Consider the following 144179-nt stretch of genomic DNA (forward strand, 5'->3'; position numbering starts at 1 on the left):
GATATACAACAGGGTTACAGTACCACAGTACAAGTAGATCTTTAATTATTCCCAGTTTGCCCCAGGACTAAACTCAACTCCTGGAGAGGGCACAGAACTAAACAGAAATGGAAGAAAAACCCATCACAGAGCACCCATTATATAGTAGGTTCTGCGTTGAGTGTTTTCAATGCATGACATGGAAAAACATATCACTTGTGACTTACAATCCTCTTTTGCCTTCTAAAGAAGATAAACCCCAGCGACTGAAGGATCCCTTGTAGACTGAAAAGAATAGGAAGGAATGGCAAGAAGTTAAACTGAGCTGCCCAAAAAAGGGAGTGAGAGCAGCAAGATGGAGGCCTTAGATGTGGGAAGCGTGGACCTTAGCCTGGAAAGCCAGGACCTGGAGAACAAGGAGAGAAAGAGATCAGAGACCGAGAACAGGTCTGTGCCTGATCAGAGCGCAAACTCAGCTGCTCTACAAGAAGACTTCAAAATGTAGTGGCTTAAACGAGATAATTTATTTTGCCAGTACATAATAGTTCAAAAATGAAGAGTTGAGAACTTGTAGTTCCTAAAGTTGTTTCAGTTGTCAGTATTCTTCAGACCACAGCAAACTGGAATGAGTGCAAGACAAACAGAATATGACAGAGCAGAGCGATCGCATGCCTCGCTGTTCATGCTTCCTGGGCCCTTGGGTACTTGGTCACACCTGGATGCCAGGGAGGCTAAAATATGTCATCTCTAGCTAGTCAGCCTTGTTCTCAGCTAAAACTCTGAGGCTTCTGCTGCTAAAAGGAAGATGGGGTGTATGCGTATGGAGCTACAATGACCAGTCTCTGCCCATTCAACAAGAGATGACTAATTGCAAGTTTTGGTGTGCAATATTATATCCTGTGCCAAATGGATGCCCACTTCTAAAGTTTTTGCAATGTGTATATGAAAATACACAATATTCACTGACGTTTGGGAGTGGTTTCTTTTAAGTAAATGTAAGCAGTGAAGTTCTGCTTCAAAGTTGACACACTGGTGAAAATAGAAGCCCCACTGAGGGATAGAGAGAAATGAGTTGCACACGCGTCTTGTTTTACCTTCACATCAACCCCATTAAGGAGCTATCAGCACCTCTTTATTTAAAGAGAAAATGGAGGCTAAAAATGTAGACAACTAACAGCCACACATCTAGGAAGTAGGGAAGTTGGGACTCTAGTTGAAGAGTGCCCAATGCCAAAGGCCTTGCCCTAAAGCTTGGTGCCCACTCCTTCGGTTCCTTGCTTTACCTCCTTCCCTGAGAAAAGGTAAGATGTCTCACTGGCTCCAAGGATGTGGGTTATTTCATTTTGTCTATTTTTATATCTATTCTCCCATTTATTTTTCCATTTGACCAAACCTCCTACAAGGCAAATTCAAAACCATCTTACGCAAATATTTTTAGATGGGATAAAGACCTAGTGCTTAGTGTGGAAACTCAGCCTTTTGAAAGATTTTCCCCCAAAGATTTGACTGTTAACCTTTAAAGCATTTTAATTTAGCAAAGTTATAAGGAAAATTGGTAGAAAATTTGCCAGTATCTGTTCAGGGGCATTCAAAAGTGATGAATGATGACATGGTTATGTGTTAAGTTTGCTTCCATAGATAATTAAGGAAACATGTATGCTGTCATGGAGGTAAGAAAAATCTAAAGTCTCCATGACTATACTGTTTGCATTAGCTAAAGAACTACTTTTAAAATAATGAGCATGCTTCCTAGTATGAATAACTTTGCAAGCTAACATTCTATCCAAAGGGCATAACATTTCTCTTGACAAATCCAGGGTTCTCCCATTAAAAATGAGACTTCCATAAGAAATCTGACTTGTTTTTCCAGTAATGTGCAAGATTCTGCTATGCACTATTTCCTCTGGTGAGTGGAGAAATGTGAATATTTAATCAAAAGCTGGACACTAACAAGCATAGACCAAGGGTGTGTAAGGATTTAGAATTATACTCAGTGTCCTGATTCTCAATGCAGAAAAGATCTGCTCTAACAATGCTTCACTAAAATCAGGAAACACTCTCACCAGGGCAAGGAATTCAGGTCACAGAAGAAATTATGGTCACATAATTCACAGAAGAAATTCTCCCCCAGCTCTGTCTGAAAGTGTTTATGTTTCTCAGAAGATATATGATTTGTTTAGGTAGTGTCTCTGTCAGCATCACCGGATGTGACGTCTCTGAACACTGAAGAGGGTCCCTGAAAAGAATATTTCTGTGGTTAAAGTTGGAAATGTTGCATATTCTATCACACTGTTTGAAATACACAAACTACTTCAACATATTAAGGTTCTTTTTAAAAATCCCTTAATACCTACCTTCATTGTATTGTTTCCAAAACTTGTTTGACCATAGCGTCTTAAGAAAAAAACATTGTTAATATCCTACCCCTCCCTCCCAACCTACCATATATTTTTCCACTTTGCAATCAAAGAGATCTTTTTTATAGCATTAAGTCAAATTATATCACCACCACCATCTGCCTCCCGCCTTGCTCAGAAATCTCCAGTGGCGTCATATCAACAGTCCTGACCCAGAGCCACCCAGTCCCGAGTGATCTGGTAACTCACCTCCGCCAATACCTGCCTTGTGAAGGCATCCCCCTGCCGACTCTAGGATATGTCAAGCACCCTTTTGCCTTCGGGCTCTTCACACCGCTATTCTTTTGTCCCAACCATCCTTCCCCAGACAGCTCTCTGTCTTTCTCACTCATCCTATTCTAATCTCTGCTCAGTTATCACTTATTAAAAAATTTTTTACCATTCTATATAAAACATAATGTTTAAAACAATAAGTTCCTTCTCTAGTCTTTAGCCCCTAACCTTCTTTTTCTTCATAGTACTATTCACTTCAGGATATTATAGAATTACTTGTGTATGAGCTATTTCTCACCTCCCTCAATAGAATGTAAACTCTGAGAACAGAGATTTTTTTCTTTTTTGTTTGCCTCTTTATCCCCAATAACTACCCCTGACATATAACAGGTGCTCAATAAATAAGCATTAAATTAATTAATCATTGAATATCTCATAGGACCAGCAGCATCCTATGAAATATATTCAAGAACTGTTGGCTTGCATAATGTTAATAATATGTTAATAATTTAACATATCTAAGATTAGATTTGATTATTTCAAACAAGCATGAGGAAAAAATTTTGTAAAACCAGGTATTTGGTTGATAAAACCAATCCAGAAAAAAGATTTTTTGGTTAAACATTTTTACTACATCAAGTTCCAGAGCCATTACACAAAAAACAGCTTTAATCTATTTTTGTTGAAATATATGAGGTTCGAATTCCTTAGAGAAATAGTTTTCCTACTTTATTTACAGCTGGGAATTTTTCTGCTCAGAAAACTAGCCTAAAGTTTTGTAAATTATAGCCTGGCTTGATCTCCACTGGAAAATATTCAAAGATTCTGTGACCTTCAGTGAGGCAAAATGAAAACTTTTCTGGCACCCAAAATCTACTAAATAGGTAAAATGTTGAATTTTGTTGCTTTGCAAACCCAGAAGTCTTGCATCAAGGTATCAGTGGTCCAGTTTCACATTATTTGAATTATGATTCTAATGATTTTATTATGAACTCAGAGTTCAACTACTGTAACCCTTGAAAAATCAGGGAAAAGCAATTAGACGGAGATGTGTTTCCTTGAATGTGTCACAAATTGAGAATGGAGTATTATTCACAACCATCATTAACATCATAAGAAATTACTGCCTTAACTTCAAAGAGTCACTCACTAACACTGAAGAATTGTCTGCTTAAAAGACAAAATAAAGAAACCAGCATTAAAAGTTACCTCTAAATTCCTCCCACAGAAAGTTCTAATTTTTAGCTGCCACTAAAAAAGAAAAATGATTACCATACTCTCTTCCTTGCTTGGTAATAGCTTATAAGTTGCTTTTTCAAAGACAAGCTTAGAAAAATTTGATAAAGAGGCTCATTTTTCATAATTATATAAACTATACCTAGTGAGAAGGAAAGAGGAAGAAACTTTCATGTAGGAGAATGTGATCGCAGGCAGAAGCCTAGGTATGGATGAGCGCCTTAGATGGAGTTGAATCTCAATCAATCAGTCTAAGGACAGGAGAATCAAAGAGGTTAAGAGGAAATAGAATAAAGCAACAGGACGCTAATCAAGAAGTTCCAACTGAGGCACAGAGGAGATCTATAAAACGACAGCAGCTTACAATGAGCCAAGCCTGTTCTAAGAGCTTTTCATACTTAAATTTTCATGATAAAGACATGAGGCCAAGTAACTTGTCTAATATGTCACAACTATTGTCAGGGTCTCAGATTTCAATTTAAAACCAGGTTTAGAATGCAGGCCAACCACACTGCATAAAATACTGAGGTAGCTTGAGGAATTGACCATATACAGAAATAATTTAGGGAACAGCCAGCTGAAAGCTGGTCTTAAACACTAAAAACACAATTTTAGCCAAAAAGGGATGATGGAGGAGAGTATCAAGCAAATGCAGGTGAAGAATGAGGAAGTTTCCTTGGCAAAATATCTTTTGATCTCCAACTCCTCTTCCTTCAAGTAAGAGAACCGGGTTTCTCCAGACCCTTCAACCAGTCCAGTGATTGTGGGAGGGTTTGGGAGAGGGGTTCAGCAAGACGACTCAAAGAGCCTTTGTTATTAGGGACACAGTGTCTGAGATCTGCCCTTTGTCTCTGGAAATACAGAGGCTCAGGAGCTGCTTTGATGGTGGGTCTAATGCAAGTTTCTATAATTTTCTGAAAGTGACTACCTCCCCTGTTGAGGTGGGTCAAAGAGTATGTGATTTTTTTCTGTGAAACAGTATAGAGAGCAAATTGACCTGGAAAATACAGAAATATGTGTCTGTTTTATTCATGCTGTTTTCCTAGTACCTAAAGTAGTACTTGAACAGATGCTAGAACAGATGTTCAATGAATATTTATTCATTTTATAAAGCATTATTATTATTTCCTGTGAGAATAAAACAGCATTTCTGTATCACTTACCCTGAAAATTCCTTGTAGATGAACACATGTGTGGGTGTCATGTAATCTTTTCCACTAATTCCACTCCCACTCCTCCTGTCTTATCCTCAATGAGTTATTCCACTCTCACCCCCAATGTTTGCAGCTAAAAGATCTGAGAAAGGAGGCAAAGATGAGCTGATCTTTTCCCCAATATACATGATAGGCTGGGAGAGGAGTATGGGGAGAGATTTAATATCAAATCAATGTCAGGTTTTGCTTTCCTTTAGAACCTCTGACTCCAGTTTCTGCATCGAGACAGTCTTTGCACTTGAAGTTACTGCAGGACTGAAGCAGAAATCATGGGTCATGCTAGTGGTGTGCTGGAACCACAAAAGAACCAACTGGACACATCTCTTCCTGACCCCATCCTTGTTCACTGGTAGCTTGAAGTCAGTAATGAAGGGAGAATTTGCAGCATGGAAATTGTCAAGCACTACAAATTACCTACCCCAACTCTTGCCCCAACCAAAAGCCAGATGTTAAACATTTAGCAACATGCGCCCTTGCACCACTGTGCTCATATAGTTTCACAGGCAAGTACAATTAAATTTCTAAGGTACTGATCAACCCAATCTTCTTCAAACTCTCCTAGAGAGTAGAAAGATGAGATTATTTCTAAATTCATTCTGTGAAAACAGTGGCCAGGAGAGCAAACCAGACAAAGAAGCGAGAACAAGCCCACTTCTCTCATGATCATAAATGCAAAATGTCCTAAACAAATACTAATAATTTAAATGCAACAATCCATAAAAGTGAAAATACCCTATAAATAACTTGGATACATCCCAAGAATGCAAAGATGGCTTTGGTTTACAAAATTTATAAATGTAATTTACTACATTAACAGTTTAAAGCAGAAAAGCCATAGGATCTTTTTCATAGACCTCGAAAAAGTTGATGAAATTGGAAATAAATTCAGAATAAAATCCGAAGTAATTATAATAACAAAGGGTCTCTAAACATCACCCTAAATTGGGAAAAATAGAAATAGATGAAGATGCCCATTACTGCCACTTCATTTTATTAGAAGATTCAGCCAGAAAATTAAGATAAGCAATAGAAACTAACATTATGAGAACTGAAAATAAAAAATAAATACAATTTGAAGGCAATAAGAATGGGCAGAATTGCTTCTTGTTTGCAGCAATTAGCACCATGTGGAATGTGCAGATATGAAAGAGAAAATTTACATTGTAAGCCCAAAAGAATCTACAGACATTTTATTAGAAAGAACAAAAGAAGTTGCCAAGATGGATATTCATTCTAATACACCAGGAACAATGTAGAAAATTTGACTAAAAAGAAGCTTCTCTTTCAAATACCAACCATAAAAAAAATCAAAGATACAGAATTAAACCTAACAAAATATGTGAAAAACATATTGGGAACTGTATAGATATCTTTGAGAGACATTAAAGAACTAATGATAAAACATATATCTTCATGAAAGGAATAGCTATTTTAAAATTAATATGGAAAAATAAAGGGCCTAAACTATCTCAGGCACTACCAGATATCCAGGCTTATTTTTAAGCTCTCACAGTTACGTCTTGGTGGAAGGATAGAAAAACCAATCAATGGAGTATAGATTGAGAGATATGCCCACACAAGTATAACTTTGATATATGAAAAAAGGTGACATGCCAGATCATTTAGGAAGAAAGGCTCTTCAAAAATGGAGTTAGAATGAGATTACCCATAAGGAAACATATGAAACAGAGTCCCTCCCTATACCATGCCCCAAAAGCAACCGCAAATGCCTCAATACTTTAGAAATCACTGTAGTCTTATCTTATGAAACTGAATATATACATAGCCTATAACCCAGCAATTCTACTCCTAGGTACGTGGCTAAGAGAAACTCCTGCACTTATACACCAGGAAACAGCCCTGTTGCATAGTAGCAAAAACCTGGAAACAATGAAATTGAAAGGAGAAATGGATAAATACATTACATTCCTGTGGTATGCTCATACAATAAAATGCTCTACAACAGTCAAAACAAATGAACACAAAGATAGGGATGATTCTTAGCCATATGATTTTAATTGAAAAAATAGTTCAAAGAAGATTTCATATGCCTTGACACTTTCTTTGTGCAAATTTTTAAATGGTTGAAATTTTTGGTGAATAGACATGATAAAAAATATACTACAAGGAAAGTGGGAGAATGATAAGCACCACATCTGGGACAGTAGTTGCCATAGATTAGGGAGAGAAAGAGGTTTTAGATGGGAGAGAAGCACATATACAGTATTAGCTATTATCTGTGTTCCAGTTTTGTATTTCTAATGGTGGTTTCATAAGTGCGCACCTGGAAAAATTTTTAAGAAATGACCTTGAATGGAGCAATAATGAGAGTGGGTCATAAGTCAATAATCATATTTATCCAGTTCTATGATTCTGAGACCCAGTTAAAATAAGAACACTTAAAATGACAACCCCATTAAATCTGTTATAAGAGGGGGCCATTGAGGCACAGAGGCATCTAGTAACTTGATAAGTGATGGAGGCCAGAGTGGTCTAACCCTATACGCTCTAAGAAAGGGCAGAATTGCTTCCTGTTTGCAGCAATTAGCACCATGTGGAATGTGCAGATATGAAAGAGAAAAATTAAAGAAATAAAATAGAATATGATTAGTAGCAGCAATAGCTGGAGCACAAAGCCCTTGTTGCATAATTTCTAGACTCCAGGTAAACACAGAAGGCAGCAGAGAACTTACATGACATACAAGAAAGAGGGAGACTTAAGGTTTGAGCGGCACAGGATTTGGAATGAAAAGAATGACGTAGGAGAAGACACTGGGAACCAGGAACAGGACTGATACAGAGTCAGCCACCCGTAACAACAGAGATATTAACAAGGCTTAGAAAGAAGGAAATGGTGGTTAATACATAAGCCACAATTATGTAATATAAGTTATCCATTCTACATCATATATACAACACAAATGTCAGCTGTAGTTACCCTGCACTCTGATATTTAATTACATTTTTATAAAATTCTGGATCCCCCCTCCTACCCTACACACCAAATTCAAAGGGATTCTTGAGAGCTCACATTTCCTCTATTGCCCACATTACGAATTTCTGCATGCATGTGTTCTTAAACTCACTCACATCTTACTTCCCATGACTGTTCTCTTCTCTTTTGTCTGTAGTAATCCAAACACAGAACATCCCTCCTTTTATATTACTTCTCACAAAATACTGTTATAAAGCATTTTGCATGCTATTTAGCCCAACAAGCAGTTTAAAATTTAATATTAACATTCCTATTTAAAAGCCTTTCAGCTGCCATACCACCAGGCATCCCTCAATGACCAAGGTTCTCTGCAGATTCCAGCCAATGAATATGTGCATCCTCATTCTCTCTTTTTTTTTTTTCTTCATCTACTCTCTAATTTCTTCCTTGGCACAAATTCACCTTCATATAACTTCTCACACAGAATATTTTAGTCTTTTCTTCCTCCATTATTTAACATCACCACCCAAACTCCTTTAAAATATTCCATCAAGGTATTTTTCTAAACAGTCATTTCCTTAAGGTTTATCCTTTTACCATCTAATACTTCTGTACTGAGCAATGAAAGGCTGTTACCAAGAGCTCCTAGTCCCTACCACCTCTTTGGAAACTCCACTGGGATCTCAGACTGGTACCCCACAATCCAGCAAATGAACAGATAGCATACAGCACAACAGAGAACTTTGATCCAGACTTATCAACACTTAAAAAATATTTTTAATATCTCCAATGATTAAATGTGTATATAAAAAGACAATGACAAACATATATATTGATGATAGCTACCCAGCTAGATGGAATCATTCATTTTGCCATCCTAACATTCATTGCCCCTTCCTGTAGTGGAAAACCTCAGTTTTCTTTCAGAAATCAATCCCTCCTCCATTACTTCCAGTGTTCCTGTATGGTTTATTCAGAGGACTAGAAATAGATATGTGACCCAAATTAAGCAAATCATACTCTTATAGTAATTAGGATTATACAAATAAAACATGGCATGGGTCATACTTAAACTAAAAATCATTCATCTGAAATTCAAATTTTAACTGTGTGTCCAGTATTTTTATTTGCTAAATATGGCAACCCTACTAGTAACCCAAGTCATGCTGCTCGGCGCGAACAGCCGCCTGCTGTCATCCAGCCACTCCTCTTGCCATTGGTTTTTGCCTCCAAGATTCACTTTCACCACCCAGGCTCTGCCCTGCCTCAAACCTGGTTACTTAGCTATTCTTCCGATGCTTTGACTAACTCTACTTTCCAATACACTTCTCTCTTTTCGTTTGCTTTTGTTTGTTTTCAGCTCAAATATCTAGAGTTGTTTTTTATAGTTTGTAGCAAAAACACCCTATTTGAAATATCATAGCAGAGACACATCTGGCAGACCCAGGCTGCAAACAGCTAGGTTTTGTTTGGCTCAAAGAGAATCTTACTGAATTTATTGACACTAAGATCGAAGATAAGAGTATCTACATTAAAAAATGAGCCTTCTGGCTGCTCTAAAACCTCAGATCTGGCATATGGGGCTTCATCGTACATGGCAGCAACTGTCTGAATTGGAGTTGTTGTCCCCCTTGAACAGAGGATGCATTTATTTATTTATATTGTCTGTCAGGCCTTGTGGGTATTTGAGTATGTATGTGATCCATGGCATATATAATGCCTTCATGATCCCTGGTTTTTTAATTGCTTGCCTGATTCAGTTCAGTTTAACTCAATAAATCTTTTCTTAGCACTTAAAGTAGTTGGCACTGAAAAGAGGGAAATAAGGAATGGCCCATATCATCAAAGAACCTCTTAGTTTAATGAATGCAACAGACACTTCAAAGTTCATATGTAATACAGTGAAAGAAATAATGGAAGTAAGTGCAGGGTAGGATGAGAACCAATAAAGAGCATTTCATTCCACTTGGATTACCAGGAGATCCTTTGTTCCCTTTGTTAAAGGGAAGAAGGCATGAAACAGCCGGTGGAGTATGAATAAGTACAGGGTTGTGCATTGTTATTTGTTTTAAACAATCATGCAATTTCTGATGCCACATCTCCGTTTCAACCTCTGGCGATCTCTAACTCCCATTAGCTAGATTTGAGCACCAAGTACTGTCATTACTCCTTGCTCATAGGTGTGCCTTCAGTCTTAGTTCATTCCAGGATATACTTGTTTATGCCAGTGTTCGTTTTCCCTCTGTCTCTATAGCCATCCTCAGATGTTCTCCCCACTTAAAGAGAAACTTCATGGCGCCACCTCCAGGCTAGTGGTATTTCAGGGGATCCAATCTAATAGTCAAATTAATCTTTTCGATCTACCTGACTCTCTGTTTTCAAAATCAGATGAGGATTCTATGATTTCTCTCCTGATAGGTAACAAATCTTTTAAAAATACCATACATTTTCAGTATGACCTCATATATCCAAATCAATAAGATAATGTTACTATGAATTTATTGTTTGTCTCTCAACTCTTAGAACCCCCTACTACGATACAGCTATTGTTAAAGATATCATGAAGAAAGAGTTTTTTCTTGTTCACTGCTCTATCCACAGTACTCCAAACAGTATTTGACACAAAGGCAGTGCTCAACAATTACCTATTTAGTTTAATTAATGCTATAAAATTTGTCATGTATTAAAAAGAAATATTTTTATTGTTTCACTTGCATAGCTTTTTGCAATGCAACCAGTTCCAATAATTTTATCTAGAAAATAAAATTAGTGTGACTGAATAATTTAAATATTGACCATAAGCATTCCTTCTTTATGATATTTATAAGAAAATGTGGTATTTAAATCACAGGCTTACCTTAGAAAAGACTGTAGATCAGTTATAGCCAAAATTATTTCCATTGTTTTGTCTGATATAGAGATCTAAGCAACTAGCATAGCTAAGTCTTCCTCTTTAAGTTATAAGATTTATCAGGTGGTAAACTGAGAGTTATTTAGTTGTGTTACTTTAAATTATTTCAAGGAAAGAACCAAACAGACATAGTAGCACTTTACTAGAAATTACCTATCCACTTACTTCCTTACTACCTATTTATACCCAATCTTGTTCAAAGATTGAATGTGGCTTGCAAAGTTACATGAAACACTTAAAAGGCATAAATAAAAGCAGAGAAAAAGGGAGAAACAAAGGACATAAAATGCAACTAGAAATGATGCTAAAATGCACATCATAAAGACCCATATGGCTGATATAACTGAGTTAAGAATTTGGCCCTGAGCATTCTACCAAGTTCACTGGAAAATGGAAACCATTCAGTTCCTCAATGCACAGGGTTTATAACATAAGAACAGCAATTTATCAGGATGAGTACAATGATTATTGTCCTAGAATCAATAATGTTCTCTTATTTTACCTCAATATAGGTTGATGATCACAGTAGAGAACAATTTAATAAAAGCAATTCCACAAGGAGGAAATACTTCCTATGACTTTCCAAATTATCACTTCATTTTTCATGCAATGTATTTCTAAACACCAAGTGTGGAAATAAAAATAATCTTATATCTTTAACAATATCATTCAAGAAACAACCATCAATAATCTTGACTTAAAGTTTCTTTTGTTTGCTTCTGTATAAAGAAAATTATGATCTTTACCATTTGAAAGCTCAGAAGAATTCTATCTCCTTTTGATTTGCATAAAGTCTGTAGAGTTCAACACTGCATCAGCCACAGAATTTTAAATCTATTGTTATTTTAATTATTTACGACAAAGATGGATAAAGGTTATATTGTTTGACAAAGTCATGATGACAAGCAAATAACAGTGTTTTTAAATGGGACAATGTGACATTTTACTTTTTAACATATAATTGTTTCACTTTATAAGAATAAGGTTAAAAAGAAAATAGCTTAGTTTTTAAATTAACCATGGGGGTTGGGGTAGAAATTTTAGATTCCAACTGAGCAAACATTTGTTGTGCAATGGCTGTATGCTAAGCACTATACTGAAGGTTTTCACACATATATCCATAGTAAGCGTCCTGGCAACAGTCCTGTGAAGTGGGTACTCTCATTCCTGTTTATAGACATAGAAGCTGGGCTCTAATGCTAATGTCACTAAACTCTGTCTGTAAAGTGACAGAGAATAATTATTTCAGACATTGTGGACCATTATTTCTCACAACCACTCAATTCTGCTTCTACAATGTGAAAGCCGCCATAGACGATACTTAAACTAATGGGTGTGGCTGTGTTCCAATAAAACTGTGTCCACAAACCATACAGCAGGTCCTTGGGCCATGATTTGCATACCTCTGAAAAACATTACTGACTCAATAAACAAGAAAATCTGGATTAAAATTCAGATTTTCTGCTTTGAAGCCCAGTGTTCTTTCTCCTCTCCCATAACTTCTTCAGTACCTAGACATCATCTTAAAATAACTAGCTATTTGTGGACAACTTTTAATTTGTTGCCTTTAATCTAGCCAAAATAACACCTCAGCAACCTTGCTTAAATTTTTTTAAATATTCAATCAATAATTTGCTAGTAGTTTTATTTGCATATTGGCAAATAAACTTCAAACATGTTTTTGTTGAATTCAAAGGTACCTTATTTTTCTTTAACCAAACAAATAAACAAATTAAGTTACCTGTTTATTCAGCCAGTAGATATTTGTGAAGAATCTTCCAAATGCTGGGTATTGCACTCAGATTTGAAGAAACCAAAATGAAAAAGGCATTAACTAATAAGAAACACTGACCAAACCCTACTGTAGTCTACACAATCTCCCTGAGATACATGCTTTAAAATAAAGGCTGCTGTGGATCTTCCCTAAGAAATCCTTAAAGCAAACCCTGTAGGTATAAAACTAAAACCAAATAGATCTGTGCTGGAACAAAGTATAACACTATTTCAATAATCCAACAAACCCACATTCTAAAAATATAAAATTCTGAAATGTCTGGTACCAAACAGGAAATAAAATGACACATAACCAGAAAATAAATCTCTAGAAACAGACGCAGGAATAATAAGATAGAGTCAGCAGACAAATATACTAAAAGTTTTTTAAATACGTTCTGTCTGTTCACATAGGTACAGGAAAACATGAATATGATGAAGAAAGACATGGAAGATAACAAATGGACCCAGAAGGAGTTAAGATATATACATATAGAGTTAAGATATATACATTGGTGGGATTAGGAGCAGATTAAACAGTACAGAAGAAAAAACTCAGTGAACTTGAAAGCAATGATACAAACGATCTGAAATGATGCAGAGAAAAAAAAGGACTGCAAGGATAAAAAGAGATGCAGTGACCTATAAAGTGATATCAAGTAATCTAACATTGTAATTGAAGACCCAGAAAAAGAAGAGAGAGAAGGTGCAGCCAAAAAGGTTTTTTATGAGATAATCACCAAAAATTTTATAGATTTGATACAGATTATAGACCTATACTTCCAAGAAATTCAGCAAATAACAAGGAGTATAAGCATAAAGAAAACACTCCATGGTACATGGTAACTAAAAACCTAAAAAACAGCCAGTGGAAAAGAAATACGTATATATATATATATAAAATATGCTTTTATATATGTGTGTGTGTGTGTGTGTGTGTGTGTGTATTATAGAGAGAAGAGGAAGATAAGAATTACTACAGACGCAGATCTGAATTTTCATCAGAAACTATCCAAAATAGAAGAAAATTTTGTGACATCCTAAAGTACTGAAAAAATAAAAACCTTCAACCTAGAATTCTTTACCCAGCAGAAATTCGTTTCATAAATTAACTGGAAATACATTTTTTTGCAGACAATCCAAAGTGAAGGGAATTCATTGGTGGCAGACCTGCAGTAAATGAAATTTTAAAGGAAATCCCTCAGTCACTTAAAAAATAATGACACTATCTTTCTCAGAAGAATGAACACTGGAAATAAGTAGGCAGGTAAATATGAAAGACATATTTTCTACCTTCTTTAATCCCTTTAAAAGATAATTGATGGTCATAATGTAGGTGGGGGGACACGGGAAAGGCAGTATATACAGAGAAGATGAGTAATGATTCTATAGCATCTTCCTATGCTGATAGACAGTGACTGTAATGGGGTATGTGGGGTGACTTGATAATGGGGGAGTCTAGTAACCATAATGTTCAAGTAATTCTACATTAATGATATTAAAATAAAAAAATTTTAAAAAAGATAATTGATGGTTTAAAGCCAAAATAATAATAATTTATTGTAAACTTTACAGTATGTGGATAAGTGAAATGTGTGACTATGGCACAAAGAACAAGAGGGAAGTAAGACAAGTATACAATTTAAGATTCTTATATTACATATGAAGTGCCATCGTGTTATTTAAAGGTAGAGTATGACAAGTGAAGAGTATATAAGAAACTCTGGAAAACCATATAACATTTTAAAATCCATATAGTTAATAAACAATATTGAAGATAAAATCAAAGTAAAAAAAATACTTCAATTAATCCAAAAGAAGATGTGAACGGACTGGGGAAAAAAGGGAATAGGAGATGTAGGCATTTGGACAATTAGCAAGATTGTAGTATAAACCCAAACATACCAATAATTACACTAGCAGTCAATGGTCTAAACATCTCAAATAAAAGACATAGACTAATAGAATGGAATAAAAAGGAAGAACCAACTACATGCTACCCACGAAAACCTGATTTTTAAGATGCACATGGATTAAAAATAAAATGATAAAAAGTTATACCATGCAAATATGAAAAAGAAAAAATCTGAAATGGATATATTATTTTTAGACAAGGTAGATTTGAGAATAAGGACTATTATTCAGACTAAGGCACATTTCATGACAAAGAACCCACAACAAAGTTAAATATTTAATGACATTAATAGAGCTTCAGAATAGATGAAAAACTTAAAAACTAGAAAAAGAAATAGATACACCTGTCAGATTCAGTTGAAGATTCAACAGTCCTTTCTCAGTAATTATTAGAACAAGTAGAAAGAAAGCACAGTTATAGAAGACTTAACGCTATAGCCAACTTGACCTAATTGACATTTATGACATACCACAGAACAATTTCAGATTACAAAGTTTTATAGTGTATAGAAAACACTAACCAAAATAGAACATATTGTGGGTTAAAAAACAAGTCTCAGTAATTGTTAAAATAAAGCTGAATGCCTGCAAAGCATATTATCTGAACACAACAGAATTTAACCACAAATCAATAACAGAAAGATGTTTGGTGAATTCTGAACTATTTGGAAATGAAGTAACACATCTCCAAATAGGAAAGAAGTCAAAGAAGAAGTCACACGTGAAATAAGAATGTATTTTGAATTGAATGAAAACCAAAACACGTAACAAAATTTGTGGGGTGCCACTAAAACAATACTTAGAGGGAAATTTAGAAGATTAGATGTTTATTTTATCAGGTAGAAATGGTCTACAGTCAATGGACAAAGAGGGCAAGTTAAACCCATATCAAGCACATGGAGGAAAATTATAGAGTGTAAAGATCAGTGTAACAGAAAACAGAAAAATTAATACAGAATATTAATAAAACCAAAAGCTGATTGTTGTAGAGAATAATAAAATGGACAAACCTTTGGAATCAAACATGAGAGCTAGATATTTTTATTCTTGTACTACAAATGAATAATCTGAGACTTAGAGTAGAGAATTAATGTTCTTGTGGTCATCCACCCACTAAGTGCCAAGAACTTAACTTAAACCCAAGTCTGTGTGAGTCTAAATCCCATTCTACTTTCAATATGCCAGGAATAAATAAGTAAATTGTATACTGTAGGGTGGTATGGACATACAAGTTTTCTGTTTTATTTTAACTCACCCTTAAATATGTGACCAAGCACTAAAAATGAAAGTAAATACTTTTAATATCTGAAGCTAGACCCACTACCGTATTACCATTTATCAGGCAGTGACATTACTAATTTATCCCTGAGTCACAGCTATGGTTATACAACGCAGAACTCTATCAGCACTATTCACACTACGGTCAACGTGAGTGACTCCCCTGGAGTTGTGCTGCAAGCCACATTCACAGCCATACCTGGTTGCTGCTCTGGTTCATTCATAATTAAACAAGTATTTACCGAGGGTCTGCTATGTGCTAAGCTCTCAGATAGGGATTAATAGGGATCTTAGAATTTAGTGGGGGGAAATGGGCAAAGGGACCATTAATTACAATACTTTATAGTGAGAGCATAATGACATGGTAAGTCTTAGGAAAGACTTCTAACTCGGAGACCAAATGAGTATCTGGGATTTTCCTCTCTTCTCTCTCTCCAACACTGGATATTTACTCCTTTGCCAATAAACCCAGGGTTTCTGCTCCACAAAGGTGGTGGTGCACCAAAGGTCACGGCAGGAATGTTTTTGGCTCATTATAGATCTCTGGTAAATTAATCTATAAGGCAAACAAAACTGAGTCTGTGACTATTGATTCCTTTTCTTCTTAATGTCAAAGTTATTAGGCTAACAGACTCTCTCCAACAGGGGCAAAGCTGAGAAGAACAGGAAGGGAAAAACCTCTCGGCAGGGCTGTAGATCCCCGGGGTGACAGAGCCATGAGTATCTTGTTCAAGACTGTACTCCCTTCCCACGCACACCTGTACACACAGTGGTACTGGATTATACTCAAATTTCAAATGAATGAGTGGATGGTTGAATGAAAGATGCATGAAAGTATTAGCCAGGGAATGTGAGTGCTTCAGTGGATGGGAAAGAATATTCCAAGCAGAGTAAACAGCATATGCAAAAAAAAAAAAAAAAAAAAAGCCAAGTGAGAATATGAGAAGTTCCAGGACCTGAAAATAGACAAGTCTAGCAGGAGTTGAGAGTAAGGGGTTGAGAGTAAAGGATGAAAGCAAGAAATGTAATTCTGAGTAAAATAACCAACCAATTCAATCATTTGGCATCATGAACTTTTTGAATAAACTATTTCCCTTTCCATGGACTGGATTAGCATTCTCTAGCATGTCATAATATGCAGTTATTAACACATTAAACCACCTGTGTGTTATTATGGATTTATGGGGGTATGTCAATGAACAGATCTACCATTTTGAGTATAAGCAAACATAAAGATTTAAACACATATTTTAAGTTTTCCTCAATTTTAATAACTTTATCTGAGTTGTCATGGTTGGGAAGCTCGTAAAGTCATTCTATAGTTTAAAAATACTGTTAATCAGCTTGAAAATTAACATTTTCTTTCTTGTGCTAGCAGCAGTAGCTTCTGAGAGATTAATTTCAATGAGAAATGTCCAATTATATTAAATGCCTCTAATGAAGATGTAAAAGGACAGGAATAAAATTGAAAGAACTGAAATACTGAAGAGATAGGTTCCAAAGGGCAACCATTATTCAGTTTGTTGTAATTGCCCTCAGAATACACCATCTCCCTTAAAGGAAGGAAATCTAAATTATGTATAGTGTATTAGTAACAATTGTGCTTTGGGAATTTTTCCAGATGGTTCACATAAATGGAAATATATATATATATAAGATCATGCATATCTGTCTGAATATGTAAGGATAATCATATTATTAATTCTAAAGAGAAAAATGGGTCAAACTTTCCCTACTGCCCTAAAGTTCCTATTGCCTTTTCAAAAGGTATACTTTTGAAAAAGTTGCAAGATGAAAAGAGCTCAAGTGCCAACATTTATTTATTGTAGCCAATGAGCTCATATTTTAAATGGAAAAAGTTAAAATTTCCCAGCATTCATCTTAATTATTAAGATATTAACTCGGTTCATATGGACCATGTGTGGAAATATTTCCTGACCAGCTCTTAAAACAAAGGTGAAATTCAAGAGCTCTGGCTAGACTCACAATCACACAAGTAGCATTAGAATCAAAGTCTATTTGAATGAAACCTATAAGCACAATATTTTCTTTCAACAAAGTAGCCACTGTCCAAGGATGGGACAGCACATTCAAATTGATGGTGTATATAAGCAGACGGATATAAGTCCAGAGGCAGGGGGGAAAGTTTGACAAACTTGTCCTACTATTAATAATCAGTCTTTGCTCTACTTTTGCCCATAAGGAAGTCCAAGACTTTTAAAAGGAATCTCCACAGGAGGTCTGTGTAAGAAATGTATACCAACTATTTATCTACCGTTTGGTTTTTTAGTCCCATGATTTAGTTTAATGCTCACACTTCTATTAGTTAGACAGGTTGGTTTTATTATCTCCACTTTATTGGTAAGGAAAATGAGGATGACAAATTTGACCAATGACACAGCTAAGAGGAGCAACCAGGATCTGAATCCAAGCTTATCTAACCCAAACCCTTTGCTTTTTCTTCTATACCGACAAAGTATCAATCCTACATAAGTTTTTTACAACATGGAATTAACAGCTTTTCTCCTGGTACTCAGAATTCTGTACCGTCCTTTGGCATAAAGGGGATTGTAATGGGATAAAGTCTGAAAATAACCCATTCCTGTAGAAAAGCCTGTGTAAAGTACTCTGAAATCAAGAGACCCATGATGAATATATTCTGTTTACTATAAGCTCACATTTAAATATCATTCTATTGAAAAAAGTTGGTTATCTGTGATTCTTAATATAACCACAAGGCAGAGTACATTCTCTGACCTCCATCTTGAGTATCAAACATTATAAAGAAATTTTCTACAGGAATATTGTCATTGTTAAAATAAATTAACCATTAATTTAACCATTAGTCACCTCCCATATTCCAATTATGGAAAATCTCCCTCAAATAAGCACAGATTTCCTTAGGGAAACTGGGACAGTAGGCAGGGTGGAATTACCACATGGATTTGACATTTCCTTTTTTGCGAATCTCATTTAAGTAATTGAACAGGAATTCTAAGGAAGCTCAGAGACTGCCACTAAAGAGAGTTGGCTTGATGTCACAAAAAAGGGAAAATAACGTCTCTACAATTCCCATTATTTATGCATCAGTCAGTATTTCTTCCCAAGACCACCCCTAATCCTTCATGGCTTTTCCTCCTTAGGGCCTGTCTCAACTACTTCATTTCTTACCTTTTTGGAAATGATTTCAAAGTAAGACCTCTAAGCAACCAGAAGTATCCCTCTCCCTGCCATGCCCTTGATTAGATGCAGCACAGATGTCAAGAAAATGGACTTTGGTACCATTTGGCTAGTGGTGTATTCCAACGTTGCTGTAAACCTGGGCCTGTCATTTAGGCCTCACTTCGCCACATTTAACAATATCTCCTTCATGGAGTTGTAGTGAAACATTTCCAGTAGCACCTGGACAGAGAAGGTTTTCAGTCAATGACAGTTATTAGTAACATTTTGAAGAAGTTGTAATTTGAACCTATATAATTCATGAAAATTCCATTTATACTTTCAACTTATTGTGAAAAACAGCATTTTTGTTCCAAGATTTATTAGATTCCCATTAAAAAGTCAGGGTAAATGTCCCATCTGCCCCTGAACAACATTTCAGACCTCACTGGTCACTAACTTCCTTTCTGTGCTCCTATAGTTTATGGTTATGAATTTTTAATGTATTGAAAAAGGAGCACCCCACACTTTGCCATATTTATTATCTCCGGCTTTTAATGTGAATGATAAATATTCTTTTATTAATTAATTCATTTAGTCACACCCATATAATTGCAGGCTAGTCTTTTCATGTTTTTCTTCCCTTATATGTACACATGGCCATTAAAGCACACAACTAAAAAACTGTTGTTTTAGTTTCTGTTAAATCATATGAACAGTTAGATTTACAGAAGGTGACTCACTAGTCCCAGTTTTCTGGGGACTTTATAGACTTAAGCACTAAATTCCCATGTCCAGAGTACTACTTTGATCCTGGACAAATTGGAATAGTTGGCTTTTTACCTCATTAATATTGAACAAATATATTGCAATAGTCTTTAAAGTATCTTAAGCTATTACAAAATGAATCATAGTGAAAATGCAATTGAACCTTGAACTCAGAATAGCTGGTTTCAAATACGTCCTGGTTTTGCCTTCCACTATTTGTGATTTCAGCAAGTTAGTCAAACTTTAAAGATTCTCATTTATAAAATGAGTTTGGAATATTGGCCTTTGTTAAAATAGAGCTGCTGGGAAGGTCAAATGTAATGATGGCCATGCATACAGAATCTTCATGAAGAAAAAGTTTCACATATGTTATATCCTCTGATCTTAAAATTTAGTGCAAAAGTTGCTAAATGGTGCTGCTATCAGTTGATGGGGGTTCCTAAAATTCAGAAATTGATATTAAGTATTACACATGAAGTTTTTATTTTTTGCACAGATATTTCATGTCCACCCATACCCAAAAGTGAATTAATTATATGTTTAATCAATAATAAAAGTTCTCATCTCTTATGGTATTCTAATATTCTCAGCCATAAGAGAGTCCCAAAACCGTCCCTTTAACATCTGTAGCACAAATGTCCTCTCATTTCAAAAGGGATTAGTAAAAGGAGACCATCTTAAGTACTGCTCTCATCAGTGAACATATTCACACATAGTTATACAAGTATTATTTTTCTAGGATAACCATTTCTTCAAAATGTACAATATGCTTATATGCACCCAGCTTCTGAAAAGAGACTACTAGTCATGCCTGTATGAGCTGTGTGACCTTCTGTCAGTTGCGTAGCATCACTGTGCCTGTATCTGTGCATCTGTAGAGTGGAGTTAATAACAGCACCCACCATACAGGATTGTTATGAGGACTACCAGGGTGGACACAGGAGAAAAGTCTAGAATAATACCTGGCACAATCCATGTATTCTAAAAAGTATTTTATCATTTTATTACTTTGAGCCAATCACTGCCTCCCTGGGTGCTGAGAATAAGATATTGAATTAGGTTGGTTACTCTCCCCAAGGAACAGCATATGGGTATTATAAATCTTTTAGGGAAAGTGATCCAAGGTCATGGTGTCAAGCAAGGCTATCCTGAAGAGCACTTTGCTTAGTCTCTCCCTTTAACTCTGGAAAGGAGCCTGATCTTGCGATGCATCCATTCCCTACAAAGCTTCATAGAGTTAAAACCTTACTCCCAGATCATTTCCAGGTTTCAAATGTGTTTAGTCTTCAAGAAGACTTTCTCTTCCCAAATGAGATGTAGGACTAGGACTTTCAACATTTCAAGTACATACCAGGGTCAACAAAAATAGCTTCTGTTTGTATCTCAGTGTCTTCTATTCTGAATATTTGTGTTAATAATTTACTTCTGAAGGAGGTGGAGCCAACATGGCAGCATGAGTAGGACTGTGTGAATCTCCTCCCAAAAACATATATATTTTTGAAAATACAACAAATACAACTAATCCTAAAAGAGAGACCAGAAGACACAGGACAACAGACAGACTACATCCACACATGCAAGAGCCCAGCACCTGGTGAAAGGGGTAAGATACAAGCCCCAGCCTGGCAGGACCCAAGCGCCCCTCACCCCAGCTCCTGCCAGGAGGAGAGGAGTTGGAGCGGGGAGGGAGAGGGAGCCCAGGACTGCTAAACAACCAGCCCCAGCCATCCGCACCAGAGCGCAGACACAGTGCATGCGTGGGGTCCTGGATACTAGGGAAACAGGGCATCAGGACCTGTGAGCAGGTCCCGAAGCTGATGCCCCTGTGACAAAGAAAAGTGAGTGATTTTTGAAAGTCTAATAGGGACAGGGATGTAACAGCTGGACAGAAACAACACAGGTCACAGTCCAGGAGCTGGAAATTACAGGGAAAACCGGGTACACTAACCCCCTGGGCAACAGCTCTGAGACCCCTCGTGGAGGTAAACAGCCAAACAGCCCCCCATCCATTACCCCTCCCGGGTGCAGTGAAAGCAGAGAAGCAGCCTAAGGCAGGCCCCGCCCTCAGAAAGGGAGCTTCCTCCATACCGGCCCGGCAACACACAAAGACCCAGTCTACACGCAATTACACAACACAAGGCACTAGGGGTCGCAGTTGTCCCAGTAAAGAAAGGCCAGTAGCAAGTGGAAAGTTTGGCTCCCCCAGCTGACAGTCAATAGCACCTACCAACATGAAAAGGCAAAAAAATATGACCCACACAAGACTAACCCAGACAGCTTCGGCATCTGCTACATCTTCCCCTGAGAAGGAACCTGGGGAGATAGATTTAACCAGTCTTCCTGAAAAAGAATTCAAAACAAAAGTCATAACCATCCTGATGGACTTGCAGAGAAATATGAAAGAACTAAGGAAGGAGAATACAGAAATAAAGCAAGCTCTGGAAGGACTTCAAAACAGAATGGACGAGATGCAAGAGACCATTAATGGACTAGAAAACAGAACAGGAACGCAGAGAGGCTGATGCAGAGAGAGATAAAAGGATCTCCAGGAATGAAAGAAGTCTAAGAGAGCTGAGTGACCAATTGAAATGGAACAATATCCGCATTATAGGGGTACCAGAAGAAGAGAGAGAAAAAGGGATAGAAAGTGTCTTTGAAGAAATAATTGCTGAAAACTTCCCCAAACTAGGGGAGGAAATGGTCTCTCAGATCACAGAGGTACACAAAACTCCCATGACAAGGGATCCAAGGAGGGCAACACCAAGACACATAATAATTAAAATGGCAAAGATTAAAGACAAGGACAAAGTATTAAAGGCAGCCAGAGAGAAAAAAAAGGTCACCTACAAAGGAAAACCCATCAGGCTATCATCAGACATCTCAACAGAAACCCTACAGGCCAGAAGAGAATAGCATGATATACTTAATGCAATGAAATGGAAGGGCCTTGAACCAAGACTACTGTATCCAGCACGAATATCATTTAAATATGAAGGAGGGATTAAACAATTCCCAGACAAGCAAAAGTTGAGGGAATTTGCCTCCCACAAACCACCTCTACAGGGCATATTACAGGGACTGCTCTAGATGGGAGCACTCCTAAAAAGAGCACAGAACAAAACACCCAACATATGAAGAATGGAGGAGGAGGAATAAGAAGGGAGAGAAATAAAGAATCATCAGACCATGTTTATAATAGCTCAATAAGCGAGTTAAGTTAGACAGTAAGATAGTAAAGAAGCTAACCCTGGACCTTTGGTAACCACAAACTTAAAGCCTGCAATGGCAATAAGTACATACCTTTCAATAATCACCCTAAATGTAAATGGACTGAATGCACCAATCAAAAGACACAGAGTAATAGAATGGATAAAAAAGCAAGATCCATCCATATGCTGCTTACAAGAGACTCACCTCAAACCCAAAGACATGCACAGACTTAAAGTCAAGGGATGGAAAAAGATATTTCATGCAAACAACAGAGAGAAAAAAGCAGGTGTTGCAATTCTAGTATCAGACAAAACAGACTTCAAAATAAAGAAAGTAACAAAAGATAAAGAAGGATATTACATAATGATAAAGGGCTCAGTCCAACAAGAGGATATAACCATTATAAATATATATGCACCCAATACAGGAGCACCAGCATATCTGAAACAAATACTAACAGAACTAAAGGAGGAAATAGAATGCAATGCATTCATTCTGGGAGACTTCAATACACCACTTACTCAAAAGGACAGATCCACCAGACATAAAATAAGTAAGGACACAGAGGCACTGAACAACACACTAGAACAGATGGACCTAATAGACATCTACAGAACTCTACATCCAAAAGCAACAGGTTACACATCTTCTCAAGTGCACATGGAACATTCTCCAGAATATGCCACATACTAGGCCACAAAAAGAGCATCAGTAAATTCCAAAAGATTGAAATACTACCCACCAACTTTTCAGACCACAAAGGCATAAAACTAGAAATAAACTGTACAAAGAAATCAAAAAGGCTCACAAACACATGGAGGCTTAACAACACACTTCTAAATAATCAATGGATCAATGACCAAATCAAAATGGAGGTCCAGCAATATATGGAAACAAATGACAACTACAACCCAAAGGCCCAACTACTGTGGGATACAGCAAAAGCAGTCTTAAGAAGAAAGTATATAGCAATCCAGGCATAGTTAAAGAAGGAAGAACAATCCCAAATGAATGGTCTAATGTCACAATTACCGAAATTGGAAAAAGAAGAACAAATGAGGCCTAAGGTCTGCAGAAGGAGGGACATAATAAAGATCAGAGAAGAAATAAATAAAACTGAGAAGAATAAAACAATAGCAAAAATCAATGAAACCAAGAGCTGGTTCTTCAAGACAATAAACAAAATATATAAGCCTCTAGCCAGACTTATGAAGAGGAAAAGAGAGTCAACACAAATCAACAGAATCAGAAAAGAGAAAGGAAAAATCACGATGGACCCCACAGAAATACAAAGACTTATTAGAGAGTACTATGAAAACCTATATGCTAACAAGCTGGGAAACCTAGGAGAAATGGACTTCCTAGAAAAATACAACCTTCCAAGACTGACCCAGAAAGAAACAGAAAATCTAAACAGACCAATTACCAGCAACGAAATTGAAGCAGTGATCAAAAAACTACCAAAGAACAAAACCCCCGGGCCAGATGGATTCACCTCGGAATTTTATCAGACATACAGGGAAGACATAATGCCCATTCTCCTTAAAGTTTTCCAAAAAACAGAAGAGGAAGGAATAATCCCAAACTCATTCTATGAAGCCAACATCACCCTAATACCAAAACCAGGCAAAGACCCTACCAAAAAAGAAAACTACAGACCAATATCCCTGATGAATGTAGATGCAAAAATACTCAACAAAATATTAGCAAACCGAATTTAAAAATACATCAGAAGGATCGTACACCATGACCAAGTGGGATTCCTCCCAGAGATGCAAGGATGTTACAACATTCGAAAATCCATCAACATCATCCACCACATCAAAAAAAAGAAAGACAAAAACCACATGATCATCTCCATAGATGCTGAAAAAGCATTTGACAAAATTCAACACCCATTCATGATAAAAACTCAGCAAAATGGGAATAGAGGGCAAGTACCTCAACATAATAAAGGCCATGTATGATAAACCCACAGCCAACATTATACTGAACAGTGAGATGCTGAAAGCTTTTCCTCTGAGATTAGGAACTAGAGAGGGATGCCCACTATCCCCACTGTTATTTATCATAGTACTGGAGGTCCTAGCCACAGCAATCAGACAAAACAAAGAAATACAAGGAATCCAGATTGGTAAAGAAGAAGTCAAACTGTCACTGTTTGCAGATGACATGATATTGTACATAAAAAACCCTAGGGACTCCACCCCAAAACGACTAGAACTGATATCGGAATACAGCAAAGTTGCAGGATACAAAATTGACACACAGAAATCTGTGGCTTTCCAATACACTAACAATGAGCCAACAGAAAGAGAAATCAGGAAAACAATTCTATTTACAATTGCATCAAAAAGAATAAAATACCTAGGAATAAACCTAACCAAAGAAGTGAAAGACTTATACTCTGAAAACTACAAGTCACTCTTAAGAGAAATTAAAGGGGACACTAACAAATGGAAACTCATCCCATGCTCGTGGCTAAGAAGAATTAATATCGTCAAAATGGCCATCCTGCCCAAAGCAATATACAGATTTGATGGAATCCCTATCAAACTACCAGCAACATTCTTCAGTGAACTGGAACAAATAATTCAAAAATTCATATGGAAACACCAAAGACCCTGAATTGCCAAAGCAATCCTGAGAAAGAAGAATAAAGTAGGGGGGATCTCACTCCCCAACTTCAAGCTCTACTATAAAGCCATAGTAATCAAAACAATTTGGTACTGGCAGAAGAACAAAGCCACAGACCAGTGGAACAGACTAGAGACTCCAGACATTAACCCAGACATATATGGTCAATTAATATTTGATAAAGGAGCCATGGACATACAATGGCAAAATGACAGTCTCTTCAACAGATGGTGCTGGCAAAACTGGACAGCTACATGTAGGAGAATGAAACTGGACCATTGTCTAACCCCATATACAAAAGTAAACTCAAAATGGATCAAAGACCTGAATGTAAGTCATGAAACCATTAAACTCTTGGAAAAAAACATAGGCAAAAACCTCTTAGACATAAACATGAGTGAACTCTTCTTGAACATATCTCCCCAGGCAAGGAAAACAACAGCAAAAATGAACAAGCGGGATTATATCAAGCTGAAAAGCTTCTGTACAGCAAAAGACACCATCAATAGAACAAAAAGGTACCCTACAGTATGGGAGAATATATTTGTAAATGACAGATCTGATAAAGGCTTGATGTCCAACATATATAAAGAGCTTGCCTACCTCAACAAACAAAAAACAAATAACCCAATTAAAAAATGGGCAGAGGAACTGGACAGTTCTCCAAAAAAGAAATATTGATGGCCAACAGACACATGAAAAGATGCTCCACATCACTAATTATCAGAAAAATGCAAATTAAAACTACAATGAGGTATGACCTCACACCAGTAAGGATGGCTGCCATCCAAAAGACAAACAACAACAAATGTTGGCGAGGCTGTGGAGAAAGGGGAACCCTCCTACACTGTTGGTGGGAATGTAAATTAGTTCAACCATTGTGGAAAGCAGTATGGAGGCACATCAAAATGCTCAAAACAAACTTACCGTTTGACCCAGGAATTCCACTCCTAGGAATTTACCCTAAGAACGCAGCAATCAAGTTTGAGAAAGAGAGATGTACCCCTATGTTTATCACAGCACTATTTACAATAGCCAAGAATTGGAAGCAACCTAAATGTCCATCCATAGATGAGTGGATAAAGAAGATGTGGTACATATACACAATGGAATACTACTCAGTCATAAGAAGAGGGCAAATCCTTCCATTTGCAGCAACATGGATGGAGCTGGAGGGTATTATGCTCAGTGAAATAAGCCAAGTGGAGAAAGAGAAATACCAAATGATTTCATTCATCTGTGGAGTATAAGGACAAAGGAAAAACTGAAGGAACAAAACAGCAGCAGAATCACAGAACCCAAGAATGGACTAACAGGTACCAAAGGGAAAGGGACTGGGGAGGATGGGTGAGTAGGGAGGGATAAGGGAGGGGAAGAAAAAGGGGGGTATTAAGATTAGCATGCATAGTGGGGGTGGGAGAAAGGGGAGGGCTGTACAACACAGAGAAGACAAGTAGTGATTCTACAACATTTTGCTATGCTGATGGACAGTGACTGTAAAGGCGTTTATAGGGGGGACCTGGTATAGGAGAGAGCCTAGTAAACATAATATTCTTCATGTAAGTGTAGATTAATGATAACATAAAAAAAAAGAATGAAAGAAAAGGGGGATTACTCCCTGATAGGATAAAACTAACTGTAAATCAACGATTAATGCATGCTTTAAATATCCTTAATTTTGATCACTTAAAGGGTGTCAGATGATTGGCTATGGAGGTACATTTTTCTGGTAATATTCCTTTCTCTTAAAAAAAAAGCAGTTCCTGTATGGTGACCTCCAATGAGTTCTACACAATGGTATAAAGGGCATATCAAAGTGTGGGCAAAGGGTCTGTTTGTGTTTATGCAGAGGATCAAAGCCTAATTTGGCTACCCAGAAAATGAACTAAGATACAATATGAAGAAGAACTTCCAACATCAGCACTCTCTGGAACACTCATACCAGAAGATGATTATCAAAAAACCTCAATAAAGATCCAGCTACAGCTGTAGCTGCATTCATCCCACTGGTTCCTGGACTTGCCATGGGAATGAAGAAGGAGATATCTAAGCTGGCCTGTACATACAGTAAAACAACAAATTTGACTGGATCTATACTGTTGGAACTCAACCAAGAATTAGGGGAAGTGCAAGTTGTAGCATTCCAAAATCTTACAACTACAGACTAACTACTGTTAAAAGAACATATGAGATGTGAACAGTTCCCAGGAATGGGTTGTTTTAAATTGTCTGATTTCTCTCAGACTGTTCAAGTACAGTTGGACAAAATCCATCATATCATAGATAAATTTTCACAAATGCCTTGGATGCCTAACTGGTTTTCTTGGTTTCACTGGAGATGGCTGGTAATTATAGATCTGCTTTGGTTATGTAACTGTATTCCTATTATGTTAATGTGTGTGCACAATTTAATTAGTAGTTTAAAACATATACATGCTTAAGTTACTCTACAAGAAGATATGTCAAAGAAATAATCAACCCTCCCATGTTTTCTTCCATCTGCTACTTCTATAGCTTTTCTTCTTCCTTCCTAATTACAACCCTTAAATAGAATTCGTGACTCATATCGAATTTACCAAGTATCATAATACCACCAAGTGGTAAAGATACCTCAAGACAAATGCTGGGCATATAAGCCACAGGGCATAAATCTGCAAAGAAGTAAAAAGCTAACCTTTTCAAACAATATGGCCTCTCTCTCACTTACCAACCTTACATTTCCCTGTATGGCTCCAGAAGATGACTGGTTAGCCAGAGATGGGTAAGATTCCTCAAGGGAGGAACAACCTAAGACAGGCACAGTCGCAGGGGGCCATCAGGTGAGAAATTGGGGATCAACAGAGGTTGAGGCTTAGAACCTCACCCCTCCCCCCTGTTTTGAGAGAAATCTTCTGCATCTGTGGATGTTTTATTCCCTTGTCTAGCTTGGATTAACATATAGTCTACAGGCACACACCTGATCATCTACATTTGCTCTCTTACAACGCTAAACTATGTTTTCTACCTTTATTTTGCATCTACCTACCACTTCAGCATTTTATTAAAAATAATAATAATAATAATAAGGGAGAAATGTGGGATTCACATATAAATCAAGTATAAAAATCAAACGAATATTCATATTTGACCTGATTGTTTATAGTTCATAATGCGTGATCAAAACTGAAAGTTTCTGTGATAAATGCCCTTGTACTGTTCACCATGTAAGAACTTATTCACTATGTAAGAATTTGTTCACCATGTAAGAACTTGTTCGTTATGCTTCAGAAGATTGGAGACTGACGAAAATTAGGCTTGGGGTGGATTAATGATTGTGCATTGAGCATTGACTCCCCTATACAGAATCTTATTGTTGTACCACCCATTTGATCAATAAATATGAGAGATGCCCTCTCAAAAAAATAAATAAATAAATAATTTACTTCCTCAGTGCTCCAAACCAAAAGATTCTTTATTCTCATCCTAATGTTTTCTGAGGTTGTCTTCTTCAAGGAAATGTTGCCAAAACATTATCATTCTTTCCATTAGAAAACTGAAGAACTGTTTTCTATGTAGTTCAGTAAAAATGTGAGTGAGCATAAGTGAGGCTGTCCCAGTCAGCCAGCTAAGCTGACAGCATCCTCTGTTGTCATCTGAGGTCGTGGTGACCATTTGGCCCAGCACTACCCCCCTACCCAGTCTTCTTGCCATCACTGCTTTCCCCCTCTCCTCAGTCCCTCACTAATTCTGCAGTGTGAGTCACTTTTCACCACAAGGGGAGAGGATAAGTGACTCACTGCCTGTACAGTTATCAAAAGTGCAATTATTATTTGCCCTATATTCTTCTGAAATGAATCCCACCATATCTCATTTGGTTTGATTAATTGCCAAACTTTAACTTTCTTAACAGCATGGCACCTACTACTCAATTTCCTTCATTGGAAAAGTAAAAGTGTCTTAAAGATGGTAATTAGATCTTTTCTAATTACCTTGTGTATCTACTCTTCATGGGCAAATGGGGGTGCCATCTAACGGGTGTGCAGTGATGGAGAGGCAGCTTGCAAGACACAGGAAAAGCTTGCTGTCCCACCCTAGCCCCACATATGTCCCATTAGCCACCATGGCCCATGATTCAGCTGAGCCCCACCACAACCCAGGCTGACTTCCTGATTTACTCAGTGATCCAGTTCAAATACCAACAGAAGCATAATCCCAGAATCAGAAGATCATGGAGTCAGATGGGCTTGAAGTTAGGTTGCTCCAAACAAAAATGACTCCATCAGTCTATATTTCACCTTGCTTATATTTCTTATTAGGGCTCTTCAGAGATTCAAGTTCAGCCATGTACTCAGGGCTTTATCTTATGAATGGTCTCATGTTCTTCCTGATGTCCGTGTACACTTTTCTCTGCTACATTCCAGACTGCTTTATCTTGTTTTGTTATCCTAATTAATGAAGCTTTTCTCTTACTATCTCACCACTGTGAACTATTTCTTTAAGTTCCTCATATTCCAGAGGCCAGCATTCAAATCCCATTACTCCATTCTCCTGTGAATAACAAGAGTAATCAGCTACTGCTTTCTAATGATTCTCTTCCATAGATATTTTTCACATCTTCCCTCTTCTTCTAAGCCCCATGCCACAATTCTAATAAAAACAACAATAATTACAGTTTATGGAATGATTGTTAGGGTCAGGCACTTTGCATACATTGTTTTTAAATCCTTGCCACCACCATGTAATCAAGTAGTTATTACCTTCCCTTGGTTTTTATCTATTTTCTTAACTATGGTCTGATATATAAATATTAAATTGATTCATTTATATGTTTATTGGTTGCCTCAGTAGCCTAAAATGCAAGCTCCATGAGGACTGGGATATTTGATTTGTTATTTGTGATATCACCAGTACCTAGAACTGGTACCAGGTTGGCAAGAACCAAGTCTGTTGCCCATCATTTTAATTTAGAACACAGCACAGAGTCTGGCATTTATGTATCACTCAATAAACACTTGTCGAGTTAAGAGATTAAGAATGACATACAAGACTCCTCTTTTCTACTTCTGTCTAGTATATTCTATTTTAGGCACTTCATCCCTAATTGGCCCACCTTGCACTTATTTATTCCTCTTAAATTTCAGACTGTTTTTGAAGGGTACATTTCATCAGCCAGGGTTCAATCAGAAAAGCAGAACCTCTAGGGGAACCCATTATATTAAGGGATTTGTCGCAACTTTGACCTTCTGCAACTGTGGTCTATATAATGCTACTGTCTTTGTACCTGATGTTAGAGCTTAAAGTCCACTCATTTGTAGTCAGGAAAGGAAAATAGAGAGAAAGTCCAAGGAGAGCAAGAAAAAACTGGAATCCATAAACATGATCTGGAATCCACAAAGGACCAAAACCTGTGTCATTTCCTATTGCCTCTGACCCTGATGGTTGGGCATCTGCCAAATTCTGAGCCTTGCACTGTGAATCAGCACACATATCAGGCCCCTGAATCAGCAAAGCTGAAGAAGGATCCAAAGGAAGGTGGAATAATTGCAGACCTGGCTGCTGCCTCACACCAGTGAAGTGAACCAACTTGTGCTGCACATTGTGTAAGTTACCAAATGGCTGTAGCTTCAGTTCCACCCTCTATATATCTTACAAGGATCCCTCTTGTGGCCCATCCTACTAGTAAACACAGAAAAGGGGATCTAAGAAATGTAGTTCATCTTAGCAAAGTTGAACTATTACAAAGCTACCACTCATAGATTCCACCTAGTTGGTCATGACAATTTTGAGTTGCATTCCTATTTTGTCAATTATTAACAATCCACCCTAATTTAGACTAGAAACTTGAGGAACAGTGTTTTATTCTTTTTGAAGGTCTTGATAGTATTACTGAATACCTTTAATGTCTTTCTTGTACCATGTCACTTAAAATTTAATTGTATATTCACTTAAATTAATTTCTCTATTGGATAGAATTACATTGGTCTGCAAATAATGATAAACAAAAAATATATAAATAAAAATAAAAATAATACCTTAAACAAAATAGAAACATTTCTTTCTCACGTAAAAGAAGTGGGAAGTTGAAGGAAGAGAGAACCAAGATGGCGGCATGAGTAGAGCAGCGGAAATCTCCTCCCAAAGTCATATATATTTTTTAAAATACAACAATTACAACTAATCCTAAAAGAGAGACCAGAAGACAGCGGACAACATCCAGACCACATCCACACCCACAAGAACCCAGCGCTTCAAGAAGGGGGGTAAGATACAAGCAGCAGCCTGGCGGGACCCTAGCACCCCTCACCCCAGCTTCCGGAGGGAGGAGAAGAGTCAGAGCTGGGAGGGAGAGGGAGCCCAGGACTGCTGAACACCCAGCCCCAGCCATCCGGACCAGAGCACAGACACACAGTGTGTGCGTGGGGTGCTGGAAACTAGGGAAACAGGACAGTGAGACCTGTGGGAAGGTCCCTGCAGCTGGCGCACCCGGGACAAAGAAAAGCAAATGCGTTTTGAAAGTCTTAAAGGGACAGGGATCCCACAGCTGGACAGAAGCACTCTTGGACACTTAGCCCAGCAGCTGCAAATCCCAGGGAACTCTGGGCATCCGGACCCCCCACAGCGCAGATCAGAGGCCCCTCACTGTGATAAACAGCCTCCCGCTTGTTTCCCCTCTGTTGCGGCTCTGCCATATTGGAGCAGCAGCCTGAGGCAGGCCATGCCCACAGCAAGTGCATAGCTAAATAAACTCCATAGCAGCCAGGCAAGATCAGAAGCCCCATCTGCACACAGCTGCCCAGCACAAGCCTCTGTTCTCCCAGGAGAGGAAGGCCACAAACTGGCAAGAAGGGACTTTGTCTTACCCAACACATGCTCCAGCTCCCCACAAATATATCTATCACCATGAAAAGGCAGAAGAAATTGATACAGACCAAGATCACAGAGGCAAACCCTGAGGAGATAGACCTAACCAGTCTTCCTGAAAAAGAATTAAAAATAAAGCTCATAACCATGATGATGGAGCTGCAGAGAAATATGCAAGAGCTAAGGGATGAACTCCAGAGGGAGATTACAGATGTCCAGAGGGAGATTACAGATGTCCAGAGGGAGATTACAGAAATGAAACAATCTCTGGAAGGATTTATAAACAGTATGGATAAGATGCAAGAGGCCATTGATGGAATAGAAACCAGAGAACAGGAACACATAGAAGCTGATGCAGAGAGAGATAAAAGGATCTCCAGGAATGAAACAATATTAAGAGAATTGTGTGACCAATCCAAAAGGAACAATATCTGCTTTATAGGGGTACAAGAAGAAGAAGAGAGAGAAAAAGGAATAGAAAGAGTATTTGAAGAAATAATTGCTGGAAACTTCCCCAAACTGGAGGAGGAAATAATTGATCAGACCATGGAAGTGTACAGAACTCCCAACAGAAAGGACCCAAGGAGGACAACACCAAGACACATAATAATTAAATGGCAAAGATCAAGGACAAGGACAGAGTTTTAAAGGCAGCTAGAGAGAGGAAAAAGGTCACCTACAAAGGAAAACCCATCAGGCTATCATCAGACGTCTCAACAGAAACAATACAGGACAGAAGAGAATGGCATGATATATTTAATGCAATGAAAGAGAAGGGCCTTGAACCAAGGATACTGTATCCAGCACGATTATCATTTAAATATGAAGGAGGGATTAAACAATTCCCAGACAAGCAAAAGTTGAGGGAATTTGCTTCCCACAAACCACCTCTACAGGGTGTTTTAGAGGGACTGCTCTAGATGGGAGCACTTCTAAGACTAAATAGATGTCACCAGAGAAAATAAAATTACAGCAAACAAAGCAGACCAACCAAACACTAACTAAAGGCAAAAAATAAAATCAGCTACCCACAAAAGCAGCTAAAGGAAGCACAAAAGAGCACAGAATAAAACAACCAACATATAAAGAACAGAGGAGGAGGAATAAGAAGGGAGAAAAATAGAGAATGACCAGACAGTGTTTAAAATAGCTCAATAAGTGAGTTAAGTTAGACAGTATGATACTAAAGAAGCTAACCTTGAACCTTTGGCAACCATGAATCTAATGCCTGCAATGGCAATAAGTACATATCTTTCAATAATCACCCTAAATGTAAATGGACTGAATGCACCAATAAAAAGACACAGAATAATGGAATGATAAAAAAGCAAGACCCATCTCTATGCTGCTTACAAGAGACTCACCTCAAACCCAAAGACTATAGGAACAAAGAAAGACTGAAGGAACAAAACAGCAGCAGAATCATAGAACCTAAGAATGGACTAACAGTTACCAAAGGGGAAGGGACTGGGGAGAAAGGGAGGGAAGGGAGGGATAAGGGTGGGGAAAAAGAAAGGGGACATTACGATTAGCATGTATAATGGGGGGGGCAGGCACGGGGAGGGCTGTGCAGCACAGAGAAGACAAGTAGTGATTCTACAGCATCTTACTACACTGATGGACAGTACTGTAATGGGGTTTTGTGGGGGGGATTTGGTGAAGGGGGGACCCTAGTAAACATAATATTCTTCATGTAATTGTAGATTAATAACAACAAAATAAATAAATTAATTAATTAAAAAAAAAAGAAGTGGGAAGTCTAGAGTTGGTTTGTCCAAGAAAATCACAAACCCAGGCTTTTTCTATCAAAAATATAACATCTTCAAAGATACTTCATAGTCTGTGAAGGCTTCAGATCACCAACCAGTATACCTACTTTCCAGGAAAAGATATTCAAAGAACTAACTCCTAGCTCCCTTACAACTTTTTGACACTTCCTGGAAATCCTAAAAAGCAACTTCCATTTGTATCTCAAAGCTTCAAGAGAAACTGAGAATTAAAGCCCAGAGCTCTGTACATTGACTCAGGGGAAAATGAATACTGGGAAGCAAATAGCAGTGTCTGCCACAGTTTCTAAGAAGAAATACTCACTATGCAAATCATACTCACCAATATGATCTATTGCTTTCTTCCCTAGGGATGAGAATATTATCAGATATAATGGTGGCCTTTAAAACAGTTAATTTTGTGATAGATGACTTCATTCAATGATAACCAACAAATATTTTTGAAGCTCTGTGCTTACAATACAGGTGTTACAAAAAAAAAGTCCTCAAACTCCTAAGCAGAAGAAGTGGAGATTCTGCAAAGTCATAAAGCATTAATTACTGTAAAAGTTGTGCAGAGCTTTCTGAGAGCTCAGTGGGAGGCTGCGTGAGCATCAGCTGGGAGCAATGGCCATAGGAACCGGACACTGATTCAAACAGGGCTGTGGGTGGGGCATTGGTGTATTGAGATGCGCATGAAACCATCATGATTTGAACCAGGTTGTGGAGAGCATAGGGGTCACTCAGACAGGGTTCATTATTTTTCCAGAGGGCATTTTTCCATTTGAGAGATAGAAGGGGCCCTAAGAAGTAAACCTTGATAAGAATCCTGAGGACCCACAGAAGTGGAGGAAAGCTATGCAGAATTTACTTTGGCCACAGAATTAGTGTCTATTTAATATCATAGCCTGTGAGCCTGAGCTACCCACAATCCCCCCACTGGGATTGCTTTAATTCACCCGGTCATACTACCGTCAAAACACTTTCCTGCTTTCATTGTTAAGAATGCTATGCCAGATAAAACATAAGCTTCCTGAAACCAGTGCAGTGTTCTAGCTTTGCCTTTACTGCCTTCCCTCTCTAGTGTTAAAGAAAAAGGAAGCTGGTTTGTCAAATTTTGCTTTTTCTCACTTATCCAGGTTGATTACTATATATGTAGTAGGACTACAGTGTAATGAGATTAATGTCTTACACATGTGGCAGCATTTACACATCCTTGTGAATGCTTTTTCCTTCAAAGTGTCATGGGGCAAGGAGACATGGTATGGGCTGCTACAGTTCCAAACATTTTGGGGTCTCATGTTTTATAATTCAACAGAGACTGTGGCATTTTTTTTGCCACTCTCATGTGTTCCTCTTTTTTTGTTCCATCTGCTTAGGTAAAAGAGAACCCAAAGCATGGGTCTGTTCTATATGGTGGGCCTTGGGGAGGCCCAGGGCATACGGTTAAGAGTACAGGCTCTAGGAACAGACCACCAAGTTCAAATCCCAGCCTTGCCCCGCACAAGCTGGGCAACCCTGGGTGAGTTTCTTACCACCTTCTTGTCTTAGTTTTCTCATCTGCAAAGTGGGGATACTAAGAATAACTCCACATCATAGGGTCTGGAGCAGAGGTGAGGTTCAGGGAGGGTGTAAGCTCTTTTAATTGTGTGGATAAGGTCCCTGAGAGCAACCAGAACAGGAATATGGTATTGGTGAACAAGTAAGCATGAACTTTGTACTTTTAAGTATTTTTTCCTCATAAAATATTATGATGCAATTTTGCTAAATCTCAGCAACCAAGTACCTACTGTTTTAAAATTAAATTGGAAACTTTATAATTAATGTTATAAATATTTTAAAAATAACAGATTCTCATAATATAAAGAAAGAGCAGAACAAGGTGTCTCTAAATTAGCATTACTGTTTTGAAGATGAACTAAAAGTTTCTGAGAAATTAAAGGGCAGTTTCTCGTTCCCCATTTGCTTGTCTTCAGGACTGTGTAGTGTAAGCTCAGTGCTCTGGAATGGTTTCACTGCCTCCCTTCAATCATCCAGTGTACATAGAGTTGTGTCAACCTGACAGGTCAAATTCAGTTTGAGGAAACAAACTGGAAAAGTAGAATCAATTATTGGATACTTTTAAAGATCTTCAAATTGTTTAATTACAGCCTTTCCTGAATTTATTAAATCCATTTTTCTTCACAGTAAGAACTGAGTGGTTATGTCCAAATGACAATGTAAAAACAAGACTGCCATCTGCTATTGCCACCAAGCCCTAGAGCAGTGGATCTCTCAGGCTCATGACTCACTCAAAGCCCAGGACCAGTTGAGCATGCCTGCCAGCGTTGGATGGGTCTTGCTATGAAACTATTCATGTGTCTAGAAATGCTAGTTTGCATTGGGGGTTTTGCGTGAGTATGTGAATTCAGATCCATGGATCGCTATGGCAACAATAATTTTGACTAAATGTCTGTTTCTTTATTCTCAGGCAGACCTAGATTTGAAGAATTCATGTGGGTCCTTGATTATTTGTCTAAGCACTTTGCAACTCATGGCCACAGGTACAATGTTCTGTGGTTGGCCCTGACCATAGCTGTTTCCTCCATTCTTCAAAAGGATATATACACTTTCAGGCAACATATACCTGCCTATGCAACAAGGGTAGCCCTTCTTTCTGGTTGTAAGCATTGTACAAGCAGTACCTGAGAGTGATGTATACCATGGGCTTAAATCAGACAGAGGGAAAATCTTTATTAATGCACAAAACAGAATTCCTTCTAATCTGAGATGAAAGACCATTTTGGCATATACATTTGCAATGGATTTCAGTTATCACTTTTCCTTTTTTTCCTACTCTTTGCTTTTTCCACCTATTTCAAAGTGTTAATCTGAGTAAGTTTCCTTTAAAAAAATGTTAAGATGCTCATTGTGAACTCACTATAGACAATTCAAAGGAAAATGTTAAGATGCTCATTGTGAACTCACTATAGACAATTCAAAGGAAAATCTCTAGAACTCCTTTAAGTTCCAGGAGATGTGAAGAATACTTCTGTGCCTGGCATGATATTATATTTTGACCTTCAGAACACCAGCAGGAATGTCAGTAAAAGGTAACACGGCAGATGCATATGGGCATTATAGAGGTGGAAAAAGATAAAGCATCGTTTTCCAAAATGAGTTCTACTGGACTAGAGCATGAAATACACACACACACACACACACACACACACACACACACACACACACACACACACACACACATTTGCCCCTGAAAACAAATATTCCTCAACTCTAAGCTCTCCTAAAAGACCAGGAACCAGAAGTAAATGAGAACGGTTAAATGAGGAGAGAAAACAACAAGCATCATAAAAAACTTCGTATTTTCATAGACAACTCTGGGAGGGCAGCTCTCTACTGCCAGACATAACGTTCAGCAAAAATTTGCCACTCTAGATTTATGAGGTATAAAACATGGCCATCATAAGATCTGAAAATGATGAGTCCTGAAATCACCACGTCAACACTTGGAAAGTGCAGTGGATAGCAAATAAAAATGATAAATTTTGTGCAACAGAAGGTGCCGGCACGCAAAGCACAAGGCGCCATTTCCACAGGGAAACATAGGTCATAAGTGAACCCCAGATGGTGGCTGGGAGCAGGAGACCAGGGGCAGGTGGGTGAAAGGCAATATTTATTGCTCTGGTGCCTGCGGAAGGGAAGGGTGTATATATTATATTCTCACTCTATGTCACATTAGCTCTCCCCACAGATTTCAAATCTTGCTACTTCGTCTGGAGCCATGATGACAGAGCATTTCCCTTAGTGCCCGGAGGTCCTCTGTGGATGATAACCATTCCTATTAGTGAGCACTCACTATGTTAAAAACGATTGTAATCACTCTACATCTATCCTCTTATTTAAACCTTTAACAACCCCATGAATAGGTATTATTACCAACTTCACTGTACGTATGAGGAAACCAAGAAACTGAGAAATTAATTGTCCCAGGTAAAAGAGGTAGAAAGGAAGAGTCCAGACTTCAGAGAGAGAGTTTTACCCAGATTCCACCCTTTGAACATTCTATGCCTGCTGGCCCAGTCAGCCCACTGCCTGTTATTTCAGTGGCCCACTAAGAATCACTTTTACATTTTTAGATGTTTGAGGAAAACTCAAAAGGAGAATAATATTTTGTGACATGAAAATTACATGACATTCAAATTTCATTGTTCCCAAAGTCTGACTGGAACAAGGGGGCACATTTATTCATTTATATATCGCCTCTGATTGCTTTCGTGCTACCGGGCAGAAGGGAGAAGTTAGTTATGAGGCGTGATATGGCCTACAAAGCCAAAAATATGTATTCTCTGGACTATTATAGAACAAGCTTCCCAGAGCTGGTCTGTGCAATACTGAGTAAGCACTGAGGAGGTTCTCCAAAGTCTGTGTACCCGAGTGATGATCGGTCCTTCTGCTGTTCAGGCAGACCTTCCATTCTGCTGAGCCCCATCTATTTCATTCTCTTATCTTTGCTCCTGTGTGTGAATGTGATATAGTACCAAATTTCTGACCTACAACCAATAGGTTAGCTTATTTTGTCTTGAAATATATAGATAGAAATATAAGCATGTTATACTAGCAAAACTGAATAAAAGCATTCTATAAAATAGAGCTAGAAACGAAATCAAATTTCCAAAGTATAGTTACTGTGACTTTAAATATTTGGGCCAGTGTTCCAGTGGGAGGGGACAGAAGCACTTAAAATCTGTTTTTAATTAGATTGCTCCCATCAAAGAATTGAAGGTTAAACTGTTGCTCAGAAAAGGTAGTCACTCAACTGATCTAGTCATTCGATTGCCTTCATTGTGTCTTGAAGATTCTCACCTGAGAATAAAAAAATGCAAGTGAGTCACTTTTGCTGAAACACTTCTGTGCATAAAACAGCAATCACAGAGGAAACAGCAAAGGTCATTAGGAAAGCAGTGCTTCAGCTTCTCTGATCACCGGATTTCACATGTTTTAATAAATAAATTAAAATCCACCTTTAATTTAAACATTAGTTTGATAAAATTTCACCTGAATACTTCATGCCTGGCTTTTATCGCTCAGCAATCGCTATAGCAACTACACAGGGACAGGATTTGGCATTTCCTGAACCATAGTTAAGGGGGCAACCAATAAAGGGGTGAACTTAACAACAAAAGAACCATAAAATGTACATTGTTCGACCAGCACAGCTCTGGTGTTTTCTTGCATTAATATGCATTCCGTTAGAACAGAATGCAAGAAGGTAAATATAATGCTTATCTCCAAACTGGAGATACTACCCTGAGCTCTCAAGAGGACTTACCTACACATGAACAGTGGGTGTAAAGGTCCCCCAGAGCTTGATTCTTTGACATTATGTGGGTTTTTCTGCTCTGTTCCCTTAGGCAGCTCTTAGCTTCCAAAGACTCTGTGAGCTGTTGTCATTAAGTCTGTGATGCAGAAGAGGCTTGGGCCTTTTCTGTGCTGAAGGTAAACCAACACAGGAGAGCCAAATAGAGCAGCCATGTAGGCTGCCAGTAAATGCAGGCAGTGCAGTTTTACAGATAGGATGAAATCCCAGGGGTGCGACCAGAGGTCCAACTTCCCAGCCTGTGCTCGGAAGACAGCATGGTCCAGCTTCAGAGAGGACACCGGCATCTTCCCCTTTTGCTCCCCTGAGGAGATGGGGTAAGAGAGATGCTGTAGAATGACTCTGAGCTACCCGAGCTGTAAACATCTTTTCTTTTGGTTCTCTATGTCAATCATTCCAATACCGTCATTTTTTTCCACCAGGACACTGGCTCAGAGAATTGATGCAAATTGCCTGGGGCCATCCAACTAATTAATGGCGTACTCAAGTATTTTAAGGGGCAATCCGGGCTTTAGTTTCCCCTACACGTCTCACCCTGCCTCCTTGACCCTTTAAGCACGGACTGACTATTTTTAAAAATAACACTGGATCACTACACAGTATAGTGAACTCTGGGTTGCTAAAAGTTAATGAATGTTACCTGTTGAAGAATGTTGTTAAAAAGCATGTGTCTAGAATAAGAAGATATTCTCCTGGCTTGTTCTACCCTGGAGAGGTGGTGAACATTTGACATAATCTAATTGAGGCAAGAAAGGAAAGTTGAAAGTTGCTGCCTGCAGCATCTCCCTTGAAAGGCAATCAATCTCAGACAGACTTTATTCAGGACAAACATAATATTGTAGAAATTTTCTTTTTCTAGCTGTGCTAGTATTCAATAACACATACTCAATAGAATGCAACTATCTTGGCAAGATTCAGCATTTCTTCAGTTATTAGGCTGTGGTAAGAAAATAATGTTTATTCCCAAAGGCATTCTCATTCCTAGGAAACATGACAGTAAGTTGGAACAACACATAGTTGCATGAACACATCCCACCCACCCACTCCTTCACTTTATGACACACATTCTTCCCTCCTCTTTCTACTCTAAAGATTCAGGTCAAGGATTAGCACCTCTGTGAGGTTTTTTGATTTTCCAGGCCAAGCTGGTGCCCACTCTTCGGTACAACTGAGCAGCTCATTGCATTTCTTCACATTTCTATCATTGAGCTTATGAGGTAATCTTGTACCTCATATTTTGTGTTTGTTTGCCTCTCACATTGGACTGTAAAATACTGGGAACAAGAAACCTGTTTTATTTATCTTAGCTCCCCACAATATTTGGAATATGTAGGTGCACTATAAATATTTACTTTCTGAGGTAATGTTTCCTGAATAATACTGAATTGTTTATGGTCAGCACATTCCAGCAGTTCACCATTTTCTCTCCCTAAAACACGTCCTGTAGACTTTGACATCTTATTTCTTTTTCAATATGCTTACATTCCTCTTTCATTCTTAAATTGATTAAATCATTTGGCTAAAACTCAAGTAACCTGAACATTAACATCCGATAAGATTGCCAAGATAGTGAAAAGTCTACAAAGGTAGGGACTTGCCTAGGGATGTTGGGATGGTGGGAGTCACACATCTTCGCTTCACCGTGGTGGCTTTCAAACTCTTTTGACCCAGACCCACACTAAGAAGTTTATTTATATTACGACCGTGAACATCATAGTTTCTAAGGCCAGACTTCCAGGTCTGTGGCCTCGCTATAGAATACAATCTTTCCTTGTCTAGTTGTTTCACCCCTTGGTTTCCTCACCTGCAAAATAGAGCTGATAAGATAAACTATCTGCTAGGATCATTATGAGATTTAACTGATTTACTATACATAAAGTTCATGGACAGTGTTAAGCACTGTATCAGTGCCAGCCATTGTATTATTACCTACATGAATCTGTGAAACTAGAAGTTCATGAAATAATACCCATATAATCTGCCATCTAAGAAATCTAGTTTGAAAAAAAAAATGCCTAGCTATTTCATTCTCTTTTTGAGCATTTATTTTCTGGAGTTTGGTGAACACCAATTGCACTTGGAAACCCTTCAGGACAGGCAGAGGGGCCGCACAGCTTCAGTCGGAAGGAGTTATGAGAATGGACACTCTAGTCTCCCTCATTTATCTCAAGAATTTGTTCAGCAAGAAAGGAGCTACAGTAACTGTTCCTTTCATCACTAAATAGATTTGAATCCTGTTTTTTCTCTGTCAGTTCTCTGCAATACAGATGAGCATTCAGCTCTGGTCCTGCCCCTTCTTGAAAACCTATAAGTAGTCAGCTGAGTACAGCCTAAAAACCCCATGCCTCAAAACTCAGAAAATTAGAAAACAGTCTTTTTCTTCTGTTTTAAGTGCAATTGCTGTTAACATTATATCAGTATGCTCTTTGTGTTGGCATAGTTCTAATAATTTTACCTTATAACATGTCATTTAATTCTTGAAAAAAATACGTACAACTCCATGAGATAGTTACTGTAATTATCCTTATTTTACAAACGGAAGTATTGAGACACAGAAAAGTTAAATGACTTACCATAGTCACAGACAGTAAGTGAGCTGGGACTAGAGACCAGCCAGTGTGAGTCAGGAGCCCTGGGCTAAGCGTGTGCCTTTGCAAGACGGCTGTACATATGAGGGGGAGGAGTCAGGAGCTGCATCTGGTAGGGGTACCGTTCGCCACGGGGCGTCCTCACAGAGAGACGGGGCACGTGCTGCCCTCCACTGAGGATTTTTTCTGCATGCTACCGTCCCTCTGCCGCAGCTGCATGGCCAGGGTCTCTTTATCCATCTCTTCATGGCTTACTTTCTTCTCCTGGACCTGAATCTGTTGACTTTCTCCCTGGTCTTGTGAAATTACTCCACACCATTTCACATGGAATTAGTCACTCCTGACCCTGTACACCCTTAAAAATATGTGCACACCTCAATTACAGCAGCTAACACTGCATTATAATTGGCAGTTTATGTAAGTCACCTCTGTCAAGCTGGGAGCTCCTCTGTGCTTTTCATATTCACATTTCTATCTATAGTGTCTGGCATAGAACCTGTTCAATAATTGACACTCAGTAAGTAAGCTCTTAACAAGTGTGAATGAGTGACCCAGTGGACAGACAAATGAGCCTTTACACTGACGTGAGAAATCGCTCTAAAGTTGTCTCTTAATTTGGTCACCACACTTCTTTCCTGTCATTCTTTGCAGAGGATTTCCCAGATGAATGGAAAGCTTAAGAAAAAATACAAAATATTTCAGAAACATCTTGCTTTAGAAGAAATTACTATAATTTCACAAACTGAAAATTTGTTCCATAAAAAAACCTCTTTTTTATTTTTTTGTTTTTTAACCATTTTTCAGTATTAAAGTGGCCTTGATTCTCTAAGATGCTATACTTTTTTATTTTGGCAGGTCTTACTAATCTCCTTCAAACAAGCCACCATTCTTATCACCATCCTCCCAATGGGCTCCCACCCCACCCACCTTCTCCATGGCTGTGGGCCACCTTGGAACTGTCAGAAAACACCTCAAGGAAAAGCATTTCCTTCTGCACGTCAGTGCAAGGGTCACCTCATCAGTGACACCAGATATATCCAGCTGCAACTAACATCTGACAGGTAACTGCATTTTATTTGTGACTACCACCTTCCTTTCCTTCTTTTCTTTCATTATATGCAGCTTCAATATTCTGTACTTTCCTTTCTGTTTTAGAATACTATTTAAGCCAACAATTCCTAACAACTGAAACAAGTAATTTTTTCAAGGTTTCTGTCACAATCATTATAATTTCAAAGGCATTAGCAAAAATTTCAATTCCACAAATTCCCTCATTTGTTATGGACATAATTATGATGAATGGATAAATGCTTGCTTTTTTGTTAATTGTAGTTAATAAGGTTACTGAGGCATTAAACATTTAATGTTCCGTTTCACCTAAGGTCTGTTTTAGAAGCATTAGAGTGATATGCCACTGGGATATTCATAGAGATATAACTTAGCCAAACCACTGAAAACTCCATTTAATGGAGCAAGAAATATTTTATAACTTAGATATTTTAAAGGTGCTGTGTGGTGTTTTAGCAAGTTTAGTAATAACAGGTTTATTTTCCACAAACACATTGTATTTATAGAGTGGAAAATAGACTAAATTTTTACAAGGTGCCAAATGTTGGACTGAGTGCTTGATATGTGTGTGTCATTTACTCATCACATCTATTCTCTTTTAGGTCATTATATTTTAAGTCAATCATTTGGGAAAATCAGCTCACTCACTTTACAACAAACTTGTACACCATCTACTGTCTCTGCGTGCTCTGCATATTCTGTCTGCTGTGTGTTGGGGGACACATAAATGTGTAAAGCAGAGTTCATGCTAGACATGTAGGGTTACTTTAGGCATTGAATTTTTTTATATGTAGCCATTATTTAGATTTGTATGAAAATGGTGCAATCATTTTGGAAAACGTTTTGCAGATTTTTTAAAATGTGCTCATATACTAGATTTATGTCCTAACCATTTCACTCATAAGTAACTTGGCAGTTCTTATCCAAGAAAAAATAACAACATATTTCCACAAACATTGTATTTGTGTGTATATTGATGGAAGTTTTGTTCATAATAGCCAAAACCTGAAAACAAAATGTCCAGCAATTGTATAAGCAAAATATGATATATCCGTATATTCATAAAAAGGTATATTATGCAGCAATAAAAGGGAACAAACTACTGATTCATGCAACAAAATGGATAAATATCAAAAACATTATCCTGATTTGAAGAAGCCAGACACAGAAGAGTTCATACTATGTATTTCCACTTGCATAAAACTCTTTAAAAGATAAATATAACCTAGACATAGAAAGCTGGACAACATTTACTTGAGCACAGAACTGCTCAGCAGATAGAGAACTGACTAGGAAGGAACACAAGGCATATTTTAGGATGATGAAAGTTTTTGTATCTTAATTGTGGAGGTGGTTACAAAGTTCTACGTATTTGTTAAAATTCATGAAACTATGCTTAAAGTGAATTCTTTTCATTTTATGTAAATTGTACCTTACCAAATAGATTTTTTTTTAATGTCATGCATCTGGAAGCAGAGCTATGTGTCTATGCTTGTGTATATGACAATAAATAACTAACAGAAGAGAAACTAAAGGTCAACTGCTAAAATGCAAGATTTAGTAGACAAGACAAGCCCATTTTATTGATAAATCTTATATAATTATTCACATAAAGATATACATTTGTACTTGAGATTTCTAACACCTAGAGTAAGAATAAAACATGATCAGCTACCAGATGGAATTTTATTATAACTTAGTTAGAGTTACTTTTTTTGAAGTACATTAATTTTTAAAAGTAAGTTTAGTGTTCCCTAAAACATGCAATAAATCAAAATAAACACAAGCTCAGGAATTAGATGTTTTGATTAAAATTCTTACTCTTTTATCTTTTGGGTAGGTCATGTGCCCAAGTGACACTTTGGGAAAACCTGTAAATGTTGGCTGGTTCCAGAACATGCTTTGCCTGACCAGACAACAAATGGCACAGACTGTGGAGGGGAAGGAGCTATGTGTATGTATACATACTTTTTCATTTAAAAATATTTTTAGGTTAAGTTCCACTGCACTGTTTTTTTAAATTTAAGATCCTATTTTCTCCACAGATGTGGACATTAGGAAGTATGGAAGTCTCTATGGTACAGACACAGAAGGGAAGGGCAGCTTGAGCTAAGAATTCAGAAAATTACCGCACAGCGCATTTTACCTTTCAAAGTAAATGAGGTTTCACGCATTTTCCAATTAGCACAAACACGACTTTACAATCTCATTACATAAAGTATTTTCTTTTGTTGATCAACAGCCAACAATTTTCTTTGGCTAATATTTAAATTTCAGCAAAAATAGATTTTGACTTTTTTTGTATAAAGTTTGCCAAATGCTTTCTTCTCCTGCAGGCTCTGTGATGAAGTGCTTACACCTGAGCAGAGGAAACTGAAGGATCCTTGGTTCAGGATGGAGGTGATTCAGCATCATACCCTGTGCTGACTTTCTTTTCTACTTCCAGAATCCAGACCTTATATCCCAGTTCCAGTGATCAATTCTTTTGCCATGGTTTCTGCGTCTGAATCTTAACGTGATAGACTGCATCACACTCAGCACTTCTAAACCTGGAAAATTGCATAGTTATACAATTTGTCTCAGGAAACACAATCTTGTGCAGGTGTTCTGGGGCCAAAATTTTCTGATGTTGCCCCCTTTCCAAATCTTTTCAGGTTACTTGCACCCAGTTTTTTTTTTTCTTCCCTGACCCTCCTACAGCCCAGGCCACCATGGACCACTAATCTCTAGCCCAAGAGATCAGCCTTTGCAGGTATCACTCAGTGGTTCTTAACCACTGTTGTAAAGACCAAGCTTAGGCTTCATTTCCTGACTCATTAAATCAGAATACCTGGGAGAGGGGCCTAAGCATCTGTGTTTTTGAAAACTCTCCAGATGATGCTGAAATTCAGCCAGCAATGAGAAGGCTGGGAATAGGATCAAATAAGGGAGGGACAAAATGCAAGCGGGCCCCCCAAAAACAGTAATCAAGATATAACTTTAATGAAATATTTTTAAAAACCAGTATGAATGCAAAATAATCCATAAAAAAATTTCAAAATTTTAAGGAAAGATCAGTGCTTGGAGTCTGAGGTGAAAGGGAAAACTGACAATATTGATCCTGTCTTTAGGTAAAAATTTGACATTTTAAGTCATCACAGACTTCTTACACTAACAGTAATTTCTAAAAAGTACTCCATTACAATATTGATTATATTAACTCCTAAGGTTTTTGGTGTTCCTTGAAATTTTGCCATCTCTTCACCCAGGTCTGGGCCCTACAGACCACTGGCCTACTTGAATTCTCGACGTTATCTCTGACCTGTTGAGACCTGTTATCTCTGACTGCAGCAAGCATAGATACTCTCTTTTGCTCACCTACTGCCACCTGCCAAGCCAAGCTCCAGTTATGACAGTATGAGATAGTGACATAAACACAAGGAGAAGTCAGCTGCTTTGTCCAGTGTCCCAATCTCTTCCTCAGGTCCTAATCCAATTCTAGGATATACCCAAATATGAAAGAATGAATATGGGTACAGAATACCTGTACCCAAAATATGAAAGAAGAGTGGGCTGGTATGTACACTTTTTAAACTCTCTCTAGAAGACTGATTCATCATTGCTCCCCACCTCCCACATCAGAACCCTTGAGCTAGATCATAGAGTACAGGTCACACAAAGTGTGGGCCACAGAGCAGAAGCATCAGCATCACCTGGAAGTTGATAAGAAAGTCATATACTCAGGCCCCATCATGGGGCTACTCAAACAGCACTTTGGGGATGGAGCCAGAAACCTGGGCTTAAATAAGCTCTCCAGGATTCATATGTATGCTAAAGTTTGAGAAATACTGATTGTGTAAATGATCATCTATCTACAAATGGGTTTCTGACAACTAGCAGATAGCCACCTTTTCTCTAGAAAGCTAAGATCACCTCCAGAGACAAGGGCAGGGCTTGCCTGAACTCCTCTCCTGTAGAGGCAGGCAGTCCCTGCAGGGGTGATACCATGTCAGCCATTGTGTCCCAGGGACAGAGACCTGGCCAGGCAGGTGGTTCCCTGGGATAGCCAGGAAAGGGAAAACCAGATTCCAAGGGCAAGTCGTCTGGTTGGGAATGCCAAGAGTGAGAAGCAGAAGGGCTGAATCTTTCCTAATGCTCTAGGGCTATGTCTGAGTTCACACCAAAAAACAAGTCCCAGCTAGGGTCCAAGGACATTCTTACGAAGGAGCCTGTGAAGTCTGAGGCTCATTTTTATTGATGCTAGGCCAAGTGGTACTTGAGTGAGAAGGCCTGGATAAAGGCATAATAATGTCAGAGAAAACAGGGTGAGCCTGAAATGGGTTTGCCATTTACACCACTGTAGCCATGACCTACCAGCCTTTCTTCAAAATAGATGTCTCTGGACTATCTTCAAAGAACATTTCTCTCTCAAGAAGTATTCTCATTTCTCTCAGAAGTATTCAACAGATAAAAAAGGCATAGTTGGTACTATTGTGAGAAAAATCATCTCAACCCAAGTGTAAGGTTTATTCTAACTGAACCCTATTTTTGTGCAGTTCTTTACTCCTAAGGAACATTCAGTAAGTATTATCTGATTGGGGTTTACAAATAAAAAGTCTAGCTTATGAAATCAGTTACTTTGAAAATATAATCCTGCACAAGAGCATGAAGTTACTGCAATGTACAGGTAGGTCTGCGATGGTGGAGTCAGACGTCCGGACCCTCCAGAGCTGAAAGAACAACACTTTTAGAGGGAAGGGCAAATGGTCTAAGATGGAGCAGAAAGGACTCCGCACTGGAAAACCTGCCTGGTGGCCATCAGCTGTAGTCTCGCTGCCTGCTCAGACTCCTCATGGCCAAAGCAGAATCATGAAATTGCGCCCCTGCTCCCCTAAATCCTTGCCATTTTACACAGCTGGGCTTTGCATATTCTATCTCCTTCTGTCAGAATATCTCCTACTTAGCAAAAGGCAGCTGTTCTTTTCTTCAAGATTGTTCTCAGATGTTCCCTCACCTCTGAAGCCCTATGTGGTCTGTCTTTCCATCAGCCCTCTACCACAATGCCTTCCCCCTCACAGCCTACACCCCCTCAATATCCATTTTTAGTGCATATCTCCCTAAAACTGTTTATAAGTCTGCTTCTCCCAAAAGTGCATGGCTTATTTGGAGTTAAAAATGAAATTGTATATACTAGGTGCCTGGAAAAATAATAAGAGTTTAACAATAATGTGCTAAAAAATGAATAGAGACCCAAATCGGAGACTCCAAATTGAATAGAAATGCTGAAGAATGGTAGGATTTGGAATGGAGGTGGAATTGTCAGAACTGAAGTTGTTCTTTGATAGAAATGCTGAAGAATGTGGTAAGATTTGGAATGGAGGTGGAATTATCAGAGCAGACAGGACTGTAGATACTCTCTCCCCTCATCTTTACTACCCAAGAGGAAGACTTGAAGTAAGGTCCTTTCAGGAGGCCTGGAAACTCACTTAAATCCTGGGAGACTGAGAGGGGAGGATGTGCTTGGTGAAGTAGGATTTTTCAAGAAGTTATTTTGGATTGGAGGCGGTGGGGTTGGGGCAGGGTAGGGAGGCAATGCCTTCACCTTAGAAAGCATTTCTCGTCCTGAAATGCTATGGAAGAAAAGGGGTGTTCCCAGTAATCTCTGTCTTCTCATCCAGGGACAGAGGTAAAGGGGGCATTCATTGTCCAGTGTGCTAAACCACACTGGGGAGCAAACCAACATGTTTGAATTAGCTACATTCTAGTCCAGCAAGCTAAAATGTAGGGGCAGAAATTCTACTCAGAGTGGAAAAAATTGCACTGGGCTGGTACCCTCCACTGCCTGTCTCAGGAATGTGCATTGGAGGCAAGGGTCAAGACTCAAATGGCAGTGGAGGCCAGGTACACGTGGTCACTGAGGGAAGTTGACTACTGGAGGGAGGCAGCATGGAGTGAGGAAAACAGGAGAAGTCCATCCTCTCGAGGACTCCCACAAACTGCTACACACAACCACTACTTGGCTTCAGATGATTACTACTTCTGTATGGGAGTATGGGTCATGATTTCCAGACCTTTCTAATTTTTAGGAGTCAGAAATCCAGATTTAGTATACAATTTCTCAGTTTTGAAAGATAGACAATAATCAAATCACACTCGAGCCTACTTTGTAAAGGCCAAACAATACATGAATACATATCTGAAAGCTGAATATGGGTTGGGGTCACTAACTTATAACTGCAGATGATTTGGAAAGAAAAGTAGATACTCAAGGAGCCCTTGATAGTTCAGAGGGTAGAATTAACTCAATGTTATCCAGCCTCACTTTCCTTTCATTCTTACACAGCCCTGAACACTCCCAAGGCTTTGATACTCCCAAAGTCCTATATATTCAAAACTCTATTCTATCATTGACATTTTCCAGAAGGAAGAACATCTAAAGTTCTTAGAACAAAGAATCAATCCATTCACCATATAGGGCTGCTTTTCATTGTCAGTTAATTAAGGTGGACACACATTAACATTTGGTCTATTCAGTTCCTGTCTGGAGAAGGGAGTTCCTACAAAAACTATAAGGATTTGCCCATGGGCTAATTTAGAGAAATAAAAATCAAGCTGAAGTACATTTTTCTAAAATGATAGGGTCTATAAGACCTTATGTCAGAGGTGTTGTACTAGAGTGGCCCTAGCCTACATGTCCACTAGATGTGTCTTCCACCTAGAAATAAATTGACATAAATCATTGCTGGGTGGTACATGTGGTTGGGGGTCCCCAGGGTGGGTGAGAGGATAGAGGCACCCAGAGCACTTGGAAAGATTTTAATAAACGGCAGAGACAGAGTTGAAAAAAAGGCTTAATCGTATGTACTTTTAAATTGATGTTCTTAGTTCAAACAGTTTAGGAAAAAAATCTTTATAAGCCTCCAAAGATTGCAGCTGAAATGGTTTAAAATCAATTTTAACTCATTTTCCATTCATATAGTATGAGAGAAGGGAGCCAATTTCATTGGCTCACTGGAGAACTAGGTTAAGGGTTTTCATATCAGCCTTCAAGGGCTGTGTCTGGACTGAGAAGGGTTTACTATCCCCAAAGTCCTATCACAGGGACTGTAAATGTCTTGCAGGAATGCTCAGGTCCTAGAGTTCCTGTAGAACTTAGACTAGAAGCAATTACAAAAGCAGGTGTTTCTGGCCCGTTTGCTTGTGATTTTAGCCTTCTCTGAGGACTGTATCATCAGCACCTTTAAAAGTAAGTCCTTCAAGGCAAGAAGATCATGAATCAGTCAGGACTGACTGGCACTGGTGAGTGAGAGATAGAGAGAGAGAGAGAGAGAGAGAGAGAGAGTGTGTGTGTGTGTGTGTGTGTGTCAGGGAGAGCGCGCGTTCTCACCAGGGGACGGTCTCTGATTTGACAGCCTCTCTGCCGCCCCTGCTGCGGCTGTGTGGTCTGTCAGCGGTTGCAAAGGGCTGCGAGGGTTCAGAGGAACTGCAGCTCTGAAGACGGAGCACTCTCAAGCACTCTGAAGACGAGCTTTCCTGCAGTGTTGGAAACTTGGGCTTATTACTGCTTCCTCTACCCGGAAACGCAGGCGTCACTACAAAAGAAAAGGTGAGAGAAGAAATTGTTGTCTTTTGGGTATGTGGGGCAGGGACAGGGGGAAATGAAGTCCTGTACGCTTCTTATTTTGCAGCAAAAGGGTCTCAACCTCTAAGAGCAAAGGAGGCAAATGCTAAATTCCTGCAAAGCTTCATCACTGAACCTCTTGGCTTTTCTCCCATACCTTTTTCTTTATTTTACTTTTCCTAAGCATCTAAGCAGTTTCTTTTGTATTTGTTTTTCAGTTAGCAGATATTGTTTAGTTTTTCACATTGGGCACTTTTTCAAACTAGGGAGCTTTTTTTGTTCCTCTTTTCTTAAGCATTTTTTCCTACAAAGAGGAAACTGATTCCTCTTAATGTAAGCGGCTGCGCCCTCCTACAAGAGAGTTTTAAACAGGAGTTTCAGAAGTGCCTGTGAGCTCTGTTACTATAGACACATGGGAGGTGAAGGAGAGGAAGTGAGAGTTACCTGACGGTGACTGTGACTTGATCTGAAGTGGCGACGCTGCGAGTAAATGTGGACTGTGTCCCTCTTCACAGGTGGAGAGAGCACTGTGACACAGACAGGGCTCTGGACAGAAGATGTTCTGAGAAGTGTTTCAGAGGCAATCAAGCCACTAAAGATGGAAAACGAGACAGTAAGCGAGCTGAACCAGACCCAGCTTCAGCCGAGAGCAGTGGCGGCCCTGGAATACCAAGTGGCCACCATCTTGCTGGTGCTCGTCATCTGCGGTCTGGGCATTGCGGGCAACATCATGGTGGTGCTGGTAGTGCTGAGGACCAAGCACATGAGGACCCCCACAAACTGCTACCTGGTGAGTCTGGCAGTAGCCGATCTCATGGTCCTGGTGGCCGCCGGCCTCCCCAACATAACTGACAGTATCTACGGTTCCTGGGTCTATGGCTATGTTGGATGTCTCTGTATTACTTACCTCCAGTACTTGGGCATTAATGCATCCTCTTGTTCGATCACAGCCTTTACCATTGAGAGGTATATAGCAATCTGTCACCCCATCAAAGCCCAGTTTCTCTGCACATTTTCCAGAGCCAAAAAGATCATCATCTTTGTCTGGGCTTTCACATCCATTTACTGTATGCTCTGGTTCTTCTTGCTGGATCTCAATATCAGCACCTACAAAGATGCTATTGTGGTGTCCTGTGGCTACAAGATCTCCAGGAATTACTACTCACCTATTTACCTAATGGACTTTAGTGTCTTTTATGTTATGCCTATGATCCTGGCCACCGTCCTCTATGGATTCATAGCTAGGATCCTCTTCTTAAATCCCATTCCTTCAGATCCTAAAGAAAACTCTAAAACATGGAAAAATAACTCAATCCATCAGAATAAGAATTTGAATTTGAAGACCTCCAATAGATGTTTCAATAGCACAGTATCTTCAAGGAAGCAGGTAAGCAAATCCGAATCTCTAAATCCACAGAGGAAATGTGTGATAGGGTTCCTTGCAGGATGGGATCAACTTTGTCCTACTTAGCTGGTGGCAAAACCAAAATACAATTACGCAATGTTTCACAAAGTAAGCTTCTGCTTTGCATATTAAATCTATCTCTAAAGTAACTAAACATCTAAAAATAGTTGGGAAAAATTTGATAGTACATAAGCAGGTACAAGTTCAAGTACTGTTAAAATATAAGGAAATATAAACAAACAGAAACTTAGAAATCCACCTTTAAAATGTTTGTGCTTCTCTGCAAAATGTTATCAAAGTATTTAGATCATTTCTGGCTTCTGCAGAAAGCAGATTTCAGAATCCTACTGCGTGACAAAGAGCAGACAAGATAGTTTGAGAAAAGATGAGTCAGAGAAATAATGAAACTTTCCTTATTGTTCCATAGTTGCTCAAGACTGAGACCCACATACCTGAAAGGGGTTCCTGGACTTACTTTTTAGCCTTAATAAGCAAAGAGTATGTTACCTCTATAACCTCCTGTGCCAGGTCCCTACAAAGTGTCTCATCATGCAAAAGCTGAAAATGCACTTTGCTCAGAAAATGGTCTAAAAGATAGGCTAAAACCAAGCTCAACAAAGAATGCTTGAATTTTCTAAAATGTCTATTTTTCCCAGTAAACATAACTAAAACCCCTTTATGCTTTCAGATCACCTGAAATTCCATGGGGCTACAGTTGAATAATGGTTTTACTAGTGAATGAAGTGCAAATATATATCTACATTTACAAAATTGTTCAAAATTACTCATGAAATTAGCTTTCAGTTCCTTTTCCTTCTTTGTTCAACAGAATAAACAGATAATTAACATTTACTTTCCTAACTAAAAAAGAAAAGTTGAAATCACCAATACTGGCTCTTTGAAATGGTTTGAATTCTGTCTTTTTTTTCCTGCAAAGAATACAGTTCTTCTGGTGTGTGTAGATAGAAACCGAATGTACATTTTAAAGTATGCATATGGACTATCCCTAGACTAGAGGGCTTCCTAAACTCCAGATTAGCTGCTGTATGAAAAATTATAATTGGACATATGAGCACACAGTGAAATAGGCTACTAGTAACTATAAGGGTTTCAAATATGCATGAAACGAATAATAAACTCTAAAAATAAATGTATATAGTATTTTAAATGATATTGTGATACTTGATTTTTATAACATTTACTATTAAAGATACCTAATGACAGGAAGGGAAGGTCTAATCAGCTATTACTAACTCTCAGATTTCTATTGCTTTGGGTCTAGCAACATATTACCTAATACAAGGCATTTTTGTCCATCTTTTCCTAAAAGTTGTTTAGGGGAAATTTAGAGAGATCTGCTGACCATCTGCCAAGACAAACAATAACAAAGACAGTAAGAGTAAATAATATGTACCTCTCAATTAACGATTAAACATGGGTTAATGTCTACAGCAGAGAAGGTCAGTGAGAAAATTAATTCATTAGACATCATTTTATATTCTTGTTATAAATTCTAAAAAACTGTTTGTTCTAATGCCCTTCTTTTCAATTATAGTCATTAGTACCTATCAGCATTAATAATGTGCTTTAAATTGCTAATTATGTTACATGGTCCCACTCCTATTTCAAAGCTGTTAACAGATAGGCTGTCTTTATAGAAGCTGTGTGATAGAAGAAAAAAGCCAAAGATTTTCCTCTAAAAAATTCTGGGCTTAATTGCCAGGTTTCTAACCAAACTGTGTGACCTTGGATAAACAGAACCCTCTTAGCCTCAGTTTCCTCATCTAAAAAATGAGGACAACTAGCAACATCCAGGGTTGGCATGAGAGTACACAGAAATGTCTTATGTGAGACACTTAAAATGAAGTGGTGATTAACACCTGAGAGTTAGTCTTCCTCTTAGTTTTTTAATACATTGGCAACTGTAAGGGAAATACAGATGTGTTCTTTAAATTATTTGTTCATCATTTAAACAAAGATCATCTGTGGAACAGGTGTGTATATGACACAGTAACTTCTCTAAGGAGCTTTTTAATGATGAGGGCATTTGGAAATGTATTCTGATAGTGTGGTGCTGCCACAATGACATCACTAGCAGCTGGCATTCAGGAGTGAGGGGCGCCAGGTGTCCTGGAATGAGCAAGACAGTTCTGCACAGTGAAGAAATGCCCTGTTACTAATGCCAATAATGCCCTTATAGAGAAACACATAATGACATTTAATCAATAGAACTGCATTTAAGTAATATGTTGTGTTATTCAATCTTGATTATAGACAGGATGTGAGGTCAGAGAAAAGGAAGGAAATGTTGGGCCTAGAGGGATCAGAGAAGGCTTTATGGAAGAGGTGCCATTTTAGAAGGCTCTGGAAGGATAGGGACCATTTGGAAAGTAAAAGTGAAGAAGGACAGCACTCTCCACAGAAAGGACATGGCTGGAAAGAGAACGTTTCAGCTTTGGAGAGGGGCAAGGCGGGGCACATGCAATAGGGAATTTTATGGGATGGAGTGACTTGGTTGACTAAAATGAATGATGTCTTTGGGGGAGCAGTTAAAAATAAGATTTGGTTGATAGAAGTGTGTGTATTTGTGTGTGTGTGTGTGTGTGTGTGTGTGTGTAAGAGATAGAACAAGCAAGCTATGAAGGATCCCAAGTAGAGGCAGAGAGAGAAATGTGAGCTGGGTGCAGAGGTGCAGAGAATGAGTGGGGAGTGGGAGCAGCGAGAGGGAAGTGGTGTGTGCAGTGATGAATCTGACAGCTGTGGACATGGCAGATTCAGAGCCAGAGACTGGTAACAGAAAGACCACTTTGGAAGTTGATGGTAGTGATTCTCTTCTGGAAGAATTTAAAGTAAGGTGTGAATCAGAGAGATGTTTCAAAGAAAGACAGCGCAAGATGTAAATGTATTAGATGCAAATGAAGAAAGGACAATTCAGTGTGGCACCCGTGTTCTGAGACTGGAAGAATTGAATGAGAATGAGTGAGTGGAAATGAGAGCCAGGAGGGGAGCAAATTTTGTCCAAAATCAGTGACCTAGCTTTTTCCTCATTTAAAATTGTTCTTTTCTTAAATCGTCAAAAGGTTCAAACCACTACTTCCTATAACCCGAGGACTTTTATTTTAATGTTTTTCCTGTGTTTTTTTTCTTTCAGGCAAGTTAATTTACATTTTAATAAATATTCTGCCTGGGCCAAGACCTTCTAACCAAGTTATTAAAGTCAAATATGGATAGCCTAAAAGAACTACATTTAAAAAAAGAAACAAAAGAGCACATTTATATGTAAGGGAAATATGAGTTTTATTTATTTGTTTTTGATTTATACCCCTCATGCAGAAAATCCAGGCCAGAGTATTTTTTTCCGTGATTCAGAAATTCAATTATATTTTAGGAAACCAACTGTCTATTTAGTAAATTCAGTGAAATAAATTACTCAAAATAATGGCTTGGAATTGTGTAGACAAAAGAATTGATGATCGACTACATCTTTGGCTTTACATTGGTTGTTTTGATGTAGAAAATATATGGTTTAAATGATCACTTTTGTCCCATTTCAGCTCTCTACGTAATGCCAAAAGATTCTTTCAGTTCAGCCAATTCAGGTGTTCAGTATTATGTAGATAAATTATCTCTATTATTGACTATATATTTCAAAGGAATTAATGAGATCTTTTGATACTTCAGAGACAGAAAAACATCTTGATAAAAGATGATACTATGAATAAATATATTCAATGAAATATTTGCTTTCCGTAGGATGCAGGGGTGTGCAGAATGTTTCTTAAATCAAGCTACCGGTTTTATTTTCCATTGAATAACTCTAATGTAGTTTTCTTCTCTTACTTGGGGGGAAAGTGTGTCACATAGTCCAAATTTATGGCAAAATTTCATTATGGGTTTTATTTGTTTAAGCTAGCCTTTAAAATACTAAACAGTCTTTGTTTCCATAAATTTCTTAAAAGCCTTCTATCTTACTAGAGAATGTTGGTGGCCCAAGAAACAAAAGCAACTTCCCTTTTTAAAGCACTACATGCCTTTGCTTGTTGCTGTTGTGTCGTTACTGATGATCATATAAGAGCGATCAAGTGTCCTCTTGAAAACACAGAAAACTAGGAGTAAGAAAAAAGATGTACCTTACCCCATCTCTCAAAACCACTATTATTAACATTTTGTTATATTTTTCTTCTGACATTTTTCACTTACTTTTTAAATGTAATCAGTCAAAATATGTATATAATTTTATACCCTGCTTTTCCATAAAATATTGAAATTAATATTCTCAATGAGAAGAGCAGAATAAAAGAAAATGGATAGGATGGTGACTAAGTTTTTCTCAGACTCAGTTTTCTCATCAATAAAATGGGAGTAACAGTTATCCATAGAGTTCTTCAAATTCAATGAGATGCACCGGTCAAAGTTCATCTTTGGTGTCCTCCCACCTGCCCTGTCAGCTACCCCTCCCTCACTCCTGCTCTCAGGGATCTGCACCCCACGGGCAGCCTCTGAGCCACTGTGCAGCCCTCTCCAGCAGTGTGAAGCTCTTGCAGACAGTGAAGAAATCAGATGAAGGGTAGGCGTGTCCTTTCTTTTCCCCTGCCTTCCCCCAAATCCTGCCTGTGGTGCTGCTTACATTTTTTTTTCTTTTTTTACTTTTATTTTTATTTATTTTATTTATTTATTTATTTATTTTTTTTGAGAGGGCCTCTCTCATATTTATTGATCAAATGGTTGTTAACAACAATAAAATTCAGTATAGGGGGGTCAACGCTCAATGTACAATCATTAATCCATCTCAAGCCTAATTCTCGTCAGTCTCCAATCTTCTGAAGCATAACGAACAAGTTCTTACATGGTGAACGAATTCTTACATAGTGAATAAATTCTTACATGGTGAACAGTACAAGGGCATTCATCACAGAAACTTTCGGTTTTGATCATGCATTATGACCTATAAACAATCAGGTCAAATATGAATATTCGTTTGATTTTTGTACTTGATTTATATGTTGATCCCACATTTCTCCTATTATTATTATTATTTTTATTTTTAATAAAATGCTGAAGTGGTAGGTAGATGCAAGATAAAGGTAGAAAACATAGTTTAGTGCGGTAAGAGGGCAAATGTAGATGATCAGATGATCAGGTGTGTGCCTATGGACTAAGTATTAATCCAGGCTAGACAAGGGCAGCAAGACATCCACGGATGCAGAAGATTTCTCTCAAAGCAGGGGGGGGTGAGGTTCTGAGCCTCACCTCTGTTGATCCCCAAATTCTCACCTGATGGCCCCCCTGCAACTGTGCCTGTCTTAGGTTGTTCCTCCCTTGAGGAATCTTACCCGTCTCTGGCTAACCAGTCATCTTCCGGAGCCATACAGGGAAATGTAAAGTTGGTAAGTGAGAGAGAAGCCATATTGTTTGCAAAGGTCAGCTTTTTACTTCTTTGCAGATTTATGCCCTGTGGCTTCTATGCCCAGCACTTGTCTCGAGGTATCTTTACCACCTGGAGGAATTATGATACTCGGTAACTTCGATATGAGGCACGAATTCTATTTAAGGGTTGTAATTAGGAAGGAAGAAGAAAAGCTATAGAGGTAGCATATGGAAGAAAACATGGGAGGATTGATCATTTCTTTGACATATCTTCTTGTAGAGTACCTTAAGTATGTATAGGTTTTAAACTACTAACTAATTTGTACACACATATTAACATAATAGGAATACGGTGACATAAACAAAGCAAATCTATAATTACCATCCATCTAAAGTGAAGCCAAGAAAACCATTTAGGCACCCTAGGCATTTGTGAAAATTTATCTATGATATGATGGATATTGTCCAACTGTACTTGAACCATCAGACAAATTAAAGCAGCCCATTTCTGGGATCTGTTCACATCCCATATGTTCTTTTAACCATAGATAGTCTATAGTCATGAGATTTTGGAGTGCTACAACTTGCACCCCTCCCAACTCCTGGTTGAGTTCCAACAGTACAGATCCACTCAAATTCGTTGTCTCACTGTATGCACATGCCAGTCTAGACATCTCCCTCCTCATTCCAATGGCAAGTCCAGGAGACGGTGGGCTGGATGCAGCCACAACCACAGCATCGTCCGGATCCCTGTGGAGGCTTTTTGATGATCATCCCCCGGCACAAGTCCTCCAGAGAGTGCTGATGCCGGAAGCTCCTCCTCATATCGTATCTTAGTTCATTTTCTGGGTATCCAAGCTAGGCCTTGATCTTCTGCATAGAAACAAACAGACCCTTTGCCCACACTTTGACATGCCCTCTATACCACTGTGCAGAACTCATTGGAGGTCAGCACACAGTAACTGCTTTTTTTTTTTTTTTAATTAAGAGAAAGGAATATTATCAGAAAAGAGTACCTCCATAGCTGATCATCTGATACCCTTTAAGTGATCAACATTAAGGATATTTAAAGCATGCGTTGATCTTTGATTTACCAATAGTTTTATCCTGTCAAGGAGTAATCCCCCTTTTCTTTCTTTCTTTCTTTTTTTTTTTTTTTTAATTTTTAATCTACACTTACATGAAGAATACTATGTTTACTATGCTCTCCCCTATATCAGGTCCCCCCTAACAACCACATTACGGTTACTGTCCATCAGCTTAGCAAAATGTTGTAGAGTCACTACTTGTCCTCTCTGTGTTGTGCAGCCCACCCTCCCCTTTCTCCCTTCCCCCCATGCATGCTAATCTTAATACCCCCCTTCTTCTTCCCCCCCCTTATCTCTCCCTGCCCACCCATCCTCCCCAGTTCCTTTCCCTTTGGTACCTGTTAGTCCATTTTTGGGTTCTGTAATTCCACTGCTGTTTTGTTCCTTCAGTTTTTCCTTTGTTCCTATACTCCTCAGATGAGTGAAATCTTTTGGTATTTCTCTTTCTCCACTTGGCTTATTTCACTGAGCATAATACTCTCCAGCTCCATCCATGTTGCTGCAAATGGTTGGATTTTTCCACTTCTTATGGCTGAGTAGTATTCCACTGTGTATATGTACCACATCTTCTTTATCCATTCATCTATCGATGGACATTTAGGTTGCTTCCAATTCTTGGCTATTGTAAATAGTGCTGCGATAAACATAGGGGTGCATCTGTCTTTCTCAAACTTGATTGCTGCATTCTTAGGGTAAATTCCTAAGAGTGGAATTCCTGGGTCAAATGGTAGGTCTGTTTTGAGCATTTTGATGAACCTCCATACAGCTTTCCACAATGGTTGAACTAATTTACATTCCCACCAGCAGTGTAGGAGGGTTCCCCTTTCTCCACAGCCTCGCCAACATTTGTTGTTGTTTGTCTTTTGGATGGCAGCCATCCTTACTGGTGTGAGGTCATACCTCATTGTAGTTTTAATTTGCATTTCTCTGATAATTAGCGATGTGGAGCATCTTTTCATGTGTCTCTTGGCCATCTGTATTTCTTTTTTGGAGAACTGTCTGTTCAGTTCCTCTGCCCATTTTTTAATTGGGTTATTTGTTTTTTGTTTGTTGAGGTGTGTGAGCTCTTTATATATTCTGGACGTCAAGCCTTTATCGGATGTGTCATTTTCAAATATATTCTCCCATACTGTAGGGTTCCTTTTTGTTCTATTGATGGTGTCTTTCGCTGTACAGAAGCTTTTCAGCTTAATGTAGTCCCACTTGCTCATTTTTGCTGTTGTTTTCCTTGCCCGGGGAGATATGTTCAAGAAGAGGTCACTCATGTTTATGTCTAAGAGGTTTTTGCCTATGTTTTTTTCCAAGAGTTTAATGGTTTCATGACTTACATTCAGGTCTTTGATCCATTTTAATTTTACCTTTGTATATGGGGTAGACAATGGTCCAGTTTCATTCTCCTACATGTAGCTGTCCAGTTTTGCCAGCACCATCTGTTGAAGAGACTGTCATTTTGCCATTGTATGTCCATGGCTCCTTTATCAAATATTAATTGACCATATATGTTTGGGTTAATTTCTGGGGTCTCTAATCTGTTCCACTGGTCTGTGGCTCTGTTCTTGTGCCAGTACCAAATTGTCTTGATTACTATGGCTTTGTAGTAGAGCTTGAAGTTGGGGAGTGAGATCCCCCCTACTTTATTCTTCTTTTTCAGGATTGCTTTGGCTATTCGGGGTCTTTGGTGTTTCCATATGAATTTTTGAATTATTTGTTCCAATTCATTGAAGAATGTTGCTGGTAATTTGAGAGGGATTGCATCAAATCTGTATATTGCTTTGGGCAGGATGGCCATTTTGACGATATTAATTCTTCCTAGCCATGAGCATGGGATGAGTTTCCATTTATTAGTGTCCCCTTTAATTTCTCTTAAGAGTGACTTGTAGTTTTCAGAGTATAAGTCTTTCACTTCTTTGGTTAGGTTTATTCCTAGGTATTTTATTCTTTTTGATGCAATTGTGAATGCAATTGTTTTCCTGATTTCTCTTTCTATTGATTCGTTGTTGGTGTATAGGAAAGCTACAGATTTCTGTGTGTTAATTTTGTATCCTGCAACTTTGCTGTATTCCGATATCAGTTCTAGTAGTTTTGGAGTGGAGTCTTTAGGGTTTTTTATGTACAGTATCATATCATCTGCAAATAGTGACAGTTTAACTTCTTCTTTACCAATCTGGATTCCTTGTATTTCCTTGTTTTGTCTGATTGCCGTGGCTAGGACCTCCAGTACTATGTTAAATAACAGTGGGGAGAGTGAGCATCCCTGTCTGGTTCCCGATCTCAGAGGAAATGCTTTCAGCTTCTCGCTGTTCAGTATAATGCTGGCTGTGGGTTTATCATATATGGCCTTTATTATGTTGAGGTACTTGCCCTCTATTCCCATTTTGCTGAGAGTTTTTATCATGAATGGATGTTGAATTTTGTCAAATGCTTTTTCAGCATCTATGGAGATGATCATGTGGTTTTTGTCTTTCTTTTTTTTGATGTGGTGGATGATGTTGATGGATTTTCGAATGTTGTACCATCCTTGCATCCCTGGGATGAACCCCACTTGGTCATGGTGTATGATCCTTTTGATATACTGTTGAATTCTGTTTGCTAATATTTTATTGAGTATTTTTGCATCTACATTCATCAGGGATATTGGTCTGTAATTTTCTTTTTTGGTGGGGTCTTTTCCTGGTTTTGGTATTAGGGTGATGTTGGCCCCATAGAATGAGTTTGGGAGTATTCTCTCTTCTTCTATTTTGTGGAACACTTTAAGGAGAATGGGTATTATGTCTTCTCTGTGTGTCTGATAAAATTCCGAGGTAAATCCGTCCGGCCCTGGGGTTTTGTTCTTGGGTAGTTTTTTGATTACTGTTTCAATTTCTTTGCTCGTAATTGGTTTGTTTAACTTTTGTGTTTCTTCCTTGTCAGTCTTGGAAGGTTGTATTTTTCTAGGAAGTTGTCTATTTCTTTTAGGTTTTCCAGCTTGTTGGCATATAGGTTTTCATAGTAGTCTTTAATAATTCTTTGTATTTCTGTGGAGTCTGTCGTGATTTTTCCATTCTCATTTCTGATTATGTTGAGTTGTGTTGACTCTCTTTTTCTCTCAATAAGTTGGGCTAGAGGCTTATCTATTTTGTTTATTTTCTCGAAGAACCAGCTCTTGGTTTCGTTGATTTTTGCTATTGTTTTATTGTTCTCAATTTTGTTTATTTCTTCTCTGATCTTTATTATGTCCCTCCTTCTGCTGACTTTAGGCCTCATTTGTTCTTCTTTTTCCAGTTTTAATAATTGTGATGTTAGACTATTCATTTGGGATTGTTCTTCCTTCTTCAAGTGTGCCTGGGTTGCTATATACTTTCCTCTTAAGACTGCTTTCCTGCATCCCACAGAAGTTGGGGCTTAGTGTTGTTGTTGTCATTTGTTTCTATATATTCCTTGATCTCTATTTTGATTTGTTCATTGATCCATTGATTATTTAGTAGCATGTTGTTAAGCCTCCATGTGTTTGTGAGCCTTTTTGTTTTCTTTGTAGAATTTATTTCTACTTTCATACCTTTGTGGTCTGAAAAATTGGTTGGTAGAATTTCAATATTTTGGAATTTACTGAGGCTCTTTTTGTGAGCTAGTATGTGGTCTATTCTGGAGAATGTTCCATGTGCACTTGAGAAGAATGTATATCCTGTTGCTTTTGGAGGTAGAGTTCTATAGATGTCTATTAGGTCCATCTGTTCTAGTGTGTTGTTCAGTGCCTGTGTGTCTTTACTTATTTTCTGCCTGGTGGATCTATCCTTTGGGGTGAGTGGTGTGTTGAAGTCTTCTAGAATGAATGAATTGCAGTCTATTTCACTCTAGTTCTGTTAGTATTTGCTTCACATATGCTGGTGCTCCTGTATTGGGTGCATATATATTTAGAATGTTTATATCCTCTTGTTGGACTGAGCCCTTTATCATTGTGTAGTATCCTTCTTTATCTCTTGTTACTTTCTTTGTTTTGAAGTCTATTTTGTCTGATATTAGTACTGCAACCCCTGCTTTCTTCTCACTGTTGTTTGCCTGAAATATGTTTTTCCATCCCTTGACTTTTAGTCTATGCTTATCTTTGGGTTTAAGGTGAGTTTCTTGTAAGCAGCATATAGATGGGTCTTGCTTTTTTATCCATTCTATTACTCTATGTCTTTTGATTGGTGCATTAAGTCCATTTACATTTATGGTGACTATTGAGAGATATGTACTTATTGCCATTGCAGGCTTTAGATTCGTGGTTACCAAAGGTTCAAGGTTAGCTTCTTTAGTATCTTACTGCCTCACTTAGCTCGCTTATTGAGCTGTTATATACACTGTCTGGAGATTCTTTTCTTCTCTCCCTTCTTATTCCTCCTCCTCCATTCTTCATATGTTGTGTGTTTTGTTCTGTGCTCTTTTTAGGGGTGCTCCCATCTAGAGCAGTCCCTGTAGGATACCCTGTAGAGGTGGTTTGTGGGAAGCAAATTCCCTCAGCTTTTGATTGTCTGGGAATTGTTTAATCCCACCATCATATTTAAATGATAGTCGTGCTGGATACAGTATCCTTGGTTCAAGGCCCTTCTGTTTCATTGCATTAAGTATATCATGCCATTCTCTTCTGGCCTGTAGGGTTTCTGTCGAGAAGTCTGATGTTAGCCTGATGGGTTTTCCTTTATAGGTGACCTTTTTCTCTCTAGCTGCCTTTAAAACTCTTTCCTTGTCCTTGATCCTTGCCATTTTAATTACTATGTGTCTTGGTGTTGTCCTCCTTGGATCCTTTCTGTTGGGAGTTCTGTGTAATTCCATCGTCTGTTCGATTATTTCCTCCCCCAGTTTGGGGAAGTTTTCAGCAATTATTTCTTCAAAGAGACTTTCTATCCCTTTTCCTCTTTCTTCTTCTTCTGGTATCCCTATAATACGAATATTATTCCTTTTGGCTTGGTCACATATTTCTCTTAGTGTTGTTTCATTCCTATAGATCCTTTTATCTCTCTCTATGTCAGCTTCTATATGTTCCTGTTCTCTGGCTTCTATTCCTTCAATGGCCTCTTGCATCTTGTCCATTCTGCTTATAAATCCTTCCAGGGATTGTTTCACTTCTGTGATCTCCTTCCTGACATCTGTGATCTCCTTCCGGACTTCATCCCACTGCTCTTGCATTTTTCTCTGCATCTCATCCCACTGCTCTTGCATTTTTCTCTGCATCTCATCCCATTGCTCTTGCATTTTTCTCTGCATCTCTGTCAGCATGTTCATGATTTTTATTTTGAATTCTTTTTCAGGAGGACTAGTTAGGTCTGTCTCCCTCTCTGGTGTTGTCTCTGTGATCTTTGTCTGCCTGTAGTTTTGCCTTTTCATGGTGATAGAGATAGTTTGCAGAGCTGGTACAAGTGACCACTGGAAGAGCTTCCCTTCTTGTTGGTTTGTGGCCTTCTCCTGGGAGAATAGCGACCTCTAGTGGCTTATGCTTGTCAGCAGTGCACAGACAGGGCTTCTGCTTCCTGCCCAGTTGCTATGGGGTTTATCTCCGCTGTTGCTGTGGGCTTGGCCTGGCTGGGGCTGTTCCTCCAAAATGATGGAGCTCCGTTGGAGGGGGAGCGGCCGGGAGGCTATTTATCTCCGTAAGGGGCCTCTGTGCTCCCTGCTGCCCAGGGGGTTAGAGTGCCCAGAGATCCCCAGATTCCCTGCCTCTGGTCTAAGTGACCTGTCCTGCCCCTTTAAGACTTCCAAAAAGCACTCTCCAAACCAAAACAACAACAGCAACAATGAGAGAGGGAACAGAAAGAAAAAAAAAGGAAAAAACATGCGATTTTTTTTTTTTGTCCTCAGGTGCCGGTCCCAGGCACCCGCTCACTGGTCCTGCTGCCCTGTCTCCCTAGCACCAGGGTCCCTGTCCTTTCAAGGCTTCCAAAAAGCACCCACCCACCGGTCCCGCAGGGAAAGAACGCTCGATATTCTTTGTCCTCAGGCGCTGGTCCCAGGCACCTGCTCACCAGTCCCGCTGCCCTGCCTCCCTAGCACCGGGGTCCCTGTCCCTTTAAGGCTTCCAAAAAGCGCTCGCCAAAAAGAGAGAAAAAAAGGGGAAAAACGCACGATTTCCTCCATCCTCAGGCGCCGGTCTCAGGCACCCGTCCGCCGGTCCCGCAGAGAGAAACGCGGGATATTCTTTGTCCTCAGGCGCGGGTCCCAGGCACCTGCTCACCGGTCCCGCAACCCTACCTCCCTAGCAACGGGGGCCCGTCCCTTTAAGGCTTCCAAAAAGCACTCGCCAAAAAAATACCGCTCCGGTTTCTTTCCACCCGCCGGGAGCCGGGGGGAGGGGCGCTCGGGTCCCACCGGGCCGTGGCTTGTATCTTACCCCCTTCGCAAGGCGCTGGGTTCTTGCAGGTGTGGATGTGGTCTGGATGTTGTCCTGTGTCCTGTGGTCTCTATTTTAGGAAGATTTTTCTTTGTTATATTTTCATAGCTCTATGTGTTTTTGGGAGGAGATTTCCACTGCTCTACTCACGCCGCCATCCTGGCTCTGCCCCCTGCTGCTTACTTTTTAAAGGAGAAAGCTGAAAAAGGGAAAAACCTTTGAGACAGAAAAGAAAGGAGACATAATGGTGGAATATCGTGCTGTAGGGCTGATATTTGGGAGCATGGAATTCCTTAAGTTGTATGGGAGCTTAATTGCTGATTTACTTTACAAGGCAAATTAATGATACTAAAGTAGGCCTTCAGAATTAGGTCTAAACCAGAGATTTCTCAGGTTTAGTGGGACTGGTTTCATAGAGTTTTCACAGGTTCCTCTTTCATTTCTAATTGTTTTATTTGTTCCACTTGTGTGGGTTCATGTATATCCTGAATAGTCTAAAGATCTCTAAGATGGGGTGAAAAAGTGCAATTTTTGTCAGCATACAGATATCTAAGTGTGCCACCTATTTTTATTATTAAAGAATAGCTTTCCATTTTCCCATGCATATCCTGTAAAAGGAAAAACTTTGTTCGCATCCCATAAACTGACTCAGTGAAAATCTCCTGCAGTTACATGCTTTGTGTCCTTTGGTTAGATGAACACACACTGTTTAGTCCCAATTTTAGATTTGTATCCTGGAGCTATTATATCACTCATAGAGAAAAATTAATTTTCTCATATGCTTACATAAAGGGAGAAGCTGCACTCCACAGCATTCTCAATTTGGCCACACACACAAAAAATACACCTTAAAGTCAGCTTGAAAATGACAAACTACTTTATATTTCTTTACACAGCATCTTGTGAATTCTTCAAACCTCACACAGATACCCAAGTCCCAGACAGATGAAGGCTGGATGTTCTTAGTCTCCTTTACTTTTTTTTTCTAGTAAGTTGGGGGAAGGGTGACAAGTATAAAGCTAGAAGTAGGTCAATATTAAGCAAAATTTTGCAGTAGGTCATTTTACATTCAATATCTTCCCCAGTTTAATGAAACAGTCACTCACAACCCCAAAAGCACCTAGCACTGTTCCAGTTGTGGAGGCCACAGGGATAGATAAGACAAACTCTTCACCTACAAGGAGTCCCTCCCACTGGCCATGTACAAAATAATCCTGAGCAGCCCACTGGTTCTATGGCAGAGGGCATGGCATTGCTGAGGAGAGAAGCAGAACGGGGAGAATGGAGGAGGGCTCTACGGAGCACATGGTGCTGGCTGGGCCATGAAGATGGGCAAAATGTCTAAGGGCAGCATTAAGGAGATGGGGAGAAAAGGAAGAAACACAGTTCCACAGAAAGAGAGGTTAAGGGTGACTGAGCACATTCCAGGAAAGAACGGTCCAATATTGCTGAAGTGGGGCTGTCCAGTGAGGGAAGCATGGACCAGATTGCCTTCCTGCTACATCTGACCCTTGTCCCTCCTCCCCACCCCTGCCCTTCGTCATTCTGTGTCCTTTTCTCCAAACCCTTGCTTATAGCTACTACCTATGTGGCTCTGGTATACAGCTCTAGCAAAGACATCTCCCCATCCATACTCTTAATTATTTTATTTGAGACCATGTTAAGTTCAACAAATCCAATATGTCTAAAACCAAACCCAATATTTTCCCTCAGAGACCCCTACCTCCTTCTTTCTTCAGGTTTCCAGAATCCATAGTCCTTCTAAGTGCTTTTCTGTCCTATACACCTGCCTGCAAATGGAGGCAATAGCCAAGGCCTAGTTTTTCCAGCTCATAACTCTCCTCCCTGACCTACTCCACCCATAAAACCATCATCCTAGTCCACCGTTCTCACTTGCTCTATTTCAGGACATACCTCCCTGTCCTCTCTGACTCCCATTCTACCTTCAGAAAATCATTCTTGCCATTGCTCACTAAAGGGTCTCTGTAACTCACAGATACATTGTCAAAATGATTTTTATAGTTCCCTGAGGCCTAGGGTTTAAACATTGTAGCCTAACTAATAAGATCCTGGTTCCTTCCTATGTAGCTCCCTTCATCCCTTGTAGCTCCCCTAACATGTACTTTATGCTCCAGCAGCACTGAATTATTTGTAGTTCTCTGAACTTTCTGTGTTCTCTCAGCCTCAATGACCTTCATCTGGCAAACTCCCAATTATCTTCCAAGACTCAGATCAAAACATGGCCCCTGCACCCTATCAAACCTTTCCTGAATTTCTCAGGCAGATTGATACAGCCAAATGCCTAGCTATAACTAGGGATATTAGGTGTTCTACCTTGTTTCCATAATACTTTGCATGTACTTCTGGTTTAGTAATTCTTAATATAATTGTCAGCCTGTCTGCCTACTCACTGCCACCAAAATCCTTAAGAGTAGGGCCTTCTATCCCCAGCACCCTCAGCACTGTGTTTGGCATAGAGCAGGCTCCTGAAAGTGTATACACAGCCAAAGAATATAGGCTTTGCCAGGGCAGGCTGTTTGCATCTATTCCCAGCTCTGCATTCAGTGATATCACAACGGTTGCTTAAAAGCAGTCATGGTTGGAGATATCTTTAACTACAGAAATTAACACATAAGACAATTCAGGGCCCATGTCCTTTTGGTTATTATTAAATATTTATCAGCACCCTTCATGTGTGTGTATGTATCATATATAATTATACATATATATAAATGAAAATGTAAAAAAGTACATACATGCATATTTCAGGGCTCAGTCACTTCCAACATACTATTTTGCTGCCTGAAAAATTACTGTGTATTTATGCCATATACTTCTCTGACTTAAATTAGAATTTCCTTGTCTTTTATTGAATCCCTTTTGAATTCCAAAATAGCCAAACTAGTAGCTAGCCAGTATGGTCGTGACTATGAGAGTAGATAAGACTTTTTAGGAAGATTTCCCCCTTCCAGACGAGAAAATAATAATAATTTACTTTTTAAGAAAATCCTATTCATTTTCCTTTAAAATACTTTTCAGTGAGAGAGCAACATTGGAAAGAATAGGCAGAGAGGGAGAGGGATGGCAGCTTGGGGAAGGAAAACAATGTAAGCAGAGGTATAAAGATGAAAATAAATCTATCTATGTGCCCCTAACTAAGGTTATTAACACAATTGGCACACATCATCTTCTTTCAAAAAGAAATATCCCTAATCTCCTCTGACTGGCTATCAAAGCCCCTAAATCTGTTTTATCATTATTCTGGCTTTGTTCATCCATTAGTTCTTTAATCCAATAAACATTTTTTGAGCACCAGTTTAAATGCCAGGCATTGCTCCAGGGAACCAGTGATAGTCACTGCCTTGTGGAACTTTAAATAAAATACAAAAGATTGTTCTTAAAAAACAACTGGAAAATACAAGGTTAGCCTATACAGCGTGCAGAAGAGGCCACAAGGAAGGGTGAATGCTGTACTTAGTCACAGCTGGAGAGAAAGCGCACAGCAGAGTGAGGGGCACTTCCACTCTTGATCACTGAGCGGGCACTCACCAGGCCAACACGAAGGACCAGAAGCCCTGCAAACCAGTATGTAACCACGCTGAACCAGGGTATGACTATGAAAAACCCTGAGTGTCATCTGAGGCATCTGGACTTGATTCGAACGTCCTGGGAACCACTGGAAGCCTGTAACATGGGCAGCGGCAAACGGGATTTGACTCTGGGGAACTTTGCTCATAAATTTGTGCAATGAAGCCAGCTGAGAACCAGGGAAACAGGAAAGAAGCTGTTGCAATCCAGTCAAGAAGCAAAGAGGGCTTGGATTAGGAGGTAACAGTACAGAAGGGCGGGAGAAATGTACATGTGAAATATTTAAGAGGTAAAATCAGTAGATTTAACAACTTATTTGTCAGATAAACAAGAGAGATGCTCCTAAAGGGAGTCCAGATTCTTAGCTGCATGACTGCACAGTAGTGGCGTTATTAAGCATGACACAAAATGCCAGAGGAAGAGTGGTTTTACCTATATTCCTTCCCCATAGATTCAGACATGGGTGAATTTGGATAAATTAACTTTGGGTGAATTGTTTTGCTTCTTAATACCTCAGTTTGTTCATAGGTAAAATGGGATACTAATGATACCCACTTATAGGGTTGCTATGAGGAAATGCCTAGCATATAATAGGTACTCAGTAATTTGTATTTACTATATTTAAATTGTATGTTATATTTAAAGTATTATTTACTACCTCCTAATTCATGAAAAGCAAAAACATACACTGGTAATTCTTTCCTGAAAAAGAGAAAGTTTAGAGGTTGTAACAGAGATCTTACAGGTTCTAACAGCATATTAATAATTAAAGACCGAGTTAGCACATACTTCTTGAGCTCCTATTGTGTGGTGCGAGAAATACAGTAAGTACAATACAAAAATCACACACATAAGAGAAACCAGGTATTACTGATTTTTTAATGTACTCTGAACAATTCTAAGTGTTTTACATGAACTAGCCCACAACTCAACTAACTCAATAAATATGTACATTCCCCTGGAAAGTAGTGACTAATTATAGAAGAGGATTTGGAGGCATAGAGCTGCTAAGTGACTTGCTCTGGGTCACACAGATAGTTGTGGCAAAGTCAGGATTTGAAAACAGGGCTCCTGCTCTAGAGCTAATATAATATCGACCATAAGGGCAAGAGAATCAAATAAATGTGAGGTTGGTGGAGGTTAAAGTAAATTTCCTGAAACTGGTAGATGAAGGGGGTCTGGAGGTTTTGAGAGGTTTGCTTAAGAGAGTGAGAGAAGAGAGCTTGTTTCAGGTTAAGGAAAGAAGAGGGGAAGGATGTGAATGTATTAGCAACCAGAGGAAAAAAGCCCAGAATTTATAAAGCATATTCTGTCTGCGGAAAAGTGATGAGATATGGGTCCAAGCTTCACGTCAGGAAGACATGGGAAATAAATGAGGAAGCGATACAGGCCAGGGCTGATCAGTGAGGCCGGAACCCCAGGGCAGCATCTGCCCAGCACCTGCCTTCCAGGTTCCTCCTTCTCACTACAGAGCAATGCCCGGAAATCATGTCGTATTGAGAGCAGCTACCTCAGCCCAGGAGTTTCCATTCCAGTGACCCTTAGTAACCTCTGTCCATTTACAGGACTATAATCAGTTCCCCCTTTTCATGGCTTAAAGGTCCATTTCAAAACTCCCCACTCTCCTCGAGTCATCATACCTGGTGTTTTCCCCTCAGAAACCGCACCTCTCCTTTCTCAGCTCCAGCCTCACCTGTTCCTCTCTCACTGTAGACACGGAGGCTGGCCTCTCTGCCTCACCAAGCTGGTGCAGAGGCTTCCTAACCAGTGTCCTTGCCTCTGAACTACCCTCTTCCGATTCATCCCCCAGAGTGCGGCTAGAACCGTCTACACTGCAAACTTGGTAACAGCACTACGATACCTTAATTCCTCTAATATCGCTAATTTTTGTTGATGTAAATCGAACGTCATTGTCAAGGTCTACTGGGACATTACGATCTGCTCCCCATCCCCAGCACATTGTTCTATAAGCAGTTTCCTACACTGGCCATCCTCTCTCATGCTTCCACGTCAGGATGCGTACTCCCACGGCTACAAGCCTTCTGCAGCCCCTTGTTTGACCTGTCACTGCCAACCTGCCCTCTCACAGACCATGTCTCAGAGCAGGCTGCCCTGAGTCCACTGGCCAGGGCTGGTGTCTCTCCCTTCTCTTTGTAGCACCTTGTTCTTGTGTCTAGACAGCATATCGTGGTGCATAGTCATTTGCTCAGATGGCTCTCCCACCAGACTGGGCATCCCACGGTGGCAGAAACATTACCCCATTCATCTTTGTGCTCACAGTGGGTGTCGTGGTGCCTGGGGACATATTGACTAATAACTAAACTAGTCAGCTGGATATAAAGGATGAGGAAAATGAAAGGATCAAATTTGACTCTAAAGGTTTTTTCAGGAGGAAAAATTGCAAATGGTGAAATTGTCGAAAGAGATGTTGAAAGAACATTGTCAGAAATCTTCAACCAAACATGAGAATTTGGAAATTTTAGATTGTAAGAATGTAGGATTTGGAGAAACACAGATTGTAAGTGAGTGATCAGGATCAGATATGTGCCTTTGGGAATCATAAGAATAATGGAAAAAGCTATGATTAAGATTGAATTTTAAAAAAGAGAAGGACAGATGGACAAAAACTGAGTTTTGGAGGAATCTTTACATTTAGAAGGAAGGAAGGGGACTGGAGTCTGCTAGAGATAAAAGACCTATTTTCCCCTGTTGGAACATGGCCAGAGGGCCAAAGGCAGAGTTCTGGTGGATACTCCCAGTTGGGAAGGAAGGAGAAAAGATGTTGAGCCAAGAAGAAAGAGAAGGTTCAGTAAAGAGAGTAAGTGGATTGTCTGAAACTAGGAAGGCGTGGCGTTGCTGCTGAAGTTGAACACAGCTTTTCAGAGCTGCGTGTGAGAAGAACTTGAATAAACTAAAAATTAAATTAGCTCTGAAAATTAAACAAAGCTAAATACATGTGCACATGAAATAGGGTGAATAATGTAAAATATCTGACAGCCGTATTTAGTTAAAATAAAAACAGATAACATTATTGTGGGAAAGAAAATACTGCAACCTTTAGAAACAGCACTGGTGACTTTTAGCTATGCCCCTTGGATAGATGGCCTGAACATAATGGTATAGTAATAGCAAGTATGTGAACCATCCAAATCTTTTCATTCTAAGCCTTTGTTGTTTGAGTTTTATGGGGATTTATGGCTATGGAAGAACACAGCAGTTTTTCTGCAGGCAGCAGCTCTGAGCTTACAGAATAAGGAAGTGACTCAGTGAGAGAAGTGGCACCCTCGTGAGAATGAGCGAGGCTAGAGGCCAGGTAAATGCAGAGCACCCCATGAATTTTTAAAGATCATTTGTTAAGTCAAGTGACTCAGCCTCTAGCAATGTGCAGGACTGACACCCTGCCATGTTTCCTCTGATAAGAGTTAGGCTTTGTAACTGATTCTACTTGGCAAACATTTGAAAGATTATGCATACAGAAAATTTGTGTGGGGAAGGGCAGGAGAAAAGAGTACACTGGTATATATTTTCTGCTCTACCAGCAAAATAGGGATAGGCTCAGATTCAAGGTGAATTTACAGGAGAAATATTTAACTAGAGGTTATAAAGTGCTAGGTTGGACCACCAGGCATTTCTTTATAAATCAATAAAACATCTTTCTGAATAAACTAAGCACAAGTCAATAGTTTTATAAAAACCAATTGTGGTGCATAGTGGAGGTATTATCCTGGAATTAAGGATGGTCTTGTTAAATTATGACATTCCCTTCCAGGGTGTTTATGGAATGGGAAAATAGTGGAAGTGAGGACAGATTTGCACCTGTTCAATTATGATTTAATTGAAAACCTGCTATATCTCAGGCACTGTGTTAGGCACAAGGATACAAAAATGAACAAATCAGAGTTCCTGCTCACAAAAAGTTCCTATTATAATAGGAAAACCAGAAAAGTCAACCAATAATTAAAGCAGTCATGTAATAAGTGTTTATAAATCATTATATATGGAAAAAACACAAATTAGTATTACCTGACCTAGATGGCTTGGGGAGAGGTGGGCATCAAAAAGGCTTTTAGGAGAAAAGGACTCCTAAGCTGAGCCTTGCAAATTAATAGGAATTTTGTAGGTGAAGAAGAGTAGGAAGATGGTTTATGCAGTAGGAACTACAAAGGTGAAGGCCAGGATTCCAGAAAAAACACCATAAGTCCTGAAAACTTCATGTAGATATTAAGACTCAACAACAAGAGATGAGACTAATGAGATAAGCAGGGACCAGGAAGTAGAGTCTCCACCTAGGATTTTGAGGGATTTGGACAATATTCCAAAGGCTAGGAAAAGTCATTGGAAGATTGCAAGGCAAGACATATTAGATTTATGCTTGAGGAAGATGTCTTCAGTGTAGAAAATGGATTGGACCCTAACTACAGTCAAGAGCATTAGTTAGGAGAATGCTGCAACAATATGGGCAAGATAATATGAATAGTGCCACAAAGGCCTAACATGAAAAATGGCAGTAAGAATAGAGAGAAATAGATGCATTTGGAATAGAACCCATAGCTTCATATGAATAGCTATGCAGAAAGTAAGAGAGAAAGAAGTCAAAAGTAAATCACTTGAACACTGAGAAAGTGGTGTGAAAATTGAAAGCCTGTATTCTCGAATCTCATGCCCTAGAGACTATGTGATATGAGTCAATTAACTTGACTCAGTTTGTACATCTGTAAAAAGGATTCTACTGATAGTACCCATCTCTCAGGGTAGTTAGTAGGATTTAATGCAAAAATCTATATAAAGTACTGTACATGGTGCCTGGAATATGGAAATGATGAATATTAGCTACTGTTATTATTTATTGGATAGTGTAATTTGCCAAATGAGGACAATTAGTGGAGGAACATACTTCAAGGCATGTATTTAAGTTTTGCCCATGTTGTATTTGAAATGTCAATAGAATACAAGGATACGGTTGGAAATACAGAATTTTTGCTCACAAGAAACCTCTGGCATGGAGATACAGATTTGGGAGCAATCAGTATACAGATGGTTTGTTGAAGACTCAGAGTAGATATGATTACTGGGGGAAATTTTGTGGAACATAAAAGAAACCCTGGAGCAACTATAATTCAGGACAGAATGAGATGAAAAGCCTGTAAAATCTGTAAAATCAAAGCTATTGCCAAAGAGGAAAGAAGAACACCAGGAGAAAGTGGAGTCACAAAAGCCAGAGGAGACTGTCAATAGTGGTCAATAGAAAGAGGTGAAGATAAGAACTGAAAAAGCACCAAAACAGGCAGTGGTAACCTTTGTGAGTGCAGCTGTCATGAAGTGGTAGAAGGAATAAATTAGATCATGGAGTTGGTGGATGAACTCATGGGGGAAAACTGGAACAAGAGTAAGAGTAGGCAGCTGTTTTAACAAACTTGATGATGGGAGATAACAGTAATGACAGAGAAGTAAGGCAAGGTATTTTTGTTTTGCTTCATTTTACTCCTTAAGACAAAAGAAATCCTACATTCTGATGAGAAAAATTTAGTAGAGTGAGAGGAATTATTTGGAGATACATAAGCAAGACTCATATTGATAAAGCACACTCCTGAGGAGTCAAGATGCACGACCACGAAGGGCGGAGGCAACGCCATCACCTTGGAGAGGAAAAGTGGCGTCTTTCTGGTCCTGTCCGCTGGGGTCGGGTCTGACGCCCTGATCTGTTTGCAGCGCCGAGCACAGTGTCTGACACATAGAAGTATCCAGTAAATGTCAAATAAGTACAGGGATAAATGAGTGAATTAAAGAAGGCATGAGTTAGGTACAAGGAAAAGAGATAAGGATGATCACGGTTGCAGATCAATTTTAGATTATGGGATAGGAAGCTGATCTTTCTCAGTGGCACAGAATGGGAAGTCACTGACTGAGAATAAAGAGGCACTGCCGAGGGTGGGGAGGGCATGAACAGACAGACACATGGCAGTTGACTGTGGGACGTGGGAGAGGTAGATGACAGGTAGAGGGAGAACAGGACCAAGTGCCTTCACGGTTTAGAAAAAATGAGCTGCTGCAGTAGTAAAGTTCAGACAACCCGAATTTCTTCGTGACATCTAAATACTTTGCAATGGACCTGTTCTGGGACTCATTCCCATTGAACACTTCAAGCAAACTAAAAAAACTCATCCCTTTGGACAGTCAGAGGCACTATCGTGAAGGGCTCTCTGTGTGGAGCCATATGTAGATGAGCCATTTCGTTGTCCTCAAGGTCGTTTCCTTTTCTGTTACAGAGAATGAACACCCACAACCAGTACAATTTCACATTTAGCACTTCCTTGAGGCAAGTATCTTATGCTAAATGGATAGACTGGATCAGACAAGGACAGGGATTTCTACATTTGCCAAAAAGTTCCATCTGAAGCCCTGCCTCCAAATCAACATACGTCAGGTGCCTGAATAAATCCCTTATTTAGAAAATACTGAGTAGGACCAGCTCATGAGCAATCGTTTTTTCCTCCCAATCTTGAATCAGGCCTCTCTGTCATCAGCACCCTCGGCTGGCATGCCTGGCATTCAGTCTGGTTTTCCTTACCCCCAAACATCTTTGCTCTTTCCCCTTAATCACTGAAGGATTTGGGAAACATATTTAACAGTAATTAGTCTTGAGACAGAAGCAACACATTCCATTTTGCATAGTTCTTGACTTTACTTTGCTACTGACTTTATCTCAAAGAAAGATGGTATCATGAGGTACAAACACTCTTAATAAACAGGGATGGACAAAATCAAGGGTGCTTGACCCTCCTCTTTTGTGCAAGCATTCCCAGTTTTTGTGCCACACCAAGACACTTGAGATACTAAAAGCAAAAGGCAGAAAGTTTCCGCATAATAACACTTTATCAGTGCACCAGTCTCCACACTTCAATATCACACAGGACGTTTGTTTATTCCTTAGGGAGTGCAACTCAAGGAGTCTGTGGCAGCCACTCAATGTTCAATGCAGACCCAAAATCCAGACAAGTAGAAAACTGCCGTTATTGACTGTAGTAATAGACTTTTCAGCTAATGAATAAAAGTCTCTGTTCCTGGCTTCTTCCCAACTCCACCCATTTCCTCAAAATAATTAATCAAGAATGGTTATTAAATCACATCAGGTTTACTGTGTCCATTCTAAACATGTTTCAAAATAGACAACTATCCAGGCATAAACCACAAACAGAAAAAGCAGTCTTGAATTTTCATTTTTGATCATGAAGAATGAGGCATCAAAAGAAAACTCATGTTCCTATTATAGCCAGTTAGTCAAAAGATAGAAACTTCTGGGCTGTGACAGTATGAATTATCTTAAAATATTTTAATCATCATTGAGAAGCTCTTGATAGTACTTAAGGAAGGTACACTAACTTTTGCAAACTGATACCTAAATGTAAGCTTACTTTCAGACTGTTTTGCTATCTTTTAAAGAGAGAAAAGCTATTACAATTAAAATTTCATTCAATAAGGTCACTTTTCTGCCTCAGCTAAACAGACCCAATACAATCCCAATATTAAAGAGAGAGTCAAGTTATTTAGTAACACCAAGGAATACAAAGTATGCTTTCAAAAACACCAATAAAATGTACGATAAAGACAACTTGAAGTATGATGATTATCAAGGATAAAACGCACAAAACCATTTTTCCCTAAAGAGAAATAGAAATGCCTGCATTCATAAGCAAAAGACCTTGGTAAACCATTATATAGCGGTAGTAGGGGAAATGCTCTGCACAGAGCCTCTGTAAGGAGTAGTGATTTCCTTGTACAATGGTCAGTAATTCATAAAGATGCCATGTTTACAGTCATCTAAAGGCTTAAACATATTGTTTCTTAATAATGTATTGTAAATTTGTAATCAACTTTTATTTCACTCCAAAACCCCTGAGGAGCAGGACATAATCCCTTCAGTAGTAGAAACATATCCCAATACAAATTATAAAGGTGGAGGGCAACATTGCCCACTCTCCAGGAGCATGGAGAGTTTTGAAAATTCTCCCAAGTGATTCTTACAACCCTCCTGAAAACCTCTCTATCCTATGTTGAGACTTACTGTTTAAATATTCTAGCTTAGATTCTTCAGTTAAGATCATGCACCTATGTCCTTTGTCCCACCAATGTAACCTGGAAAATAATCTGTCCTACTTAGTGTCAATCATTTATTCACCTTTCTGATAGTAATATTATTGAACTCTTGCTATGTGCTAGGCAGTGTTCTCAAGGATTTTCACACATCATCTCATTTGCACCTATGACATAGGTGTAATTTATCATATCAGTTTCAAAGATGAGAAGTATGAGATTCACCAGCATTAAGCTCAAGGTCACCCAATCAATAAGTGGAAGAGCAATGAATCTCACCCTAGCATCTAATCCAAAGCCTCTAAAAGCATTAATACTACACTCCATTTCCTCACACACTTGCCCACAGTACTAGCATCTCAGAGATGAGGTACAGAGTGGGTCATATCTGTCTGAGGAAGAGGGAACTTCTTATGTATGTGACAATTACATTGGTTCATTCATTCCACAAAATGTGTCAAACACCTGCTTGATTGTTCCAGGCACCGTTTTAAACCTTAGGAATACAGTAATGAACAAATGAAAATCTCTGTCCCATGGAGCTTACATCCCAAGGAGGTGGGGGGAGGGGTAATGAAATAAATAATATATATTATATATAAACATATGCACATAGTAAATCAGATTGTGCATAAAAGTTAAGCAAATAAGGAGATGAAATGCTGAAATAGGAGGGGTGCAATTTTAAATAGCATAGTCAGAGATATAAACTAAATAGTCCGTTTTCAGAGTGCAGTGTTATTTTGGTTCTTTAGGCAGACACTAGCAAATGTCATTTATAAATCAATGCCTGAAACAACAGGATTTTTTCCCATCGATGAAATGTTAAAATACGAGGCTGGCCTACATAAGTCATTTGGCTTTTATGCACAGGAAATATAGCATTAGTGATACTATTCAATTATATTTCATTAACTTTTATAACATTTATTCTAGAAGAAAATGCATTCTGCATTCTAATTCAGAACTGAAACATTTTCCAATGACAGGAATAGACACCTCTAGGTCAGTCAGAGATTGGGAGAGGTCGGTGATCAATATTCCTTTATTCAAGTACAGTGTTGGTTCTCTTCATTTTTGTAACAGAAAGTATGACAATGAACTACACCTAGTTCTTCTCACCTGGAGAATAAGAAACAGTTGCCTTTTTAGGGACAGATAGGACAAGAGGCTTCTCTCTTTTTGGTGGCATCCAGAGTAGGTAACAAGCACAGACTGGGGCACATTGCCTGAATCAAATCCCCGCTCGTCCATTGTAAGTGGTGTATGAGTTCCCTCATTTGTAAAATGGAGGTAATGATAGTAGCTTCCTCATAATGCTCCTGTCGAGATTAAATGAGCTAGTATGTAAATGAAACTCTAAGAACAGAGTCTGATGCACACTAAGTAATGAACATTATCTGTTATTAGTTTAAAAAATAGATTTCACTTCTCTTCCATTCACTCTGTTGCAAGCACTACAAAAGTGCTTGGCCAACATCATCTCATTTACCCCCACAAGACTCCTTCGAGATAGGTACAAATTTTTTCACCATTTTTACTGAAGAGAAAACTGAGACTCAGTAGTGAGAGGCCCCAAATCTATCAGTTGGTAAGTGCTGGAGTCAGGATACAATGCAAAGTGGCTACTGTGGAAGACGTGTCTTTGAATTTGGAGGATTAGGAGAGCCTGACATAAAAACCAAAGGACTGGCTTCCCCTGGGCCAGCAGGGCCACTACCGTCAATCACGGAGGTGCCTCCTTCCAGGTGGCGCCTGTACTGGTTTCTACACTGGTTTCTATTCTTGATTTAATCACCCGTAAGAGCGTATCTTCTGGGAAAGTTGCTCCTGGGATTATTTATATACTGTTATTAGCATGATATTTTTAGGTAATATTTTTTAGAGTGGGAATGCTAATGATGATTCTGTCATAAGGGAAATCAAATGAAAAAAAAAAAACTGGTCCACAAGTAGAGAGCCAGCATTATTTGGTCCATATTTATCATAGGCTCTGCTGATAATTAGATAAAGAACTTGAAAAAAATTAGCTGCAAATCACAGTTGTGGTTTGAAATAGGTTACGTACCACTTGCCTGTTTTGTTAGAAGTGCTCAACTATTCCACTGGTTGTCAAACTAGGGTCATGGGCCAAATCCAGCTCTATTGCTTGTTTTTGAAGTAAAGCTTAATGAAACAGTCAGGCCCATTCATCTATGTGTCCTTTTTCTTGCTTTTGCACTACAAAGCCAGAGCTGAATAGCTGTGACCAAGACTACATGGCCCATTAAGTCCAAGTAGTTATTATCTGGCCCTTTACAATAAAAGTTTGCTGGCCCCTGAACTATTACTATTTAAAAATTTATTTGTCAATACATTATATATTTAGTATAGGTACTGATGTATGACAAGTGCTCAGGAAATAAATGATAAACACACACTAAATAAATACATATGGTTCCACAAAATGACCCAAAACAGGAAAGTTCAAGCTCATCACAGGCAGCTGAAATTAGCAGCCAGTGTTTCCCCTGCCTTCATCTTGACTCTGTGTCCCTAAAGAAAATACTTTGCCAGTTATATGCCTTGATGTCAATGGGCTCTAAAAATGCAAATTTAAGATGCACAGTGAGATCTAGATATTGTTTTTTACAGCTTCATGAGTGACAGAGAAGTGACAGATGATTAAATATGAAGAATGCCTGTCACAGTGAGATTTGTATCTTTTGAAGACAAACCCCACCTTACTTTGGTATGTATGAACATAGTATCAATTAACATCCAGTAACAGGGAATGAACTCAGCATCAATCAAATCAAGTTAACATCTCCTTAGCCCTTTATATTTCCTACGTTCTTCACAATATATCCAACAATTTTTTATTTCTAAGAGTAACAGACTATTCCCCAGAAAGTTTCCTTCACCATAATTCTATCATGCCCCTTTTTGAATTTTTACTCTAAAATTGACTTTAATCTTTAACAATTTTTTATTACAAATCCTCTTCAAGAATAGTGATAAAATGTGTAATGCACATTATTTCTGCCATCAAGATCTTGCATATCAGAAAAGAAATCAGCCCCAGAATAATAATGGCATTTGTGACTAGGGCTGTAAGTATCAAGTGACTACACGGAACTCCATGGAGGAAGCAAAACAGAATAGTACTAATTAATTGTTCCTTCATCTGTTCATTCGTTCATTCATTGCCTGAATATTTATTGCACCTACTCAGGGCCAGACCTTCACATTAGTCCTTGCATTAGGCTAGGGCAGGGATCCTCAAGGAGTCATCATGCTAGGGAGACAATAAATAGGTAAACAAATGAAACAACAAGAGCCTTTCAGAATGTGACTCTCAGCACCTAAGAAAGAAACAGGGAGATAAGAGAGAAAGCAACTTAGGGAAGGGTTCATACCCACCATTCTCTCCAGATACATCAACTTCTTCAGATCTCTTTCCCTTCACCTATAACATGAAGAGAATACACTTCATACCTGCTGTAATGATTCATTCAGTAAGGTCCCTGATGTTATATTTAAGATATATTAAGTTCAAGAAGGTACTTTGTATTGTTGCTGTTGTTGTTATTGCCAGACTTCTCTGCCTCTTGGTTGCATCCTCCATGTTTCCCCAGAGATGGGAAAAATAAACTCATTTACTGAGGAGCATACTCTATGCTGGGGCTTTTTATAAATTGCCTGTTTTTCTTCATACTTACTCCTGTTTCACAGATGAATATACTGAATTTAGAAGCATGAGATGTCTTGCCCAATGCCAGACAGGTAGAAAGAGGCAGAGTGAGAATTAGAATCTAGCTGACTGGCTGCATAGCCTGTTCCCTTAACCACTAGACTAATACCATTTGGCCAATATCATTGCAAAGAGACTCTTATGAGATAATAGTGTGTGGTGAAAGCTACGGCCTCATGGCACAAAGGCCAGCATGCCATGGTTGGCATCACACACCTTGTGGACTCCTGTGGGTTTCCAGTCAAACAGGTAAAAACAGATAAATACATAGTAGCTCCATTCAATCTGTTAGGTTAACACAGGGCAATGAAGACAAGGATAAGAAATACAACAGCCTCTTATACTAGAAAGGTATAGTGTATGTTACAATGTATTTTCACATCTTCCTTGCAATTAATGCTCAAATGTGTATTTTCATATTCATATAACTGCAGGCACGAAGGCTTGAAAAGCTTTCAGTGGTATGGAGAGTTAAAGCTGAGATTTCAGTCCAAGTCTTCTGCTTGTGAGTCCCATGTTCAGCACATGGGAGAGCTACAATTAGTGGAGAATGCTGAATTTACTATTTGCTGAAGGAAAGAAACAGCCCTCTCTTCTTTTGGCTGTCTCTGTCAGTTCTTTGGCAACAGCTAGAAAATCAGATCGGTAACTCCAGATAGGCATGAGAATAGTGCAGTGGATCTCTCTGGGAGAGATTCAAGGAGGTGACTGTCTCCCGCATACTCTTAGCCCCATGATAAGGGACTTTGTCCAGGCCCTTTAAAAGCAAGACAACTGAATGCCCACTAAAACTTCGGCAGCCCTAAGAGCTTATGTAGAGATCACCTCCCTTCCCTTCCATCATTCACATTTTACATTCTGAAATATTCTCATTGACTTCCCATCCTCTGCCCTGTGAGCTGCTGAGGGATTGCTTGTCTGTATCACAGGCTACAGTGTCACCCTTTCCGGGCTGTACAGCCACAGCAGCACCGGGGAGAGAGAATACTGGAAAATACCTCCCTCAGGAGGGATCGATATCTTCATAGGAGTGTTACAACGATCAAGTAGATTCCCTGCTCAGAGCCAGCCAAGATGCCTCATTCAGAATTTCTATGGTTTGGTTCCAATGTGAAAAGTGACCAGGAGAAGTAAACATAGCCTAGAGAACAAAGTAAGAAAACCAAAGCACGACGTTTTAGGGCAGGCTTCTCGCATGCCCAGACATCTGCCACTGATGTACCTGGAAGAGGGAACACCTAGAAAAGGCTATGTACACACCCAGCCCATGGCAGATCAACTGCAGTACTGTTTCAGGAGGGCTCATGAAAGAATTCAGAATGACATTTTGTTTCCTAAATTGAGATGTTATTATAATTTGAATCCCAGTTCTGCCAGCTGCATTTTTCCCTTCCCAGCATGTTTCCAAGTATCTGCCTCCTGTGAACAAGAAAACATCCAAGCAACAGGAGGGAAGCCAGCCTTTTGTCACACGCAGTTACCAGGCTCTGTAATCAATCCCGAAGCCTCCACACTGCAACAGTCGCCATGGTGCAGAAAGTTTTACACCTAGTCCTCAAATCGAGCTGCAAATGTTACCTAGCAGACAGCTGTTTTCCACCCTTGGCCCAAGAACCCTGAGACCAGAAACATTCAGAACTTAATATCACAGTGTGAATTTGTTGGGTGCTGAGGCATAAATCTTTGGGTAGAAATAAGAATTAGTTTTCTTTCTCCCTTCTCCACTTTCACATTACAGCCTTAGCCAATTCCAACCTTTAAACCCAACTTCTGATTTTTGGTTTTGCAAACTTCAATGAAGAAATATTTCTTCTCCAAATTCAAGGTATTATAGTAAAGAGAATAGGGAGTATTTGAAGTCAAAAATACATGTCCTTAAAGTGTGGCTTTCATTCATTAGCAGATGACTTTTCTCTACATCAGTCTTATCCTCCATAAAATGCAGATAAAGTCAGGCTGTATGAAGGAAATACCACTTTGCCTGGCACACAGTAGGTATTTCATATACCTTAATACTCTCTCCTTTTCTTCTGCTGGTTCCTGTTGCTAAATTGGAATACCTTCCATTTTCATTCCATTTTCCTCATTCTACTCTGAAATCTGTTAAGAAATACTGCATAGTTCTCATCTAACACAGACTCAGAGATTCTCAGAAAATAAGGCTTACGACCACTCAAAGTGTCTCTTACCCCGAGAGGGTTGGTATCGGTTAGCCCTAAACACTGAACTGGAACACTAATAGGTTGGCTCAATGTTCTACCACTTTCTTCCACTCTTCAGGTTCATCTCTAGCATCTCTCTTGAAAGAAAGTCTCTCAGAGTTCATCTCACATCACCTTTGGGAGCAGAGCTCAGGCTAGGGTCTGCAGGAAGCACTATTACTGGTGATGCTTTATAATTTTACTGGAGAAGTGGAGTGTCACAGAGGAAGGGTCACATCACGTTCCACACAGAAATAGGTCATCCTGTAACTCCAACTCTTCCATGCTCCCCTATCTTGTATCAACAGTAGTGCCATTATGTGACTAATGACACACGTAGCTCCCCTGAAGCTGTCCTCATCCAGTTTTCTGTCTGCACAGATGTCTCACTTAGGAAATAACTCTGCTTGACAAGTCTACCTTCCTTATTGATCTTACATATCTTACCTACCTCACCTACCTCCCCCAGAATTACAGAGAACTTTTCTTTTAAGCTTCATTACACTACAAATTTACACTTTAAAACTCTTGTATCACCATTTTTTCCTTTAATCCCCACTTCTCCTTCCTCAAATATCTCTAAATACAACCATAATTTCATAACTGTGAATCTCTACTAATATTTTCATTAGCACTTTTAATCAGAGTAGAGCCCAAGAAACATTCCACAATTCTTGCCAGAATGGCTATTCTGAATGTAACATTCAGATACAGTACCTGACAGGTGGAGTCAAGAACCGATTCATTAGCATCCCTTAGTGGCTTCTAGTTTATCTACAAGGCAGGATATGGTAGTCCATCATCTCTCTACCATGAATCATGGCTCAGACTCTATTTTTAATATAGTTTAACTGACTTTGAGTTGATCCCAAGCACTTCTGTGACCCCATCCTTTCATTTTTTAAACCCCAACAATGATCTCACTCCACAGTATGAAGCACCCCACATTGCTTATAACAGTCTTTTAAAAACTGCCATGGACAGAAAGAAAGTCAAAACAAGGCAGAACAATCTGAAAGAGGAAAATTCCAGACCTCCCAATCAATGTAGAAGCTTGGCTAAATTCAGATTCATATAATTCCTTAGTCAAGTTTATTCTTCAATTGGCTCAATTAATATAGCAAAATGCAAAGGATCATTGATCACCTTGCTGAAGGCCATCTGAGAGCAAAATATTCCCAGGAACAGAACACTTTGTTAATATGCAACAATGCAGGAGAACATGGACAGGGTCCAAACAGAACGTATTGTTACCCTTCAAAGAATGGCATTAAAATATTAAAATGAACTGTTTTGTATTAAATAACCAAGAAAATGTTTCCAGAAGGAAATGTATAGTTCTGAAACTGGAAATATTCCAGTTCTAGTACAAGAACTAGAACACTTTGCTAATTTAAAGAGCCTTAAACCCATACATACATCCACAATTCAGCTATGTATTGAGCACTTCTTATGTGGCAAGCATATGTACTAAGGACTTCTCCCAACCTTTTGTGCACTGGGAGATCTAATAAAAGCTTGTTATTGACTTACTTTGTTCATGAAGCCAAAAACAGAGCTTTGGCATTATAGAATGTGGGATCCAAAATTAATAGACAGCCTATACACAAATCAAAGTTACCTGCTATGACTCTCTTGAAGATAATAAATTATAAAAGTGGTAAATATTCTTCAAATACAAGTTTGCTGATCTAGTTGACATCTCTTACTATGTGGCTTTCTCTTCTCAGTTCTAGGAAAGCTTTTTCAGTATTTAAGATTGCCCTGAAATTTAGATATTCTGTCATTAAATGACAGCCAAATATTTGAATGGTCCTGGTGTCTTTTATCAGATAAGTTTTAGTCTTATCATTAAGTCTAAACCTTCTATAGGTTTAGTCTTTAAATTAAGTACTTCTTTAAATGATTAAATTATTTACTATCCACTCTCAATGATATCCTTATTTCTTTCTGTAACTACATTTTTTCCAATGATATTTCAGCTATAATCAACTTAAAAGAAAATAATAATAGGTTATGAAGCCAGTGTCCTGGGTAAAGAGATACATCACATTCTTAGCTACAGGAAATTATAATGAATTCTAGTAATTTCTTCAGCACTTCAGAAACCTGCACCATCTCTGCGAATGCAGCAATTAAGATGATTACTGACAACTACTGTGATTCAGAACTGAATCTATTCCTATAGTTTATCAGCACTTTGAGGGATATGTATGCTCCAGGTACTATTTCTCTTTGCCTGGCCTATAACCCCTAAAAACAAAACCCAACTGTGTGAAAATGACAACAAACATGTCTGAATATTGTGTTACCATTAGTAACATATAAGTTAGATTTTCTTAGGGTATTTGAACGGGAGAGACTTCTAAGAGGAATCCAGTTTGGACATTTACTGATGTTGGAAAATGAGTTTCAGGTCATTAATAAATCATGTAACCTGCCCCACCTCCTAAAACATGGACTGTGAGACCAAGATGCTAGATGTCAATTCCAGTTCTGTCTTATGTACCCGCTGCACTACAACATTCACTAGCTAGGATTGTGCCACAGCCTTTACCTTCCAAGGAAGAATGTCTAAATAACATGACCCATGACTGTGCACAGAATTTTTTCTGAATCATACAAGGACAGAATTTTTTTCAGACTCGGTACAAGTACTCCAGTGGAATCTCCTGAGAACTGACATACCAGTCAAACCTTTATGACTTCCTAGGCAGAATAATGAACTAATCTCTGATCATTAATCAAAACGTCCCCAGATCCCATGTAACCAGATCTTCATAAGTGGCATGCTATTAATTGGACTGAGACCCAAACATAGAAGTTTCTATTTTATTTTTTATTCCATTTTATTACTTTTATATTTTTAATTTCATTGTTTGTTTGCTTCCCTAGGAAATAGATTGGTGTGAAGGATTTCTATCTGCCTTGTTAGGACAACTTTCTTCTTCCTAATCAGTACTTTCTAAATGTAGCACTCCAGTTTGGGCCAAAAATACCTATATGGGATTCCAGGGCTACCAGTGATTCCTGCCAACAATATTATCCTTTTCAAATATTTCATAAACATTATTTACAGCAATCAGAAATCTTCAACTCACTATATATATTGGTTTTTGTAATTACCTAGCAAGTAGCTTTACTACTTACATATGAGCTACGTGACCTTATTTCTCGGCTTCTCTGAGCTCAGTTTCCATTGCTCATCAACAACGTGGAATAATAACACCTGTCCTACAGATCTCATAAGGATAGAAACACGAAGTGGTTTGATGAAGTGAAAATGCTTTGTTAATTCCAAGGAATTAAACTACTCTCAGGGCTCAGCCGTTCAGAATTTAGGATTTGATGAGAAAGGCGGCATTTTCTTCCACCTTATCTTGATCCCTTAGATCAAGTGTAGCAAGAACAAAGGCACAGATATTGGAAAAGTAATTTTGTGTATGCACTTGAGAAAAGGCCAACCCCACCCACCACTTGTGCACTGGACATTATTCCCTATTCAAAATGTAATTTCTCCAGTTGTCTTCTTTCTCTCTCTCCTGGACCACAGACATTCCCCTCCCTAAGGGATTGTTCCCTAAGCAAGTAAAGATGTTATAGCTTCCATCTTGGGAAAATATAAGTTGATACTTCATCCCCGTCTGGCAACCCTTCTTTTTTACTGTTACCTTTTTCAGCAAAACTCTCAAAAAGATATGTTCGCAATCACCATCCACTTCTCCCATCTTCTATTAAACCCTCTCCAAACAGGCTTGGCTGAAAAATGAAAGTTTTTATTAATATAAATAAATAACAGTTTTCCCCCAAAGTATCCATTTCCTCTTACTCATATTTGTCTGTCTGGTAGTTGTTCCTCAGTTTTCAAGAGCAGCCCAATAATGCATCCCAGCTGGTTTAGGTTTGTCTTTACTCTGTATCTTTCTTGAGTCCTAATATAGCTGTAAAATCTGTACTTTTTACTGGGCATTATAGCAATAATTATCTCTCAGAATTATTTCAAAGATTAAATGTTTGATATTCTTGAATAGTTTATAACTTGAAAAGCAGTATACAATTCAGCAATTCCACTCCTACATATATACCCAAGAAAAATAAAAACATGTTTCCACATAAAAACTTGTACACAAATGTTCATGACAGTATTATTCATTACAGGCAAAAAGTAGAAAGCATCCACATGAATGGATAAATAAAGTGTGGTATACACCTAAAGTGGAATATTTTCCAGCAATAAAAAGAAATCAAGTATGATACATGCCACAACATGGGGATGAATCTTTGGAACATTATGCTAAGTGAAAGAAGCCAGTCATATGCAAAAGACCATATGATACCATTCACATGAGATGTTCAGAATAGGCAAATCTACAGAGACAAAGTATAGCAGTGGCTTCCTAGGGCAGCCTGGGCTGGGGAAAGTAGGAGAAAGGTGGGAGTGACTGCTAATGGGCATGAGGTTTGCTTTCCAGATGGTGAAAATGTTCTCATGTTAGATTGTGGTAAAGCTTGCACAGCTCTGTGAATACACTAAAAAACCCTTGAATCGTATACTTAAAGTAGGTGAATTTAACTTTGTGTAAAGTATATTTCAATAAAGCAATGTACAAGGTTAGCGTCATTAAGTCATAAGTCAATTTGATAGCCTGCACTCTTGACATGTTGTGTTGAGAATGGAGGCTCACCTCTGGCCTTCCTCCCCAAAATCCAAAATATTATTCTAACTATAGAAAAACAGCCAAACTCAAACTGATGGATATTCTCTAAATACCTAACCAGCACTCCTCAAAACTATCAAGGCCATCAAAAATCAGTAAACTTAGAGAAACTGTCATAGCCCACAGGAAGCTAAGGAACCTGTGAGGTGGGATCCTGGAACAGTAAAAGCACACTGGGGAGAATACTAATACAACTGAATAAAGTATGAAGTTAACTAACTCCATATAAAAATTATCAGTATGGGTTCATTAATTGTGACAAACACACCATACAGTGTAAGGTGTTGATAATAGGAGGATGTTGGTATAGGGGATATGAAAGCTCTCTTAGCTTTGCAGCTTTCCTATAATACTGGTATTATTATTTTAATTCAATATATAACATTAGTTAATAGTTTTAGACTTGTAGTAAAAGTCAAAGTACTAGTAATAATAGTTAATAATACAAGGCTCCTCAGCAGGCTAGAATAGAGAACCCAGCCTCTGGTTTCTCACATGTAATGTGTTTACACAGAGTTGAGCCAGTGCCCACTTGAGGAACCATAATCTCAACTTTAACAATCAGATAGAAATCTATCCAAATAACATTAAAAAGAAAAAACGTAAGAAAAAAATCCCTGAATAGGGTCTTTATCTAGAGGTTTTATAACAATTACAAAAGGATGTGTTGAGAAGGACTGAATCCAAACTCTGTTATGAGAACTATATGCCACTTATTTAAATACAGTGAAGAGTAAAACATACATAGTAGGATTTGACTTTAAAAATTTAAGCCGATCCTCACAAAGAGTAACCCTTCACTATGATGGCCAAGGACAGAGTCCCGTCCAGCTGAGACCCTCCTGTTCCCACCCAGCTCTTCTCCTTGATCATTGCTGCAGACCATCTCTCTTTCTAAGCACTAAGCTTTCATCAACTGATTTTTACAACCTCCTTTCCTTGCCCTCAAAATACTATGCAAAAATGATTGCCTACTTCCTTGTTCACTAAGTGGCTCCATGGAGATGACATTTTCAAAACTCAGTTCTCTGTTTCTCCTTTGGAAGCTGCATCTCTTCTTCCGTCACAGAGTGTGACATCACCTCACTGTGGAAAAAGTATGGTTCTTACAATGGTTTCCATAGGCTTCCTAGAGAAAAAGCTCTGCTGGTTCACCCGGTCTCCAATTGGAGCTTGCATACTAACTTGTTTCTGGTCCCCATGATATGCCCCACTATCTCATGCCTCCTGACCGCAGCACACACAGTCTCTGCAGGAGCACCTCCTCCACTCTTACCTTCAGACTTTGGCTTAGGTGCCACTGAGACCAGAAAGCCCTCACTCAGCTCCCCTCAACCCCAAGTCCAGATCAAGCGTTCTCAAAGAACCCAAGCCTTCCTCTGCCTCAGCATGAGTCACACTGTGTTATAACAGCCCATGAGATCACAGAGTACACGAAGCCATGGGCAATGTCTCCGAATCACTGTTTAGTCCTCAAGAGACAGGACATTGACTGGTACACAGTAGGGATGCAAGGAATCTCCTAGTAGATGTGGTAAATTCCTTCCCAATCAAAAATACATTTTGGGGTCTTTTTCCCCTTGGAGAGAGCATCATGCTGTTTCTCAAGGGCCTTTATGTCCTGGGGCAGAGGCTTCTGTAAAGAAACTATCTTTAATTGCCTACCCCATTTAGTGCCCTAACAAAACTGTTAAAATTTAAAACAGTGGCCCAAAGATATTTTCAGATTTGCATTTTTTCCACTTTATTTGAGATAAGGAGTAACAACAGAAATAAAACTTCAACAACCACAGTGAAATTAATTGGTAATGAAAGACAATCCCCAGGACACTTCCTTTCCAGATGTTTGCTCCTATATTGAGTGAAAGCTGTTAAAAATCAAGCTATGGCCGCACTAAAAACTTGTGAGCATTTTAGAAAGTGATTAAACATAATCAAAGTATTTGGAATTAACTAAAAAAAAATTATGAGTGGGATTAAATACATTCTGTCTCATCCCACTGGAGACATATTTTCCTCTGGGTCAATCTTAGAGACATCATTATATTTGTTTCATTTCACACCTTAAATCTTTTAAAACATATTTCAAACAAAAAGCTGAAAAATATATTAAGGTCTCAATTTATTGATTAAAAGGGATACATTTCTTTAAATCTCCAAATAAAATGTTTGCCAAAATCCTCTATCAATATGCAGGACTATTGAAACTCAGAAAAGGATTGTGGGTACATATTTTGAAATGATTCTTTCTATGCCTGAGTTTATTCAACATAACTGATGGCTATTTTATGTCACATACTGTACTAAATCCCTGAGGACCAAAATAATCTTACCCATTGGTAGGAAGAAGCCTACTATCTTTGGAGAGGTTGACAAATACAGTGCATTGCAATAAAAAGTTTTGGTAGTGATGTCAAATTATCCGGGGGGCTGCAGTGTAGGGGGAGCTGTGGAGGCTCACAGCAGAGGAACCAGCCTGGAAACAGGTTGCTTTTCTTGGAAGCAATGAAAGTTGCTCCCTCACTGATACTAAGCGAAAAAAGTAGGTAGATGTTAAATGTGGATTCAATGTTTCACCTGACCACTATAGAGAAGAATATAAAGATAGATAAAATCCAACCTTAAGTTCGGAAATTCATCAGCAATAAGTATGTTTGATTCATACTTAGAAGAAGGTAAATCTTTTGGCAACCATAATAGTAAGAACACAGTGGAAATCTTCATCAGTGCAAAAGACTTTCATAGAGAGAACAAAATACAAAGGAAGGAGCATGGGCTTTAGTAAGTAGACTTAGCTTGAATCACAGCTCTGTCATTTATTACCCACGTGTCCTTAGACAAATCATACCTACTCTCTAAAGCCTAATTTCTTACATGCAAAATAGAGCTAATACTAGCTTACTCATGGAGTTATTGCAAGTATTAAAAAATATAGTGTTTACATATCTTTATGATGAGTCATTATAAAGGACTCAAATGTGATGGTAGCAATCTAATTATGAATCAAATCAGGGATTCAAAAGTAGGATGCTTAGTCCTTGGCAAGGAACAGGAGGGTGTTTGCAAATATGAAGCAGGGACCTGATGTCAGCGAACCTAGAGTATGAGGCAGGGCAGAGAGGCAGGTTTGAGACTGCTGCTGCTGATGCTAAAGATTCTAATTGCTATAGTTTTTTCCAAAGCTCAGAATATTTATCACTGAATTAAGCCTTTGATTTCTTAGGACTAAGTAAAATATTTACTCATAATCTTAAAAGCCTGCTTAGGAATCCAACTTCAGTTAGCCTCTTAACTGAGTAGATCCTCCTAATTTCTGAAAGAAGTCAGACTCTCTGGAATGTTTACCTGATATTACATGACCCAGTGTGAGAATCACACCTTCTGCCCAATAACTTCCCTACCCCCAGTGAACAGAATATGAAGTGTAACTATCCTCTGTGGGCTGAGGCAGAAGTAAACTTCAGGGAACAGTGAGTGAGGTAAACAGGAGGGCATGAGGCACATTCCTGGAGGGCAAGGAGAGCTTCAATGAAGTTACAAAATGGCCCTGGAAGCAGAGGTGGCACAGAAACTTGAGAGTAGGTGGATAGCTCATAAGTCCCATTGCAAGGAAGTGGTATGAGTTGTTCAAAAAAGAGATGGTGGTTCAAAAAGAGATAAAGGAGCCAAGGAGGAAGAAAATTACCATAGATCCAGGAAGAATAACACCAAGTGGGTAGCACTACCTCCACAATGTAGGACCTATAAGGAGTTCTAGCTGGGGTGGAAGAGATAATGTTAAAGTTAAGACAGAGTCCCAGCGTCCTAAGGTTAGGACTGCTAGGAGAAAAGGAACTTATTCAAACAGGAGACTAAAGTCAATCTTATTACCAGGATTAGATGCAAGACTGGGAGCTGAATTTATAGTAAAAACTAATGACAGAGTAGATGTTTAGATGTGGAATCTTTATTTCTTCACTAAAGTATTTTTGAAAACCTTCTCAAAACAGGATTGCCCCTCGATGCCAGAACAAGATAGCAGCTGCTGGCACCGGTTCAGTGAAACAGCTGGAAGGTTAAGAGGAGTGAGGGAGGAAGAATCTGTTCCTTCTGTTTGGAACAGTTTTCAAAGTCAGAACATCTAGAAAGTTTGGGCTGAAGAAGCTGAAATTTCTCAGACTATGTGAGAGACTAAAATAACTGAAAGCTTATTTTAAAAAGTGTAAATAAAGTATTTCTTTTGAAGAAAAGCAATCAGTTACTATATCCCCTACCAAAGATAATCAGTGCTAAAATTTTAATTTACCCTCCGTAAAGTTGAAATAATATGGTCTTTTAGATTGTCATTAAGCAAAGGTTAATATTCCCACAGTGCCTAAAAGTTTCAGAGCCCTTACTATATTTATTATTTTATTTTATTTTCTCAATATCTTTATGAAGTAAATGAAACAATGTCAGGCATATTTTCACATGTGGAAATGGAAGCACAGATAAATGACTTAAGTAAGAATTTCAACTATTTAGAGGGTCAAAACCTGATGATCCAGCTCTGCCTCCAGACCGATCCCCAGCCTGTCACGGAACGTGAAGGTGCATGAGAAGAATCTGCCCAATTATGCTCTTTGATAATCTTGTCCCTGAGCAATCTTGGGTGTTAAACTCATTGTGCCACTGTCCTATCTCCTGTGCACTGCTTGCATTTAAGAGTAGGGTCGGCCGTATGTCAAATTCCAGTTCATTGCTCCCTCTCCCCCAAGGGAAAGCTGTGCAGTGGGAAGGGCAGCACTTTGGACTTGGATTGCAGTCCTGGCTCCGTGACAACTTCTGCCGAAGTACTTACTTAGCATCTTCATCTCAGTTTTCTAATTTGAGGAAATGGAGGGTGCAATACCTATAATGGAGGGTTATAGGCTTTTTAAACATCATAATATATCTAAAGCACCTAGTATAATATCTGGCACATAGTAGATTCAATAACCATTGACTTTTTTGCTTAACATACTTTATCCTTTTCAAACTACTATGTTACCTATTTGATTTAGGGGATCAATATTGGCTCCGTTTTACAGACGAGCTATAAGAATGGTTAAGATCATCTCTCAGGGCAATGTATAAGGTAGGTAAAGTGGGATTAAACCCTAGGTTCCCTAATGCCTGCCGCAGACACTTCAGGTGCTGTGTGTCCTGTCCTCCTGGCTGGAATCTGACTCCAGCCATTGCTGTGGTGGATGGTTCCTGCTTGCCGAGGACATCTCATTTCAAGTATCCAGCATCCCCTGACTGTCTCTGCCTTGAGGTTCCCTCCAGAGCCCCAGGAGTTTCCAGGCAGGAGAACCCTAGATGTGCAGGGCATTTAAAACCCCTAAGGGAATCCCTCAACAAAGGGGAGATGGCAGCCAGTGGACAAATGCCCACTGGACAGATAATCCTGAAGGGTGTTACTTGACTGAGAGTTGTCTCAGTAACATACCCTATTTTGGCTTTTTCTCCTCCATCACACTCTCCCTATACCATTAATCCTGCTTCCTGGGATCATCTCCCAATGGAACCCCCTGTGCTTAAGTCCTTGTCTCAGAACATCTTGGGAACTGAAGATTGGGCTGAGGGAGAAGGGGGCATGTCGTATGGTCATTGTTTTGTTTTCCTTTGTGTTTGCACTGCATTTCTCTTTATTTCTCCATAGGTCACCAAGATGCTGGCAGTGGTTGTGATTCTGTTTGCCCTTTTATGGATGCCCTACAGGACTCTTGTGGTTGTCAACTCATTTCTCTCCAGCCCTTTCCAAGAAAATTGGTTCTTGCTCTTTTGCAGAATTTGCATTTATCTCAACAGTGCCATCAACCCAGTGATTTATAATCTCATGTCCCAGAAATTCCGTGCAGCCTTCAGAAAGCTGTGTAACTGCAAGCAGAGGCCCCTGGAGAAACCTGTCAGTGACAGTGTGGCCCTAAATTACAGTGTCATCAAGGAGACAGATCATTTCAGCACAGAGCTTGATGACATCACTGTCACTGACTCTTATTTGTCTGCCACGAAAGTATCTTTTGATGACACCTGCTTGGCTGCTGAAATAACCTTTAGCCAAAGCTGATTCTTGAATTCGAAGAAAATGTACCACAAAGTAAATAAATCTGTGGAATTATCAGCCCAAAAGAGGAAACGGCCAATACTCGTATGTGAAGACAGAGAATATAAGGCTTCTGCGATGCTCTAACAAATCCTGGCCCACGGTACTTAACCTGTGAGAATGACTATATTATCCTTCTAGGACCATGAAAAATGCACCACAAAAAATGGAGTAGATCTGTGAAATAGTCAAATGGGGTATCCCAAAACCAGTATAACAAAAAAATGGAGCAATCTGTGAAGGAGCCAAATGATAGAAACTGCAAATGTAACAACTTCCATTTAGGTTGAAAAATTCACTGAATTTTCTGGGGCTGTGAAGTTTAGATAAAACTTGGACATCAATTTACACTATTCACAGTTACCTTACCATATGTAATTCCTCAACTACCCTCACCCAAATTATTTTTTCATTTGGTAATTTGGCAACATGCAAATTCTTAAATATTTGCATTTAACATTTTATTTTAACAAAGTACAGTGCCACTTCATGGATATCTGAGACTGCTAGAGAAAACAGGAAGAAAAACATTTTAATTATCGAGTAAAATGAGATTTCAGACAAATATGTTCACTATATGAAAAACAAATACATCATAGGCTTATAAAATTCTGAGATGATTTTTATATCTCACAAATATGTGGTCGTCATTCAGGTTGAATGTAAAATATGCCTCATAAAAGCTAAAATTTCCAATTGTAAAGACATGTAGATTTGATATAGGTAAATCCAGCTCTCATGAACTCTTCAAGCCTCCTAAATGCTGAGTGAGACAGGAGAAACACTAGATTGCATAATTGTGGTGATACAAACTAACATGTAAGTAATACTGAAAAGTTTAGCCAAGACGAGACCAAGTACTTAAAATAAGGACTTACTTTTCCTCTGAAACTTTAAAGGAAGAAAATCCTTTTTGCACATTCTCATATATAAACTACTGAGCCATGTCAAGTGAATCCTTCTAGCTGCATCTAGCTTAAAAGTCTGAAACCTTCTCAAAAGCTTAGTTGCTATTCTAAATCAGCCAGTCTGACTAGACACACCCAGATGCAGGCTCCCTACTGGGCACTGTAGGCAATGGATTTTAACTTGTCTGCAACTGCCCTTCCTTTCTTCCTGCTTGTCATTTGTAGGTTTTTTTTCTTTACAAGTGCTAGTGAAATTTTCTTTACAGATTCTAAGTCAAAACAGTGCAGAATTCCGTGGGCTTTATTTTCAATAGAGCTAAAACTGATATCATCTTGCTATCAATTATCTCTTTTTAGTTATGACTTAGACCTGCTATTCTGTTGCAGAGATTAAAAAGGTGTGAAGGTGAATGGCCCAGGACACAGTGTCAGGTCCTAATTTAATCCTTTCAAATGACTCACCTACTGAGATTTGTCCGATCAGTATCTTCAAGTGTATAAATCACCCTTGGTGATGGTGCAGTAATAGTTGATTTTTAATGAGTGGGTCAAAAAGTACTGAATTCGTTTAGGTGCCCCATAGACTGGTATTTTCCCTCTCTAGCCTGTATCTAGTGAATTTGTTTGAAACCTAATTGCCAATAATAATTACCCCTCCCACCTTCTTTACGAAGAATACATCATTCTATTTTGGAAACTTCAGTTTTAAAATGCTGTTTCGTGGAGACTTTGTCATCCAGAAAGAACATCAGACCAGAATATGCTTTTGTGAAAAATAGGCCTCATCTACTCCTAGAAGGCATTCTTATCCTGTCATTGTGTTAGTAAATAAAAGCAAGCAAATATTTATAGGAAATACCCTGAAATTCTATCTGACACTAAGACATCTATTTAACTACCTTTTCATCCTGGATTAATCCTGGAATCCTATAGTCAGAAGCACCCAAGCAACCTAGCTCCAACCCCCAACAGCACACGGGCAGGTGCTTACAGACAGCCACACCTGTGCACACGTTACCTATGAAGGGAGATTGGACTGTATTTGCCAGCACATGGGCAGGTGCTTACAGTCACAGACACACATGTGAACACATTGCTTACAAAGGGGGATTGGACTGTATTTGGTTTTTTCACTGGGGAAAGGAACTGATATCACCAAGTATCTGCTGAGTCTCAGCCTGGGAGGTGCTTGATCCACATTTTCTTTGTCACAGTCTCATTACTGTTCTTACTTCTCAAATGACAAGACCGGGGATCAAGGATCAATGCATTCTTCCTAAATCTATGTAGATATTGGGGAGAGAAAATATGTCTTTCCTTTTTCCTTTTTTCTTAGCCAGCATGCTGATGGCACCTTATGATATGATGCTCTAAAAATACAAAAATATATAATATAATATAATATACCATTCCTACTATTAGATCTTGAAAAACATTCAACTAGTTTGGACACAATATACTCTCCCTATCTGTGGAAATGTAATATATGGGCTTAGGTTTTCCATTTTAATTTTTGAAGTTATTTTCTAATAATCTGTTCATTTTAGACCAAATGGGAAATTCAAAAGGATATAGTTCATAGTGTTTCAACTCTAAAGCAAATGCCAGTAAGAAATTAAATGTTCCCACATAATATCCAATAGGTATTTCGGTTTACACAGAAGAGACATAACTTTCTAAAGTATTCTTCATCACAGTGTTCTAAATCATAAAGTATTTCTATAAACAATCAAAACTTAATATACCATCAAATGAAAAATAAAGAACTAGATTAAAAATTGCTGATGGGGTGAAGTAATATTAAGGGCCTCCCTTAATAAAATCCCTGGAGTTATTTTATTACTTCCCATTTCACTAATTGCTGAATGCCTCTGATTAGATCTTGCACCTGAGGTATTAGGTCACAGATCACAAATAAAACAAGCAAACATAAATTCCCTCTTTGGATTCTTCCATAAGCATTGTGAGCATATTTCTAGAGCCTCACTCCAACATAAATATTCTAAATACAGAAGACAAAGTGGAAAAGGCCAAACTATATTCATTCTTAAACAGGCTAAATGCACAGAACAAATATACCTAGATGATATTTCAAAACAAATGGCTAAACAACGAGTAAAGTTTGAGCTAAACAACTAGTGAAGTCAAAAGAAAACTATAGCCATAAAATTTAGATTAGTGTAACTAAATCTTGAATGGATACTTGAATTGTTTCATTTTCAGAAGAATATGTTGTACTAATAAGGACACTATTTCTTAGTGTAGCTGGGGTCTACACAATTTTGGTCTCAAAAAATAAAGGAGCTACATCATTCTAAACTATGTTAAATCTGTAAACTTGATAGAAGAGAGAAAATATTCACTTCTTGGAGGAACAAATTTTTAAAACTTTACTAAAAACTTTAAATGTTTAAAACTTTAATTCATAGATGCTATGAATTCTATAAATATTCAACATTATTTTTGCTTCTCAACTGCAACTCACAAAGAGGTTTGAATATTTGTGCATGGAGCTTGGAAACTAGATATGAAGGAGACAGCACCCAGAAATAACTCATCAGTCCCAGGTTCCAAGAAAAATTTTCAAATATTTGGAGTCACTCATTCCCTCTGCAAGAAACAGAGGATGAAAATCTCTAGCAATTTATTTTCTGTTCATCTTTAGTTGTCTACAATAAACAACCATCAAAACCAAGGTTTGACTGAGTAAATATAAATCTTTAGGGTCATGCACATGAAGGAGTCTTGCAGAGCTCTGCAGTCATAAATATATTTTTCTCTCTTTCTCCTCCCCTATCAAACTCTCATCCCTCCACAGATACGGCTGTCCTCAAATCAGTCAGTTTTATCTGACTTCATTCAAGACTAAACCTGGACACAAACTATCTTAAGTAAAAGTGTAAATATTCTTTCAAGTATATTAATATGTAAGAAGATATTTTGTTGTTATGAACACTTGCATGTTTTCATAAAATCGGGTTTAAATTATGGAAAACCTGATGCTCCTAAGGTTTCTATTTCACTCATGTCCCCATTTTCATGGTGGGAGGCAAGTGCAGAGTTGAGTTGCTCAGTATGGCATTTTCCTCGCAGAACAAAGTAAAGGCTTGGCATTTCAGAGCTTCAGTGAGAAACCAATAAACACTGCATATGTGAAAAACTACTGCAGAAATTTTCTTAAAATACAAAAATTTCTTCATGTTCTTAAGAAGCTCACAGTCCAATGAGGAAAAAAACAAACAAACAATATGATATCACTTCAAGATATAACTGGTTGGCAATATTCAGAATACAAATTGGAGATGTCAGAAATGTTTAAAGAAGCAATTGTTAAGATCATTTATGCATTGGGATTCTATTTTATGGACTATAATTAGAAATATTGATTAATTTGTAACTTCATCGATGACACAGGAAAAAAGGTCAGACAAGACCCTGTAAGACTTTTGTTTATACGTTTGGTCTATAAATATAATCTCAAATTCTTCAGCAGAAAGCCTCATTTACAAGAGTTGCTCACTGGGGAATAGTTTTGCTTCCGAGGTGGTTAGGCCAAATGGACTATGACATAAACTAAATTTATATGGTTCTAACTTTAACATTCGAATAATCTCTTTTGAAAAGAGTGGCCGTGAGTGTTCGTGTACAATGTTCTCAGGCTTGTTTACATTCTACACCAGACATATTCATGGTAAATCCAATATCAGGTGATTGATTTGTTTGAGAAGTTAGGTCTCAATAAAGGGGTTGCAGGAAATAGTAGAGCAGGGTCACCATATTGTCAGAACTGTCGAATCTGGACCCAGCAGGAAAAAAAAAGACAGTTTTATGGCTAATAAAGAGCAAGTCCACGTAACAATCGCCTGTTTATCTTCACGGAGGAACATCTGGGTCAGGTCTGTACTACAGACTCTCAACTGTGTACGGGAAATGAAAGCACTTTGAAAATAGTAAAGTACATATGGATGGGGCAAACAATGGAGTTAGCTAACAACACCCACAAGTGATTTCTGCGTTCCTCACAGAATAATGGACTTAATTTTTGTGCAAGTGGCTATTTTCTGACTTGAAAAGAGAGATCATAAACTTTCACAAGAATGTTAGGTACTGATATTGATAAAGATGGAGACGTTCCAGAAAAGGAAAACTACATCCTGTCAGTAGAATAAGACTTCACCTAACAGGAGCTGTGAATTCAAAAGTCAGTAAGAACATCCTCGGTATTCCTCAGAATGGCACTAAATGCACCAGTCAAGAGGTCAAATGTTTACTTCATAGCCAGGAATAATAAACCACCCCCACTTTGGTATATGTAAGAATTACCTGGGAGCTTACCTTAAAATGCACTGTATTTAGCCCTGATCCCAAGAGCTTCTCACTTATTCAGCGATTTTGATGCCTGTAGTCCTCTGACCACATCCTGAAAATCACTGAGTGCTTGTAGAGCCTTCCCATATACAGCCTTCAAGGCTCGTGTTTATCACATAATTCTTAAAAAACAACTACCTGGAAAACTCCAAGAAAAGTCTATTTCACTTTTGTTTTCCACAGACTACCTAAATTTAGATGATATCCCTAAGTATCTGTTAAGTAAATGAATAAATCATGACTCTCAACTGAAATAGAATGAATACATTTGAAAATCTTGTGATGATGACCAATTTGCTTGTTGATCTATCCTCACAATAAGACAAAGAGTTCTATCTGCCTTTTTATTTTTAAAAAACAGTTTTCCAACTCAGTGGATGGCAACACATTAAATGTACTGGATCATGGTCAGAACAATTCCTGCCGTGTGCATTAATGCTTAATAATTTCAACAGCATTTTTACATCCTAACTTAATATGAGAAATAAAGAAAACAAACACATTTTCTCTGCCCTCAAGGAGATTATAATTTAGTGACAAAATACTAACACAGAAGCATGTAGAAAATACAAAATACATAACTGGAAGCCAAATTCTGTGATTTCAGACTACAAATACCTGAGCTCTTCAGAGGAAAAGGCACATTGGTGGAGCCTGGCGCAATTATGGAAGACTTTGGACAAATGGTAGCACTCCTTCCAAGGATACCTCTGATATAGATAGTTAAAGAAAAGACAATCTGCGTGGGGGAAATAAGCTGAGGGAGGGCAGGGAAACTTAGAACAGGACTCTGGACATTGAGGAAATGTGTCCAAAACAAGTCCATTTCATGAGGGATTGATTAGGGAAGGCAATTAGTCCTTTAATATTTGTCACCACCAATAAAGGAAGGGTAAATGACTCACTGACCTACCTGTCATATCTGGTGAGGAAACAATTACCCATCCAGTAGAATATAATGACAGCATATAGGTCAGCTATGTTTGTTTTCTAAACTCTGTGAATTTCATTTATTGTGTCTAGAAAATATAGTATACTATTTGTCTCATATGTGTTATATTTCTGTAAGTAGTCTTATAGCTTAAGTTTCCAAGTGAAAAATATGTATTTGTGCTTCTATATTAATTTGTCACAATATATTTAAAAATATTTATACCTGTGTATATTATTCAGGGGTCCTTAACTCTGGATTTATCAACTTAATGCAACTTATCAGAGCTAGCTCAGGGACCTAGGCCCTTCATAAACTTAAACTTCTAGATTAAATATAAAACAGAAAAACATGTAGTGATTACCTTCAGATTAATTGAGACATCCATCGTGGACTTGCATGTTGCTTGTGATATGTTTTTGACTGTGTTAGCTTCCTTCTATCAGTTTTAGGAAGTAGTATATTGACCCATTTTATCACTTGGAATAGCTGTGTCCTGTTGGACAAAGACTTTTTTTTAAGAGAGTACAGTATTATATGTTCTGCTGTGGAAAACTGTCTATTCCAGTATGTGCATTGTGAGCAATAAAGTATCAAACTGGAAGAGCTGGCTTTTTAGCTTCCTTTTTCTTCTAAATTATTTCATTTTTGTTGAAATTTGACCCTAAGCCACTTGCCTAGATTTCATTTTAATCCAGTGGAACTCAACATGAGCCATTGTGTTCTTGTGAGATGATTATCAGTAACACACGTTCTCCATTTTAATGATAAATTTAATGTGTAGTGGAGCAAATATGACTAACTCATCAAACTCATGATGTTACTGATATCAGTGAGTTCTTTTAATGTTGACATTAGATAAGACAAACACCATGAAGGCAAAATAAGTAGTTGGAGTTTGGACCCAACTGTTTGAAGTGATTCTCTCACTGTCCCCAACTGTCCCTTTTTGAACAATAGCAAAGTAAATTCAAATACTTGTGTGTTATTGTAAAGCAGATTGCTCCATTACCTTTGTAATCCAAGGAATGTCCAATTTACCTGGAATAGGCAGGGCAAAAGTTCAGCTCTGTCCCTGGGGTGGCTGCTCTAGTGAACAGACTCCATTTGATGAAGTTCATTTTGGTATGTAAAAGGACATGCTGGCCTACGTAAATCTCAATATTTGCTTGAATGATCCATCCATTCACATTTGGAAAACGTGGGGAAAATAGAATAAAAATAAAATAAGAAATATACTCGAGGCACTGGCATTCAGGGAACAAGAAATGGGTCTTTGAATCCTCTTTAGTCAAGAAAAAAGCAAAAGTAACTATCTACCCCTCAAAGTATTTGCTCTTATATTATGATGTGTAACACTTTCAGCTATGGAAATTTTCCTAAATTCCCCATACAATTAGTTTAGTGGTATTTTACCAAGTAGTATATTCCTCTTTCTCTGATTTCCTGAAAATGCTATAAAAATCAGTGAGGCCATGTTTCAGTTCACTGTGGTCAGCAAAGAGCAGTGACTAGCACAGTACCTGGCAATTAACGGACCTTTGGTACATATCTGTTAATGGATAAAAATGAATATGCTTATTAAATAATTAAATTTAATGAAAAGAAAGCATTTTATACCAAAGGTAAAAACTAATGAGTGTAGATTGCATGTAGACACTGAAAGGTCCCAGGCCTTCTCAGTCTCAAACCATCCATTTATTCAGACAAACTTTAAAACATTTTCAGTTTTGTGAAACAATGCTATTTCCTCTGACGTGAAAATCTACTAAATGTCATCACTCCATCCACTCCACAAAATTTCCAACTCTGCTGATAGATTTGTTACAAAAGGTGAAACACTGAGGATGAATCTATGCAAATAAACCGGTGGTAGCAGCCCCTTGTGGAGCCTTGTGCCACATCTTCCGTGTGGCTCCCACGGTTTCAGCACAACAGCGGTGGACAGTTCCTCACACATTGCTATGGTCCCATCGCCTGCAAACCAGTGTGACTGCATGTCAAGAGCTAGTGGGCTTGAGCCTGTTGTTGAAACAACACAAAACAAACAGAAAAGTCTTATCAGATTTTAGAAAAAGGAATCAAATGTAAATATGCTGAAATAATGGAAGTGCAGCGAAAAGGATGATGTCCCTGCCAATAATTTGACATTCACTAAAAGTGCCCTAAGGCAACAGTGTATTGATTCTGTTTTAAAGAGACTTGAGATCTGGGGTTCCAAGTAGGTGTTTGTGCTGTCATCAGTAGAAATGAGTATATTCTTGATTTTCCTAGACTTCTCCAGACACAAAGAAAGTCCACATTAACACTAACACGCAATTTCACTGGCTGGTCAACCCACCTGCCAGACCAGAGGGCCTCATCCTCCCCTTCAGTTATTTCTTGCAGACCTAGAGATCTGTCACATTGTTCAGGACCTGTCTTACCTTGTTTTTCAATCTCAGCCTCTTCACTGATGCAAAACCACTAGTGGACTGCATCTCCTAGCTGCTGTGGTTGCCAATTCTCACCATAATAATGTGGCTTTGCCCAAGGAACCATCTCTTTTGACTTCAAAAGGAACGAAGCTTTCAAGTTGTCAAAAGAACCATGCTTCTTCACTGCTCCATATAAAATGCCCCACTTTCACCTACTTTATATCTTTTGTAATAACCTTGGTTCTGTATATCACTGCTTCTGTTCTTTGTGTAGCAATGATTCCTATGAAAACAGGCTCTCAGCTTCCATCCACAAATGTTCTCTTGCTAGAAGATTAGATCCATCCTGAGTGCAAGGCTAAGGAGAACACACATGCCGCCCTCTGCCCACCCCCCACTGCAGCTCTTAGGCACTCGTCACAGAACTTCCACCTCTGGCATCTTTTTCTTCTGAATATAAATCAACCCATAAATGTAAATAATGAAGGCCCTGGTCCACCAGTGCAGCAGAAGGAATCCCAGTTTAGTTCAGTGAAAACTGCAACTGTATTAAAAACAGATTAAGTTTAAGGAACAAAGTTGATGCATTAGTTTATTTCTTCTTTCTGGACTTGAAAGAACAAATATTAAAAGAATTTTTATCAATTCTTTTAATATCAAGGGATCTTTACCTTACATCTAATCTGAGTTCAGCTCTACCCAAAAAAGAAATACTGGTACTTCAGACATAATCATTTATGGCTTCAGACCATCACTCAATGAGCAGTCGCCCCAGGCATTCAGATGGCATGAGGGCGGAAGAGGTAGAATTAAACATATTTGGCTGTTATTAGATTAGAATTGACTAGAAAGAAAAAAAATTCTCTTAGTTTAACCAACTGACATCTGAAAAGGAGAATTTTGAGATCAAACGGAGAATTTAGCAGTTTGTTAAAATGCTAAGAGCAAATGTATGTAGCAGTATTCATTCTGCTTTCTGATTGTCCTTTTGAAAACCTATAGACTAAACTGAGATCATGTTAGGGGGAGAGGTCAGTTCGGCTTACCAGGGGTGGAAATCCATCCAAGTCATTCAGCACCAAAAATGTTAGGGGGGGCGTTGTGTATTTTCCTTGGTTCTTGTCCCCGCCACAACAAAGAATTGAAGGGCAAAGACACAGTAGTGAAGCAAAGTAAAAGTTTTATTTAAAGTTACTCAAAGAGAGAAAAAGTACAGGTGACCTCAGGGAGGAGAGATGCCCTGAAAGGTTGGAGAGAAAGTCTACACACTTAAAAAGTGTGGGGGACCTCAGAGAGAGGTGTTCACTGAAAGGTTGGAGGTTCACCCTTTTAAGGATTTTGCAGGAATGTGACAAAGGGCTAGGGTTGTGGACTTGTTAAGTAGTCTCCAGATGTTTATCTTTGATGAGACATTAAGTTGCTTATCAGGTCTCCAGGTAATTCTGCAAAATTAGCTTAACACAAGAAATTTACTGCTCTGATTCCCTCCCAAAATAGTAGCTTCCTGGTCTGGGAGCATATCAATCAAGACTGCCTGCCCTGCTTCCAAGGTGGGTTGAGTTATTGTCTGTTTGGTAAAGAATATGTTAAGTTTCTTCTTAACTTCTTAGGTTTTAAAATGCAATTTTAACTTTAAGGTAGAATCTTTCCTGTCTTAATTATGCTGTTCATAGCTGGGCCTTCTAGCAGGCTAAAGTAAATCTTACAATGCCATGATCTAATTGACGCAATGAAGACATGGGCTGTGCTCAGATACTTTTCTTTATTTGGGAAATATTCAAACATCTCAGGCCAACTTGCTCCTGGCCTTTTGAGCTTTAACTGATGAATTCATTAACTCTAGGTCTTTTCTGAGTTTCTAGTTTTAATTGGTTAACTTTTTGAGTCCCTTCTAGTGGGCTTTATGGCCTTATTCTCTTTCCACCCTACTCGTATCTATTTTCCTGCCTAACAATCACATAGCACAAAACAAAATCAGATCTGCTGCTGTTTTTTTGGTTCACTGGGAGGCAATCCACAAAGTCTATATCCTACCTTCTCCAGAGTTCATAACTGTTTACTTAAGGATTCACAAAATTCAATTTTTAGGTGAAAGGCTGCAGCATTTCTCTGTGTTTTAAAGACCATCTTATTATTTATTCCCTCCTTTCAAGATCTCAAGAGAGAACTAGGTCTGTATCTTCACTTGCTGGTAAATACAAAATAGAACTTTCATTAGCAAATGAGGGATGCAAATCAGAAGCTTAATTTTGGTTTGTACATGCAAACCACAAAGCAGCCACTCCGCTAGGCCTGTGAACCCAATAAAACCAGAGCCAAATAAGTGTTCTTAAAGAGGAATCCTGGAAGTCCATTTCCCTTTGTGCATATTACCTCTCCTGGAGAAATTTCCCCAGCAGTTAAAGGTGTCAAATGCATGCAGAGTGCGTGTTACCCAGATGAACCTACACACCGAAAATTGGGAGACACATCTCAGAATTAAGCACTGTAATTAAGGAAATTGTCTTCATGGTTTTCTATGAATATGAATGACTGAATAAATGTTTGAGCAGTGTGGCCTCTTCATTACTAAGAGAGTCGGATGTAGGAGAGGCACCTCGGTCTCCAGGAGATTCAAGAAGGGTTAGAAGGAGGAAAATAGAATTAGAAGCCAACATATTGATAAAATACAGGAGCCCAGATACTTGCAAATAGATGAAAATTAATGAAACTTGCAGCTCCGTGCAGCCACTGAAACATAGCCTTGGTCAGGAAGAGGAGTTAAAGTGCCATGGCAGAATATTGAGACAGGGACCATGAGTGTAGTCAGAGTAGGGTGAAGGCCTCTAGAAAAAGCAAGGCAAAATAATTACAGTCAGAGCAGTGTAACAACCTGCAAGGAAACCACCTACCAAAACTCTATGTTAAACATTAAGCTCTGGAGTTATTCTTCAGTGAGTTCAGTTAATATTCCCCAGATAAAGGAAAGTAGCCCATGTTTTTATTATGCTAATCATTTGTAATCATGTGTAAGATTCACTTTAGCATGCTAAAAGCCCAAGCCTATGTGCTGTTTCTCCTCTTTCAGACCTGATGAGATGATTTGCAATCTGGGCAATTAATAATGGGAAGCAAGCCCAGCCATAAACAATACAGTAAAAGGCAGAGAAGATTCCATTTTAAAGAAAAAATAACATTTTAAAACCCAAGAAATTAAAAAGTACATTTCTTAACTTGCTCTTTAGCAAACAGACAATAGCTCAGCCCACCTTGGGGACTGGGCAGGTGGTCTTGTTTGATATGTTCCCAGACAAAGATGCTGATATCTCAGAGAGAAATCAGAGAAGTAAATTTCTCATGTTAAGTTAATTTTAAATATTCAGGAACCACTTAACAAGTCCACACCCCTAAACCTTTATCACGTTCCCAAAAATCCTCAACTGCCTATAAATCCCCTAGAAAATGCACAATCCCGGGCTCTTCTGTCCCTTCCTGGCGTGAGCCAGCAGCTCTGTCTTCTCACTTTACCTTTAAATAAAAGCCTCTCCCTGTCTCTCCTACTTTGAGTGTTTGCTAAGTTCATTCTTCGACTTCACAAACAAGAACCCTGGCATCAATATCACCGCTGAAAAGCACCTAGGTGAAGTGTGGGATCTGTGCTCTAAAAGGAGTTTTCCCTAAGTTTCCAAACACGTGGCTTCAGAGAGATTATGAACTAGCCTCTAGCCTGGCCTCTTTATCTTTCCTATAACTCCTGCCCTACTCTGAACATTTTAAAACCCTCATGTGATCACATCTTTATGCTTTGCCAGAGAGCAGGGCTGGTACAAGCTGTGAATTCTACAAAAGGCTGAGTTAGAAAGCAGAGAGGAACTCGTGTGGCCTTTCAGAAGCACCCCAGTGCCCAGTCGGCAGAAATGGAGCAAGGCCTTGGTCAAGGGTCGCCTTAGGGAAAACAATGCAGGGACCCTGCAGACTGAGGAAGTAGATTTGGGAAACAAATGGAACCCAACATGACAGATGCAAAGAAACAGTCAAAGGAGAGGAAGCAGGGCCCATTACTTGGGTAGTGTTTGCACTGAAAGAATAGCTATATGGTTCTGTTTCATTATCAGTCTGGCAGACTTAATGATACATTCCAGAACAGTCTCCAAATTTGCTTTACAATGATCCTGGGTTTCCTGTATGTAACTCTGGGGAGAAAATATTTTCTCAGCCCAGGGCAAAATACCTTTAAAACCAAAATCAATCAAAGGGAGAGATTAAGTGAGAAAAATCAGTTTATTGCTTACAAGCAGTCATCCACTTCTGCTCTCATGACCTGGCTATGAAAAAGGACCCCACCCAACCTCTTCCAATCAGATGTGCCCCTTGCTCCCCCTACTAATTACCTACTGATATGGAGATGGACTACTTCTCTCCACCCCTTGGAAACACTTATTGATATGCAGATGCACTAAAACCATGCAGGAGATTCTGGAAATATTGCAGTTTTACACACCCTGGAGTTCAGTGTTTCTGTTTAAAGGGCCTTTAAAATATTACAAGAATATTTAAACTTACGTATCTGGTGTTCATTGCTGTCTTGCCAATGGGTTTCAGCCCCAGGCAAGTTCACTATGGATTCAGTGTGACCAAAGAAATTGACAGCAAAATGTTCTTGTGGCGAAAGGGATATATATACCCAACTTTATTCTCACAGTGGCAAGCCAGTCACTAAAATCTCACTCACTCAGAGCAAGTCTGCATTTAGTAAGCTGGTCTCTCCCTTTGCCTCTGGGTGCTTCTGTCCACACAGTCATTCCTCACAGCCATCCTCTGGGCCTCTCTGCACAGCTGTCCCTCACAGCTGTCCTCTGGGCCTCTCTGCACAGCCGTCCCTCACAGCCGTCCTCTGGGCCTCTCTGCACAGCCGTCCCTCACAGCCGTCCTCTGGGCCTCTCTGCACAGCCATCCCTCACAGCCGTCCTCTGGGCCTCTCTGCACAGTCGTCCCTCACAGCCGTCCTCTGGGCCTCTGTCCTCAGTGCTGTCACCACTCCAGCCTCTGCTCTCCTGCAGCCTTACAGCCCTGCCACCGTGTCACGTGCAGAGCACTGGGCGGAGCTCTTTATATAGAGTCAAATTGCCCACAGGTGTGCAGTGAGCTAGTCAACCAGGGCCAGGTGAGAATCCTGGCTACAGGAACTCTCATTTTATCCACAATTGCAAAGAAATATCTATAATAGAGGAAAATTAGAAACAATCTAAAAATTCAACATTAGAAGATTAATTATGGTGTTCTTACAGATGGAATTCCATGGGACCATAAAAGAGGTATAGCAATTGTGTAATGATCTGATTTTACATGCATATATGTGTATGTAATTTAAATGTATATAATGTACACAAAAAATTTAAAAATTCTTTATCAAGTGAAGAATGCAGCCCTTTTGTTCCATTGTAAGAAAGTAAGCATTCTTAGATTACTATAAAACAAAAACTTTTGTAACTTGATGAGCCCCATTACTGTGCCCCGGGATGAGAACTTAAGGTGACCTGGGGCTTTCTGGGATTGCTCCCACCTGTTTTCATCAGCAAGCCATTGCAAAGAGCACCTGAAATAAATTTACCTTGATGAAAAGAGTAACTATTTAGGCTTTTGAGAAAGCCTTAACACCAGAGCCTGAATTTGTGTGCAAGGGCTGATTCTGACATTGCTTGTGGCTGATTTCAGAAATTCCTTTGGAATCAAGCCTTTAGGGCAAAGTGGTGGTGCACTGGGAAACAAGACTTAGCTAAGAGTACAGTAATCTTGGGAATCCAAATGTGGAGTCTGAAGAAAACAGAATAAAGAAGATTTGCCCCACATCTGCTCTCACAATTCCAAACTGTCCTGTGCCATGCCCCTGTGCCATCAGAACCAGCTCTGGGTGACTTGATATCTCTGCTCTTAAGGATTCCAGTTGTATGAAAAGCTCCTGGGATGGTGCCTGGCTTCCAGTAAGTACTCAGTAAACAGCAGTCTCTTTCCAAATGGGTACTGAACTGATCATCAACCACAGATTTACGCATAATGCCTTTCTGTAAGCATAAATAGAGTAGATTTCTATTCCCAGTTCAAACAAGGCATGCTGTTTATTGATTCACGTCACCTTCTCCCACCTTTTCCCTGGAAAATAGTCATTTTAATGCATTGTTTATAATTTACATTTAATTATTATATGGCTTGATAACAATTATGTGAGTCACTTAATGAGTCAAGTTAACTTTGTTTTGAGTACAACACAAGGCTTCCCAGTCTTCATAATTAGCTGTTCCTATAATGTATCAGTGGGTATGGTTTTGATTGCAGTAACAGAAACCATGACTCGTTCAATCTTAAACGAGAAGGAACCTTTATTATTTTACATAGCAATAAGTCCAGCAGCCAGTTGCAGGGTATTACAATATCAGGGACCAAGATTTTTCTCTCTACTCTGCAGTCTAGAGTGTTTACTTTATCCTAAGGGTCCCTGTGCTTTGGTCATAAGGCGGCTGCTGGCAGCAGCTGTAGCAGTGTGGTCTCGTGTTTCACTCAAAAGAAGACAGAGAGGGAAAAGGGAGGGAGAGAAAGAGAGAGACATCATTGTCCAAGGATGGAATATATCTTTCACTTTAGTCTGAGCTAACTACAGCTAGAAGCCCACTCCTGTTTCAGTAAAGTTGCTAACAAAATGCTATGTACTGATTCCTTCAGGCTAATTATTATCTCCACTTGGCGCAGGGACTGTGCCAGTTCCTGCTCAGTCATGTAGACCGTGTAGTACAGGGATGAATACCTGAGCAAAGGAGGAAGGGGTGATGAGTGGCTGGCAGCTAGCTAGTCAGCAGTCCTCGGGTTACTAGTCATGGGCAAGATCATTTTTCTGAGGAAAGAGAGGAGTTATGGACCAAGGATCACCTTGGAGTAGTTTACACATTTAGAAAACTGTAGGGGCACCTCTGTATCTTGGGCAACTTGACGGAACGACTTTCTAAAAATCGGAAAATATTTCTGTCATTAGTTTGCAAGAAGTATAAAAGAGAAAAATGTTATGGTCTGAGTTCAGAGATGACTTAACTGATGCCAGCAGTGCTGTGCCTGAAGTCACACTCGTGCTAAATCCCAAATAGCCCATTGTACTCACCCTAAGGTTTCATTCCTTAACTTTTCCTTCATTGTGGGTAAGTTTCTTACAATGAGGCTTTTAGATTACCTCTGGGAAATCCATTGCTGTTGACACTACCCTGTCAGCCATTCAGACACAGCTAGATGTGCCTGAATCTGAACCCCCTGTGGACACAGCAACCGAGGTCTCTATCTGGAACTGTACTATGTTAGCAGCCTCTAGCATTAAAAGTAGAATTAAACCTGAATGATCAAATAGGCTGCACATATTCAAGTCTTAGCTGTTCTCTGCAGAGAACTGAATAAATGATTGCTCAGGTTAAAATCCGTTTCACTGAATGCACAAAATGATATGATCTGATTAAAGCATAGCCTGTTGGTCTCCAAAGGCAGGATTTTTGTTTTTTTATCAGACTTTGTGATCTAAGGCAATTTGAGTTTATAAATCCTTCAGATATCAGCAGCCTAGTTAGCTTAGATTACATATTCTCCAGTTCATAGACCCATGACAATTAAAGTCAGTGAATGTACAAATAATGAAAGCTCATTTATAAAACACCATTTTATTAAGCACCTGCAATGTGCTAGGCACTGTGCTAGGTCAAAGCCACACCTGTCCTTGATTGTGAATTCCCATATGCATAACTATGATGAATTATGCTTTTTAACCTAGGTATCTGCAAATCTGGAATTACACAGACTAAGTGGGCAAATCTTTCTGAAGGCAGCCTTCACAAAGGAGGCATCATTTTAAAAAGGGCCTTAAACCAGGTGAAATCTTGAGATAGAGAAAAGAGTTTTGAAAAATGCATCTTCAGGGACAGGGAATATGGGCAAAAGCACAAAATATGAGTAAGCATGATCATGTCAGAGAATGTTAATGTGCAGAAAAATGGTTAAGATGACTTCAGGAAAGGAATGGATAAGTGGTATAGGAATCCATAAATAATAAGACTGAGATTCTAAAGATACTGGTTTGAATCTTTATTTGCCACTTAATGTTCTAGGTCTGTTTCTTCATCTGTAGATTACAGATGTTAATGTACCTTAACAGCGCCACAAGATGGTCCCTGACCATGCCATAGCAAGCAGAGCCCTGCCCGTCCCAGACACTGACACTCCAGACCCTGACCCTGGCCCCGAAGTGGATACTCCATTCCTGTCAGCCCAGCCTTCCCTCCATCTCCTCAGGGGGGAATTTTCATCACTAGCCTGTGTTAATGTATCACAGACCCAGCACCAACACTCAGTAGATACAAGGGCTGAAGTATTCTTTGAAGAGTTGATTACTAAGAAGACTGAAATAGGTAAAGGTAATATTTGATTGAGTCTTAGACTAGTAGAAAGTAGTCTGAAGGACATTTTGAAGTCAACTGAAAAAATGTGAATACAGACTCTGGATTCCATAACAGTACTGTATCTGTGTTAAATTTTCTGATTTTGACCGATGCACTCCGGCTTTTTAAAACAACATCTCTGCTGCTAGAAATTGCACAATGAATTATTTAAGGATAAAGAGGCACTTTACTCTCAAATGGGTTGGAAAAATATATAAATAAATACACATAAATATGTATACAGGAGTTCCTTGTTGCAATTTTGTTTTGAATCATATCAAAAATAAAATGTCATTTTATGAAGAAGATTAAGGTACCGTACCGTTCAATAAGTTAATTCATTTGCCATTTCTACTTGGAGACAATGATAATGCAAGTGATTCCAGGAGGACTTTCTGAAAGGATGGAAGAAGAAACCTTTTGGGCAGGCAGATCTTTGGTCCCCCTCCCATTATGGCACATTGATAGCTGTCCACCATATCACTACCGGTGTTAGCACTGCCTGCCCTGAAAAATTGATGAAACTCTTGGTATAACCTAATTCTATGTGAATTCTATAGCCTAATTCACCATGTGATTTGTTACTCACTTAACTTGACTTTAATTTCTTTCAGACCAGTACAAGCATCCTTCTTCAGGACATTCACTCCTTCCCCTGATTCTTGGTGTTTTGGTAAGTCTTACAGCCAATAAAAAGCCGTAAATGAGTGCACTACTTGGCAGGAAAGCTACTTAGATTTTTCTTTCACTGAAGACCTCTAACTTTCAGTTTCTTTTGTAAAATGGAGATAATATAAAATGTTAATTCCTGCCCTCCAAGGTAGGAATTCGTGTATTTGAACTTTTATGTCTGAGTGAAAGATAGGCTTACTTGGAGTTTACCCCCCCCCCGACCTTTCTTCTCTGATTTGTTCCTGTGCCCTAAGCTGTAGTGAGTTTTGAGGTACCTTGGCCCATTCTACTAAACTCTCATGGAGGACTGTCCATATGTGACAAAACGAATGCTGAACTTTTTCTGTCTACAGCAGTACATGGAACAAGGCAGATAAGTAACTTAATGAAAAGAGCAAGCCAGAGAGACAATACTTCGAAAAGCAAACAAAGGTTTGACTTTCTCATTCATATAATTATTTGAGCACTTGGTTTCAGAGATCACTAATGAAAAATTCATTTTACATTTATCTACTTGATTAAGTATGACTTGGTCTGCTTTTTAAATCTCATAACTTCCATCATAGGATAAACTTTTTCAGGTTCAAATAAATCCTAGAATAATAGGCTTTTCCTCTTTCTGAAATTATTTTTATTTTTAAAAAGTAAGTCCCTAAGAAACCCAATCTTACTGAAACATACTTAAAAAAGCAGAATCATACAGAAGAAGGAAAAAAAAATTACTGAATCTCAATCCAAACCCTGAAGGTAACTATTATTAACAACTTGATCATGTATTTTTAGTCTTGTCTATGCATTCAGAGAAAAAGAACAAATACATGGTTTGAATTTGTTTTCTTAAAAACTGCTGTATTAAATGTAATTCTGTAAACTGATATTTTCATTGAAGATAATTTCATATCTTTAAAGTCTGTACTTACAGATATTCCTCATGCTACCTTGGGAATTATTAATTTTCAAGGATCCCTCGAGAGAAGTTCTGTATGTTCAAGTTGGAGAACACTGGTCAGCTGCTACTATCCCACTACATGTCTGTACCATAGTTTAATTACATTTGTCTATCAGTGACAGCTGGGTTGTTTGTACCATTTTATTATCACAAGCAATGCTTCATTGAACATCATGAAGGTGTTTTCACACACATTTCCAGCATTTTATAGGATATATGCCTAAGAAAGGAATTACTGAGTCAAAGGGCATATGCATTATAAATTTTGATACGTCCTGCTAAACTGACCTCCAAAAAGACAATGCCTATTCACACTCCAACCAACAATTCCTGAGACTAATCATTCCTTTACATTTTCACTCAGTGAATATATCACTCTTCTAAAGGTTTCCTAAACTGATGGATCAAAAAAAATCACATTTTTAAAAAACTTATTTGCCCATCTCCCTACTCTTCTCCCTCTGGCAACCACCAACTTCTTCTCTATTTATCAATCTATTTTTGTTTGTTGTTTAACTTTTTTTAGATTCAGATGTAAGTGAAATTTTATGGTATTTGTCTTTGTCTGACTTATTTCACTTAGCATAATATTCTCTAGTCTATCTATGTTGTTGCAAATGGCAAGGTTTCATTCTTTTTTATGGCTGAGTAACATTCCATCATGCCTATATACCACATCTTCTTTATCTGATCATCTATTGATGGACACAAGTTGCTTCTTTATCTTGGCTACTGTAAATAACACTTCAGTAAATATAGAGGCTACATTTTTTTTTCAAATTAGTGATTTTGTTTTCTTTGGGTAAATACCGAGAAGTAAAACTACTGGGTCATACGGTAGTTCTAGTGTCAATTTTTTAAGGAATCTCCATACTGTTTTCCATAGTGGCTGCACCATTTCATATTCCCACCAATAGCGCATGAGAGTTCCCTTTTCAGCACATCCTTGCCAGTACTTGTTATTTCTTGTCTTTTTTATACTAGCCATTCTGATGCTATGAGGTGATATCGCATTATGATTTTGATTTGCATTTCTCTGATTACAAGTGATGTAGACCATCTTTTCATTTGCCTGTGTCTGTTCAGATCCTCTGCCCATTTTTTAATTGGATTATGTCCTTTTTTGGTGTTGATTTCTGTGAGTTCTTTATATATTTTGGATACTAACTCCTTATTGCATATATCCTCTTCCATTCTGTTTCCTTTTCATTTTGCTGCTGGTTTCCTATGCTGTGCAAAGGCTTTTTAGTTTGATGTAGCCCCGTTTGTTTATTTTTGCTTTTGTTTCCCTTGCCTGAAGAGACAGATCCAGGAAAATATTGCTAAGACTGATGTCTAAGAGTTTACTGCCTTTTTTGTTTTCTCTTAGGCTTTTTATGGTTTCAGGTCTTACATTTAAGTCTTTAATCCATTTGAGCTTATTTTGGTATGTAAAATCATATTATTTTAAATTGTAATTTACTTATTACTAATAAAGCTAAGCATTCTCTCTATAACTTCTATTATTTTATTCTGTAAGTTGCATTTGCATGGTCCTTGTCTCTTCTTTTTGGGGGACTGATTGAATTTTCTTGCTGCTTTACAGGAGTTCTTTGTATACTTCAAATATTTATTCTTTGTTATATTTGTAGCAAATATTTCTCCCATTTGGTTATTTGGCTTTTCTCTTCTTGGGTCATTTGTACTTTATGGTATCTTTTATTGTAAGTTTTAATTCTTTAGTTGCAAAATGTCTCCTTTCCTTCATAATTTCTGTGTTTTCCACCTTGCTTGGGAAAGTCTTGTCCATGTCAAAGCAGTAAAATTTCCCATGTTTTTCTCTAGTGCTATTTTCTTTTAACTTTGAATTTTGATATATACAGAGTTTGGTGAAATGGGATCTAATAACTTTTCCAATAGAAAGTCAATTGTTGTAACACATGAATTAAATAATTTACCAAATTAAATGTATTGGTAATCTATTTATCTCTTTCTTGCTACAATACCTTAGCTTTATGGCTTAATTTGAAATATGGCTTACTTTGAATAGGGTGCTATTTTTCTCTTGTTTTTCTTTTATCAAATTTTTTATGTATGTTCTCCTGCAGAAAAATTTAGAACCCATAGGGCAAATTCCATGAAAACTTCTACTGTGTTTTTAATTGAAAACGAATGAAATCATGAATTTGCTTGTGAACTTTTACAATACTGAATATCCCCATGCAGAAATATGATGTACCTTTTCCATTTATACAAGCCTCTCTTTCTGTCTTTGAAGTAGTGTGGTTTCCTTCAGATAGGATTTGAACACTTGTTATTTTCTAAGAACTTTATTTTTGTTGTTACTGTAAATGAGATTCTTTTCCACTGACTTCTTACATTGGTTGTTCTGATGTATAGAAAATGATGCTGATTTTGTATGTTGACTCTAAATCTAGATGGCTGACATCTTTTGTTGTTATGTTTTGGTTTTTCCAGTGCTATCATCTTCAAATAAATAGTTGTATCTCCTGTGTTAGCAATCTAACCATCTTTGGATGTATATGTGTATATGCCTCTGTATTTTGTTTTTACCTGGTTGTGATATCAGGGTTATGCTCAAATCATTTTCTTATTTATGTTTGTTTATAATATAAATTTTAATTTCCCTGATTTCATTTTCACCCAAAATTTATTTAGAAATGATTAAATTTCTAAGTGATTAGATATTTTTGCTATAAATTTTCTTATTTTTAACTTGATTGCACAATGATCAAATAACACTCCTTATTACCCATTTTTTAAGTTATTTTTCTATTTAGTGGACTAATAGGTAATATCTTTCTTAGTGAGACTTTCCTTATCCATTCATATAAAATGTGGCTGTATATTCTCAGTCCACGGGTTTATAGTTCTCTATATGTTCCTTAGATATAGCTGGATAATTATATTATTTAAATATGCCATATCTTTTTTATTCTTTATCAATTAACTTCTGAGAAAGATGTGCTAATTTTTCTGCAACAATTGTGGGTGTGTCCATTTCTTCTTGTATTTCTAATATTTTTGCCTTCCATATTTCATAGCTATGCATTTAGATGTATATAGGCTATATCCACTTGTTTGATACAAAATCTCTGTTTTGTAAAATATGCATTATCTTTTTGTCTCATTTGATACCCTCATCTCAGAAGACGCATTGTAGTAATTCATAGAAATGTACTTTTTCTATATTAATATTGTCACACTCTTACTTTATTAATATTTTCCTAGTACATTTTTGTCATCTTATTATTTCCAGCCTTTCTGTATCCCGATTTTCTTTCCTTCAAATGGGTCCCTTATAAACAGGAAGTGGCTGGATTTTGTTGTGGTTCTTTTGTTTGTTTTTCTTTTTTCTCCACCTATTTCACTTATCCCCCATTCCCCTACCCTGTGGCAACCACCAGTCTGTTCTTTGTGTTTATGTGACTACTTCAGTTGTGTTTATTCATTTGTTCTGTTTCTTAGACTCCACATATAAGTAAAACCATATATATGGTATTTGTCTTTCTCTGACTTTTTCACTTAGTATAATACCCTTTATGTCCATCTATGTTGCACAAATGGAAAGATTAAGGTCTTTTCAATAGCTAAGTAATATTCTATTATATATATGTACCACATCTTTTTTATTCATTCATCTATCAATAGACCTTTAGATTGTTTCCACATTTTGACTATTGTAAATAATGCTATGATAAACATAGGAGTGCATATATGTTTTTGGATTAGGGATTTTGTTTTCTTTGGGTAAATTCCCAGAAGTGGAATCCCTAGGTCATATGGTATTTTTAACTTTATTTTTATTTCTGTTTTATTTGTTAATTGATAAAACACATTACCCGTGTGTACTTTGATAGTATTTCCTAATCCCAAACTTGAGACATGTGCCATGACATACACATGGTATCTATTATGGCAGCAGAGGATAGGAAAATGAGGACTGTTTTTGAAATATAGGACATATGAATTATATATATATATATATATATATATATATATATAACATACTATAAACACACACACACACACACATATATATATGTTACGGTGTGTGAGGAATTTACTCTAGTAACATATACGACCTCCATTTTTTTTAGGATAAGGTGATGCTTCCATTAGAGCCTGTACCTATAATTTGTGTATTCTTTAATATATTGTTTTAGGTATATACTTTTATAGCATATCTATTCTTTAACATATACTTTTAGGATAGCAGCAGCATAAAGAACTCAGATGTGATTATTTACTCTGCATAGCATCATTAAATTATTCCACAGGTGATATTTTTGTGAGTGACAGATTTCTAACCAAACACAAATAAAGAATTAGAAAGTTTGGAATCATAAGCCAAATAATCACTTTGGGCAGACATTGTCACAGAAAGGGCAGGAGAAAATTCTTTTTCACTGATGTCTTAATTTCTTAAAGTTTTTATATAAAAGTTCCCTTAAGTATTTATCATTTAAAAGGGTTATTATTTTCCCTTTGTCTAAAACACCATGTGGAACTAGAACACATATATCCATGGATATCCATTTTCATTGGAATTCATTTCATTTTGCTTCATTGCATTAAGTTGTATATATATTGACCCTTCTCTCTTTTCTAGTCTGAAATTCTTTCCACCTTATCTAGTGATCTAAGCAATAGTATTTCCCGACTCTTCATGTGGTATGTCTGAATAAACCCCAAAAGTTCTAGTTCAATGGCTAGTGAATGTCCCAACATAGAAGAAAATTGGGTAAAATCTGCTTCTACAGAAGGAAAAGGAGTAAGAAGCTGCTAGTCAACTTGTTAGATATTGTTTCTTTCAGCTGGAGGGTATACAGATCAGACTAGAAGGCCTTTTGATTCTTGACCTGGACCAGACATGCTCCAGTCATGGGGAAGACATGGAAGAAATGTGGGTCCAAGCTGCTGTTACTCAGAGATGAGTGTCCATATTTTACAAGATATATGATAATAAGAAGAATGGTAACATAACAGAGCTAGTAACAGGTAAAAGGACATATTTGTCTTAGCATCATTTCTTGACGGGGTATCTGGAGTTGTTTGGTACATTTCTATATGTACACATTTGCATGTACATATACAATATTTAATGGGCTGGAATGACCATAGAAGGAGAGAAGGGAAGGAGGAATGTAGGAACAGAAGGAGAAATACAATTTCGAAGTATAAAAGTTTGGGTTATTTAGACATCATGTTGAAATCAAATCTTTAAAGTTTAATAAAAGACAATATGTAGGTATTAGAAATAAACAAAGAAGAGAGCAAAGGAAAGTAAATTCTTAAAATTATAATATGAATATATTAATTAAGGTGTGTTAAATAATCCTGTTACCTTGAAGCACCAACACATTTCAAACAAAGGCCTGATTTGGGAGGGCAGAGTAGTAGGGTGAAAAGTGCCCATTTTTAGAATCAGGCCTGGGTATAAATGATGAATCTGCCACTTACTTCCAGTAAACACAACTCTGCATCTCAGGGCTTCCTTCTATAAATTAGGGGTGATAAAAATACAAAATCTGGTTGTCTTGAAGTTTAAATGAAATATTGTAGAAAAAAGGACCTGAATCAAAGAAGTCAGTCAATAAGTAACTGTTAAGTAACTAGCATATTAGTGTTTAATTATTTCTATTTTTATGATCAAATGTCAAAATAGAACAAACTTTTTTCTTCTAAATTAATTATCAATACAGTAGATTCCTTCTGGAACACCATTCAAAGACCACTGCAAGGTGCATTTCCATCAATATCACTTTTTGTCCCTGGCCTGCTATCCAGGATATTTATGAGGGGAATGTATTACAGTTGGCCTAAAGTTTATGAAGCTGGAAGGGAAAACATTTAGAACTATTTTGTGATAAGCACATCAAATATTCACATATTCTTTATAAAAAATCTGTGAAGTAGATATTATGTTCCCCATGTTGCATGTGAGGCAACTCCAGTCTATAGAAGGGAAGAAACTCCACCTTCCCACAGCTCATCAGCGGCAGAGACAGGATTCAAACGAAGCCCGACTGCAAAGCCTTCTACCTTTTCACCACCTGGTAATGCCACTGAGAGTCAGCTTAAAACAGGTGGCCTTCTAATTTTCAATGTACTTACCATTCAGAAAAATAAATACCTATGTATGCCGAGTTTACAGAACAGTTTGGGTAACATGCAATCAATGGAGAATGACATTCAGAATTCTATTCTGATTATTTCTCTCAGGGGAGTTTTAAAGATCAGAGCTCATAATAGAACAAAAACAATAAAATTGGCATGGTGCAGCAGAACCTTGGTAACCATGAGAGCCAAATCTGATTCTCTTTTAATTTTAGTCTTAGAAACTATTTGTGAAAATGCATGTGACATAGGCTCAAATTCTCTGTTTTCCAGCGAATGTTTTTGCTCCCAATAGTCCATTTCTAGATGCAACAGATGTTCCTTTTAAATGACTCATTATTTGAAACTTAAAGAAAGCTTTTTGAGAAGTCAGTTTCTTTGCTCTCTCTTTCTGAGCTTTAGAAAATTCAATACACATTTTATGTGGAGAGCGTTGGTTTGTTATTTTCCAGGTTTGTCAATAGGCTGAAAGATCAGAATGGTGTGTTACATTCTGTCATCATTCACACTACATCCACCCGTCATTCCTCAACATTCATCTTCTGAGGCAGTATTCATGAAATACCAAATACCCCCAACCCCAAAACAAGTCTTGATCTATGACTTGTATTAAAAGAGCTAAAACTCACACCATAAAGTTCCCAGTATTGAAAGCTTAAAGACTATTTTCAGTAGAGACATTTCCAGAGGTTCTTTTGTTCTCTTTCCAGAATGCATAATCTTTGATAATTTTGTATCCTAATTCTGTCAAAGAATATTGTAGATATGCAAAACCTAGATGGAGTAATGGTCATAAGACTAGGGAGAAATGTGTGTATTTCATGGATATAAATGGATACAATCCACACACATTGATACATGATTTGACTTAAAAGAAAAATGGGAAGAAGTCAAGGTAGACTCCCACATTAATGGCTGGGCTGGAAGGTGGGAGAAAGCTCAGTTTTGAACATTCATTCAAGAAATACATAATGAGTACAGGCTGTAGACTCATTTCTCATGGATGTGAAACTGGTGAACAAAACAATAGAGTCCCTGCCCTACTGAGGCTTACAATCTATTAACACGGTGAGACATTCAAATGGAAATGAAGGGCAGCTGTCAGTGTTCAGGAGAGAGATCTTTTCTAAGAGGTATCATTTGAAAGATCCTTCCACACATGTTCTGAAGCTTGAAACCAATGTAGGTTTGAGAATCACTGATTCAGACACTAAATGCAACCATGGATAAGACAAAGCCTCTGCTTTGGCAGTGATTGCATTCTGATGAGAGAAGACAGTGCACAAAGGGTTATATGATGTGTCAGGTGGATATAAGTGCTATGAGAATATAAAGCAGAATAAGGGGAGAGAGTGGGAGAGGTGAGAGATTGGCCAGGCCAATCTCTGAGGGAAGAACCTTGTAGACACAGGAAATGGCAGTCACGATCGAGGTGCTTGGTGTGTCTCAGGAACAGCCGGCAGCCAGTGAAATTGAAGCTCAGTGAGCAGCAGGAGACTGGGGTGCAGAACCTAATGGGATGCAGATCCCAGAGAGCCTTCTTAAGGACTTTGCACTCTCTTCTTGGTGAGTCCGGAGATTTCTAAGACAAGGGTACATGATCTGACTTATATGACTGAGGATCACAAGGTCCTGGATGAAGAAGAGACTTCACACAGTTAATCCACATTATCTATTTGACATAGCGTCAGCCTAGAAGAGCTGTGTTTGTACTTTAGGGAACTATTTTGTCTCAGAATCTAACAGGGGCCAGGATAGCATCCAGAGGAAGCAAGCAGGTTCTAGACTGATGTAGGCTTTTAGGAATTAGAGTAAAGGAGACCTTTACAATTCCTTCTACATCATGCAGGCTATTATCTAATGGTAGAGATTCGAAACAGAAGGCACTTTCAGAAATACTCATTTTTTGGGGGACATCAGGTTCCTGAGGAACCTGAAAGCAGCAGCGAGTAGGGGATGGGAGGCATTGCAGAGACAGTGATGAAGAAAACCTCCCCTTGTTCAGTTGGGAATGAAGGAAGGCTACTGTGGCTGCCTTTCATGGAGTTCAGATCTAACTGAGATGTGCAAGAGGAACTCCAAACAACTCAGCTAAATGGAGAAAGTTTGAAAGTAAGAGACAATGAAAAAGAAGCCACACTGTGCTTTGCACTGAATTTGCCCAGGGCCACAGAGCTAGGAGCCCTGAAGTTGCTTTTAACATGAGGAAATTCTACCAAGGGGGTTGCTTATGTCTACATGGTGAAAGGCATATCTGTGTGTGCTTTTTTACCCAAACATTAACATTATTGATGGCTTACAAATACAGTTCAACCAGAATAAAATAGAGCTTTTTTTTTTAACTGCTTCTGTACTTTTTCAAATCTTTAAAGTATGTAGCCTTAGGCAGAAGACCTGAACACACACCTCACAAAAAAGATATACAGATGGCAAATATGCATATGAAAAGATTCTCTACATGATATACCATCAAAGAAATGCAAATTAAAATAATAACAATATAGTGTTACCTATTAGAAGGACTAAAATCTAGAGCATTGTTTTTCCCTTGACACCACCAAATGCTGATGAAGTTGTGGAGAAACAGGAACGCTCACTCAATGCTGGTGGGAATGCAAAAATGATATAGCTACTTTGGAAGGAGTCTGGCAGATTCTTTCAAAACTGAACATATTCTTATCATATGCTCTAGCAATTGTGCTCCTTGGTATTTACCCAAATGAACTGAAAACTCACAACCACACAAAAACTTGCACAAGGATATTTATAGCAGCTTTATTCATAATTGCCAAAACATGGAATCAAGATGTCCTTCAATGGATAAACTGTGCTACTTCCAGACAATGCAGTATTAGCACTAAAAAGAAAAGAGCTATCAAGATGTGAAGAGATAGGAGGATCTTAAATACATATTACCAGATGAAGAAGGCTAATCTGAAAAGGCTGCACTCCATGAGTCCAACCTCAGAACATTTGGTAAAGGCAAGACTATGGAGACAGTAAGAAAATCAGTGATTACCAGGCGCTAGTGGGGACACAGGTATGAATAGATGGAGCACTGGGAACTTTTAGGGCAGTGCAAATGTATGATAGTACAGTGTTAGAGACATGTCTTGCATTGGTCCAAATCACAGAATGTACAACACTGAGAGCGAACCACAGCGTACAGTGTGGACTTCAGTGATAAGGACGTGTCAGTCTAGGTTCGTCATTGTAACAGATGTCCCACTCTGGTCTGGCTGTGGGGGAGGGGTGGGAGGGGCAGGGAGGATATGGGCAGTCTCTGTACTTTCTGCTCAATTTTGACGTGAACCTAAAACTGCTCTAAATAAATGTCTATTTAAAGGGGGAAAAAGTGATGCCTCAGGCCCCATCCCCAAAGACTCAGATGTCACTGGTCAAGGCTAAGACCAGAGCTTCAGTGTGATTTTATTTAAGCTCACCAAGTGATCTGAAGTGCTGCCAAGCTAAGAACCAGCAGGCCAAGTAAACATGTCAACCAGGTGTCAGGCAGAAAAATAATTTTTGGCTTTTGGCTTTCTTGCTGAATTCTAATTAAATTAGTATTTACACAGTTGTTTATGATTCTCCACCAAAAGACATTCATAACTTTTTGCCCCTGTGGTACTAGGAAAATGCCAAGTAATCCCTCAAATGGAGGAAAATTGGAAATTAAAATTTCAAACTGCAAAATTAATGCCATAAGTGTATGGTTTATTTATGCCTTAAGACAGCATCTCTTTCTTTTTGTCCTCATTCCCCTCTAAGGCTTAAAACCTGTCACTCTGCATCATAGCAGTATTTAAAGTTCTAAACAAAATGAATTTGATAGTAAAATTCTGTCATTTTACTATCCAAAATGAAGGACAAATCAAAAATGAAAAACAAACAGAAAATGATCAATAATGGTCAAGGAACAAATCTAAGTACATCAATTGACAATAGAGAGATGTTGTTGGCCGGGGTAGTGACTAAGAGCAGAGGAGCAATCAGGGGCATGTTTTAAGGTGTGAGTGAGAACTCGGGGCATTTTTTTTTCCCTTTACAATTAGCCATGTCTCCTTTAGAAAAGGAGAGTCTGAGAAACACAGTCAGATGCTGCCTTGGAAAATTCTTCAGTGATTTGACAACTTGGCAAGATGAATGAATGATTCGCAGCTTGCCTGAATGCTGAAATGTGGCTTACCTCAAGCCTCTGTGCATCCTTCTCTGACTAAATGCTTTCTCTACCCTGATGGCTGGCCAAGTGGGGACTTGGGACAAGCACCTCGATGTTCCCGTGACAGGAGCCTTTTAGGTCACTAAACATCCCTTCACTAATCAACCCAAAGCAACCTCTAGGATTCATAACATGAGTAATAAATCACAATTATCAAACACTTGTGTGGGTCAGATTTTTTGTTAAGCATCTAATAGAAATTATTTCATTTAATTCTTACAACAATCATATGATATAGGTGTTATTTTAAGTTCATTTTGCAGACTAAAAAGAGAAACTTTCCTATGGTCCGGCTCCAGGGACAATCATCATGCAATCATATTGGCGGACTCCCCAGTGTGTGAAGCCTAATTCTAGACATGATTCAAAGTTGGAGAAGATATGTGAATTCTCTGCAGTAGAAATTCCTACCTAAAGTCAAGGTTCCCCCACCAAGGTGATATAGGCCACTAAGGCAAAAAAAGAATCCTCTGGACTGCAAGCAATCAACCAGAAAACAAAGGCCCCGGTTCTCAACTTTGCTCCATAGAAGACTCATCTATGGAACTTTAACAAAGAAGAATTTGTGGTCCCAGCTTCAGAGATTCTGATTTAATTGATTATAGGTGGGACTCAGGCATTGGGATTTTTTAATGCTCCCCAGGTAGGACCCACTTCCTAATTAGCAGATCTCATTTCAAAATGAAAATACAGAACCATTGTCTAAAAATATAGAATGTCAGGATGGCAACGGCAGCACACCAAATCACGTGTGGAGCTCCTCTCTGTACTACGCAGGAAGCTAGCCCTGCACCCTGTGCTGCTCGTGTGTTGAAAACCATGAGCCAGGGGTCCGCTGACCAGGCCACATCCTGGCAGTGTGGGTGGCTCTTCAGTATCACTGTCATCACATGTATGAAGCTGTTTGTGAGCATCAGGAAATCATCACACTGACAATGCAAAGGAAAAAAATTGCAAGGACATCTTCATTTTTCAGGTAAACCAGCAAAGGCTTTGTTAAATTAGGTAGTGTTCCTAGGGTCCCTGAGGCCCAGTCTAGACTGAGCCCAGGCCGCACTGGTTCCGGACCCCACACTTTTCATCACACTAACTGCAGCTCTTTGAGTAAATCTTTCTTTTTTAACTAGGAGTTTTAAAAATTTGAAATTGAAGTATTGTTGACATATGTTAGTTTCAGGTGTACAATAGTAATTCAACAATTATATACATTAAGAAACGCCCACCACAAGAAGTGTACTTAGCATCTGTCAAGCAAAGTTCTTTCTTTATAATTTTTTGTGTAACCCCAGTGCTCAACAAAAAGGAAGACACTGTGAAGTATTCAGGTCCAAAAAATCATATCATTTAATTTATTCCCTTGATATAACTGGCTGTGCCTTTGTTTATTGTTTTTGGCTTTCTTATCTTTACAGGTTTTTTTGCTGTTAAGTTGTATATACCATGGCTGGAATATATATAGACATGAATATACATAGATAGGGATATAACTTGTATAAAATTTCACTTACAAAGCTCAGACAGGGATTCAAAAGCCCCCAAATATGTATCTTCTCTAGCTTCCTCTCTTCAAAATGCTCTGTGGGACAGCTGGTGTGTACAGAGCTTGCAGGGTCTCTGTGTGACTGAGGGAGAAGATAGTTTCTTAACCTTGACTCTGAAATCTTAAATAGCTTTGTTCACTGATGAATGCGATTCTCTGTGTGCAGCCCACTCAAAGGAAGATCACAACAAGCAGATGCTCATTTCAGGGATCAATACATTTAATTTAGTCCTCAGGGAGACTTCTGAATGTGGCTCTATTTCATCATTCTATAGCACACTTACTTGTTGAATAGGAGCGTGCTTCATGCAGCTTCTTCAAATAGAAAAATGATATACTTTCCTCCCCACTCTCCAGCCCAGACTGTGTGTGTCACAGCTCTTAGTGTAGCCTTTATCTGGTGGTCTTGCAATCATTTGTTACACCTTAAACCACCAACTCCAGAAGTATGGAGAATGAATTCGATTCATTCTTTTATCTCCAGCTTTTGACAGTCTCTGGCACATTAGACTTTCAATGTTTGTTAAGGGAATTAATGTGAACATGGGTGAATGAGTATCTTTTTTCAAAAAAGAGTGAATTTGTGAAACTCCTACATTTAGCTGCAGTATGAAAATCCTTCAAAGACTGTATCTTTATGCCTTTTAATGAAAATGAAATACCTCTGCAGCTACTTTCTGTAACTCCTGACAGCATTTTGCTTATTTTCATTTATGTTCCTCTGTGGTTCTAAATATAACTCCTTACTTTTTCAGTCTTTGTTTGTATTTTATGGAAATTTTTGAAATGGTTTGCTTGTACAGCTTCAGAGAGTTGTCCTGGGAACTGCTTTTTATCTTAGCTTTTAGAAGAATTTTGATTCCTAGTGAAAGGCTGTGATGTTGGAAAGTAACAAATTCATTATTGTCCAAACTCTTGACAGTGGCTGGGAACTAGAATTATTAGGTTAGTTTTAACTCACCTCTCCAATTTCCATCCTCCCCAATTCCATTATCTTATGTATTCTAGTTCTTATACTTGCCAATATAATTTCAAAAGCACTATCACATAAGATAGAAATGGAAATATATACTCATAATCATGCAGCATTTTTATTTTATGCTGATTATCTGTACACTTATTCAGACCTACTATTTTTGCAGAGATTTGCATATGAACATAATTCTACTATTTGTTTTCTGCTTTTCTTAGCATTTTTCATTCGTGAATATTGTCTAACAGAGTCACATATCCCAAATTCAGTCTTTCTTCCCAATGGTCATTGATACATCAAATTCTGGGTTACAGATAAGACCTTTTATCTCCAGGGAAGCACCATTCCATGTCTGTGTTCACCTACTTCCATGATTTCAGCATTCTCTTCTTTTCTGGCCCTTCAAGATTTCCCATACTTTTTGGTGAGCTTAACGCATCGTTTTGAAAGTGTTTTATTGTGGCAGAGAGCTCTCACATTACCCTTATCCACAATAATGATGGAAGTAGAAGTCCCATTCTGCGGCTTTAATTATGACCAGGATCCTGGTTTAACTCCTTCCTCCTACCTATATCTTCCCTTTGTCTCTTTGAATAACTCTTACTCATCCTTCAAAACCCAGTTGAGAAATAGCCTCATATTGAAGCCTTGAAATGGTTTGCTTATTCATCTTAAACCATGAGCTCCAGAAGTATGGAGAATGAATTGCATTCATTCTTTTATCTCCAGCTTTTGAGAATTAGTAACTTCTTCCTTTATGCTGTTTCTGTAATTACACAACATTCTCTTCTTGCACTTACCATGTCATTTCATAATCTGTGTGTTTACATGTCTGTTTTTCTCACTAAAGTTTAAGTTCTTTGAGGGCAAAGACCAAGTCATACCCTTTTTTCCCAGGTTCCTAGTAGAGTATCTAGCAGATAATAAAGAAAGGAAATTATTACAGAAAGGGTTTATGTCCTGTTGCTTTTTCCCAATGTACATTACAACTGAGCTGATTGGTCCTTCCACTGCCAACTGGTAACCTGGTTCCTGGCAGACAGTGGAAGGGTCTTCACCACAACTATTGTCCACAAAAGAACACAGCAGCTCTTTACATCCTTGGCCAGCCCCACTCCAGTGCCTGGAGTGCTGAAGACGGGACGAGAACAGCTAGCAGAGTCAAGAACAGTGCTTGGTGCTCTATTTTCCACACAGACCCTGTCACAATATAGTACCTTTGAAGCTGCTTTTCCAAGTGACTGTAGGAAAATTATTCACTGCTGACACAAAGGCAGCACTTCTTTTCTTTGAGACATAAAAGATGTCCTCCTCCTAAATAAAATTAAGGTACAAAATCATAGAATTACCCTGATTCCTGCCAGCATCCAATCAAGAGAAAATACTGCTTCTTTAAACCTTCCCAAATCATCTGATACAATTCCCGATTCTACAGTAGGTTTTCCTAAACACCCTTTTACTGAGCTGAACAATGGCACATGCTCTCCATCATGTCAATAAGTCACAAATCCAGCTTGGTGAACTGCAGTGTGTTCTGGGTGGTGTTGGCAGGGGGGGCCTTTGAGTTCATGGCCAACAAAGCCTCACACTCACTTGGTCCCCTTTTTGACATGTCCACATGCATCAAGGGAAAGCAAGAGATTAGAAGGCAGGCAGGTGAGAAGAAAGAAAGGAAAATGGGAGGGACTTACTACCTCTAAAACTATGTTGGCCAAGAGAATGGCTTCCTTCCTAAGTTTTTGCACATCCATCCTCATCCCCATCCCCACACCTTGCTGAAGGGTACTCTGAGGCTTGGACCAGACCCTAGACCCTCTGTCAGTTTAAGACTTCCAGTACATTAGTGACCTACAACCTCAAACAGATAACAAATACAGAAACCCAATCTTCTGTAACACAGTGGCATTTAAGTAACTCTCAAGAAAGGTTTACAGTCAATCTGTGCAGCATTTTTTTAGTGTTTGCCGTGTGTGTGTGTGTGTGTGTGTGTGTGTGTGTGTGTACACATGCATGTGCAAGTGTGCTCAGGCCAATGGTTCTAGAACTATGTTGTTTATCCACATGGGTCTATCAGTTTTCCCTTAGGAAGTTCCTTTAGCAAGTATTTTCTGAAAATTTTCTGTCTCAGGCAGTGTTCTAGTTTGCTGGGAAAATGGTCCTGCAGAAAAGAACTAGCATGGTAGGTTTGACACTGCTGTCCTCAGAAGGGCCTGCTTAGAAGGTTGGCCCTTCCCTGGCATCTGGGAACTCAACTGTCAAAGAGTATTTCCCCATCCGCAGTTAACTGATGAGGGCTAGACCTCGGCTAGACAGTTTATGCTGTGCACGAGCATTCTTTCTGGGAATCCAGAATTTTGTTATGCTCTAGGCAGAGGAAGCCTATGTGATCAACCCCCAGTAAAAGTGTCGGGCACTTTCTCTCTAATGGGCTTTCCTGGGCAGAAATATTACATGCATTTTGCAGCATTTTCATTGCTGGGGGACTAGTGCATTCTGCGTGACACCTGATGAGATAGAGAGAACAGAAGGAAGCCTGCAACTGGGGTCCTCCGGACTCTGCCTGTACTTCTGATCTGGCTGTGCATCCTTATCACATGATTGTGATATATCTTAGTCATGAGTATATCCATAGTAAGAATCTTGTAAACATTTCTAGGGAATCACCGAAGGTAGAGGAGACTTAGGGACTCCCAACACGGTCCCACATGAAGTCATTTATAAACTAGTAGTGAAGACAGGTCCTTACATTACAGTATGAGGCCCTTACCTGGCAGTATGAGATTTCCATGACAGAAGGATTTCAGGGCATTATGGAGCCCAGGGGAGGGGTCCCTCCACCTATCCTTATAGGGTCAAGAAAATCTTGCTGGAGAAGTTAAGCTCACTCTGAATCCTGAGCAATAAGGTGCTGGCCTGATGGATGCAACTGATCTTAAGATTCTGATACATTCTCAAATATAATATCATAATAGACCTCAACATATATCTCTAAACTGTAATTGTGAGGACACCAAAGCTTTAAATGTAATAGAAGTATGCCCTCTCACACGAACAAGGTCTTATCAGGTCCCAGTAATGCTCCATGGTAGCAGCAAGTCAGCAAATTCTTGTCTCCCACTATTTAAGAGCTTGGGTTTGGTTTGTCCACCTACACTGATTTTGAACTCCCAGTGCCTGGATGTCATGTCTTTGCCCTGTGACGCCCTTTCTCCTGGCTTACTCTGATCCTCATAGATAAATATGAGTTCTCCATCTTCCTGTCTTTGGACAGCCTTATCTTAGTTTTACTACTGCCCTCATGGTGCTTTAAATTTGCAAGAAGCTTTACCCCATTACACACACACACACAGTTGAGATTGAAAACTATTGTTTAAATGATTCATGCCGTGTACATCAAGTCACGTGCGTATCTTAGAACACACCCGCCCATATCGCCCTACTTACTGGAATTTTCTGTATCCGGGCAAATGTCTCCTAGTCTAAGACAGTGCTTCTCAGACTTCAGTGTGCATCGCAAGCACTTGGAAGGCAAAAAAAAACAGTTTCTGGGCCTCATTTCCAAACTTGCTTATTCAGTAAGTTCAGGGTGGGGCCCAAGAATTGCATTTCTAACAAGTTCTCAGGTAGTACAGATGCTGTTGGTCTGGGGACAAACTTTTAGAGTCATGGTCTAAGAATTATAGGAGGAGACTACAATTTCTCAAACCACTACATGCAGGCCTTTGGAAATCAAAAACATAGTCCCAAGGGTCTAGATGCTCCCTATAAAATTTTTAGATTTTTCCCACCTATTTTTATAATTACCTGAAAAAAGAATAATATAAACTTACTCTAAAATGTCTGGATGAGTGCCTCATTGCTAACTATTGCCAGATACTTTCAGTATCCATATTTGCATTTTATAATTGCATGGGCACCAAGCAGCACTACTTTAATTATTGCTAATAAGATTGGCTTGTGTTAAAGAACAAAGGTGGACTACATACATAAGTGACATATTCTTTTTTTTATTGTCAAATTAAAATTTTTGATTTTGAAATAGTTCAACATGTATAATATAAATGTAGAGAAAATAGTAGAATACTCCCAGATGCACCCATCACTCAAATTTAATAAATATCACCATTTTTGTCATATTGACTTCAGATCTTATTTTAAAAAAGAACTAAAATGTTCAGACAAATGAAAGTTCTTTCTTATTCTTTCTGTTTACCACCTCTACCCTAATGTTGATGAGTATATTCCTGATACATGTTTTGATTTTTACAGACATATATATATGTAAAGGATATATGGCAAATATATGTTTAACAATGTACATAAATGGGAATATAACAACATAATATTTTCATAATACTTTTCTCTATAAACACTATGTTTCAAAATTTATCTATGTTCATACACAGGGTTGACATGATTTAATTCTTTTTTATTATTTTTTGCATAAATACGCCACTATTGCAATGTTTTGTGCTAATCAAGTGCCTGCATTGAAAATTCCTTGCAGGATGTTTCCCTATGATGAATTCCCAAAAAAGTGTATATATCTTCAACTTGATGAAATATTTCACATTATTCTCTAAGGCAGTTTTACCAATTTACATGTGAGTTACTCTATTTCCTCACAGATTCATTAATATGGTGAGTGATGTATTCTTACTCAGTGAAGACCATATGACATTATAAATGCTCTTTGAAGAGATTTAGCAATAATTTGGGTAGAGAACAGTGCTAGATAAAAAGGACTGGCACAATTGAACAGTTCCATGGATCAAGAAAGCATGAACATATCAAATTCGGAAGAATTCATAGAATAGCAATCATTACTATCTTCTCTTCAAGAATGATACCTCACTTTCAGACAAATGTCTGCTCTCACATAAACTCAGTATAACGAATTATATTAAAGAAGTCTTGTTTGAGCCCAGATCAATGAGTGACTATATCCCTTTCCATTAAGATGTTTTGGCATAATTTGGAAACAGCTAGAGCACATAATTTTCTTAGTCTTATCACTCATGATCTTACAGTCAACTTCGTGGATAAACTGGGAGTCAGCCTTTGTGCAACAAAGGTAAATCTAAACCACTAATTATAGAAACCTTACTATTTCAATCTTACATTCAAAAGCCAGGGAAATTTAATCTAAAATTCTCTCAATAAGGTGATAAAAACTAAGGAGAGGGAATAGGTTTTAAAGGTAGGCAGAAAGGAAATATAAATTGTAACTAGATATGAATGGAAAATAGGAGAGAGATGGAGAAGACTGAGCAAATGACAAAAGAAAGAAGACAGTGAAACAGAGAAAGTCAGCAGAAATATGCCTGGGAATAAAAAATACATTTCTGGAAAGGTCAAAGACATATTATGTCTTATATTCGTTGAGAATATAAAATCTAATCATTATGACAAGGTTTACACAAGAAACTCATGGATCTTTTTCTTCCTGCTATGCTAGAATCATTCATCAAAGTTAACTACATATAAACTTTATTCAAACAAACTTAAAAATCAATGAAGTCATACTGAGCAAGCATATGACCTTATTTTAAAGGAACAGATATATTTAAACAATTTAACAATTCACAATATTGTTGAGTTCTTACTATGTCTCAGAAACAGTGCTAGGCATCAAACACGCAGTGGTAAATAAAATATATATAATCTTCATCTTAATGGAGATTATAGTAACCAAGAAGTTGTAATATATCAGAAATCACTTGGATGGGAAAAACAAGAAACTATGAAAACAATAACAGAGATACCTGTCCAGAGTTAGAGGGCAGGTATAAATAATTTCATGAGGAAGTTGGGAAGAAAAAGATGAAGCAGCAGTTCTGAAATCTTTTTTCTTCCTCTGGGGGATGCTTAGGAAGGGGTGGCACATCAACTTCCTCTGTAAACACAAGACTTAATAGTATTTTCTAGGCGGGAGTTAGGAGGGGGCATCCTTTCTATGAGATGGTGTAACTGTGACCTATCTAGTTTGCTTTTTATAACTAAACTAGGAATTTATAGCTCACTGAAAAATGTCATGTAAGCTATATAATCAATGGAGTGTCAAAAGGAGATGTTCCCTGACTGTAATCATTCCTCCTGTGCCCATCATTCAAGCATCATTTAGACCCTTACCTGTTCTAATATGCATCCAAATATGGGAAAAACAGACTTGGGCAACTTGATGGGTCAGACTTTTCCAAGTTTCACTTAAGTATTGAAATTGCCTGTATGCTCTGAATTTGACAGTTCAGCCTTCAGTGTTATCTTAGAAATGGCAATAAGTAATAAGTAGGGAATAAGTAGGAATAATAAGTAATAAATAATAAATAATTAAGGAATAAGTAGGATTTAGCCAGATAAAATAATGGCAAGGTGTAGGGAGAGATATGAGCAAGAACTGACAGAAACCTGGGTTTATAGCAGAAGAAACAATCTATGAAAAAGCACATTTAGGAGAGGTGAACAAGATTTAGCCAGAGCGAAGAGTGAAAGATACAGTAGGCAGAAGCCAAATCATAGAAGGCCCTGTGGGCCACATAAAGAATTTATAGTTCATTCCCACAGAATAGAACACAATTGAAATGGTTTAATAAAAATAAGTGCTAGGGTCTAGTTTGACTTTTAGAAAGCATGGTTTATAGTGTAGAGAAGGCATTAGGGAAAGGCAAGAGGACAGGAAGCTATTAAAATTATATTACTGTATCTAGACTAAACCCTCCAATTAGAAGATAAAGATTTAACTTCAAATAATTTACCCAACAGAAGTGTATATGGTGTGTGCCATGTGAAATCTAAAAGCATCATTCTAGAAGTACTGTTTACATTAGTCAAAAATAGGAAGCACCCTAAATATCCACCAACTATGAAATAGATAAATATACTGTGGGATCTTCATGCAATGGAATATTCAGCAATGAAAAGGAACAAACTGCTACTATTCACAAAAGGAATGATTCTCACAAATGTAACATTGAGCTAAATGAGTCAGTCACAAATAATGCATCGTCTATGACTTCCTTTATATAAAATTCAAGAAGAGGCAAAATTAATCTATAGTATCAGCTGTTGGGTCAGTGGTTACCTTTGAAGATGGAATAGTATCTGAGAGGGGGCCAAGGAGATCTGGGGAAGCCAGTAATGTTCTACTTTTTGATGTGGGTGGTGGTACCACTGGTGTTCACTTTAAAGTAAGCCAGTAAATTATATGCTTTTATTTTTTTTATACTCTTCTATATGTATGTTATGTTTCAGGGTCAAAATTAGTTAAAACAAAAACATAGACCATATATCTAGTTTATTACCCTAGTAGAGCGACTGTAAAGCAATCCAGTAAGAAAAAAAAAGCGTCAAATTTGAGGATTTTTGTTTCAAGCAGTCTTGAAATCAGGGCTTCCGTTACAAGAACCAGGCATTTGAAAAAAAAAAATAGTTTGTATGTGGCCTAGCTTTTCTGTGGGAAGTTTCTGGTGGGCTTGGAGGAATTCTAAAAGCTTTATTGATTAAGATCTAAGCCTAGAAATCTCAAAACTTAGAGCAGGGAAGAATGTGTAATAGCGCAAGAAGAGCTTTTGTAACATCCAGTCAGGTGGTTAAAACCCTTTAGGGGCTATGGGGGAAGAGGGGATTCAGCAAGAACTCAAAAAGAAAAGCAAAGGAGTTAGATGTACATGTGGAGCATAGAGCCTCTTGTCACGTTTCCTGACCCCATTTTAATCCCAGGTGGCAGCTCAGTGTAGAGAAATCTTTGGCATGAGGAAATTACTTTTCTTCCCAGGCTTTAGCCCAAAGAAAGTACAAAACTCTGAGAGAATCCCTGCATCCAAACAATGCCAGGGACAGAGGGCAGAGGGCAGGCAGAGAGAGAAAGTGGGCCTGATACAGCCCCTCAAGGCTGTCCCAGATCCAAAGCCATTTGGCAAAGCATCTAACAGTTCTTAGGTCTCAAGAGAGTGATAGAAATAAACAGCAGACCAAAAGAAAGCTGATGGCCCACACAAGGCTAATACAGATCGTTGTACTCAGATCCTGGAAGACTGTGTTGGAAATATTAATAGAGGCAGTGGTAGCAAATGCTGTCCCTGAGGACCTGATGGGACCAGACACCCATCAGGACAGGCGAGCAAGGTCGAGATGACCATTGCATCCCCACTTCACCCCACCCCATGGTGCTCGTCAAGGGCATAAGGGGAAGAAAGGAGAGGATGGATGCTACAGACTGAGCTCTAGATGTAAATGGCTGAGCTTCCTTAGCTTGGCAAAAGCCTGCTTTTCACCACCAAGCAGAAATGTGGAATAAAGTTTTATTTTTTGCACCCTTTAGTCTGACTATAAACCATTTAACTGCTGCACATAAAAAGACTTACAAGCCATTTGGAGAGCTCAGTTGTTATTCCTTCACATCCAAAAAGATATGGGGAAAGGTTTGGACAGAGAAATGAAGGAAAAGCTCTGTCTGTTATTATAAAGCAGGAAAAATTATCCAAACCCATAGGGTTACTGTAAGAATTAAGAAATGTGATGTAAACAGCTGCCACCAGGTAAGAATCTGGTAGTACTAATCCCTTATCTTGTGGGATGAAAGGGCTGGACGAGACCTCCAGGGGCCTCCTGGTCCAGCCACATGTCTTTATGAAGGAAAATTCAAAACACTTAAGGAAAATCATTGTCTGACCTAGTTTTATAGACTTCAGGCATGGAAATTCTGTATTCTGTACTAGGGTTTTTCATAGATACGGTCAACAATACTTCCCAATCCTTGCCTAGCAATTTCAGCCATTTCTTCTCATTAAAACCCTTGCAGAAGGAGAGAATAATTAGCTATGTCCTTTTCTATAACTTTTGTTTTACTGGGAAATGGTCATCAAATCATTTCATGCTCTTCTTATGTAAGCAAAATAATTTCAACTCATTTAACCTTTCCTTATTGGTCCTGTTTAAGATCTCATTGTTTTTGATTCTCAGCATGAAAAACTTCTTTAAAAATGTGAAGATCAAACAAAACATGATGTTTTAGTAAACAGGAAAATTGCCTTTCTATTTGTATGACATAGATAACAATGTTATTTTTTGAAACAATAGTCAAACATTGTTAATTTATTGACATTTAGTATTTTTTAGAAAAGGACTATGAATTAGATTCTGCTCTGAAAGTCACATATTTAACAAGATAAGAAGTTAAAAGGCCGGAAAGTCAGCGTCTGTCTTACTTATGTTTAAACTGCTAGTCAGTACTAGTTAGTGTTAGAGCTAGAATTCTAACTCCATCTTCCCTCTCGCCTTCTCCCCATGTCTGGGCTAAACGACCATAATCTCTCACCTGGACCCTGTATTTACCTCTTAGCTATTCTAGCCCACATACATTCTTACCCTTCTATAATCCATACTGTATACTCCAGCCGTAGATCTTTTTAAAAAGACAATGTCAATGCCTTGGTTAAAATCCTTCAGTGATTTTCCAATGTGTGTTTGGAGGGTAGAGCGTGGTTGTTTTGTTTTTGGCCCTTTCTTATTTCTGACACTACAAAATGCATAAGGCTTATCATGTGTATTTCCTTCCCCAGTCATAGAATCAGCCATTTCTCCAAGGAGTCCTAATTCCTTTTATCGGAAAATTGTATTAGAAATCAAGATTTGGGTACTAGGTGTACTTATTGCCATTGGGTATCATCACTTCTAATGTATCTCAGTATACACATACATATAGCCATCTATATATTAATCTAAACATGCGTTCATACTGATGTCGATAACTCTAATCCATCACTACATGGATCACGCTAGATTCTCCTCCTTGCTTATATGTAACCTTCCACTCCAACACTCAGAACCTGGATCCCACCATCTGCCTTCCACTTGTTTAATTCCAGTATTCACACATAGTTGTATCAGAATTATTAACTCATACCACTGTGGGAATCAACCCTGTCAACTAGAGTACAGTGCTTACATACAGTTCATTTTGCCTTTAGTCTTAAAAATTCCACTCATTTCCAATGCTACTTAGGTCAGCACTTTTTCCCCAATCACATCAGTGAGGTTGTCCCACACATCTGTCATACAGTTAGAGTTTGCACTGCATTCTGTGATCTGTTGACCTCCTAAATGATTTATTTAAGTTTTTCAGGCATTAAGGTTTGTCAAAATCACCATTGAAATGTTTATATCAGTTTAGTTTCTGCTTCAGGTAAGCAGTTCAGCAGTGATTCTCCAAATTCACCTGTCTCTCCATATTTCAGCATGACACCTAGCCCTAAGAAGTCAGTTCTTTGATGGGTTTAAGAAAAAGTCATTAATGTTCAGTTTGTTCAGCTTTTCTTGTTGTAAAGATGGGAATGGAAGGCTTTTTAGTTTCCATTGTCTCCCTAACTCTACATCCTGTGAGGATAAGATCATGTCAGTTTTGCTCACCATTGTTTTCAGACACCTAGTTCAAGTTCTGATATACAGTAAATAATAAATAAATATTTGTTAAATGGATAGAAAAATGAACAACTCAGGCCCAGATACAAATCCAGTGATCATTCTTCTATGACATATATGCTTCTCTGGTCTTATTCTGTCATTAAAACAGTCTTTTTTTTGCCAATGCATACTGGAAGAAAATAACTTCAGTATTAGTGACAGTTCAAGTCTTCATTCAGTGCCTTTTAGGGAAAGGAATGTCACAACCTCTTACATCCTATTTCTATTATCATCATTGCTAGGAACTTTTTCAGGCAATAACTATTTGTTGGACTCACAGGGAACACTGGTGCTTTGACCCCATAATGATTTTAAATAAAGAATACAAAACTAGGTTTTCCTCTGCATTGTGTAGTTTCTCTAAACCTACCTTCCTACTTCCTGACATTCAAGTTAGCAAACTTTCTTCAAACAGGAAAATAAGCCAAACTTCAGGGCTCATCAGGTTGGGTAGCTAATCAAAGCTTCACACTATCTAGATGCTGAGAGCAAGACATGCTTTCATGTGTGACAGAATAATTATCTTGACTGGTTTGCCACAAATCGGTAGATATTTAAAGCTCTATTTATAAAGCCTATAATATAGGAGCCATGAAGTGACTACTAAGCAAGGCAGGGAAATCAAAGTTTTCTACAATTTTCCATCTAGATTAACATTGCTTACTTGTCCCCAAAAAAGTATACAATTTATACACTCTCATCTCTAACACACTCCATACCAAAGCTGGGTGTGTTAAGTTCCCTAAAGTGAAGCACATAATCTTCTGAAGAGACACTCATTAATTACTTCTGGGAGTATATACTGATACAACTTTTCTATAGGTTATATACCTAAAGACTTAAATATTGACACAGAATTATCTCTTCTGGGAGTGATTTCTAAGGAAATAAGGCAGTCTGAAAAGATTTAGCTACAAAGATGTTAATCATATAGTGTTTGGAGCTGTAAAAATTGAAAACTTAAACACCCAAGTATACTGGATTGATTGATTAAATTGTGATTCACCATTTACTAGAACATTCTCTGGCCATTAAAGAGTATATTGTAGAGGTGCCTTTATTAATATGAAAATATTTTCTTAATGTGCTAGAGAGTTAAAACTTCAACTTCAAAAACAGTTTGCATGGTATAATTTCAGAGATAGCTTTATTGATATATATATATATAAAGATATGCTTCAAAATATTCACAGCAGTTATTTCTGGGTGACTGTATTTATCTTCTTTCTTATTTTCTGATTTTGCTATTATGTACATGTATTTCATAATTCTTTTTCTAAAAGAAGATGTACTCAATCTGTAATTATTAGCTTAGTTCTAATTGGTCATATTACAATTCCCACTTGCTATAATGGTGTCCTTGAAGGGCCAGAGTGTTGTACAACTAGAAAGTAGAGCAATGTTGCTAGAGGCCCTGACTATGAGGGCATGGACACTGTCTATCAAGGAAAGATATGACTGGAACTGGGTGGGTCTTTTGTTGTTCTCTGTTTTTCAAAAAGGGAACTAATGTATACAAAGCAGGAAGTACAGCAGGGTTGGAATATCATACTGTGAAAGCAATGTCAAGATAAGAAAATTTCTGTGGCAGAAACAAAGCCAGGATTGGAACAGGATAGGTATGGTCTTCATACGGGGTATGATTTTAAGAGAATCCCTTTTCAGATCCTCAACTCTCATGGGCATTCTTTCCTATCATCAGGTAGATTCCCTTCCCCACTTCCTTCAAACAGCCCTTTTCCCACTTTACATAAGAAAGACATTCCCATGACTCATTTGAAATCTGTGTTTGTTCTAGAGTGTAAAAACATCAGGTCACCAGCAAAAAACAATTAAAATAGTGTATGCAGGAATGTCTTCTTTGCTAATTAAATAAGATTCTATGTTCCTGTTTATCTTGCACATATTTGTGATAAAACTGAAGTATATGGTATTAGAAATATAGTTGTATATTGGTCCTTGTAAGAACATTGTGAAATTATGTATGTTATAGAGTGGGCAATCTCCACCTCGTCCCGTCCCCATACACTTTTCAAAGAATGAATTGCTCTCTGAGAGAGAAACTGAGAACAAACTGAATAGAGCATGGTTAAGAAATACTAAAAGCTAAAAACTGCTTTTATAAATGAGCAATTTTTTCATATATTTATAATATTTGTGAGAAAAAAACACCTTTCTGCCGAAGTAGTATAGCTTGGTGATGCTGAATATTTTAAGAGTAAATGGAATATTTTCCAAGACTACTCAGTTTTTTCTACTTTTAATGGAAAGTATGTCCACAAATAAGGATTTTATGATTTCTTTTAGACTCATGTGCATTATTCAAAGATGTTATTAAAGTATAATTTATCAAATTGAACTATAAAATATTTATCTAATGATATATTAATTGGTCTTATAAAGTGGTCAATATTTTCTATCCCCTGTTAAATAGTATACAATTATATGCTAGCTGCCAGGTAAGTTAAGCAATAAAAATATCTTCCACTCATAAAATACATAGAAAAATAATATCATTATAGCAAAAAATTAATAGTTATGAATATTTACATATGATTATTTAATACTTCCCTGAAACTGATACCAGAGTTAATAAATGTTTAAAAATCCACTTAGGACAGCCACACTGTTTGATTTATTATTATGCTCTTCACAACTACCTATTTTACCTATCTATCACATTGCATTAATGCAATTAAACAATAAAATATAACAGTTTTCAGTTTCTAGTTCCACACACAGGGAGCTTACATGTCGCCACTCCTTACTAAGAACAAAGAAAAAACTCAACAAACTGAATAATCATTGATACTTCTTAGATGTGTAAGAGTAGTGAGGTCACATGGTAAACTGTTGTCCCCTGAATCAGAGAGAATGAAGGGCAAATATAGAATCACAACTTACCAGAGCAGAACACAGGAGCTAAACCCTCCATGGAAACAGTTCCAGAATAGGAAAACCAAAACTGTAAACAATTTGAAAATCATTAGTCAATATGCACCAATCAAAAGACACAGGTTGTCAGAGTAGATCAAAAAACAAGACCAAACTATATGTTGTATACAAAAAATCCACTTTAAATATGAAGAACACACTGAGTAAAGATAAATGGATGGAGAAAAATATGGCATGCTAATATTAATTTAAAAAAAGCAGGAGCAACTATATTAATTTCAGACGGAGAAGACTTCAAAACAAGGAAAGTTAACAGGGATAAAGAGAGTTATTATATAATAATAAAGGTATTAATTCTCCAAATAACTGAGGTAAAAAAAAAACTGAAAGAACTGCAAAGAGAAATAGATGAAACCAGTACTATTGTTGCAGACTTTTAATACCTATCAGAAAAGGACAAGTCCAGCAAGAAGAAAATCAGTAAGGACATACTTAACTCAATGATATTAATCAACTGAATGTTTAAATATAATGGGCATCTGTAAATTATATCATCTACCAACAGAATACACATCCTTCTAAAGCTAACATGGAACATTCAACAAGATAGCCCATATTCCAGACAATGAAGCATATCTTAATAAATTTTAAAGAATAAGAGTCATATAATACTTGCTTTTGAGCCACAATAGAATTAAACTAGAAATCAATAATAGAAAAACAACTGGAAAATCCTAAAAAACATGGAGCATAAACAACATTCTTTATTTTTTTATATTATTAGATAGCTTCTCTTTTTTTAAGAACTTTGTGGATTGGAGCTTCATCCATGACTGACAAACCTCATCCATATCTAGTACTGATGCAGATCACAAAATGTAGCACTTTGAGCCTGACATGATTGGATGATACATGAGAATCTAGGTATGGCTGCATGTAATTTGAATGTGGAAGGACAGGAATTTTGAGAGGGATTCTTACAGTGATAGGCTCCCAAGAGTACTGCCTTCACTTATCTGCACTCTTGTGTTGCCCTCTGATATATTAGGTTGAGACTCTATGTGCCTTTTTTTTTTATGGTGTCCTAGCTGTTTTTTTTTTATTAAGGTATTATTGATATACACTCTTATGAAGGTTTCACATGAAAAAACAATGTGGTTACTACATTTACCCATATTATCAAGTCCCCACCCACACCCCAATGCAGTCATTGTCCATCAGTGCAGCAAGATGCCACAGATCCACTATGTGCCTTCTCTGTGCTACACTGTTCTCCCCGTGATCCCCCACACCATGTGTACTTAAGATAATGATCCTCAATCCCCATCTTCCTCCCTCCCGACCCGCCTTCCCACACCCCTCCCCTTTCATAACCACTAGTCCCTTCTTGGAGTCTGTGAGTCTGCTGCTATTTTGTTCCTTCAGTTTTGCTTTGTTGTTATACTCCACAAATGAGGGAAATCATTTGACACTTGTCTTTCTCTGCCTGGCTTATTTCACTGAGCATAATATCCTCCAGCTCCATCCATGTTGTTGCAAATGGTAGGATTTGTTTCTTTCTTATGGCTGCATAGTATTCCATTGTGTATATGTATTTTCTTTATCCATTCATCTACTGATGGACACTTTGGTTGCTTCCATATCTTGGCTATTGTAAATACTGCTGTGATAAACATAGGGGTGCATATGTCTTTTTGAGTCTGAGATGTTGTATTCTTTGGGTAAATTCCAAGGACTGGGATTCCAAGGTCAACTGGTATTTGTACTTTTAGTTTTTTGAGGGACCTCCATATTGCTTTCCACAATGGTTGAACTAGCTTACATTCCCACCAGCAGTGTAGGAGGGTTCCCCTTTCTCTGCATCCTCAACAGCATTTGTTGTTCTTAGTCTTTTTGGTGCTGGCCATCCTTACTGGTGTGAGGTGATATCTCAAAATGGTTTTAATTTGCATTTTCCTGATGATTAGTGATGTGGAGCATCTTTTCATGTGTCTGTTGGCCATCTGAATTTCTTCTTTGTAGAATTGTCTCTTCATATCCTCCAACCATTTTTTAATCAGGTTATTTGATTTTCAGGTGTTGAGGTGTGTGAGTTCTTTGTATATTTTGGATGTTAACCCCTTGTCAGATATGTCATTTACAAATATATTCTCCCATACTGTAGGATGCCTCTTTGTTCTGTTGATGGTGTCCTTTGCTGTACAGAAGCTTTTAAGTTTGATGTAGTCCCATGTGTTCATTTTTGTTTTTGTTTCCCTTGCTTGAGGAGATGCATTCAGGAAGAAGTTGCTCATGCTTATATTCAGGAGATGTTTGCCTATGTTGTCTTCTAAGGGTTTTATGGTTTCATGACTTACATTCATATCTTTGATCTATTTCGAGTTTACTCTTGTGTATAGGGTTAAACAATAATCCAGTTTCATTCTCTTGCATGTAGCTGTCCAGTTTTGCCAACACCAATTGTTGAAGAGGCTGTCATTTTCCCATTGTTTGTCCATGGCTCCTTTATCATATATTAATTGACCATATATAGTTGAGTTTCTATCAGGGCTCTCTAGTCTGTTCCATTGGTCTATGGGTCTGATCTTGTGCCAGTACCAAATTGTCTTGATTACTGTGACTTTGTAATAGAGCTTGAAGTTGGGGAGCATAATCCCCCCAGCTTTATTCTTCCACTTCAGGATCACTTTGGCTATTCAAAGTCTTTGTGTTTCCACATGAATTTTAGAACTATTTGCTCTAGTTCATTGAAAAATGCTGTTGGTATTTTGATAGGAATTGCATTGAATCTGTAAAACAACATACTTCTGAATAACATTTGTGTTAGAATAATTCTCAAGACAAATGGAAAGTATTTTGAACTAAGTTAAAATGAAAACATAATTTATGAAAATTTGTGTGATACAGTGAAACTAAAGGGAAGTTATGGTATTGAATGCATATATTAGAAAAGAAGAAAGATCTAATATAAATCATCTAAGCTTCATCTTAGGAAACTAGAAAAAGAAGCAAACTAAATCAAAAGTAAGCAGAGTAAAATGAATAAGTATTAGAGCAGAAATTAATGCAATTGAAAACAGAGAATCAATATAAAACATCAACAAAATGAAAAACTGGATCTTTGACAAGATCAGTAAAACTGATAAGCCTCTAGCCAAACTAACTAAGCAAAAGAGAGAGAACACAAATTACAGATATGATATGTAAAAAAGAAGATATCACTTGCAGATCCCATACAAATTAAAAAGGTAATAAAGGACCACTGTGAATAACTCTATGCCCACAAATTTGATAACCTTGATGAAATAGACCAGTTCCTTGAAAGATACAATAAAAACTCACACAAGAAGAAATCAACAATTTCAATAGGCCTATATCTAGTAAAGAAATTGAATCAATAATTAATAAACTTCCAAGACAGAAAATACCAAGCCTGAATAAGTTCAATGATGAATTCTATAAAATATTGCAGGAATAAATTACATGAAGTCTCTACAATCTCTTTCAGAAGATAGAAACAGAGAGACTAATTTTTAACCCATTCTATGAGGCCAATATTATCCCCTACTAAAACCAGATAAAGACATTACAAGAAAATATAACTACAGACAAATATCTCTTATGAACATAAGAGATAACTCATGTCCTCAACAAAACTCAACAAAATATTGGCAATAAAATTAGCAAATAAAATCCAACAAGGTATAGAAAGAATTTTATCTCACTACTGCCGGGAGCCATGCTACTCAAGCTGTGTAGCAAAGCTCAGGCTGGAGGAAGATTCCCACAAAGCAGGGGCCTTCGCAGCTGGCTCCCTCTATTACCCACCTTGATTTTGTTATTCTCCTTTATACTGTTGGCTTTGTTTTTGCTTGCATTGTTGCCAAAGACTAAGCTAACCTTTGCTGAGCAGCATGGAAAAGATGAAAACTTAAACTTCCCAGAGCTTTTCAGGACAGTGCTCCTGAAGAATGGAACACGCAGGGGCCAAATGGTGATCTTGGCATAAAGTACCAAAACCTGCTGTTAGTTAGTCAAACATTGACCACCCCATTTCCACTGAGAATGCCCCCCTTATTTACAATGCTAGTGAAACTAGTGATGGAAAGTTTTCTAGAAATCAAGTCATGAGAAAACATTGAATAGAATAACCCTGTTGACACTTAATCATCTCATGTTTTCTTCCCTCTACTACTTCTATAGTTTGTTTTTCTTCTTTCCTAATTACGGCCCTTTACTAGAATTTGTGCCTCATATGTGAAATTACCAAGCACCATAATTTTCCAGGAAGTAAAGATACCTCAAAACAAGTGCTGGGCATAGAAGCCACAGAGCATAAATCTGCAAAGAAGTGAAAAACTAACCTTTTCAAAGAATATTACTTCTCTCTCACTTACCAGCTTTACATCTCCCTGTATGGCCCCGTAAGATGGCTGGTTAGCCAGAGACAGGTAAGATTCCTCAAGGGAGGAACAACCTAAGACAGGCACAGTCGCAGGGGGGCCATCAGGTGAGAAAAAGGGGCCCAACAGAGGTGAGGCTTAGAACCTCACCCCCCCCAGTTTTGAGAGAAATCTTCTATACCTGTGGATGTTTTGTTGCCCTTGTTCAGCTTAGATTAAGACCTGGTCTGTAGGCACAAACCTGATCATCTACACCTGCCTTCTTACAGTTCTAAATCATGCTTTCTATCTATATCTTGTATTTACCTACTACATTAATATTTTATTAGATTCATATATAAAGTATAAAAATCAAATGAAATATCATACATTATATTTGATGTGATTGTTTATAGTTTAAGGTTTGTAGTTAAAACAGAAACAGCTTCTATGATATGAATGCCCTTGCATTGTTCACCATGTAAGAACTTGTTTAGTCCCTGCAGTAGTAGAGTCATGGAGACCTGTGTAGCATATGTCAGGGAGATTTTGGTATCCACACAGAAGAAAGAGAAATGTAGATAAGAAGGAGAAATTTAGTTTGCTGCCTACTGTGCCCTATAAAGGGGTATAAAGTGAAGATATGAGTTTATGATTTTAGATTGATTATAAATTTATTAAAGCCTCTAAGAATATTTTTGTGGGAAAGAATCCTAGCTAACTGTGGCACTAGGTGACCTGTATTTCACTGATAGACTCCATAGTCGCTGTTACATACTGCACGCTCCTACGGTTACATGCACTTCTTAGAAACTGCACTACATAGAAAAGTAAAACACAATAGAGTACATGTTGACAAGAAAAGTTTTGGTCAAGGAACAGAAAAACAATTACCTGTCTAACGCTTGACCAACCATGAATAGATTAGAAAGTCAAAGAAAGAAAAAAGCTTGCCTATACTTATTAACCAACTGCCTAGACTAATTAATCATCAGAATAATAAAAAATAATCATATCCTTGTGAAAAATGGTATAAATAAAGCTGTCATCGACACTTTGTCGAGAGACCACCACCGTCTGACTCTGTGTCCTGTCTCTCCATGAGCCAACTCCGTCTCATCCTTTTGGGCTTCACACCCCCCCACTGGAGCTGGACCCCGGCACACTACCAAATGGAATTTATTCCAGGTATGCAAGGATGGTTCAACATTAAAAAATAAATTACTTTAATCCATCACATTGACAAGTTAAAGAAGAAATCCACATAACAATATAACTGGTGCCAAAAAGCATTTAACAAAATCCAGCAATCCATTCATGATAAAAACTCTCAGTAAACTAAGAAATGAAGTCTATTTCTTTAACGTGAGAGAGAAT

The 144179-nt window shown here is 38.2% G+C and overlaps 1 protein-coding gene across 2 annotated transcripts; it reads left to right on the plus strand.

Annotated features, from left to right (window-relative positions):
* The first annotated feature begins 50659 nt into the window (after positions 1-50659).
* Positions 50660-100326, plus strand: TRHR (thyrotropin releasing hormone receptor). 2 transcript variants are annotated; one of them, XM_037010918.2, is made up of 3 exons: positions 50660-50868; positions 51399-52270; positions 93080-100326. In XM_037010918.2, exons 2-3 carry the CDS (start codon positions 51482-51484, stop codon positions 93485-93487), a joined length of 1197 nt encoding a protein of 398 aa, XP_036866813.2. In that variant the 5' UTR covers positions 50660-50868; positions 51399-51481; the 3' UTR covers positions 93488-100326. The 2 variants fall into 2 exon arrangements, with proteins under 2 accessions (XP_036866813.2, XP_036866812.2); XM_037010917.2 differs by lacking the exon at positions 50660-50868 and having other exon boundaries at positions 51334-52270.
* The last annotated feature ends 43853 nt before the right edge of the window (positions 100327-144179 follow it).

Source organism: Manis javanica, chromosome 2 (genome assembly GCF_040802235.1).
Source record: "Manis javanica isolate MJ-LG chromosome 2, MJ_LKY, whole genome shotgun sequence".
NCBI lineage: Eukaryota > Metazoa > Chordata > Mammalia > Pholidota > Manidae > Manis > Manis javanica.

Bases quoted from the DNA above. Each gene is read 5' to 3' on its own strand.
- TRHR (XM_037010917.2), top strand. From the start codon at position 51,374: ATGTGGACTGTGTCCCTCTTCACAGGTGGAGAGAGCACTGTGACACAG. The intron at 52,271-93,079 runs GTAAGCAAATCC...ATTTCTCCATAG, and splicing joins CAGTATCTTCAAGGAAGCAG to GTCACCAAGATGCTGGCAGT.